Raw genomic sequence first — 144,179 nt, 5'->3', positions numbered from 1 at the left:
ATTAAAAAATATTAATTAAAAAGTATCGTTAAAAGTTCTTAAAGGTAGTCCCATACATAGGGGGTTGAGTGTCTGAAAAAAATTAACATTATAGAAAATCTTAATTATTTAGAAATTGTCATTAGAAAATCTCAAATATCTAGTATATATATATATATAAATCGTTAATTTGGAAGATGGTAAATGTGCACCAAAAAAGTCTTTTGGATTCATGGCCTAGATTTCTAATGTTTTTCAAGGAAGGGGAAAAAGATTAAAAAGCATCATTAAAAAAAGGGAAATGGAGTGTAGCTCATAAGTGTGTGGGGGGGGGGGGGGGCAAATGGGCAAGTTTAAATTATAAATGAATATAGAGAAGGTAGGGGGAGGGGGGGAAATAAGGAATGTGTGAGTCATAAGTCAGTATAGGGAGGGAGGTGTGTGTGTGTGTGTGTGTGTGTGTGTGTGTGTGTGTGTGTGTGTGTGTGTGTGAAAATGAGAGAAATTATTAAGCTAAGTTAATGTGTGTGTGTGTGTGTGTGTGTGAAAATGAGAGAAATTATTAAGCTAAATTTGTGTGTGTGTGGGGGGGGGGGGCCACCCCCAACCCAGAGGTAAGACCACATGGTGGGGAGTATGTTGAGAGTTGTGGTGCCATGAGCACATGTAGAGCAATGGTATGAGTAAAGGGCAAGCTGTCACATGGCATGGAGGAGATATCCCACATGTGAGCATGCATATGGATGTACATACCCAGTCCTATAAAAGGGAGGTTCATTTGAAGCAATATCAATCAAGCACTTTGCTGCACTATCTCAAGATTCTCTTTATGAATCCAAGCTAATCTATCTTGGAACCTAGTTGACTTGAGTTATAGATCATGATCACTCTTAGGATTCATCCATCTTAGATTAGTTTTGTCATTAGAGTAGATTAGGGTCCATAGGAGAGCTCAGTTCATGAGCTTTTACATGGCATCAGAGCTTAAGTCATAGCTCTCCTAGATTAGATGTAGATTTTCGATTGAGAGGTCTCTATTCTTTTATTCCATGTGAGAAAGAGGAGTCTCCATTGTTCAATCAAGGAGAGGTTCAGCCATCTCCTAGCCAATCTATAAACAAAGGCCCATTTCTCTATGTGAGACTTGGCCATCTACAAGCTCGCGGCCAACCATCTTCAAAGGAACCAAGGCAATCCTGTATGCAACAACAGGGCTAAGCCTACAACTACCTACTGCAGCAAGGGAGAATGGATAGCCCAAGTGAATCCATAGCCAGAATGGCCTCCACAACCACTCTAGTGACGGGCCTCTCCAAATGAACATAGCTCCCAGCCTCTAAGCTTCTACAATGACCAGTCAAGCTGCCTACATGAACAAGGCACACCCGCATCTCCAACGAATAACTAGTCTCATGGCTCCTTCAATGCCTTAGGCCCCACCGTCTATGCCTCTCCAACTGTGCTCAACTCCTCAGCAGTGCCTCTAACAAAAAGATGCCAATAGCTGCTCCATCCGGCTGTCAACAAACAACTTCCATGGGCAGCCCACAAACAGGCAATCGGGATCTAATCGACATCCTAGCTCCACCAACCCCGACAATTCTCCATCAACCAGCCAATGCTCATCGATAGCAGCACTCAAGTCCCCATCTACACCTCTCTATCTAGCCCGGCTCTGTGTCTCTCTTGGCTCCTGGCTCTGTGGCTGTGGCCCAAATGAAAGGCGGCTTCCTCAGCCTCTCTGACATTCCATTAATCATGATGCTTCTTCACGACGATGACGTCTCAGAAATTCAAAGGTTTCTTGAGTCCTAATGTTCCCCATGATTGACACGTGTCAACCCTTGATACCACATGGTAGATAAGGCAGGTATGGTAAAGTTAACTGTGGTTAGTTAAGAGCAAGCTGTAACTTCCAATCTAGGAAGAATTTCAATCTCCCTACCTCTCTCCACCCCCTTCCTCTCTCCACCTCCACCATCTCTCTACTGCTCTCTACACTTCCTTCCTCTCTCCACCCCACCATCCCCCTATCTCTCTCCATCCCCTTTCTCCCACCATCTCTCTACCTCTCACTACACCCCCTTCCTCTCTCCACCCAACCATCCCCCTATATCTCTCCACCCCACCATCCCCTAATCTCTCTCCACCCCACCATCCCCCTTCATCTCTCTACACCTTTCTCTCTCCACCCTCCATCCCCCTATCTCTTTGAATGGTTTTTTGTGCTTGCGTCTTTGAAATTATTTGTATTCAAAGGTAATCTTTGAGATATCAGTGCAGAAATGGTTGATAGTCAAGGGACTTGCTGTAAATAGGCGCATTCTCGATCCACAATAGTCCATGATCGTGCTGGCTCCCTCTGTTTTGGAACTCAATCATGAAGACGAAGTCAATAATTTTGCCCAAAATCTAGCTTCTTGCTTAAGGAGTCACTTCATTGCCTGTATCCTTAAGTGCACACTGCAGGTAGCACATCAGTGAGATTAGGTAGTGTTGGTTGGATTTTCACAAATGACCACCACAAATAGCCTGCATCAAGTGGCCAAAATCTTTTGACAATTTAAATATATTATCAATATTTAGTGCCATGTATACATACTATTTTCTATATACATGTAATTCATCATCTGATGCAATAGCATAGTTGATGGCATTTGGGAATTTTCTATATGAACAACAACCTTTGGATAAAATATGGTCTATCTAGATATAAAAATATGTAAGAAAGTTTTTAGATACATTGTATGATATCATTGACTCGATTAAAAACTTTAATACAATTATTATCTTCATGATATTTCATCCCATCCTTCCAGATATATGGGTTCATATCTTAGTCTTGCCAAATTTCCTTTTGCCAAGCTACATGCTTATGTAGCCACTTGATAGATATCATCAAGAGTTGGGAGAGCTGATGACAATGAGAGAAAACAAGTTGCGGTGATGATTATAAATTTGACATAACAAGTCTAATTTTATCCATAGTAAATTTAAAGTATACTTACATAACTAGGATTGTCACATACTAGCTCTAAATTCCCTCACATTTTCAGGAAGAGGTAAGACATCTTATAGTACAGTATGCATTCAAATAGGCTACGATTTGAAAACTTAAGCTTCAAAAACTCAAACTTCCAACATCCGTTGACATGTTCATGCAATATCCTCATTTAGGACATGCTTTAACCCCATCATTGAAGTCTCTTCCTTTGCAAATAGCTTTAAATGGGTCAAAAGAATACCATCAGTAGTAGCAGTAGCAGTGATAGCAATCAAATCACCATGCATACTTCATGTGCCACAAGAGGGCACTGGCAAAATATGAAGAGAGGAGAGGATAAGAGTGGAGATGAGGAAACAGGGAAGAGCTCACCACAAATGACTAGATATACACTAGATTTAGTTGGAAATGTAGAATATATACACACCCTTTTAGGGTTAGGGTATCTAACCTTTCCTTTATAGAACTCTATTGGGTTAGTGCTGTGCACATGATGTTGAGATGGTTCCTCAACACCTTCACTCAAGATCAACATCATGAAGTAGGCCTTCCCTCCAGATGATGATTTTGGGGAATCCAAGAAGGACTAAACATTACATTCCATCACACCTCTTTAATGGGAAAGTCCTTCCTCTCAGTCAAAACCAAGAGCTTGTCGGTGCTTCTTGAAAAGATCTTTGCCAAGTGGTTCAGTAAAGATGTCTATAACATTCTCTTTGCTATCATAGTTTTGTATTGTGATGTCACCAAGTAACACTCTTTCTGTGATGAAGTGCTCTCTGACATCAATGTGCTTGGTCCTGCAGTGATATAGTGGATTCATGGCCAATGCTTGAGTCGATTGATTATCACAGTATATTGTTGTTGGCTTTTATTCATCAAAGTAGTCTGCTATTTCTGACAATAGTCTTCTGAGCCATATAGCTTCACATGCTCCTATTGTGAGTGCCCTATATTCTCCTTCTATTGAAGACAAAGAAACAGTTGGTTGTTTGTTTTTGACAACCACGATATAGCACCTTGTCTAAGGAAAAATGTATATCCCTCTGTGGATCTCTCGTTCTCATGATCTCTGGCATAGTCACTATCACATTGATCCTTGTCAAAGGAAAATGTATATCCCAGTGTGGATCTCTTGGTCTCATGATATCCGGCATAGTCACTATCACAGTATCCATGCAACCTTGGATGACTTCCTCGGTATTCTATTCCACATTGTCTTGTACCTCTAATGTATCTCAAGATTCTTTTGGCTACATTCCAAAGAGACTATTTTGGATTTACCATAAACTATGCTAGTGAACGTACTACATAACAAATATCTGGCTATGTGATAGTTAGATATATAAGAGATCCAATGAGCTGCTGAATAGTACCTATCATTGACTGTAGGCTTTTTTGAATATTTTGTAAGTTTCAAACTCAGTTCCATGGGAGTGGCTGCTGCAATCTTGCAATCTACCATATGAAACTTCTTCAGGAGACTATCAACATACTTTAGCTGACTCATGAAGGTGCTATCTAAGTTTCTTTAGAACTCAATACCAAGATAATAGTGCATAGTTCCAAGATATTTCATGTCCAACTCTATAGATAAGTCTTGTTTCAACTTTTTGATGAAGCTATCATTGCTTCTGTTGTTAGATATGTTCAATGCCCCACCCTCCTAGTAACCAGCAGTGGTCCAAGGTGCTCAAGATGTAAGGCCCCCATATGAGGAGAAGCCATGTGTAAGCTCGGGACATTGGATGGATCCTGACTTGCATGTCAGATGAGGTCTATCAATGAGACCATTGATGGTAGAAAGGTGATTGTTTGGGAGCCCCTTATTCTTGCTGGGGCCTGGGGGCCACCAATTGGCCCCCAACTAGGGGGTCTTAGGGGACCAACGGCCCCCTTGGTGGGGGTTCGGGGGTGAGAGCCCACGAGGCGATAGTATAGGGAATATTCCCTGAATATTCCATGGATGACTAGTCAGTTCCACCGACTAGGTTGACTGGTTGATTCCACCAACTAGGTTGATTCGACTATTGCCCTCATAGCTATAAAGAGGCGACCTTCCCAATCCATTGTATCCGATCAGATCTTCCAGCTAGTAGCTCTTCACCTAGTATCTATCTAGATCACCATCTAAGTTCCACTGTGGGAGCACACGGGTGGACGGAGCCATCATCTGTACTACATCAGTATTGAAGTAAAATTTTGTTCCTCTCTAGTTTGTTGTGTACTCTCTATTCTTTATTCAATTTCTGTTCCATTGCACCGTGTAATTTAACATGGTATCAAAGCCCAGGCGGCTCTAAGGATCGAAGAATAGAAGAGAGGTGAGGGCTTTAATAGCATACGGAGTGATGGCAATAGGAAGCGGTTTAACAGGAAGCAGCTCGAGTTCACCAGCTGCTGCTGCACCAACAATCTAGGCGTTGAGGATTCGCCCACCTGCCTTCATTGAAGGCAAGCTAGATGGTACAAACTACACTCTATGGAAGTTTAAAATTACGACTATTCTGGATTCATATGAGCTTCTGGAGACAGTACTGGGGACTGACCTAGAACCACAAGGAACCCCTGACCCAGCAAATCCGGGGAGTATGATATCTCATAATGCTGACCTTCTATGAGCTTGGAAATGTATGAATGTAGATGCTCTATGTGCCCTGGTTACAAGTACTACTGATAGTGTTTTGACCTTGATTCAGCATACATCTAAGGCAACTGTGGCTTGGAACATATTGAAGAGTCAGTATGAGACGCAGAATCAGACAAGGATCCAAAACGTAGAGAATCAACTTACAGCTGAGAAGTTTAATGAAGGAGAGACAACGGAGGCATTCATAACCCGAATCAAAAATCTGTGTGACCAGATGGCTGGTGCTGGGATACAAAAGATTAGCGAAGAGCTAGCTCGGCAATGTCTCTGAATATGTCCACCAAGGTTTAATGGACTGGTAACAGCGCTTAAGACTCAGGTGAGACCCCAACCATTGTCATTTGAGGAGTTCTGTGCTTTACTTATGGAGGTGGAATTGAGGCTTAAAGCTCAAGATGGAGGCAGCAATGGGGATGCTGCGTTCTCTGCCACTGCGAAAGGCAAAGGTGGCTCCTCCACCAAAGGTGAGGCCTCTACTAGTGGTGACAAAAAGAAGAAGGGCAGCAAGAAGAAGTTTCACGGAGAATGCTTCTACTGCAAGAAGAAGGGCCATGTGATTGCAGATTGCCGGGTCAAGAAAGAAGATGAAAAGAATGGTATCCTGAAGAAGACAGATAAGGGGAAAGAGACAGCTAACACAGCGGAAGCAGAGTTGGATCTATTTCTAGCCATTGAGGAAGAGTGTTCCTCAGTTCAAGAAGCATCAACCACTGATTCATGGGTGTTGGATAGTGATGCCTCCCATCACATGACCTATAAGAAGGGTCTATATTGTTCCATGCAGCCTCTATAGGAACCCATCACCATGATGGTTGGAAATAATGCAAAATGCCCTGTTGAGGGTACAAGTATGGTTTCATTTGTTTCTGTAAATGGAGATGTTAAGAAACTATCTAATGTGCTAAATGTTCCACAACTCAAGAGAAATTTGCTATCAGTTGCTTCCATAACTAACCTTGAACATGAGGTGAGGTTCAACAAGATAGGAGCAAAAATTCTGGATAGTGCTGGCAATCTTGTTCTATATGAGCTAAGTGCTCTTACAGCCACCGTTGGAGTGGGCACAAGCAGATTTTGGCAAAAAGATTCGGCCACATCGGATTTACAGTGTTGAAGGAGATGCAGAAGCAAGGTATGGTTGCTCACTTACCTGCAGTAGTAGAAATCAAAGAACCATGTGAAGCTTGCATGATGGGCAAGCAACAGAGAAAGGCATTCCCACAAGAAAGCAAAAATAGAGCAAACACTCCTCTAGAGTTGGTGCATGTTGACTTGTGCGGTAAGATGCCTACACAGGCCTTGGGGGGGTCTTCATATTTTTTATTGATTGTCGACGACTATAGTAGGAAGATGTGGGTGTACTTTCTTCGCAAAAAGGCTCAAGCTTTTGGTAAATTGAAAGAATGGCTATAGCTTGTTAAAAATGAAATAGGGAGAAAAGTGAAGAAAATCAGATTGGATGGTGGTGGTGAGTTTGTTTCTTGAGAGTTTGGAGATTTTTGCAAGAGCAAAGGGATCAAGCAACAAACGACGACACCACATACGCCTCAACAAAATTTGGTTGTTGAATGCCGAATGTAGACCACCGTGGAGATGGGGAGGTGTATGTTGAAAGGTGCTGGATTGCCAAACCACTTTTGGGCTGAAACTGTCAATATTGTGGTTTACATCCTTAATCACAACTATACAAAGGCTCTCAAAGGTAAAATACCACATTAGGCTTACAACGGTAAGTAGCCATCTGTCTCCTACTTCAAAACACTTGGGTGTGAATGCTATGCGCATGTACCAAACAAAGAGAGAAACAAGCTACAACCAAAAAGCACCAAATGTATCTTCTTAGGCTATTGTGATGAGAAGAAAGCCTATAAGTTGTATGACTGAGAGGCAAAGAAGATCATAGCGAGCTGCGATGTGGTGTTCAAGGAGTAGCCACATGTAGTGGAGGTAGAGAAGAGCTCTTCCACTTTATCATCAAGCGAAGAGGTAATCCACTGTGGACCTATCCCAAGAGCTATAAAGGAGGAGGAAATATCAGATGATGAAGGTATAAGTCACCAACCTGTTGTTACACCACCGGAAAAGCCATTACCGTGATGGGTAAGGTAGCTCTGCGACCATGATAACCAGATGCCTATGTTTGTTGAGTAGCATGTAGATGGACCAAGGCGATCTCAGAGAATCAAGGAGCAAAGGAGGGCTTCTGCTCACATAGTCAATATGGCCTTGATGGCTGAGATTATTGCAAAAGTTAAGGAGCCTGCAAGTTTGGAGGAAGCACTTGCAGACCAAGATTGGAAAAAACTATGCAAGTAGAATATGATAGCATCATGAAGAATGAAACTTGGGAGCTGATAGATCGACCACCTAACAGAAAGGTTATTGGCACCAAGTGGGTTTGGAAGGTAAAGTACAAGGCCGATGGGACTTTGGAAAAGTACAAAGCCAGATTGGTTGCACAAGGATTTTCGTAGGTTGAAGGATTTGATTTTCATGAATCTTTCGCTCCGACTACCAGAATGACCACTATTCGCATAGTACTATCAGTGGCTACTCTCATAAAAAGTGGTAGGTTTATTAAATGGATGTTAAATCAACATTCTTGAATGGTGACCTCAAGGAGGACGTGTACATGGCTCAACCACCAGGGTTTGAGGCCCCCCATTCTGAGAACAAGGTATGTAAGCTCAAGAAGGCTTTGTACCGGCGGGCTGAAACAGAAAAAGTGAGCGATCTTTTCCACAATTCCTTATAGAGGTAGCCAACATAGATCTGTGGAACCCACTATTTGAGAAGAATATCCAAAATGAAACTTAACCTACTTTCCATATTTGGGAGAGTAAAGCAAGTTGATAATAGATTATAATTATCTTGATAATGTAACTTGGACTTGGTAGCATAGGCGAGACTAAAGCAAGTCGATAATTGATTAGAAATGTAACTTTGACTTGGTAGCATAGGAGAGACTCAAGCAACTAACACTTTTCCAACAACTCAATTCTCATATCCTTCAGTGAGTCTATTGATGATGACTTGCACAATTTATTGATATTTCATAGTCTCTCATATGGCTGCAAGTTGTATATTCATGTCTATGAGTCTCACTATATACGCATGTTCTAGTTCATTGCTATTTCAAAAGCTTTTATTTATTTGCTTTCTCTTCATCAAGATCCTAGGTATTCATTTGCCTCGTATAAAATTGCAAACATATCCCACGCCTTTTTTAATGTTTTCATTGTATTCAACTATCCAAGCACAGCATCTTGTACATTTTGCTTTGTCAAATGGTAATTATATTTGTCTCTCCTGTCCCATTTAAATTGTGCATGTGAAATAGATTGTGTCTATGGATTACTCTTGGATTACCAATAGCTAGTTTGTTAATGTACCATCAGCATATTCCCATTTGTCATCCAATAAACCAATGTACATTTCCAAGTAACGTGATTTTAGTTATCTAGATTCACTAAAATCTCAAGATTAATGTTTCTTGTAGTTGACATGATTTGGCTGTCAAATGGCTTGTATACAAACCTGAGGTCAAAAAGTGATGTTTTGGACTAATAGTACAAGAAAAGATACAAAATTGATTAGAATTATCTCAATAATGTAACTTCTAATATGTGTCATTAGTAATCAAAAGAAAGTGAAATGGCACTTCAAAACGTGGGATTGCATCACATACACAAAAATTCTTCCGCATTCAAAATGGGTATTATTTTCCTACAATCAAAACATCCACATTCCTTGAAATTATACTTAGTAACATTAATATCACTTCACCCATATGTGGGAGAACCCAAGTGTCATTTGAAAGAATAGGATTGCATAATACATAGAGCAATATTACCACATTACTATTAGCTCACCCATATGTCAAGAAACCCAAGTGTCATTTGAAGGCATAGGATTTCATAATACATAGAGCAATATTACCATATTCAACATGGGTCTTCTTTTCACAAGTATCACCAAGCTCTCATCAAAATGGTCTTTTAAATCATATTCTACTCCTCTTGACACTCATCATCAACAAAGTAAATGTGAGCTTGTGGCCTAGCTGAATGCCTCTCATCATATCTTCTTTCCGTTTTTGACATGAATCTTGCCATTTCTTCTGCATAGCATGGTAACAAACTACAATCAAACATACATTGAAACCATAGTAAGTCAAAACGTTAAAGACACAATAACAACAATCCAAAAATATCCAAATGTCATCAAAGAAAGATCTAAGTTTAGTACCATACTAATCATCATATGGATTTGTGATGGGGTCCACTCTATCTTCATCCCCATCACCATCATGCTCTGACCTCACCCATTTCCCGGAATGGTCTGCTACAAGTGGTTCAACAATGGTAGCCATAATACTGCTATCTGAATCAAAAGAAAAATAAGGTCTACTAGTAGCCTAACCAAGCAAGCATGAGAGGAGATGTGCCACAACCCATCTCCAAAACCAATCCTCCTAGAACACATAAGAGAGACAAAAGGCACCCAACAAAGTAGCAACATTGCTCAAGTCCACATCTCGAGCCATCTGAGAAGACATAGGCACTATTGTCCTCTCACTGAGAGGCACATAGTGAGTCCATAAATCAGATTAGCGGATCAATGGAAAGGTTTTGAAATAGTGGAACACTCTCTTCCAAATAAATTGATGGATTCTTCTTAGCTCGCTGCTCTAGGTACTAGAGCCAACATAGATGAGTGCATCTGTGAATCATGCATAGAGAACCACATACCAAAGAATGACCTTAGCCAACAAGTATCATAGCATGAAAGACTACATGTGACCACACATATCGAATGCAAATGAAATGTATGATTTTACCATCAAAACCTAGCATGCATACTACATGTAACATGGCATCTATCAATCCAAATAAAGAAACACATTAAAAAGTTCATGAATGTAGCATTACATCACACCATGCATGGAATTGTAGCATACCTCAAGAGTTATACCATGGTGTTTATAGTATCCATGTGGAAGCTTGTCATGAATGACTACACGTCCGACAACTTCCAAGCCTTGAACAAATGCAAAGTGCTCCATCCAAGATATATAGTGTCCTACAATCAATGACACTATCTCATACAAGAAAAATGGAAATACATGACATATAACAACAATAGTGCTAGATAGTGAACCTTACCTACCATAGGACATATAACTGCCTGCCAGCCAACCACTATCTAATAATGAAGTTGCTACAACAGCAAGCCCATAACACACATGGTCCTCCAACAAGAGGTTCCAAACTGGGATGGGTCCTCTCTCATCAAGTGGAAATCCAGTGGGAAAGTCAAGCAATATAAAATCCACAGCCCACTTACTCTTTTTACCCAACTGCATGTAGTCTTCATCAAGGCTAACCACAGTCATGAAAAACTCATGCAAAATAGTATACTTTTCATTTTTCTTGTACTGTGAAAAGTCCATGCCCATGGTTATGTAATCACCCACCATACAAGCATATAATGGAGTGATACCATGAGTTGAGAGACTATCTGGTGATTATGCCGTATGAAATACATAATGTTGTACTAACTTTGTGATAGATTGTGAACATACATGGAAATTTTATATCAAACACAACCAAAGCAAGTTTTGAAACACCTATAGCAAGAAACAGAACTAGAACCTTACTTGCATGCTCCATTAGATCCTTATCGTGCCTTGGTGGACTAGATGGCTCCTCATCTAAATGGATAGGAAAGAATAACATTAATATACTATTCCAAACCCTCATCATAAACAACATTAGAAACTCAACATGTATGTACATTTCTTACCTTTCTTTTGAGCTTGTTGTTCTTGTTTTTGTGCTTATGTTTTTGTTTTTCTAGAGCTTCCCCCCATTTTATCCTTACTTTCTTTAGTGTCCTTAGATGAAGCATATGTTTTGTGAAAGTCTCTCTCATGCACCAAGACTTGTGCACCAAGACTTGTCCCTTGAGGAATTCTATCCACCAAGGACAATTTTCAAGTTCCCATTGAGAGAGATTGTGCATGCCATGAGGATACATGCAAGTAGCATGACCAATTTTCACCCAACTCTTGCACAAATTTGGAATCTCTAAGATCTTTCTCTCTCTTGCCAAATGAGCAAGATACCTACAAATCAATTATTTGGACCTCCTATATGAAGAAATGTTCACAAAAAATTTGAGACAAACAAAAATGATTGTCAAGTTCAATGTTGTTATAAGCTTCACAAAACAAATAGAAAAGCACCATCATTAAAACTAAAAGGGACCAACCTGTAGACAACCCTGTGAGTGGCCATGTCCAACTCAGAGAGACCCTCTACTTTCTTTCCTCCCTTACTCTCAATCTTTGAATCCTTTGATCGTAGAGCTAAGAACAAATGATTTCTTCCTTCTAACTTTATGTCCTCCATATACTGTTGCATAGTGTAATCTTTTGGTGTCTCTAAAGGAATGCCCATGGTTGTTGTAATCCTCAAGTCATCAAGAACTTTTAAAGCCTAGGTGTCTACTTTCTCAAGAAATATCTCTCTATTAATCCATCTACACAAGTGGAAAACAAAGTATTCACACAACGAAGACTTATGGCACTTCTATAATACATACAAACACTGCAAAATAAGTTTATTTATGAAAGGAACAACTCACTCTCTATACTCCACATTTCCCACAGGCATGAAATACATATCCCTCATTGGTTTTGTAGCCTCCAACAAGGAAAAAAATTTGATTTTTTTCACCAATCTCAAATCAAACTTTGCTATGAGTTGCAGCTTCTCCAAAGTTACACAAGAGTCTAGACCATCAAATCACAAGGCAAATAACTTTTCCAACCACTATGTGTTTGTTTGCCAAATTTATTGTAATGTAAATATATGAGAAGGAAGGAGATGTGCAATTTGAACAATGTGCCCTCTGAGTAGTCTTTGTCTTTGTGAATCATATATTTTATATACTATTGAATCATTATCTCTCCATAATGAGTCTAATGTGATAGCATGAGGAGGAAGGAGGGAAGCAATATCATTTTGGGGCATGACTCCTCTCTCTAATGAAATTTGATTAATCCTATAGTGGATGAAGGGCTGCTCGCTTGCTTGTTGTTTAATCACGCTCACTTAATTGGGCTCGCTCGCTTTTCCTTACTCACTTTTTGGTAATCCTCTATTATCTGCAATGTAGTAAACATTCTTTTGTCCTTCTAATGGTTTCATCTCTGTGAACTATTCCTGATGCTTTGTCATATGAGTTGATTTGCTGCTATCAATGTACCAAGGACCTAATGTGCTTGATTGACTTGATAACTACATTCCCTTTTTGAAGTGCAATCAATGTCAAGATGCACTATTTTAGCCTTTTGCATATGCTCACTTACAAGAAACATATTCTTAGGTTCACTTACATAATGACGGCGACTTGAATGTCCACCACAATGATTTCCTCTTTCATGAAAATTCCATCGATTCCTGCTAGATTGACCTCCTTGTCATATTGCTTCTTGCGGCAATCTCTTTCATAGTGTCCAAACTTATGACAATAATTGCACTAAATGTTTGACACATTGGTGGATGCATTCTATTGTCCTTAGCATCTTCCTCGATTGAATGATTTACTCTTGGTTGCTGATGCTGATGCTACTGAGGATGATGCTGATGTTGACTTTGCTAATGACTTTGTTGCTGATGATGACCACTTCGCTAAAATGATCTACCTATGCCTTTGCCTCTGCCTTTTGCTTCTATCTGAAGCTAAAAAAGCTTGATCATTGGAATGACCTTTGCATGTGTGAATGGCTTGCATCCTGAGTTCTTCATGAAGTAATACTGAATAAAGCTCTTCCAATGTTGGAATTTACTGTTGAATGGCAATTCTCTAGACTACATTCTTGTATCCCGCTCTTAGTCCATTTAGGATGACTTGAACCATTTCTCTAGGATTCATATCGCTCCTACTGCTGCAAGTTGATTGTTGTAATCCTTGATTTTGAGTACATAAGCATGACCCGTTTCACTATTGTTATGGAACATCTAGTTGATTTGGTTTCTCAATGTGAGTATCTTGGAGGTGTTCTTAGACTCATAAAGAGCGGTAAACATATCCCATGCTTCATTTCATGTCTTCACTGTGTTAAGTTATCCTAGCATACAGAAATGAAAGGCTATGAGACTGGCCAGCATACTCTGGCATGCTTTGGGGGAGCTGGGCCTCAGCATGCCTGTGCTATTGCTAGAGCCCTTGGTATCAAGGAAGTCATTGTTCACCGCTACTGTGGAATCCTCAGTGCCTATGGAATGGGCTTAGCAGATGTTGTAGAAGAAGCGCAAGAACCATTTGCATCAGTTTATGGGCTTGAAGCAATGGCTGAAGTATCAAAACGTGCTCAATTGTTGACAACACAAGTGAAGCAACGCCTTCTGCAGCAAGGATTTAAGGAGGAGAGCATAAAGACAAAGTTGATGCTAAATTTATGCTACAACGGCACAGATACAATTATAACCATCTCCCCTCCTTCAGATGGAAGCCAAAATTATGCTGCAGAGTTTGTAAAGCAATTTCGTAGAGAGTTCCATTTGGTATTTCCATGTGTCACAATGGGAGTTGTCTAGCTTAGTAGATGCCTTCAAATTGAGGTTGCTAGTGGTAGACATGGTGTAAGAAATGTACTCAAATTGCCTGTGAAATCATTGTCTGAATCAATTGCAATACAATGAGTATATTAAGTGCAATCTAACCTATTGGTGAAGATATGACTGCAATATTTAATCCAAATGATGCCGAAAAATATGCTGAAAAATGATGTGCTGGAAAATATGCCGAAAAATGCTGAAAAATGACGTCGAAAAATATGCTAAAAAATATGAGTGTATTACAAGGCTTGAAATGATGTGCACAATGCTGAAAAATATCCTATAAGGCTTTACAATGGTGGCATGTGTTTGTAAAAACAAATCATGTGCTATCTTCCCTTTGATTAATCAATTAATGCCCCTAAACACTTTGAAGTCTTCTCACTAAACTATGGAATGTTGGGTTTCAGGAAATGTGATAGTGTGAAACCGCATGTGAGAGAAGGGACTGAGTCTGAGTAGGAACTATTTAGGAATTTTTGGGCATGGCTTCAATTGGCTGCTCTGGAGTTCTCTCCACTATGGATGATCTAATGGACTCTAAAATAGATCTATACAATCGTCGAACGAGGAAAAAGCAGCAAATAATTCATTTTCTTTATTTGTTTTAGGTGTTGGGATAGATGCATTAATGTGAGGTCGATGTAGAGGCTGATGTGTGTGCAAGAAGTGGATTTGTCATCATCGAGGTTCAAAATTGTGTGATGCTTTCACCGAAATGTGTGCATGATATGTGTGTAGAGCACAAAAAATGAAATGTTTTTCAATTTTGGAGCGCCCTCAAATTCTTCGTGGATTAAGAGATACGGGTTGATCTAGGTGGAGGGGCAAAAAAGGTGCTAGTGATGATTTGGCACTCAGGGTCACATGCAGAATGTGCGTTGGACAAGGGGTGTTCCCTGATGAGGTGTCACCTGTGTGCACATGCAATGCTTGGAAAGAGGTAAATGTTCTTGATAGGGGACTGCCCCATGGTAGTGCTGAGGTGGTAGTCCTATGTGGCAGATGACATGGCACTTGATGATGTTGCTTAAATGAGCTGGCAGTTGATTGGATAGGGTGACATGGCCTTGATGATGTGGCCTCTAGAGGATGATGTGGTAGGTGGTATTGAGGTGGCAAGATAAGGTGATGTGGCACCTTTGGATGGGTTGCTACTGTGGCAAATGAAGATTGGCTACCACATGTAGATAAGGGCTGTGATGTGGCAGATAGGTTTTCTCTGTGCTAACGTGCAATGGTGCCATGTGGCCACTTTTAGACCAACCCCCCCTTGTGTGTTCACCTTGATGATAAGGTTCCTGCCACATGGAGTAGCCAAAATCCTTACAATTCCGTCAAGACCAAAGAGACTCCGTTAGTCTATAACGCAGAGGTTGCCGTGTACCAACCCATTGGTTGTCTTGCTCATCGATGAAGTAAGCCATGCTATTGCACAGATCCACTAGGGTGGCTATGGTTGTTGGAGACACCCACCATCCAATGTGCTACCTTATAGTCCCAGCCTAAGGGTTGTAAAAGGAGTCATCTGGGAGTTCATTGGTGGGCGGTTGGAGTCGATCCTTTGTTGCACAATGGAAGAGTGCTTGCGGTTGCCTGAAGGTGTTGGGGCTAGCTATGGAGTCACATAGCCTTTGTTGTGGTGTTCTGTTTGGGTGGTTGGTGTGGAAAGATTGCAGGCACAGTGAGCATGGCACCTATGTAATCTGTTGAGCGTGGCATTGCAGGTGTGAAGGCTTCAGAGAAGGATGGTTAGAGTCACACAATACGTTGTATGTAGCCTTGGGCTAGCTGTTTGGCACTAGTTGGAGGTCGTTGGTGGATGCGCCTTCCTTGTAGATGGTTGCTATGCAGACATTGGCTCATTCCATTAGGCTCGTGAGCTTTTTGGCCATTTGGACTATAAGGTATAGTTTAGATGCTGGCCACCCGATGAGTTCTAGAAGAAATAGCCATCATAGACTGTCTCAGTGGAGAGGTCATAAGCTATCTCGATGGTTGGTCGCTGGAGTCACTACAAAGGAGTAGCCGCTAGCATTTTTGTAGCACTATAGGGAGCTGAGCAAGACCGTTGGCTGTAGGTAGCCTGTGAGAATTATTGGGAGCCAATGGACTAGCTGATCATTGGTGCTGCTAGCTGAGCAGTGTGTGCATAGGAGCACTGAGTGCTTCTACTACCTCTTCTACTATGCAGAAGCATAGTGAGTCAACTGTGTAGAAGTCACAATAGCCAAGTTATTTTTGTAGAGGTAGGACTCTCCTTAGCTTGTAGAAGCTTTACTTTCCTTGCATTTGTCAAAAGTAGCTGTTCTTGCCTTTCACAAAATTGAGAGACTAGATCTCTCTCCAAAGCTCTCTTTCCCTTAACAACAAAAATTTTCTCTTTTGAGAAGAAGAAGAAAGGGAACTAAACTCATGAAGAGAAATTCTCTCGTAAGAAAATGGATGGAATGAGATCTCTCTTCCTCACAAAGAAACTCTCACAATGGAAATGAACACAAGGAATCTCTCTCTCTCACAATCAAAGAGATTGAATGTAAATTTTCTTGGAATGAACATGAACTCTAATTTTGACTGAATGCTAATTTGAACGTATGAATTAGATGGTCCCTCATGCACATCCATTGTCACTAAAACAAGCTCGATGGTTGTTTGGGATTAGTATACTATTTGGGATTTACATTTTCCCTTGTTTGGGATTTATTGATTGGGATTTACTGAAATAAGTACGGTGGTTGTTTGGGATTTACTAAAGGTTATATTTTGTGGGGGTTGCAGTTAATCCTAAACCAACAAAAATGCATTTCCTTGCCAGTTCCTACCTCCTCTAGCCAAAGCCTACCTCCTCTAGCCTTAACTATCATACAATTAACATGTCATATTCATCAATGTAATGTGTGGGGAATATATCAGTACACGGGTCTTCAAAGATGGCAAAGATATCACTGGATTACATCATTGAGCATGTCAAGGCAGCTTGATTTGACAGATTAGAATATGTGAACAATTACAGCTTGGATAGTAGGAGAGCAAACTAGTTTTAAAACCCGACAAGTCTTGAGTGACGGAATAGCGAAAGAACTGACATTTTTTTTGCCACTTTGTCCTGAGCTTGATGAAGCCGTTTTGCAAGGGTCCCTCGGTAACCCAAGATTATTGTCGTGGATGAGATTGATCGCTTGGAGGGGGAACATAGAGTTCCCAAGAGTGTCATTCACAAGATGGTCATATTGCAAGAGGAACTCAAGGAAGGCCTTCAATACTATAAGAACCCACCATTTGCGAAGTATGTTGCTAAAGGCTCCCACTGTGTGAAGTGTCGAGCCCTCATCTTGGAATCCTTGCATAAATATAAAGTCCTTCAAAGATCTTGGACTTGATCTCTTGGAATCTTGTATATATATTACATGAGACTTTTTTAGGGGCTGACCACCCCTTTAATACAGTCGGCTTTTCAATAGAACTTGAGTTAAGTAGTAAATTTTCTTCTTTGAAAAAAAAAAGTAGTAAATTATCTTTATATTTATCCATCCTTAGATACGATGGTGGGCTCTTTTTGAAATGTATAAGAGTAAAACTTGGTTGTATTCTACCTAGGTATATAACTTTAGGGGCTGACTATACATTTGGATTTTCTATTTAACTTCAGTTTTAAAGTAATAATTTGCCATTTATCTGTCCTTGGATATGACTGCTTCACTCAACTTGACTTTATAATTTGAAAATGTTGCATTTAGTTGGATTTGAAGGTTTTATTTTCTTATGACTGCTTCACTTAATTGGACTTTATAATTTGAAAATGTTTCCCTGAGTTGGACTTTATAATTTGATGGATATTTTCCAATAATACAGTACAACTCTATAGCTTGCAACTCATTTAAGATTTGTGGTCACCAACCTGGTGGGGCTAAATTCTGATAATAGATAAAGAGAACTAGCCTAAAGGGGGGACTGTTTTAGTACAGCACTTTGCAACAATACAATCCGTTTTAGGATAGCAAGGCGGTAGTGTAGGATAAGTGGTCAGAATAAGTGTTCGCCAGTGTAGTGGTTAGTTGCACATGGTTAGTTGCACACTAGGATATTAACTGCCACCAGTGCGATGGTTCGCTTCTTTTATTACAAGATGAATGGCATGCAATTCATTCATTTAGGATTTGTGGTCACCCATGGATTTGTGGTCACAGCCCGGTGGTTGAAATTTGACAATAGTTAAAGAGAACCAACCTAAAGGGGATGCCATTAAAAAATGCATTTTCTAATATTTCACCAACCCAGTGGTTGAAATCTGCCAATAGTTATAGAGAACCAGCCTGTTTGTGGGAGCTATTTTCCTTGTGTACAACTAAGGAAAATGCAATTGGATCCCATGACGTGCCATTAGATGACTAAAAACAAGCATGGTGGATGTTTGGCATATGCTAAAAACAGGTGTAGGGTTAATCTATCATATGGGATTTACAAACCAAGGGCGGTGGTTTTTTGGGACACATGATGAGATTCTAGGTTGCCTTTCTTGTGATACATGATGAGGATCTAGATGACCTACAGGCTGCACCTTCATCGGAGAGACATGGGCATCGATCCCCATGGAGCAATGCTCCAATACGACCAAATCTCAAGTCATTCACAGCTTGCCTGCACAGGTCAAAGCCTTTGTGTGTTTGGCAAATTGGCAACAATAAACATTCTTGTCTTTGAGTTCCTGATGTACCAAGGCTTCCAATGCTAAAAACTCCTCTACCCAATTGAAATTTTAGGATTTTGATCCATAAAATTGAGACACAATCTGTGTGCTGACCCAACATGGAGGCCCCCTTTTTGTACTATGAGGAAAACAAAACAAAATATAGTATGTGCAAAAACAAAATACAATATCTGCAAATTAAATTTAACTAATTTACGTACTAAGAAACATAGTAATTTCAACCACCGAGCTGGTCAACAACTAATGTATGTTCAACCACACTGGTGTTTGAGCTGAACCAACCATGGTTGGATGTCATTCCAACCACCAAGCTAGTTTAGTCAAATAATAATATATTGTTGTTCTGTTGTGAAATATATTTCTGTTACTTTTTGTTCAACCACACTAGTTGAGGACAATCACATAACTGGTGTTTAAGCTAACCCAATCACGATTGCATGATGTTCCAACCGCCGGCCTAGTTTAGGACAATTACATTAAGTCTAAGCTAGCCTGGTTCTGGTCTTTGAGTTGAACGAGCGATGGTTGCATGATATTCCAGCCACCAAGCTGGTTTAGGACAATCACATTAAGTCCAAGCCAGCTTAGTAAACTATCCGGGCATGATATTCCAACCATCGACCTGGTTTAGGGCAATCACATTAAGTCCAAGCTGACCCAATCACGATTGCATGATGTTCCAACCATCGGCCTGGTTTAGGACAATCACATTAAGTCCAAGCCAACCTAGTTCTGGTGTTTGAGCTGAACTAGCCACGGTTGCATGATATTCCAACCACCGGGCTAGTTTAGGGCAATCACATTCAATCCAAGCCAACCTAGTAAACTATCCCAAAGTTCAATCACAAACAACCACCGGACTAGTTTAGGCAACCACTGGCATGCGTTGTATCAAGAAATGAAACAAATAAACTATCCCAAAGCTCAATCACAAACAACCACTGAGATGGTTTAGGCAATCACTGACCTGCATTGTATCAAGCATGTGTATGCCTGTCTGCTTTCTAGAGATGTCCTTGTTATTTGGAGAAACTCTCATATTTTTGTGCCAAAACATCACCACTATTGCAATGACTTATGCACTTATGTTGTCTTTCCTATTCTTGCGTTCTGTTGAAGCCCATAGACTAATTGGATTGGGATGATCGGGCATTGCTTCTACTCTATGTGTATCTCTTAAGGTGTTGGTAGGGTTGCCACTCTATGAACTTTAGGGTGTAGGCTAAAGTTTGTGAAGACTCAAGACTAGTATTTACCTGAATGGCCTGATGTTGCTTCCTCGACTGCTACCACCAATCGTGACGTCACAGCTCTTGTCTTCTTCACTTTGATGGCAATGATCGAATGTGTGCATCTGCACTGCTTCCTGTTGCTATTGCTCTGCAAGGAGTCTTCTGTTCCTTATGCCCTGACCAAGCTTTTTAGCTTTTCTATCTTGCAGCCTCTGTCTGCTTCTCTTGCAATCCATGGTGAGCTGGATGTTGCCATGGCAATGATCGATGAAAGACAACAATGCCAAAACAAAACAAAGAGAAGATAGCTTGTGAGACAAGCAAAGAATAGAAGACAACTTACCTGAAAGACGATAACGCCAAACCAAAGACGGCACAAGATCACGTTGAGGTGCATGTGGGTTATAGGGCAGGGACGGGGTAGGTTGTAGGTACTTAATCTTCTAAGATTTGATGGGCAGGAGGTGTGAAAATTCAAAATTTGCTGGAGTAGCAAAATTTTCAGCCATCGGTTTTCCAACCTCTGACAATCCACATCAACATAATTGGATATCCCAAACAAGTGTAATGTGGCCTTAAATGCTTCAAAATATAAATAGGCCAAAGGGCATACTATCAGGTTTGATGTTGTGTATTATGAAATGCAATGACCTTTGGCATGCTTATGAGCCATATAGCAAGCAAGTGCATGGAAAAAGAAACAATTCAAAATTGTAAATAGTGTTGGATTTATTAAATGATCTTTGCACATGCACAAATTGCACATCTTCAAATGTATGAAATGCAATGACCTTTAGCATGCTTATGAGCCATATAGCAAGCAAGTGCATGGAAAAAGAAACAATTCAAAATTGTAAATAGTGTTGGATTTATTAAAAGATCTTTGCACATGCACAAATTGCACATCTTCAACTTCTTCCATTTTAGGGTAACTCTAGATACCCATACCAACAACTATCAATGTTTTAAGACCACCATGAAGTAGTCCCACTAGTTTGGATTCCAAATTTTCAATCCATTTTGGTTTTCAATAAATCAAAAAAAAGTTATGGAGTGTGCCCTCAAATGGGTGAGCATCATTTTAGCACAACACTGGAGGCCTATTAATCCATGCCTAATGTTCTCATTTAGGTGTGTACTTGGGTTGAGGAGAAGCTCACGTAGTGTACTTTTGAATAATTACTTGGTTGCATGTATGTAGAGAACAAAATTTTGATGTTTTTGAATAAATTGCTATATCCCATAGTCTTCATGGCTAATGTTCTCATTTAGGTGTGTCCTTGGGTTGAGGAGGAGCTCACGTAGTGTACTTTTGAATAATTACTTGGTTGCATGTATGTATAGAACAAAATTTTGATGTTTTTGAATAAATTGCTATATCCTATAGTCTTCAGGATGCATGCTTCACATGCAAAATAGCACTTGTAATGCTTTAATGGTCTCGTTCCAAATCCTTATTCCATAATTTTTTGGTCTCATGTTCCAGTTTGGAATGTGTACTATAGCTTGAAGACAAAGTTTGCCGAATTCCTTTGAGCAATGCATAAGTTATGGGTCATGCAAGATACCTATCTACAGAATAGTCCCTAAACCTCACCAAAAATGGCTACATTCAAGCAAACAATGACCCAACTACTCGAAATGTCTCATCAATCTTTTAGTGTAATGGTGCACGTAATTATGCAATGAACTCTTTATATTTTATCAAAAAATGTAACCATTTTTGTTTTTTCTTCATCTAAGTACTATGTATTTTGCTATATTTTCATGCTATATAGTGGAAAATTCATTCCACATTACCTTGCTTTCATGCTTCAAGCCTTGGTTCACTTCTCATCTGTAGCTATTACTTGGCATGCGCAACACTTATTTCATGGACGTGATGTCTATGATCATTAATGTAGCCTAGGTATCTGCCTTCATGATGCCTCACACATCGTCGCATATGATGGTGATGATGTCCACACACATGGACATGATCATGAGCATGGAGTTGATACATGCTATCTTTCGTATATTGATGAGGATGCATATGATTTAGATATAGATGATGTGGATTGTGATGAAGTTCATCATGGGATGACAATTATGATGTAGACAGTGATGATGATGATGATGAAGAAGGATTTGACACATCTAGACATGATGATGATGTATATGTGGACTACCCCCCATTTTAAATTCTTTTCTTAAGTAATTTATGTACATTTTATTACCCTCACAATTTACTCCTCTCTCTAAAAATCCATTTTGTTGATCCTAAATCTTGTTAAATTGTCTTGCAACCTTAGATGTTGCTTTCTAGAATCTAAAAGGTTTGTTCAAATTCTTAGGTAAAGCGATAACAAGCCAGGGAATACAAGCATTACCTGTCTACCCAAATTCAACTATATTGTTCTAACAAATAGTTGGTTTGGATGCTGACAGGTAAGTGGACCCTTATCTCGAAGCCTTGGATTACCTGAGTGACGAATTCGACATTTTTGTACTAATTCTTTGCTTAAAATCTATAAACTCAATATAAAGAAAATTTATTTTGCCAATCCTCCTAGTTTCTGGTTAAAAAAAAGTTTTGGATTGCAATATTGTCAAAGGGTACATCAATTTACTTTTATTTATATTTTTCCAACCAGTGCTTTTTATAATTATCCAAATGATTGAATTAATTGTATGGTACATTTATTGATGGGATATTAAATCTAAACACACACACACTCCCAAGTGTTGTTTGCATGAATGGATTCAAGCTCAGCCTTCATCCATCCATTCCTTGCTGTCAAGGGCATCCTTGTGACATAAAGGTTCCTCATTGCCAAGCAGTAGCAACCAAAGCTATAGCCAAATAGTTGCCATGCATCTATTTATGCACACCTCTAATGCGGGCTTGCAAAGGCTCAGCTTGTTTGCTATCCCTGAGTGTGCCATCTCGGTACTGATTTCTGATGTTTAATGATGACAACACTCTCCTGTGCAATTGCCTACTCAATAGCATGATCATCTGGCCCTTTTGCATGGTGGGGAGTAAGATGGAATGAGAACACAAATTTGACATAATCAAATTCAATGATATTGCAAAATGCCCAAGATCTAGGAGAAAAGAAAAGTATATATTAAATTTTGATATGTATATACAATATTTCTTGTATATTCCAACTGATGTACTGCTTTACAAAAGATTTATTGCTTTGCATGAGCTAATATTGATGCTCTTCTCTGAGATGACAAGACAGTGGGTTCTGTGAATTTTTCTACAAGCTGTGTGGCATCGTAAACACCTGCCAAAGCACCCAAAGCAATGGCCACGATACGTCTTCCTACTAGCCTCTCTCTAGAAGTGGAAAGTGCCAAATCCTGCCTCAACCAAAATACACTTTTTTGCAGATGGGGGTAAAGGCACAACAAAGACTAGCTTTGAAAGTGCCATGTGCTTTATCATCTCCTCCTTCCCATAAGGAGAGAATGAAGGATGGAAGCACACTAGGCTATGGTGATGGAACATTCCCATACAGTGTCCTAGTGCTGAATCCATGCCAACGCTATCACCACGATGACCCCCATGTCCTATCGCAAAAGTATCAACCTCGATGACATCTTGAAAGTTGTGATAACATTAGTAATCTTTTCTAATCTCAAATTAAGAATATAAAATCATTCATATTGACAAAACAATATGAACTTACAATGTGGGCAATATCTTTTTTGTCATATGTCGATTGAGAAATATTGATAGATCTTTTGATCTCATCAATTATTGGAGGTGTGTCAACAATGAGATTGCCACAAGGATCTCAACTCTCTGGCATTTCTGCTCCCTCTCTACCTCCAATATTTCTTGGACCTCACAGAACTTTGTCTCTGTAACTACTGCATTACTAGATTCATGCATTTCCTCCCACATAGTCAAGATCAGATGCTCCAAAGTCTTTGCAGATGCCAAATCTGTGCACTTGTCCAACCCCTCTTCTGGGTAGCCTAAGTTAATATTACTCTCTGAAATGGAGAGTGCCCCTAGTAGTTCATCTTCTCTCAGCTTTTTAATGTTTTGGATGTCAATCAAAAACAAATGTTCTCTATTATCAATCAAAACATACAAAAGTTTTTGCATCAAAACCTCATCCATCATGCCCTCCTCCTCTTCTTCCTCTTCCTCTCTTGGCTGTCCCGTGGATGATGTTCCGCCTACTTCTTCGAGCACCACAGCCACCTCTACTGTGTGCTCCGCTTGTGTGCTTTCCCTTGAAGCTAGCTTCTCCATCACAAGGCCTTGTGCTCTATGAATTGTCCTAGCTGTAGTTGGTTGGATTGGGAATTGTTGTCGAGTGAGGATGCTTGTTTTAGAGGGGTTGATTTGCACTTCTCTTGTAACTCAAAATATTGGTATCCATTTGTGATTGATGCTAGTTGTGAATGCATGTAAGTTATTACATCCCTTGTTTCATTTCCTATTTGTGGGTTTTAAACTTGAATCCATATAATGTCGTCATTCTCATATGTGGACATACCCATGAAAACACCATCTGCAATCTTGTTGATTAGTGTTTCCTTAACACAATTCAACTAGCATTCCTTCTTTAATTTGTGTCATTTTTCTTAGCCCATCTGTTATTGCTTTAGGGTCTTCTAACATTTTAGATGAAATGGAACTACTATTGTTAAATGCATCAATTGCTTCATTAGGGGAATTTTGGACTCAAAAAGGGCCTCTTGGATTAGTCCCTTAAGATTTGTGATTAGCAAGCTAGCCAATGGGAAGGCTTGGGCATTAAAAGAATGAAGGATTCCATATTGGCCTCTCATTGGTGGAGAGTCCTCCCTTGGTCCCCACTAGGCTCCCGCTTGCCTCCCTCTTGCCCCCCCTCTCTTGTTAGGCCCCCAAATTCGCGAGTTTTTTTTCCCTTCAAAAAATTTGAAATTTTCCAAAAGTGTCCCTACCACTCCAAACACCTTCCAGGAGTCTCCCAAAACTATACGCATTGACTCCCCACTTTCCTCTCAACCTCTTCCTCTTCTCAACCTCCTCCCAACCTCTTCCTCCTCTCAACCTCTTCCTCCTCCCAACCTCTTTCTCTTTGCTTGCTCCCATTCTTTCTACAATGGTGAAGCACTCCCCTTCCCCTAGGCCAAAGATATCAATTCAATCTTTTGTGGGTCGCATTTTGAAGAATGACAGTGATGTCTAGCTTGTTAGATATCAATGCTCCACTCTCGTGTAACTACGCGAGAACCAGCTAACTCTACTTGTAAGCCCCCCATATGAGGAGAAGGCATTTGAGTAGCTCGATTATCCGGTAGGTCCTGGTTTGGACACTAGATGGGGGCCATGTGTGGCCTGATGGCTAGACGGCTTCAGATAGAGTTGGCACACCGCCAACTAGGCTACATGCAAGTGCGAGAAAGCATCCCTTGACTGACCGCACTGAGGGTAGATGGAGCATTTCTCGAGATAGCCCACTCTCAGGTTGCGAGGCCCGTTGGGAGCCTCAGATGTGATCCCGGATGGCTCTGGGCCGCCGAATGGTGAACCATAGGTTAGTTGCTCTGTTTTGCACATCGGTTCTATCATATGGTCGGTGGCCTATTTCGGGACCGACCCCCAGTCGACCATTTTAGACGGATTGAGTCGGTCACCTAATTGAGCCTAACCGACTACGATTGGTGGCTATATAAGAGCAAGCCCATGAAGCCCATTTCATCACTGGCTACAGCAACCCTGATTCCTTAACATCCAGCCTCTGTTTTCTACTGTTTCCAGCATGCCATCGAAGCTTCTTTCACAAGAGCACACGGTTGGGAGACAGCGCCATCTATTATATCAGTTCTACAGTAATCAAATTTTTGATTCTCCATACTATCTTGTTTTCTCTCTTGCGTACGAGATCCTATTATCTGTTGAGCACAGACGTTGTATTATTTTCTTTCATAGCTCCCTCAAGAGTTTAGGCTAATATCATGGGTCACAATGCAACCATCTGCAATAGGTCCTCCCCCTAACTTTGCTAGTCCAGAATGGCCTCTTCTTGATCCATTCTCTATAGATACATTTAAAATTAAGATGAGATAAAAAATTCAATCATCAATGAAGTTTACTTTCGGTTCAAAATCTATGGGTGTTAGTTGGTTCATGCCATCCATTATATTTTTTCATTTTTTCAAATCAGTCTTCATCCACAAAACAAAGACCATGTGGGTATGCAAAGACCTAGCAAAGGAATTTCTTGATAATCTTCTATATCCAATATGGGATGTTAGGGAGGGTTTGCAAAATAAAGACCATTTATGATGCATACTTACTAAAGAAAGTATAGTGATAAGATATCAAGTAGTCTAGAGTATTTGTTACATGAGATATGCTTATAAACGTTGGAAAATAATCATGGCACATGGATACCTATGGATTGTGATGTAGTGGACACCACAGAGGTAGAGATACATGTGCACAATGGGGAAATCCAATATCTTGAGGTCACAGATAGTTGGAGCGTGAAGCACATTCGTGAATACATCATTGTTACCTTTGATGATAGTGATTTTTTCTTTACACTAAATGGGAAGATAGTGAGAAGGTGACTCGAAGGAACATCAATGCTTGACAAATGGAAGCCTCCTTGTAGCTTGGCCATTCGTACTGGTATTGAATAAATGTAATAGTTTTTAAAGTGTGATGTAATTTGTACTAGTAGCAATGAGTCTATACTAATAAAATTAGTAGTTTTTGAGTGTGTTGTAATAGTTTTGAAAATATGATATAGTTTTTGAAGTGTATTGTAATAGCTTTTGAATAAATGCAATAGTTTTTGTTAAGTGTGATGTCATTTGTACTAACACAATAAAATTAGTAGTTTTTAAGTTCACAATTTATGGATTCTATGCAATGAGGCCACATTATCTTTATGAATCTTTTAAAACATTGATTGCTTTTGGTAGTAGTATTGTGCTAAATTATCCTCATGATTTATAGTATCTAATCATGGTGATGAATTTAAACTAGATCTATTAAAAAATAAGCCAATATATTACATTGTCCAATATTTTATTACCTAAATTGTAGTAGACGTTTAAGGGTCTTTGAAGAGTCTGAAGTCAACTATATAGAGGGCCATAGGTATGAACATAGCCTTTATTGTGCTCACCTAACCTCTCCCTGACCTTGTCATCTTCCACAAACCTCCGCTCACATCCCACCATGCATGCCATGACTTCGTCTCTTCTACTCGTTATTCGAGTAGAGAGGCGGAGTCGTATGAGATTTTTTATCGTTAGACAGATGTCATTGGCATAGTCCACAAGCACATGGATCTTTCCAGAGATGTGCTAGATTATATCATAGAGAAAGCTAAGCCTTACATAATCCCACTAGACATAGATAGAGTAGGATGGCAATCTACTCATTGAATGCGGCCAAGTTAATAGAATTTTTTAGGATAGGTTGCAAAGAACTTGTAAATCCCTTAGTCCAAAAAAATTTAGAAAATTTTCAAAGGATGAAGAGTTGGATCTGCACAAGCGGGTCTTGTAGGGACCCGTTTTGTATCCCTGGAAATAGCCTATTGTATAATTCTTCTAGAAATGGAGGATGCAGATGCACCTCCATTCATCAGGGCAGAGCCACCTCTTCTTCTAGTAGCAGAGCAAGATGTTGAAGTGGAAGAAAATCTCAATGTTGTTGCAGAAGCCGCCCTTGCTCTAGAGTGGTCCAGTGCAACATTGGACCACCAACAGGAATCTCCACACATGGTCTTGCATATACAACCCTCTCTTGTGTAAAGGAAATTGAAAACCTTTGCTTACTTCAACCACTCCAACAACATTTTTTTGTAGAAAGAGACATCCATCAAGAAATGGAAAGATTGACAACTCAATCAAGATGGAAAAAGCAAAATAGTAAAATCCAACAAAATAAAGATACTACTACACACATAAAATCTCTAAATGCCAGATCATTAACAAAATATAAAGAAGACATACAAGCAACAGAAACACTAATAAACTTTGACATCATTTGTTTCCAAGGGACCAAAACTAAACATTACAATCCACATCTTCCAAGAAATTTCCAGTGCATTAACAACCGTTCTACCTACACGTAATACAAAACAACATTACCAACTGAAAAAGTAGGAAAAATTGTGCACTACGGAATTGAAATTACAAAATCTCACATAAACGCAAAATACAAACATATTTAGGCCACCATCCAAGCACTAAAAATTATTCTCTTAGTTTATTACTGGATCTAATATCATCTGGATTTGAAACAACCAACATTATACTAATAGGAGACTTCAACATTGGCACGGTGCAACAAACAAAAGAGTCACGCACATTGCAAGAAATTATGAGCATTTTCAATTACACACTACAATGTAATCACATTTGGAACATCATGTAATCACAATGTAATCACATTTGGAACATCATGTAACACCGATGTTTCATAATCAATCAAAGCCCATACCTCAACCAACATATTCTCTACATAGCCAACATACTCATCATGCTGTGTGCTAACCTATAAGTTAAACTTACATAGTGGCTTTTGACTACACATTCTACTAATTCCATGGAATTATTTTGGGTAGACTTTTTGGCAAGATACTGAAGATCTATATTAAATTTTGAAAGGGTACTAGAAGAATATGGTTGGTTTAAAGGGATGGGTTAATTGTAAAGGAAAAGGTTTAACTAGAACCAATTGCAGATATTGGGGCGACAAACTGGAAGGGAATGACTTCAAACTGTGGTGACAAAAGATGGAAGGAAATGGCTTTGTGAGATTTTGAGTGCATTTGGGCAATGAGGTCTAGAAAAGTGTGGAAGGCCACACCTTTCAGGAAGCTAAACTTTATGTTGTGGTGAGTCATAACAAACTATCTACCAATGAGAGCAAGGTTGGCCAAATGGATGCACATAAATGCAATGTATGCATTCTGTGGGAGATGGGAGGAAACACAGATTCATTTGCTATGGGAGTGTATGGAGACACAAAAAATTTGGAAGGAGCTGTTGAAATGGATGCATACTGCAGGGATTTTGATTAAATGGAATGGGAACTAGGCCTTGTTGGGAGATAGAAAATATGAAGTGTTTCAGATAATATGAGAGACTCCCATCACACAGATATGGGATGCCACAAATAGCATGATTTTTCAAAAATATTCCATTGAAAGTGGAATGCAGTAAAAGTGTTAAGCTTAAAGCTTTGGGACTACTGAAGGTTAGAGGATTGGAATTAAGTATTCTGCATTTTGGGTAGACTTGATAGGACTTGCCCTCTTCTTTTGCACATTTTGCTTCATAAATTTGGGGCTTTGGCTCTAATCGCCTTGTGCATTACACCCTTGTGATGTGAGGGAATTTTTGTTTTAGGTACATACACTTGCAGTGTTGTGTGGGAAGATAGTTTGGTAGTTTTGTTATTGTGCAGGCAGTTGTCTTTGAGAGGTGGTTTAGTGAACTTGGGTGTTAATGCATTTTGCCTCATTGCAAATGGCAAGAAATGATGTATTTAGAATGCTTGCACTAGAGGATAAACTTAGTGGACAAATGAGCCTTGGTGGTCTTGTATGATGCTTCACATATTGGTTGCAAAAGGTGTTTAGAGTGTGGTTAGTGGAGTAGAAATCATGCCATGTTCACCTCCTCCTACTACCACCACTACTTCAAGAGGTGGAGCTCATACTTAGGATCATCCAAATCTCCTACACCGGGAGTATGCATGATATTGACAACTATAGCTATTTCTCATGCAACAATTATAATAAATCATAATAGATGGGATGGTAAAGATGTGAATAGACATGCCTTGATTGCATTGTCCATGAGACGGAACATTATTCCATATATTTGGTCATGAGTTGGTCGTTTGTTGTGTGCATGGCTAAACATCCATCGACATAGGATGTAGCATCTGTCATAGGCTTAAGGTGGAGTTGACAGCGTAAAGGTCTAGAAGCTTGAAATGTAATAGAGAAACCATAAGATATCCTTGAGGCATATGAGGTGCCGAATGCTGATGTCGAGATAGATCTGTAATCATGGATTCAACCACTAATCTGTGTCAAGTATGGACTTTATAGTAGCCATAAGTGCATGCTGAAACACTGAGGTTCCCCAGGTTGCGCTATGGCTGCACCTAATGACAAGAACTTTGTGACCAAGTTGATGATTGGATGACCCATGGAGTCATATGTGGACCTTGGATCTTGCACCGGCACATGGAATGGATGATGGAGGGAGTGGTCACTAAAGCACTAAAGAAGGACTAGTGCTTTCCTTAAAGACTACAAGTAAGGAGCGCTTTGCACACCCACAGTCGGAAAGGGTGGGCCACAAGGAAAATAAAAAAAGGAATGGTCCACTGCACTGATACAGGATTGCACTAATACATAAATATCCTCATGCCGAGGAACAATCTGCTAATCAAAAGAGGTGGTGATCACTGGATCCAAGGGTGGTATAATGTGGCATGATTGAGTCAATGCTAAAATGTCCTAAAGATTGAAGTGCCAATCTAAGTTGCTTGCGATCGGAGATGTGAGTGCCTCATAATGAGGACTTACCTGCTGAATAACTATTTGATCATAACTAAGCTCCTGCTTTGTATCTTCATCAGCCCATGGGACAGTAAATGGAGTCAGATCCATGCATGAATGTGATGGTTCTACATCATTAGAATCATACAGTATTGATGTAGATGAAACTACCTCTTGCTGAGGATTTACCGTCAAATGTGCCTCGCGCAGAGGGCTTATTGAGAAATGTGCATGATCAGAAAGTGTGGGATGATCCATGCTAACATGTGGTACATCTACATTTGATCTCTCAAGACCAATGAGGCTCATGTCAGTGTCATAAACTGGTACATACCCTATCGTAATGAATGGTCAAAGTAGGTTCTCTTTCCACTCGCGGATCTCATTTGGAGTCATGACTAGTATATCATCACCTGTGTGATGTGGATAACTCCATGCTAGAGGCAGTTAGGTGCTCTATTCTAGAGGCTTACCCATGTACCGACAAGAGTGTCTACTCATGAGAATAATGTGTAAGAGCTGTCACTGTGGCGCTTATGCTCGAGCTGGCACTAGGGGGCTTACACTAAACCTGTAAATATGTGAACCAAGTCATGTGATGGAGAACAACTATGTGCCAAGGATCAAGCCTGTAATGGAATGATGACAACTATGTGTTGGGAGTAGCCAAGAGGTTGTGCGATTGATGTGTATGTGTAGTAACTAATGCCAAAAAATAGTCAATAAAAATGAATGTACATGGGTGGCATATGTGCATGCAAGACAAATACAACAATCTTGAATCCAAGGAAGATAACTCTGGCAAGTGTCACTCATGTGCTGAATTGCCAAATGTACTGAACTGGTTTCAAATGTGCGAATGTGTACACTGATGATAGAACTGAATGGACTGACGCCTGTGGGAACTAATCGGGTAATATGGCAACAGCTTACTTGGCTCGGTGGAGTTATATCTCCTCTAAGGATGTGCTAGTCTACAACTAGACAACATGTCAAAGTGAAAAATGCAGCAAATGAATTTTATCTTGATTCATTTAACGTGCTGGAGCCTGGGTACACTGCAATGGATTAGGAGGTGGTTCCGATGATGAGGATTGCATGATGCTGACCTGTACATAATCCAGAATGAAGATCTAAGGTGCTTAGCACGTAGAGCACAATCTGGCAATCATTTTTGCTTTTTGGATCACCTCCAAATTCCACCTGGACCAAAAGCTATGTATCTCGAAAAGATGGCCAAACTTTGATACCAAGAGCGTGGTCAAAATTATGAGGTGGCATGGAGTGTGGGTCACATGCTGATTACAAAACTGTGCCTGTGTGGCACTTTGTGCTTATGAGGCATTGCTAAGGAGTCATGCTGAGCTGACAGTTGACTAGGACTCCTTATTGGATTATAGTGATGAGGTGGCAATGACATCGCACTATTGAGGTGTCTTGTTGACATGGCACTTAGGGCCAGCTCTATTGATGATGTGGTAGGTAGGGAGCATTGTCGACATGGTTCCACAGGTGGTAGCTGAGGTGGCTAAGATGCCACGTGTTAGATAAGCTACCACGTGTTGGCTTACTGACCTCGTTTTAGTAATCTAACTAGTGACTAGTTACCCAACCATGGTTGGACTCGCCCACCTTATCATCGGTGTCGATGGTTATGGCAAGGAAGCGATGGAGGCAACACTGATGATGAAGGTGAGGATGGCGTTTCTCTGTTAGCCACTACTTTGTTTGCGGTCCAGTGAGCTTTGGTCGAGAAGGAGTTGGAGCAAGCCATTGTGGTAGAGTGGGTGGTCATTGCAAAGTTAATGCTATCATTTTTGAAGTCGTGAAGGAGCTTCTATGGTCTACCGTGGCTAGTTGTGGATGTTGGTGTTGCTTGTGGGTCATGTGATGCTACGTTATAGTCGGTAGGCTCTGAAGGTGTTTGTTGAATGTCTTGGAGCTGCTACCCAAGGTCGCCGACCATGTGCATCTCCTTCGTTTTGTTGGGAGCCGGGTGCTCGCTTGTGCTTGCCTTGTGGCTGGATGTGCCTCTCTTGAAGGTCGTTGGAGCTGTGGTTGCTTCACTAGTGGTGCTTGTTTACGCATTGAGTTCATGGAAGCATTGTGCGGGTCATTGCATGAAGAGTCGTAGATAGCTCGTTGGAGTGCTTTAGAGCCGGCTTATATGGAGGGGGCCTTGATGTGCTATGCTTAGGGCTTGTACGAGGCAGCTTGTGTCGGAAGATTATGGGTGGCGGCTCATTGGAGAAGCTGGTATTGGTGGTCGGGAAGGCCGATCTGATGCTAAAAGTTTGCATGCAAGGGAAGTTTCACCAAGGGTGAATTCTAAGTCGAGGGAATCGATTCATATGGGAGGTGATGAATTGATGATAAAGGAGTGGCCAAGAAGGGGAGAGTATTGGTGGAAATCTAAAATAAGAAGCATGATCTTCACAAGATCGGTGTTCGGTGTTGGTGCTGGAGAAATCTGGTGAAGATTCTTTGAGCCATCACCAACTACACGCAACTACTTACTCCTAGGAGACTGACTCTCTGTCAACTAACAGGCCAGCTTCATCAACGACCAACCTCGATCAATGCATCGGCACTATACTCAACATCCCCTCACATGTCCTCCTCGTCACCCCTCCATTACCTCCCGACAATTGACAAGACGCCTCGCACATGTAGGTCTTTTCACTTTAAGCAGCTAGCCCTAGCACCATCTCTAAGTGTAAACCAAACCGTTAGAAAAGCTATTCTGGAGGTAATCAAGTGGAAGTAGAAAAGGGACCCTAATGAGATAATTTTAAATCGTTCTCTTGCTTATATTATTTTTGGCCTGCCTTTTGAAGGGAAGGTCTTAGTAATGAAATTAGCCTCCAAGAAAAGAAATTCATGTTTTTTTGAAATTCTTTTGGTTTTAATTTTTGTCCAAGGAGCATTGGTTCATGTTGGACTTTCCTATTTCACTATTAGTCCTCATTGAATTTACTAGTGTGTGTGTGTGTGTCTCTCTCTCTCTCTCTCTATGCCAAGGGAGAGTAGAATATGCCAACTATGTGATCAAGGTATGGTTGAAACAGAAGAACACATGGTAATGATATGCCCTCACTATGCACACATTAGGGAAGAGTTCAATCACCTCCTTGAGGGACATAACAAACTGGCTGATTTGCTGCATAAAGGGTCACCTTCAGCTTTAGGAACATTTGTGTATAAGCTCTTCAAGCATAGGAATCCACCTGAATCCTAGAAGGTGGTTTCTCTTTCCACCCTCCCATCTTCGGGAAAAGCTTTCATGTACTTGTGATATTGTATTGCTCAGGTCCCATAGGCCGGTTTTGGTCTTCAGAGGACGATAATATATATTTCTTCTTCTTCTTCTTCTTCTCTTTTGCATCCCCTCACTCGCCACCTCCACACCCTCATCATCTCCCATGATATATCCAAGAAGGTGAACCCTTGCTTCTCCATTGTCTCCAACTCGTTTGATGTTGCTTGTGCCTCTAGTTCTTGGAAATTCCTGCACCAACATTTTGGGCAGGCGTTGTGAATGGAAAAAGTCATTTAGCTTATTTTAAAGGTATTTTTTTTGATTGCTTATATTATATTTGATTAAACAATCATTCAATCTCTACTAATCTACTAAATTGTACTAATCTACGAATTATGGATTTTGCTGTCGTGAGCAGCGAGGTCTCAGATTGTGAACTCGTTCGTTAAGGATTACATTGCGATTCGTGCGTAGAAAGATCATCGTTTGAAATTCTACAAGAATCCCATCTTCGTTGAAGTCTGATTCTCGTGCACGATGATGTCTCGTCTTCCTCTTTGAAGATTGTTCCTGCAAGATGTCGTCCATATACGTCTTGGAGCCTCCCACTCGCGGGAAGGTCATCTTGCACACTACCGCTGGTCCGCTGGATATCGAGCTGTGGCCCAAGGAGGCACCGAAAGCGGTATTCTGTTTGATTTCGAACATTCAGCCCTTTGTAGCTTGTTTCCTTGGGAAAATTGTAACCCATTGATGGGTCCTACAGGTGCGCAATTTCGTCCAGCTGTGCGTGGACGGGTATTACGACAACACAACGTTCCATCGGATCATCAAATCCTTTATGGTGCAAGGTGGCGATGCCACTGGAACAGGGACAGGTAACTTTTCAGAGAAATGCCTTTTCTAACCCATCAACACTCTTTTGATTGCCTGGTTTGCGTAAGAAAATCTCTGAGCTAACCCTATCTCGAGAGAGCGAAAGACAAACACGAGGATCCTTTTTGGACCTCTGCTGGCTCGAACAAGCTATAGTGCAAAGTGCATTGTAAAATGAAAGATTTCACATAAACTTTCATTTTATTGGAACCAAATCGGGACTTGGAATCGCATATTGCATTACGAAGGCAATGTTTCATACATAAGAATTATTTCCGTTGATTTAACCATAGTTCCATTAATCTGGAGATCTCTGGACCGATTCCCTATGCCTTAATCTCACTTCTGTCGATTAGCCTATGGTTAACTTACTCCCTCCCGGGTCACATTAAGATCCCATTAATTGAGGAGATGGGTCCATTATCTTATTTCTTAGGTTAATTTTACCCTGTCGATTTCACATGTGTCCTATTTTTTATGGAGATCTCATCAGCATATGGCCGATGATATGCGTATGCCTTAGGCATAAGCTAGTTTTACTTCTGTAGAATGACCTATATTCTAGCCTGCTGGGACCCTCCTTGTCCATGCAACAAGGTGACTCAAACCCAAAACAGGCATCCACAGGCAAAGGGTTCAATCACCCAGGATTTCCAAGCTTAGTCAGGGCAGCTTTGCCCTCTCCCTCCCTTTCTCTACAACATTTTTTGGAGATCTTTGGGACATCGTAATGGAGGTGGCCTGACAAGAATGGGTATTTACATTGAGTTGAAATAAGAAAACATGTTCGTTGGCTCTGCAAGCGGGGTAAAATGAGAAGCAGAATGCTTGAATGAAGTGTGGATTAAGGGCGTCCATGTCATGCATGGTTTAGCCACCTTGTTAAACCTTTCCAGAATTACCGAATTTAGAGATTGCAGTTATTGCTAGTGTGGGAAGAAACGACTCAAAACCAATGCTTTTCCGCATTGTTCCTTTCTAAGACAGCATGCAATGCTCTACTATTGCAGGAGGTGAAAGTATCTATGGGGCCCCATTTGTAGATGAGTTCCACTCACGGCTTCGTTTCAATCACCGTGGTCTAGTAGCATGCGCAAATGCTGGTAGTTCGAATTCAAATAACAGCCAGTTCTTTATGACCTTGGATCAGTGTGATTGGCTAGATCGGAAAAACACAATTTTTGGGAAGGTATGATTGAACATTCTTTGTTGGAAACCCTATGTTAGCAATGCGAATTGTGCTCATCATACTTGAAACTAATTTGATCCTTTGTTGACACCCTTCAGGTGACTGGGGACACGATTTTTAACCTCTTGAACCTAGGGGAAACAGAAACAGATGCAGATGACAGGCCTGTTATGCCAATGCCAAGGATACTCTCTGTAGAGGTATTATCTATCCGTTGTGGATAACATGGTGCACGAAATATAATTGCTAGTTCAAGGTTCTTGCACTCATGTATGTAGTCCACAAATATGAAGCTGAAGGCACAACAGTGCATGATCAATCTGGAGTCTATCGCTCTGCTCCATTACTCTTAATTATATAAACCAGATAAAGTAGCCAATACAATTTGCAAATAATATCTTTAGAGCTCTATCAGCTCAGTGAATATAGATCAAGAGTGGTTGGGGCTTGAAGCTCCTGTAGCGCGCATCAATAGTCTGCTAGGATGCATTGAAATGAGGGCAAGCAGTAGTCAGCCATAGGATGTCACCTGGAAACAGCAGGAAAGTTGGTCAAGCAGATCCTGATCAACCTACATTTAGGTGTGGAGGGGGGTAGACCATATAGAAAGGCTGGCTGCCCTCCCAAAAACATGAGCAGCAATCAACAAACCAAGTACAATGCAGGAGCAGTTAGCAAGAGCATCCAACAGATGAATAGCAAGCCAGCAACCAATACATACCAGCATACTGCACTCATGCCACGCTAGCAATGCAATGTGTAAGAAGGGGGAAAGAGAATAAGATAGCAGAAGGTGGGAGATGGAAGGTGAAAGGAGAAGCTGAGAGGGGAACTGTGGGAAAAAGAGTGGGGTACAGAGAGAGAGAGAGAGAGAGAGAGAGAGAGAGAGAGAGAGAGAGAGAGTCTATTAATGTCCACGGGAGACCAACAGGTCTATGGGACAGCAAAAAACCGTCTAGTACATTTGCTTTAGGGAGGGCACGTGGCAGCTCCCAGGGGGTGCAAAAGCAACCCCAATTATTTAGAATACCTACATCATAGTCTGAAAAAGTAATCAGCCATACATCAGTTTAAGACTGAGAGTCTTTTTGTTTTGATTTAAACTCTTGATTAGTGCTATGCCTTCACGATAAACTACCCATTTTCCATCCTTCCTAGCGGCCTTGACTTTAGCTAATTCCGTTGCCTTGTTCTTCAATTGAGCTTGTGTAAGCTCCTCAGCTATCCATATCTTGGTCCCTTTCAACTTGTAAGATTGTCGAAGAAGCTTGATCCGTAAATCTCGCAACTTAAGTGTAAGAATAGCATGTCCTTTGGAGTGCCAGATATTAGTTGCCCCGTCATCATCATCATCATCATCATTATCATCATCAACCTTCCATTCAACATTAGGCATGGCTGCTTTGACATGTGCTGAAGTCTCATTGAAAGAGTCATCATCTTTGAACCATCCTTCAGGGAGCCCCCCCACTCTAATCTTCAATGCATTATCACGGCTGACTTCGTGTTCTTTGATCTCTTCTTGGATATCAGTCTTGTTTGCCTTTGTGTCAGACTCCTCAATCACTTCTTTCTTGATTGATTGTACTTCATATCTTTGACTGTAGAGACTAGTTGAGGACATGGTTGTTAAGACACTCGTGTCTTACGATAAGACACTTAAGACACTTAAGACACGTGTCTTACCTTAAGACACCTTTAGACACTCTTGTTTTTTTAAGTGGGTTGGGTGTAACAACAAACATCGAGTTTGACTTAACCATGCTATCATTGATGGTGACTTCGGATCCAGCAGTGGCAGTGACCTCGTAGATTCGGATTAGGATGAATCTTGAGAGTCAAAAGTTTCCTTTCAATTATATGTATCGAGATGCATATTGCATTCATGTCACATGTGATTGACAGAGTGTTGCCATGATATTTATGTGTATTGATTAATATGTTGTTAAATCTTTAAAATTGTGAGTCATGACTTGCAAGCTCTTGAGCCGTGACTCTTAACTTGCAAGCTCTTGAGTAGTGAGTCTTGCATTGTTACTTCTTGCATTGTTTAAGTGTAGCTTATTGTACTTCTAAAATCAAGCAGCTAGCTATGCTAGCAAGTTGTACACTTGTATACTTATACATATATTAATTAAATATTTATTATTACAATGACGTGTCTTACGTGTCTTATCTTTAAGACACTTTAGACACTCGTGTCTGAAGCGTGTCTAACGTGTTGTGTCTTAACGTGTCTTACAACCATGGTTGAGGAGTAGGAGGAGAATTCTTACATGAGTCCACAACCTCAGCAATTACTGGCTGCTTGCTAGGTCCCTCTAGAACTTGAAGTCGAGCTTTTACTTCTGCCAGTTCAAGCCTTAACTCTCTGACTGCTTGCTGCAAATAATAATAAATCTGTTCATGTTGTCCAATGATAAGTCGTTTGGACCCTTCTTGCTGGTAATTGCGTGCATACGGAGAGGGTGTCATGGCTGCAACTGTAGAGTACCGAGTCCTGATAGTTGAGGTTGATGGAGTTGAGGGGGATTTGGAGGAGAGGGTAGGCCAATCCATATTGGCTATTTCTTAGAACTCCCTAGCTGAACCTAACCCCCGAGTTGGGTTGGGTGTTTAGCCCAACTCGGGGTTAGAAACCCTTGGAGCTTGCTGCGAGAAAGTACGGGCAGGTATGATGGACTGGTACAAGATGTACGGCAAGGGTACGGAGAACTGTACGGGGCTGTACGATGAGTTGTACGGGACTGTATGGAGAGTGTACGACGAGCTGTACGGAGGGGTTACAGAGCTGCACGATGGGCTGTACAAAGGGGTTGCAGCGAGGTGCATGGCGGGCTGTACGGGGAGAGAGAGAGAGAGAGAGAGAGAGAGAGAGAGGCGGAGAGGTTGAGCGGGGGCTGAGGCAGAGAGGCTGAGCGGAGGGGAGGCGGAGCGGGTGAGGGGAGGGGTGAGCGGAGGGGAGGCGGAGCGGGTGGGGCGGAGAGGCTGAGTGGAGGGGGGGGAGAGAGAGACTGAGAGTTTATTAAAGTCCTTGGAAGATTGATGGGTCTATGAGACTGTGAAAAAACTGATACAATAAGCTGATGTGGGTGGGGCTGTATTGGTATGAGGTCAGAGATAGAACATTGGCGGCTGTATGTGGATGCAGTCCGTCGTGGCCTCTTGGTGATCGCTTTGCGTCTGGCAAGGGCCACGGTAACCCCTGTCGGTTGCTCTCTAGTCTTGAACAAGGATGGCGTGTCCCGAAGCATGATCTGTGCGTCCACACTCTGTTGAGTGTGCCGTGTCATTGGCACTATATCTCTACCTGGCCAACTGCCCGGGTGATATGGTGGTCAATGTGGTTTGGTTGGAAGAAATCTGTAGTGATACTTTGAGATGAGTCTGTCTATGTGTTCTGTATCTGTCTCTGCGATCCGAGTAAGCACTCTCTGTGCCTAACTGCCTCATGGATGAAGGTGGCCAAGCATCTTTGATCTAGGTAAGAGAGAAAACGGGAGAGGAGTTCGAAGCTATCCTTGAAGAGATAATGATACCGGCCTCGTATCTCATAGTACACAGTGACAAAATATGAAGAGGGGAGAGGAGAAGAGTGGAGATGAGGAGAGAGGGCACAGCTAGAGAGCACACCACAAATGACTAACTGTACACGAGATTTAGTTGAAAATGTAGAATATATACAAATTAGGGTTAGGGCATCTAACCCTTTCCTTTATTGCACTCTATATGTGTTAGTGCTATGCACATGTAATCACAGGATATTGAGTGTGGTCTCTCAACACCTTCCCTCAAGATCAACATCATGAAGTAGGCCTTCCCTCAAGATGATGATTCTGGGGAATCGAAGAAGGACTGAGCATTACATTCCATCACACCCCTTTAATGGGAATGTCCTTCCTCTAAGTCAAACCAAGAGCTTGTCGGTGTTTCTAGACCACTACATATAATATGATACTCCTATCGATTTGCCATGCACATACAAAATAGAGTCATTTCACATGATTGGCTTCTTGTCTATTTCTTCGTGCGAGAGGAGGGTGGAACTCTTCAAAGAGTGCCTCTGAAGCTGCCCCAAGCTTTCTAAATGGCAGCCATGAGAGGGGAAGAGGGAGATCTAAGATGGGCTGAAGTAAAAATCCACCTCGGGCTGTCTATCCAATCTCCCCCGTCGTGAGAAGGTGTACAAGACTGAATGTTGTGCAAGATATAATCTTTCCAAGGCTTCTGTCCAGGCATCAATCCTCGCTCTTTACCGAGTGGTTTGGTAAAGATGTCTGCAACATTCTCTTTGCTATCAAAATGCTGTAGTGTGATGTCACCAAGTAACACTCTTTCTCTGATGAAGTGCTCTTTGACATCAATGTGCTTTGTCTTGGAGTGATATACTGGATTCTTGGCCAATGCTTGAGCCGATTGATTATCACTATATATTGTTGTTGGCTTTGATTCATCAAAGTAATCTATTTCTGACAATATTCTTCTGAGGCATATAGCCTCACATGCACCTGTAGTGAGTGCTCTATATTCTGTTTCAGTAGAAGGCAAAGAAACAGTTGACTGTTTGTTAGACAACCATGATATAGCTCCTTGACCAAGGAAAACTACATATCCTTGTGTGGATCTGCTGGTCTCATGATCTCTGGCAAAGTCATTGTCACAATATCCATGCAACCTTGGATGACTTTCTCTGTATTCTATCCCAAACTGTCTTGTACATCTGATGTATCTTAAGACTCTTTTGGCTGCATTCCAATGAGATTGTTTTGGATTTGCCATAAACTATGCTAGTGAACTTACTGCATAACAAATATCTGGCCGTGTGATAGTCAGATATATAAGAGATCCGATGAGCTGCCTATAGTACGTATCATTGACTGTAGGCTTTTTTGAATCTTTTTTAAGTTTCAAACTCTGTTCCATGGGAGTGGCTGCAATCTTGCAATCTGCCATATGAAACTTCTTTAGGAGACTGTCAACATATTGCAGCTGACTCATAAAGGTGCTGTCTGAATCTCTCCAGAACTCAATTCCAAGACAATAGTACATAAGTCCAAGATCTTTCATGTCATTCCCAAGTATTATTCTTATACAAAGCATCCATTTCTTCATTCATAGCAGTTTGCTATTTTGGCTTTTCTACTGCATCTTCGAAGTACACTGGCTCTTCTGTAGCCATGATGGTAGTCATAAGAGCATAGTTGGTGGTTTCAACCTGAATTGCTTTGCCTTTCTGAGCGTATGTCAATCTGGCTGGAGGTCTATTTTCCCTAGTAGACCGTCTGAGTTGTTGTGGTTCTTCTCGGGGTGCTTGTGGCAATTCATGCCCTTCTTCATCAACCTTTTTTGTAGATGACTAAGTAATCGGTGACTCTATCTCCTTTGTGTTTGAGGTTTTCCATTCTGATTCCTCATCAAAGATTACATCTCAGGAGATAATGACCTTTCAGTTGATGGGATCTAAAACAAGCCTCAACAACGTAAAGGTTGGTAGGATCCACGTAAATACAGCATATATAATAAATAGACAAGTAAATGTGCACCACACCACAAATCAGAGGGGAGCTAGAGCGCTCCTACTCAGAAACAAAGACACCGATTGGCCCCAGACATTGGCGCTCCTTGCGGTATTTATTTAACATTCATTTGAAGCGAAGAGGCTGATTACAAAGGTCTCTGGGAAGCTGCTCCACAGGCAAACGAACGCCCTCAGACTTCCCGTCCAGCCCACCCTGTAATTCCCTCCTCAACTCCAAACGTTGAACGGCATCCAATCACTAGACAGTCTTGTATCCTCAGCCAACCAAAGCATGCAACAGAGACCCCAATAGCATCCACTGTCTGAACCACTCTTGTAATCGCACAACCAAGTGCCCAACCAGCCAAACACGGCTGAACAACTGCAAGACAAAGCCCTCAACAACTGAACTCTGGTGCAATCAAACAACCAAACACTTCCCAGCAGGTTGTCTTAATCTATAGCCTCCCCGGCCACTGCCCAACAACATAAATCAACCCTTCTTTGCAAGGAAAGAAACCCAAACGCAATAACTAGCCATCAAACCAGGGAACGGCAAAAGTAGGCAAAGACAAGCCTTCTTCTACCTGGAATCCATAGAAGAAAGGTCACCCTGGCTGGAAAACCCAAGATCCTGCGGAGATAAGCTGATTCTGCTCTGGCACAGCCGCAAACACAGCTTAGAAGCAAACACCCACGCTTGGAAAGTTGCCAAATTCAGTTGGCACAGCCCGGAAGCCTTCAGAATCAAATCACAATCTTCCTGGACAGCCTGGACAGCCCAGAAACTGAATTGCAATTTCCCTGCACAGCCTAGACAGCCCAGAAATAGAATCACAATTTTCCCTGCACAGCCTAGACAGCCTGGAAACTCTGGAAACTCCTGAAAACAGATCGCAATCCCTGTAGCAGCCCGGACATACCTGGAAACAGTACCAGAACAGGTCGCACTCACCTGGCACAGCTTGGAGGACCTGGAAACTGGATTGCAATTTGCAGCAGACCCCTTGGCAGAAATCACAATCTGCAACAGGCCTTGGATCTGGTGCATTTTCCTCTGGCAGGTCCTGGATGTGCTGGTATAGACCCTGACTGGTGATGATTTCCTCGGGCAGGTCCTGAAAACTCCTGGTAATCTGCGATTTTGCTCTAGCGGCTCTTGGCAGGCTCTGGCAGCTCACAACTGATGATCTGGCTCCTTCTGGAACTGCTTCTGGAACTGATTTGGCCAACTGAACCCAAAATAAGAGCTCTGGGCCCCTTTTGTAGTCCTATGCTAAAAATAGCAGTTTTTAATTGCACCACTCTTTTGGCCCCCCTGTTGCACACTTTGGCCCTAGGAATTAATTGCCTAGTAACTGGGCGCACATTCACTATTTCCAAGGGCCCACTAGGAATTTTAATTCCCCAAGTCCCATCCCATGGCCGGACCCTCGCGCCCCAGAGGCTCAAGGCAGTCACGTGCAAATTACGGGAGTTGCAAATTAAAAGTCCCATAATTTCAGGTCCTCGTGATAGGATCGTACAACTTGTATGCTTTGCTTTCTTCATTGTAGTCAACCATGATGCATTTACATGACTTGGCATCCAATTTTTTGCGATGATCATCATGTATGTGGGCATATGCTATGCAACCAAATATGCGGAGCATGACTTTGATCTTTCTGCCTGTCTGGTTTTCTACCATGGCTTTGAATTCTTGAAATTTGGAAACACTTCAGATTTCTCTTTTAGATTGTAGACCCAACAATATCTGCTGTAGTCGTCGATGAAAGTCAAGTAATAAAGTGAACCATTGATGCTGTGGGTTTGGGCATGGTATGTATCAAATCAAGAAAACCTCGTGCTCGAGAGGTGCTTCTGCTGAAATTGGTTCTCTTTTGTTTTTTGAAGCAGCATGCTTCGCAAACTTTTCCAAGAAACTGTAGCTTAGGAATCCCAATTGCCATATTCTGATTTCTGAGATCTATCAAGCTCTTGAAATTGACATGTCCATATCTCTTGTGCCTTTTTGTGGATAGTGGCATTTGTTGCGGTTGAGCTGACATGGCATGCAAATCTGGTAATGTAGCTAGCATTCTAAACAAGCGTCCTTCCTTGACTCCTTTTCCTATTGGCTGAAATCCTTTGGATTTGTCTCTGATAGTGCATTCATCTCCGTTAAAGGTGACTTGGTAGTTGTGTTCCGTTGTCTGACCTACTGACAGGAGGTTCTTGCTCAGCTTCGAAACATAGAGTACATCTTTCACCAATTCTTTCATACGAGTGAAATTGTTTATAGGGATAATGCCTGTCCCTTGAACTGGATTATATGTATTATTAGCTATGTAGATGACATTCTTCTGACCTTCTAATGGTTTCATATTTGTGAACCATTCTTGATGCTTTGTCATATGAGATGATGCACCGCTGTCGATGTACCAAGGATCCTAATCTGCTTGGTTGACTTGACAGCTGAAATCCTCTTTTGAATTGCCATCAGTGTCTAGATACAGTGTATCAATCTTCTGCATTTTCTCGTTTGCAAGGAACATATTCCCATGTTCATTTGCATAATGACTGTGACTAGAATGTCCACCACGATGATTTCCTATTCCGCGGAAGTTTTCTCAATTGCTGCTGGATTGACAGCCTTGGTCGTACTACTACTTACAGCAATCTCTTTCATAGTTGCCAAACTTATGATAGTGGTTGGTGGATGCATTTCCTCGTCCTTGGAATCTTCCTCGATTGAAATGATTTCCTCTTTACTGATTCTGATGTTGCTGAGGATGATGCTGATGTTGATTCTGACTTTGATGCGGATTTTGTTGCTGATAATGACCACTTCGCTGGAATGATCTACCTCTACCTCTGCCGGTGCCTTTGTCTCTGCCTCTGCCTCGTCTTCTATCTGAAGTTGTGAATGCTTGATCATTGGAATGACCTTTGCGAGCATGAATGGCTTGAGTCTTGAGTTCTTCACAAAAAAACTGACTAGAGTTCTTTTAGGGTCGGAATTTGTCGTTGAATGGCAATACTCTGGACTAGATTCTCGTATCCCTCTCCTAGTCCATTCAGGATGACTTGAACCATTTCTGCTGGATTCATGGTCTCTCCTACTACTACGAGTTGATTATTGTAGTCTTTTATCCAGAGTACGTAAGCATGACCGGTTTCGCTGTTGTTGCGGAAATTCTGGTTGATTTGGTTTCTCAGTGTGAGAATGTTGGAAGTGTTCTTGGATTCGTAGAGAGTTGCGAACATATCCCATGCTTCTTTCGATGTCTTGACGGTGTTAAGTTGTCCTAGCATGACATCTTGCACATTCTGCTTGATTAGATGATATGGGTACTTATCTTTCTTATCCCATTCTGCCTGTACTCGGGCAATGGCTGGATCTGCTATAGGTGCGAAAACTGTTTGTGTAGCTGTAGATCCCGCTGCTGGTGTTGTGATAACAGGTGGAGTAGAGCTATTGTTGGTTGGATCGTCTAATGATCTAGGTGCTTATTTATCGACATACTCCCATTTGTCCTGAAGTACAAGAATGGTCTCCATTCGTTGTTTCCACGTGCTGTAATTGGAGTTGTCTAGCTTAGCAGATGCCTCCAGATTGAGGTTGCTAGTCGTAGACATGGTGCAAGAAATGTACTCTAAGTGTCGTGAAAAAACACTGCCTGAATCAACTACAAAACATTGACTGTGGCAAGTGAAATATGAACTATCGGTGAAGATAGAACTGCAATATATATAATCCGATCTGGATTACAAGGCTTGTGGTTGGTAAATGATGCCAGGAATAGCCAAGAGGCTTTACAAGGCTTGAAATGATGTGCAAATGATGCCATGAAATAGCCAAATAGTCTTTACAATGATGGCATGTTTGTGTGAAATCAAATCATGTGCTATCTGTCCACTGAACAATCAGTGAATGTCTCTGAACACTTTAAAGTTTGCTCATTGAACTGATGAACGTCAGGTTTTAGGTAATGTGATGATGTGAATGTGAGTGTAGGGACTGACTCCGAGTAGGAACTAGTCGGGAATTTCGGACATGGCTTAGATTGGCAACTAGGAGAAATTCAATTCGTCTTCACTATGGCAATCTAGTCTACTCTGATCTAGATCTAGACGAATTGTCGATCGAAGAAAAGAATAGCAAATAATTCATTTTCTTTGGTTCTTTTTATGCGTTGGGTCAGATGCATCGATGTATAGGCTGATGTGCGCATAGGAAGTGGATTTGTCGGTGAGGCTAAAAAGTGAGTGATACTTGCACCGAAATGTGCGCGTGATGTGACGAGCGCGTAGAGCACGAAAAATCGAGCGATTTTCTTTTTTGGAGCGCCCTCAAATTCTTCCTGGATCAAGAGATACGACTTGATCTTGTTTCACTGCCTTCTTTGACTTTCTTAACACAACACTATGTTTCATTATCTTGTAGACTTGTAATTCTCAAATGTTATCCTCAGATAGTCCCTTCAAACAGCAAAACAATGTTCCATAAGCAGGAGTTGTTGTTGGGGTAAAGGCACATTGCCAACCCTTCATTAAAAGATAGGACACCTATGACTGTCTTAAGACAGTCATAGGGTAAACCTAATCCTAATAAAACACAACTGAGTTTGTGGTGTGGCTCATCACTTCACACCCGCACATCTTGGAGTTCTCTCTCTCTCACTCTCTCCCTCTTGCTCTTCTTCCCCCTTCACTCCCTTCAACTGGTATCAGAGCCTACCCATTCTCTTCCACTCCCTAGCCCACCCCCCTTTCCGTATGGACGTACGTTGAGCGCCGTATGGACAGCACCGTACGACCGTACGTCATCCGTACAGTCGTACGGACGGGCTCGACTTCGAGCAACGCCGACATCGCAGGGCGGCGGCGCATTGGCGAAGGCGGGTTGCAGGGCGGCAGTGCATTGTGCAAGCATTGCGCAAGTACAGGGCAGCGCAGCAGATCTGGGCTGCTGCAGGGCGGCGGCGCATTTCGCAGCTAGGGCGCGAGCTTCGAGCTGAGCAGCAGCTGCTAGCTGCTAGTCTGTGCAAGGGCAGCCTGTGCACAGCACCAGGCTGCGCGAAACCAGAGCGCGCAGCGCGCGCTCAGGTACGGTTATCCGTACTTGTTGTACGGATTCCGTACAGGAGTCGTACAGCCGTACGGATCTCCACAGCGCAGGTACAGGAAGCTGTTTTCGATTTTTTGTGCAGCAGGGAGGTACATTTTTCCGGTTTTTCGGGATCTGTGTCAGAAGATTTTTTTTTCTCTCCTTGGATCTGGCTGTTGTACAAGTACAGCAAGTACGAAAGTACAAAAGGCATTTTTTTTTGTTTGGGGAAGAAAGAGAGTTGAAACAGCATTCTGCTCTTCATTCCTCTTGATTCAGGGTCATTTTTCAGTTCACAAAACTGTCTTATCTTGAAAGTACAGCAAGTACTTTCATTCATCTCGTGCTTGAGGTGAAGAGAACCATAGTGTGTGGTTGATTGCACAGTTATTCTGTTCTGGGAATGTAATGCCTTGATTTTGCAAGAGGACATATGCTTTTACTGGGTTTGAATCTCAGTTCACAGGTGAGCAGATCATAGGCCTTTTGCCCGGAAGGTGATGCATTGTATGCCTTGAGGCAGTGTGGTGCCAGAGAGCACACTTTTGTCTTGATTTCCGCAGTGTCGAGGTGACATTTTCTTGCAGGTCACATTTCTTGTGCAACACTCAGAGAACTTCAGTTGAGCCACGCTTGGCCAGGGCGCATCGAGTTTACTCGGTCCCTAATTGTCCATCGTTGACAGTGCTCAAAAGGTTCCTCATTGAGTGTTTGTACGTTGGGATCTGTGTATGTCATTTCTACACAGGGCAGTATATGCATTACATTGGTGGATGATTTTGTCAGAGAGATTTTCATATTGCATGCTACCTCAGTGTTGAGGTGTTCTCCACTTGATTCAGGTGTCAGATCAAGGGGCTTTTGCCCAGACTTTGTTTGATAGCACTTGGGTTACCGACAGAGATCTTCAGATGCATTTTCTTCCCTTGGTATAAGGGTGATTGCTTGGGATTTATCCCATTTACTGTTGCAGGTTATGTGACAGGCTGAAGTGTCATTTTTTTTTGAGTGTTTGCCAAGTGGTTTCTGCAATTTAACTCAGTGCAATACCTCATCTGAGGTGGGAGAAGTGATCAGTACAGTCAGTACAGCAGTGTTTACAGCAGTGTTTGTGCTTTGTCAGATGATTATGCACTGTTAAGCACTTGTTGAGCAGCTGCAGCAGTCTGAAATTACTGTTTTTTATGCCTCTTTGAGCACGGTACAGTGTGTCAGAAGGTACAGTATTTGCAGGGTCATTTACTGTTTTGCTGCAGATTTTCCTGACAGTAAAAACAGCACCATTGAGAGTGCTTCTGGCTCTTGAATAGAGCTGGTTTTTTCTGAGAAATCAGAATTTTTATTCAGCTTTTTTTTTACTTCCAAGGAGTCAGGTACTTTCCTTATCTGATATGGCATCAGGGGGAAGTGATTCTTCGATTCTGAACATAAAGAAACTGGAAGGAGCACACAACTATGCATTATGGGCAGAACAGTGCTTGAATGTACTTCTGTTAAAGAAGATTGCTAAGCCCATAAGGGTGAAGGGTGTCAAGCCATCTAACATGGCAGCTGATGACTGGGAAGAGCTTGATTTGTCTGCGAGGGCAGCTATCATGCTCACTATTTCAGACACTCTTGTGTTCAATGTACAAGCTGAAAAGACCTCTTATGGTCTATGCAAAGACTAGAAGAATTGTATGCCCAAAAGAGCTCAGCCAGTAAGGTTTATTGGCTGAAGAAGCTGGTCGATCTTCGCATGAAGGAAGGTACAGCTATGACCTCACACTTGAGTGAGTTCAATGCCATCTTTACACAGCTGATTGCACAGGGGTTGAACCTTGATGAGGAGTTCAAGGCTACTTTCTTGCTGTGTACCCTCCCCGAGAGTTGGGACACTTTCAAGACCACCCTGTCAAACTCGAATGTCACTCTTATTTATGCTGATGTAGAGAGCTCTCTCCTTATGGAGGAGATGAGCAGGAAGAATAATGCGGGCAGCAAGTCTTCAAATGCTTTGCAGGTACAGGATAGAGGCAGGACTCAGCAGAAGGGGAGATCTGCTAGTAAGTCCAAATCCCGCAGTCAGTCCCGTGGCAAAAAGGACATTGAATGCTTTTATTGTGGCAAGAAGGGACATGTGAAGTCTAAGTGCTTCAAGTTCATACGGGATCAAAAAGCCAAGAAGGCTGAATCAAAGGATGCAGGAAATGCAAGCAAAGGCAAAGGCAAGGCCAAGGCAGATGACTTGGATGCAGTGAATGTTGCAGCAGGGGATAGTGACAGTGACATACATGATGTTTTATGCTCTTCTGCTGTAATAGCACATGCTTTGGTTATTGATGGCCATGACATGCACACCTGGCTCTTGGATTCAGGTGCCTCTTTTCATGTTACTCCTCATAGGGAGTGGTTTACTTCCTACACAGGTACTCATGGAGTTGTTCATCTTGGGAACAACTATGCATGTCAGATTGCAAGGATTGGTAGTATACAGATAGTATTTCCTGATGGACGGTCATTTATGCTTGATGGTGTTCGCCATGTGCCGCAAATCAAGAAAAATCTGATTAGCACTGGCTTATTGGATGACAGTGGTTACCACACCACATTTGGGGATTCCAAATGGGTGATTACTGATGGCCAGACTGTAGTGGCTGAGGGTTTTAAGAGTGATACCTTGTACCCTCTTTATGTTTCCAGTGTGGGTAATCATGTTGTTGCCATAACCGAGCTGCCAAAGGTTTCATTGTGGCATAGCCGGTTGGGACACATGTCTATTAAAGGAATGCAAGAACTGTCACGTTTGGGTTATCTGCCGCCTCTTTCTTTTTCAGATTTGCCTACTTGTGATCATTGCATATTTGGCAAGCATTCTGTGACTCCTCATAAGAGGAGAACTCCCCAGAATAGAGCACCACTTGATCTAGTGCACACTGATTTGTGTGAGATGCCACAGTTATCACTAGGGGGTGCAAAATATTTTATTACTTTCATTGATGATGCCACACGCAAAGTGTGGGTCTATTTCTTGAAGCATAAGGGCGATGCCTTAGATGCTTTCAAGAAGTTTGTCGCTCAGGTTGAGAATCGGACAGGTCGTAGGTTGAAATGCCTCAGATCCGATAATGGGGGTGAGTATGTGTCACATGCTTTTGTGCAGTTTTGCGAAGCTAAGGGCATCAAACAGGAACTCACAGCCCCTCATAATGCATCTCAAAATGGTGCAAGTGAGCGGATGAATCGAACTATTCAGGAGAAGGTTCGATGTATGTTGTCTTATGCTGCATTACCCCATGGCTTTTGGGCAGAAGCCGTGCAAACAGCAGTTCACATTATTAACAGGTCGCCAAACAAGGCTTTGGAGTTGAAAGTGCCAGAGGAGGTGTGGTCTGGCAAGCCACCTTCATATAAGCACTTACGTGTATTTGGCTGCGAGTGCTTTGCTCATGTACGCAAAGAACTACGCACCAAACTGGATCCAAAGTCTATCAGATGCATCTTTTTTGGTTATGGTGACGAAGGTGAAATGGGGTACAGGTTATGGGATCCCGTTAAACGGAAGATTATACGCAGCAATGATGTCATCTTTAAGGAGGATAGTGTACACAAGGAACCCGTGCAACCTGTGGAATACAGGAGGGTTATTTATGATGATGTTGGACAGCAAAGAATGCCCATTTATATGCAGCAGCAGGCTGCTGCAGATCACCCTGTTCAAGAGGGTATACAGGCTGAAAATCAGCCAGATAATTTTGCCAATGATGCACCACTGGATATGCCAGCAGATGGAGCTGTAGCACAACCAGATATGTTGGTACAGCCACCTGTCATGCATGAAGAACAGGCTGGACAGCAGCCTAATCCAGAACATTTTGTTAGGAGGAGCTCCCGTGTACAACGGCCTCCTGCCAGGTTTGTTCCAGGAGCCAATAATGTGGCTGATTTTATCATGCTGACAGATTGTGGTGAGCCTTCCAGCTTCAAGGAAGCTATGGAAAGAACGGAGAAAAAGAAGTGGGAGAAAGCCATGCAGTCAGAAATGGACTCCCTACTTCAGAATGATACATGGGACTTGGTGCAGTTACCTGCAGGCAGAAAAGTTTTGCCATGCAAGTGGATTTACAAAGTCAAAGTGGATTCAAATGCTTTACCGAGGTATAAGGCCAGATTGGTTGCCAAGGGATTTAAGCAGGAGAAGGGCATTGACTTTGATGATATTTTTTCTCCTGTAGTCAAGATGACTACTTTGAGAGCAGTGTTAGCTCTTGTTGCTCATGACGACATGGATTTATGTCAGATGGATGTGAAGACAGCTTTTCTTCACGGAGATCTCCATGATGAGATCTATATGAGTCAGCCAGAGGGATATGCTGTTAAAGGGAAAGAGCAGCTTGTGTGTAAGCTCAAAAGGAGCTTGTATGGACTCAAGCAGGCGCCAAGGGAATGGTACAAGAAGTTTGATGCCTTCATGCAGTCCCAAGGGTATCATAGGTGTGAGACCGATCATTGCTTGTACACCAAACGGGCAAAGGATGGCAGTCTGATGCTACTCATTCTATATGTGGATGACATGCTTATTGCCAGTAAATCTCAGCATGAGATTAGTGCTTTGAAGAAACAACTGCATAAGTCTTTTGACATGAAAGACTTGGGTGATGCAAATCATATTCTTGGCATGCGATTACTCGTGACAGGTCCAAGGGACTTTTGTTTCTGTCACAGAAAGAGTACATTGACAAAGTACTGCAGAGGTTTAAAATGGAGGGGGGGAAGTCTATTAGTACCCCGTTGCCTCCACATTTAAAACTCAGCAGTAAAGACAGCCCCAAATCAGATTATGATAAGGCTGAAATGGCCAAGGTTCCGTATGCATCTGCAGTTGGTTCTTTGATGTATGCCATGGTTGCCACTCGTCCGGATATTGCTTTTGCGGTGGGAGTCATCAGCAGGTATATGGCAAATCCAGGCAAGCGACACTGGGAAGCAGTGAAAGGTGTCTTGAGGTATCTCAAGGGTACCAAAGACTTGTGCATATGCTATGGTAGGCAAGATGCATTGGTGCATGGTTTTACAGATTCAGACTATGCAGGCAATGCAGATAACCGGAAGTCTACTACCGGTTATATTTTCACATTTGCAGGAGGTGCTATATCATGGGTGTCTCGGTTGCAGAAATGCGTTGCACTGTCAACCACAGAAGCTGAATATGTTGCAGCCACTGAGGCCTGCAAGGAAGCAATATGGCTTACTCGGCTGGTGGGAGATTTGGGCATTACAGGAGATATGCCAGTTTTGCATTGTGATAGTCAGAGTGCTATCATGTTGGCAAAGAATCCGGTCTTTCATCAAAAGACCAAGCACATAGAAGTGAAATATCATTTCATCAGGGAGGTACTAGAAGACAACCGACTTGAGCTTGTGAAAGTGCATACTGATGATAATCCTGCAGATTTGCTCACTAAGAGCTTGCCTACAGAGCGGTTTGCACATTGCCGCCACATCATGGGATTAGGATGAGACCATTCTTATTTTATGGTCTTGTATACAGTAACTGTATATTGCTGTAATTTTTATTCTTTTCTCCCCTTTAGGCACATTGGCCTTTAGGTGGGAGGTTGTTGGGGTAAAGGCACATTGCCAACCCTTCATTAAAAGATAGGACACCTATGACTGTCTTAAGACAGTCATAGGGTAAACCTAATCCTAATAAAACACAACTGAGTTTGTGGTGTGGCTCATCACTTCACACCCGCACATCTTGGAGTTCTCTCTCTCTCACTCTCTCCCTCTTGCTCTTCTTCCCCCTTCACTCCCTTCAGTTGTATGTGGTGCTTACCTGACCTTTGCGAAGTCCTCTCCCTCTTTGATCACATCTTTTGCTTTTTTGTCTTCTTTTAGTGGCTCAATCTTTCCCAATGTTGCTAGGAAGTTGGCCAGCTATGTACATTTTTGCTATTGTCATCCACTTTTCGAGGTTATCTTCTGAGGATGTGATCATGTGGATGTCGTGTTTAAATGTGAGCTTGTCAAGCCTCATCTTTGTCATCTCGATGAATTTCTGTCACAAGACAAAGTTATTGAGAATTATTGATGCATTCTAATATGTAAGATCAAAGCAAAACATAAACATATATATCTACACAAATTATGAATACGCACATCCCATAAATCACTATGCTCATGTCCTTTTGTTGGCTTGGCTGGTTTTTCGAAAGCTTCCCACTATTGCCTAGCATGTGCGAGCTGGTCCAAGTATGGGGACCTCCTCATAGTTTTAGCATGTCCAGTGTTTGCTATCCTTGAGCACTCAACTAGCTCCACATTTGGACAGTCCATGATTATTCTAGCGCATCGAAACCTATTAGCATTGGACAAAAAATCAACAACTCATTTCAAAGGTACATATCGAACATTTCAACCAAGGATATAATATTCAATTTTGTTATTGTACCCGTACAAGGCTTTTGTAGGTTTAGGGACTTCCTTTATATCTTGAGTTCTTTTTGCAGCTTCAATTGAGTGTTGCCCAGAAATAACAATGTAGTCCACATGATGAATGTCATCTTTTCTCAAAGTCTTGAATGGGCATTTATTCTTTCTGTCAAAGGGTACTAAGTCTGCGGTTGTGTCCACTGGGTGTGGTGCTTTACAAAAGTCCATAACTAATCGTAACACTACGTTTTCATTACGTGGCGTATAACACCTTTTGACATCAATTTCAAAAGTTGTCCCATATTCAAATGGATAGTAAGCTTTCCATCGCATTAAGGACTTTGCAGCTGCCACAAATTCCATCTCATCTTTCTCTAATCTCTTGGTATCAGGTAGCATCGTGTCAAGAGGCTCTATCAATGGTGGACATAGAAAATTACGTCCATTCTCTTCTCTTGAGAGTTTCGAGGAACATTTCCATTGAGAGATTTCCGTTATGTTCTTTGAGAGAGAGATCTCCTTCCTCGTTTCTCAAGTGATTCATTGAGAGAGCTTCTTCTTCTTTATTGCATGATTCGATTGTGTGAGAGAGAGATTATTCTTGTGTAGTGTGAGAGCTATTCTAAGATTTGTGAACCGATATCTGTTGTGAGAGATAGAGTTCTTGAGACAGAGAGTGAAGGAGCTACATCTTGCACAAAAATTTTCAAGGGAAGGATTGCTAAGGCGTAAGCAGCTACATACTCTTTGGTTTGAGTTTGGAAGGTTGGAAAACCTCGAAGAACGGCTTACAAACCTTCACCAAAGTGTGGAGAAGTGGAAGCTACAAACTGACGGACGTCAGCCTAGCTGGCAGTACATTCAACCCCGAGGGTTTTCAAGTCTTGGCAGAGGTCCTTAACGATCCAAATTGTAGCATTCTCAGACTCTCTCTTCGTGGTTGTAGAGTTAGCATTGGACATGTGGCAGATATGCTCCACCTTGGGTCAGGTTAAGTTAACCCTGGTTAGGTTGACTACATGTCAGTGAAGCTTGGTCAACATTCTGACACGTGGCAGCCGATTGCCACATCATCTTGTCTGCCACCTGAGCTACCACGGTGGCATGCCACATCATTATCACAGTCATCCTTTGATCAGTCAAACTACCACGTGGACTGTCCACCTAAACTGACCAGTCAGCAGGCAATGTCATCACTGCCACCTCATCATCTATTAAGTGGCACTGGTCCCTGCAGGCACAGTTACCTCTCCTCAGGCATAGTCTTCCCATAGCATGTGCACATAGCTGCCACATCACCACTGTGCTTCACATGTACACCTCTTTACAAGTACAGTTTACATGTGATCCCGAGTGCCACATCATTGAGCACATTTTTTACTCTTTTTTGTCCCTCCACCTAGATCAAGTCATATCTCTTGATCCAAGAGGAATTTGAGGGTGCTACAAAATGGTGAAACGATCGATTTTTTGTGCTCTACGCGCTCGTCACATCATGTGTACATTTTGGTGCAAGTATCACTCACTTTTTAGCCTCGCCGCCGACAAATCCACCTCCTACACGCACATTAGCCTCTACATCGACGCTATCGGTCACATGCACTAGTCCTTTCACTTTCGAAGACATTGAAGTTGGACTAAAGAAGATGGCAATTCTTTAACTTGACTTTGAAGACAACTCTCCAAACCAAGAATCAAAGCATTATACTCAGCTGCATTGTTAGTTGTGATACCTGGAAGCTCTTGTCCTCTTGCCCATACCTCTTGACCTTCAGGATTCATCAAGACTATCCCCCCGGCTCCTTGTTGGCATGAAGGACTAAAAGCCCCATCAAAATACAAAACAAAAGCTGTTGCTGGTGTATCCCTTTCATCTTTAATGTTCTCCTTACATTTCTTTTCTTCTCCTAGATCCTCCTGTTTTGTGAGCAAATCTGCCATAGTGGACCTAGTGGTATTTTCAGTGACAAAAGAGAAAGAGAACTCTTGAAGCTCTGACAACCATTTTGCAAATCTCTTGTCGCGTTCTTTTGCTCGCCTGCCTGCTGCTCTCCCCCACGATTTCTTGGCCCGCTGGTTCTCTCCCAACCCTAGGACTCACGAGTGGTTGCTCTTTTGAACACCCGGCTTTGGTGAGTACATTTCCTTTCTCTATGCTTCTCTTGCCACAAACATCTTGCTGTTTTTTGGCTGCAACCATTGATTCTTGGCTTTTCCCTTTGAAATTTGATCTATTGTAGCTTGTACAAGTTCTCTTTTTGCTCATGGATATGGCTTCACAAAGCGTTGTCCCTCAGCAAGAGAAGGAGTTCACCCAATCGGATTATTGGTGGAGCCAAGTTGATTTGGTAGGCAAGTATGACTCCAAGAAAGGAGGAGCTCGCAAGTTTAGATGCAGATGGTGTGGATTGGAGCGAGGAGGGAACCCTGATAGGGTCAAATGTCATCTTCTTGGCATTAAGGATGGGGGGATTGGGCTATGCTCCATAATCTCACCACAAGAGAAAGAAAGGCTGCAAAGAGAGGTTGAAGTATTGCCTGCTACAAAAAGGGCAAAGACAATGGGTTCCACTGGTGTAGGAGCTTCTTCAGGTGCTCATGCAGCACGTGTTCAGCAGGCCACTGCATTTCGGAGTCCTCTTCTCTCTGCTACTACGGCTTCTTCTTCTGTGAGTGCACATGGAGCTCCTGTTGATATTCCTGCTACATCTCGGTCTACTTCTCATAGGCAGGGCGATCTTTACACATCATGGCATCCGCAAAGGAAGGCACAAGTAGATGCAGCTGTGGCCCGATTTTTTTACTCCAATGGGATTAGCTTCAATGTTGCTAGATCACCCTACTTCAAAGAGATGGTGTCAGAAATCAAAACATTTGGATCCACATATACCCCTCCCACATTTGATGCTTTGAGGGGCAAGCTTCTAGAGGATGAGGGGGTGGCAGTTAAGCAAGCTATTGAACCTGTGAAAGAGAAATGGGTAAAGTATGGGGTAAGTTTGGTTGCAGATGGATGGAGTGATGTGCGAAGTCACTCACTAGAGGGTATCCTTGCATATTGTAGGGGATGTGCACTCTACATACACTCCATAGAGTGTGGAGTGCAACAAAAAACAGCACCTATATTGATGCAAATGTGGGCAGATGCAGTGGAATATGTGGGGCCGTCTAATGTTTTGCAACTTGTTTTAGATGGGGAAAATACCAATAAGGCAGCAGGTGCATTATTGGAGCAAAAGTATCCTCATATCCAGTGGAGTGCTTGTGTAGCACATCGCTTGAATAATTTATTGAAAGGCATTGGCAAATTGGATTGGGTCAAGAATGTTATTGACAATTGAAAAGAGGTGGTTAACTTCATCACACGACATAATTTTTCTCTTGCTTTGTACCGTAAATTTGCCAACAAGGAGCTTTTGAAGTATAAAGAGACAAGATTTGCATATAACTTTTTGATGCTTCGCAGGCTCCTTGAAATGGACCTGCACTGAAACAAGTTGTGGCAAGCCCAGAGTAGGATGCATGGCCCACTTCTAGGCAGGCTCTTGGAATTTATTGTTATGACTTGTGCATAGGCAATGATGAATTTTGGGCTGATGCATCTCACATTGTTGATCTATGTGTGCCTATTGTGAAGCTGCTTAACCGAGTTGATGGAGATATGCCTTTTCCTGGTAAGGTGTATGAGGGGATGGATCGGATGATTGAGAATATCAGAGAAATAGAAAAGGATCCCCAAAGGTTGAGAGAATTGGAAGAGTTGGCTGTGAGCAGATGGAATCAATATTACTCTCCCATGCATGCAGCTGCCTTTGTGTTGGACCCGGAGTTTCAACACAAGGCAAGTGCACAACAGAGTGATGCAGAGGTTGTTCGTGGTTGGAACCTCACTCTTCAGAAGATGGTGCCAACTCCTGATGGAGGGCGGAGGATAAAAGACCAGCTTGGCAATTATCGCAATAAGGAAGGCATGTATGGATGGCCAGATGCACAGCATGATAGGTAATATTAACTCATTTTAATTTTCAGATTTTAGGAACTTGTAATTTGTTATTTAATACAAAATTAGAAATTAGAAATTTATGAGTTTTGGAATTTCAGATTTCGAGTTGGGGCTGTTACATGGTGGGAGGATTATGGAGCTGATTCCCCCGAGTTGCAAAAGCTTGCCGTCCGCATTCTAATCCAAGCTTGCACCTCCTCTTCTTGTGAGCGTTTGTGGAGTAGCTTTGCCCATATCCACACAAAGAAGAGAAATCGTATGCGAACGCAACGAGCCAATGATCTTGTCTTTGTTAATGCAAACTTGCGTTTGCTTAACAAGATGAGACACGAGTATACGCATGACAAATATTTCATAGCCCAGATGATGCCCACTCATCTAATGATGATGATTTGTTAGTAGAGGAGAATGATGATGAGGAGGAGGAGGAGGCAAAGGTTGAGTCTTAGGATGAGGATGAGCTTATTATTTGATCATATCATCCTCGATGTAGCCTTTTTTGGGTTTCAGCTTTTTTTTTTGTTACTATGACATTTGGGCTTTGAAAGCTGAATTACCATTTATGAATCATGATTGGTTTCTTAAATATCATGAATCATGAATCATTTTTCCATTTTGTAACTTGTTATAGGATTTATAAATTACCCCACCTTGCGTAAATTTGCATTGTGTGATTGGTTGAACAATGAAACTTGAATCTTCAAAGTTACAATCAATATTAATGGTACTAGGTAGAACTATAGCTTATTGTGCACCTTTTTTGAAGGTAGAGCACTCTAAATGTGTGTATGCATTACTCTAAAACCCCTTGATGACGTGGCGTTTTCCTGTTTCACCCCCTCTCAAAAATCCCGAAACGTTTCCGTTTCCCCGTTTCCCGTAACTCTGGATCCATCAAAAGTGAATCGCTCTCGATGCATAGCTGCTCGGGATGTGTTGAAGATCATGACCTTGGTCTTATGAAGGTACTGTATCAAAGGCTTTGTGGAAGTCCACAAAGCAACAATAGACGCTTTGCCTCGGTTTCCCGGTTTCCTTGATGAAACTCCTGAGTGTAAGTATGTGATCCATGGTCTCGTGGTCATGTCAGATCATGTCAGAAACTAGCTGCCCCTCTGCCCTGAGCCCCTACATCTCTATGAGGAAGGAGAGATGGAATTAGGATTTCAAATCAAAACGTGAGGTACAGTGAGTGGGAGGTGGACCTATATAGTTTAATCCATGTAACCCTTTTAGTCCTCTCTAAGCCTAAATGTTGTGCAACAGATTTATAATTTGGGACCCACTAACAGCAAAATACAATCCAAGGCTTATTCAAACATGTTGAGGAGTAACCCCTTTTCCGTGAATGTAACCATTTATTTGCATAAACTGCAATACACAATTCTTCTTATCTAAGCTCCCATGCACCAAAGAATGATATGCAAGTACCAGACTTGTAATACATATTCAAGCTATCCTTCTCCTCCAATGAGCTTCCACAAACTCTTTTACAGATCTACTTTACCCTTCGATACTTGCTGAGTTCCCAAAATTATTGTCATTTCTCATCCTAGAAACCCTGATTACCAAGTTTCGACAAGCCCTCGTTTTGACTCACCTGGAATAGTTGCATGCAAACAAGCATGAGGAGCATTGCATCCCCTTGTGAGGATGATTGAACCATTCTTTTCTTTTGAAATCCTCGTTATTCAGAGGTGAAAGTCCACTTTCATAGTGTAATCAAACCAATTCTGATTCACACTGAGAAGTACATCTACCAAGCATTCATTCAGTGAAACACCATGCTTCTCAATCCTAGGTACATTTTGCATGTGGCCAGTAAGGGGACGGCACACCTTTCTTCCAACAGACATTGATGGAGTATGTTCTTCCCTAATGCAGATTGATTAGCATAGATATGGCCCAATGTACATGTCAAGTCTGTGGATCTGCCTGCTATAAGGCTAAAGTTGGCAATCTTCTCTCTATTATCCATTTTGAGGATATTTGCATTGGTTGAGCAAAAAACCATGTCATTGCTGCTTACCCCATTGCCTTCTGCACTAGCTCTTGTAAACTTATTACAATGTAAAAGAAAGTTAACTCCGGTTAACTACAATTAGTTTCATTTTCCTTTGCGCTGCATTGGTTAGTGAACATCGTGGGGGTGCCCACAAGGGACTAGGAAGAATTAGAGTGCATGCATTTGGCTAACCTCTAATCAGTTAAAGTGTTGCATATTGTTTGTGCAAGGTGTATGACTTTGGCGAGTGTAAATTTTTCATTTTTAAAGGGGAAAAGAACCAACAAGTGGCACCCCATTTAATGAAGAGCCCACTTGGGCTAAAGTCATTAACGGCGCCCAACTTCTAGAAGAAAGCGTTCTTTTTGAAGAAAAGCTCTCACATAGCCTGCAGACATTTTTTCACAGTTCGAGGTACTCTGGTGGTAATATAATCCCCCTAACTGGCTCCTTGCAGATGCAGGGTTGTCATAGGCAGTGAGCCAGGAACCTTTGATGCAACCTGTAATGGGCTGCTCCAAAAGGGATCTTGTGGATACCGTTGTGAGTAGCCCTTTTAAAGCTTAATCAGGACATACTATCGTCACCTGGAAAAAAGCAACAGTAAATCTGCCTTGGAGCAGCTGACCCAACCAACCCGCTTTTAGGTCAGCCTAGAATGGAAAAGGTGGGGGGGGGGGCAGCCTATGTAAAGGGCTTGATTGCCATTTCAAAAGCATGAACATCAAGCAACGATTGAGTTCCTACAAGCACCTTTTTAATATTTCGAAATTTGTTTTTTGTACATAGTGCCTTTAAAGTATGTAACTATAGGGGTAAGTTGGGATTTATGTATACAGAATCATATGCAACTATGGGACTCTTGTGTGTTTCTGTGCAGAAGCTTTTTTGTATCTCTGTACTTTTATTGTAATAGCTGATGGAAGTGCTTTGGTGTTGCAGGTCCTTTGGAACCCTTATGATGATGTAGTACCCAGAAAACCTCAACAAACTGTTAAAGAAGAAACAGAGACAACGACAAAAGAAAAGAAAGTGAAGTGAGTAAGGGAATGGTACACATTTTCTCTCTTGTTCTTTGTTAGGAAACCGAATTCACAGCAGCTTTAATGTTGTGCAAGTAATGCTGGAAAATTTGCAGGCAATTGAACTTGCTGTCTTTTGGCGAGGAAGCTGAACAAGAGGAGCAGGAATTGGCTACGATAAATGTAAAGATAAAAAGCAGCCATGATGTGCTTGATGACCCTCGATTGTTAAAAGGAGAAACTGATGATGCTGAACTTGTACGATTTGTCCTTAGTTCTCACACCCCTCCTCTGGTTCACTTTTCTTGTTATTTGTAATGCTTATAGAGGGTGCAAAGCAATTTTGATTTTTGAATATTCTGTGAGCAGTCATAGGATCTTGCGAAGAACTTCTGGTCCTTTCTCAGTATTTTATGCAGCAGCTTGGATTGCAGAAACATTGTGGTTTTGATCTCATAAGGTTATAGTTGTAGGATCGTTAAACGAAAGAGAGAGTGCAAGGTACAAAGAGTCGATAGATGAACAGCCGTCACGTCAACCAGTGTATTAATAAAAGAGAAGTACATAGTACTTGTACCTAGACCCTAGAGTGTGCTAGGTGTCACATAGGACTAAGTGTCCTATGTGGCATAAAAGGCACAAAATAAACTAAGTGCCTATAACTATGCCTACAAGGCACATACCAGGGCCCATAGGGCATCACTAGAACTGGGAGAAGATGGCCTACAAACCCCCCTCTGTGACATCATGATACCCCCCTCAACATGAGTAAACTGAATGCCCAAATAATAGTGGAGGTGTTCCATGTCTGACATTTCAAAAACCTGCTGCAAATCAACCTTGAAAGCTGCAATATGCTGAGTATCTGGGCCCGTGATGAGCATATCATCCACATATAAAATTAGCACTCAAAAATCAGATCCACTCCCACGGACATAAAGAATGGGTTCTGTGGGGCTATTCTGAAAACCAAGGGATAGTAAGTGTGCATGAATTTTGGCATACCATGCCCTGGGTGCCTGCTTCAAACCATAAAGGGCTTTTCTAAGCCGGCATACCTTGTTTTCAGAATTAACAACCTCAAAGCCAGGAGGTTGTGTGACATAGACTTCTTCCTACAGATCCCCATGAAGAAAAGCAGTCTTGATGTCAAGTTGGTGCACTTGCCAATGGTGATGGGCTGCAATGGCAATGACACATCTAATGGTAGTAATCCTGGATGTGGGAGCAAATGTCTCCTCAAAGTCAATGCCTTGTTGTTGCGCATACCCTTTTGCAACAAGACGGGCTTTGTGTCGATCTATGCTGCCATTAGGTTTCCTTTTTAATTTGTAGACCCACCTCGTACCAATGGCATGCTTGCCGGGAGGGAGATCTACTAATTCCCATGTGTCATTTTTGGCAATGGATTGTAACTCAGCTCTCATTGCATCCATCCACTCTTTGCTGTCAAAAGCATCTTTATGGCACAGAGGCTCTTCATTGCAAGCTATAGCAAGGAGTGCAAACTCAAGAAAGTGACCATGCATCTGTCTATTTCCTGATCTTGTCCGGGCCAGAGTTACGGGAAACGGAGAAACGAAAATGGGAAACGGAAACGGAAACGGAAACGTTTCGGGATTTTTGAGAGGGGGTGAAACGGAAAAACTCCACGTCATCAAGGGGGTTTACAAAAGGGGGTTTAGAGTAATGCATACACACATTTAGAGTGCTCTACCTTCAAAAAAGGTGCACAATAAGCTATAGTTCTACCTAGTACCATTAATATTGATTGTAACTTTGAAGATTCAAGTTTCATTGTTCAACCAATCACACAATGCAAATTTACGCAAGGTGGGGTAATTTATAAATTCTATAACAAGTTACAAAATGGAAAAATGATTTATGATTCATGATATTTAAGAAACAAATCATGATTCATAAATGGTAGCTAAAATGAAAATGAAAATGTTTAGACTTCACAAGCAGTTGTAGCTTGAATGAAGAGATTTTGGACTACCTTTTGATTAGCCTTCTTCTTTAGTGCTAGCCTTCATCATGGCTGAGTCTGCCCTTCACCTCCGGAATGCCGACAGAAACTCAGTACGAAGACTTTGTATAAATGGATGCTCAAGTATGTGTGGGTGTGTGGATTTGTATGTGTGAGAGCATATTTTTATATACTATGGTCTACACCCACTGTTGGGCGCTGATGACGTCAGTGGGGATGTCATAGTAGCTAGTCCCTGCTATGCATGATGGAGTTTATGGTTTTCAACCTTGTGAGTGACTATCATGAGATTGAAACTGCACTATGTTGTGTTTTTAGAGGATGAGTTTGGGAATGTTCCTGGATTCATCTAGGTATATGATTCATAAATGGTAATTCAGCTTTCAAAGCCCAAATGTCATAGTAACAAAAAGAAAGCTGAAACCCAAAAAAGGCTACATCGAGGATGATATGATCAAATAATAAGCTCATCCTCATCCTGAGACTCAACCTTTGCCTCCTCCTCCTCCTCATCATCATTCTCCTCCACTAACAAATTATCATCATTAGGTGAGTGGGCATCATCTGGGCTATGAAATCCAATATATTTGTCATGCGTATACTCGTGTCTCATCTTGTTAAGCAAACGCAAGTTTGCATTAACAAAGACAAGATCATTGGCCCGTTGCGTTCGCATACGATTTCTCTTCTTTGTGTGGATATGGGCAAAGCTACTCCACAAACGCTCACAAGAAGAGGAGGTGCAAGCTTGGCTTAGAATGCGGATGGCAAGCTTTTGCAACTCGGGGGAATCAGCTCCATAATTCTCCCACCATGTAACAGCCCCAACTCGAAATCTGAAATTCCAAAACTCATAAATTTCAAATTTCAAATTTTGTATTAAATAACAAATTACAAGTTCCTAAAATCTGAAAATTAAAATGAGTTAATATTACCTATCATGCTGTGCATCTGGCCATCCATACATGCCTTCCTTATTGCGATAATTGCCAAGCTGGTCTTTTATCCTCTGCCGTCCATCAGGAGTTGGCACCATCTTGTGAAGAGTGAGGTTTCAACCACGAACAACCTCTGCATCACTCTGTTGTGAACTTGCCTTGTGTTGAAACTCCGGGGCCAACACAAAGGCAGCTACATGCATGGGAGAGTAATATTGATTCCATCTGCTCACAGCCAACTCTTCCAATTCTCTCAACCTTTGGTGAACCTATGGAAGACAATGACACTAAAGCAGTACTTCTCTCTAGTCTTATACCAGCATATGATGAAACGCCGTTTCAGATGCCGTTTCAGCGTTTCGGCACGTCGTTTCAGGCAGCGTTTCGGGTTTCGGGGGGTGGGGCACGGGGGAAACGCTGTTTCCGGCCTAATTTGCGCCGTTTCGGCGTTTCAGTGTAACTATGGTCCTGGCAGCAAAAGGCTGATCTTGTTTGCTGTCCCTCAATGTATCAAGAAGCCATCTGGAAACTTGCCTTTGCTGTCTATTGACAGCTCTTTCTTCAATCACTGCATCATGAATAGTGGGATCATTTTGTGCTGGAAGAGAAATCTGCAAATCAGCATGGGGTACTGGCTGATCATTGCTTGTTGAAGGGCCTGCAGGAGGCTCATGTTGCTGGTCAAAGTCCTCTTCTGAGGATGGCAGAGGTAACCAAGATTCAAAGGCATCAAACATGTCAACTTCTGGCTTAGCTTTGCAGTCCACAAGAGGAGAAGCTGAATGTTCAGCAAAGATGACATCTTTACTGACAATAGTCTTCCCAGTATTTGGTTGGTATAACCGATACCCTTTGCTTTCCTGACTATAACCAATAAATATGCATTTGATTGCCTTGTCATCAAGCTTATGTCTCGGCTGAGATGGTACATGAACATATGCAAGAGACCCAAAAACTCTCATATGTGAAAGTGAAGGCTTCGTGCCTTTCCATGCTTAATAAGGTGTAACAGTCTTTAATGCCCTTGTCGGTGATCTATTCAGCACATAGTTGGCACACATTACTGCATCAAGCGAAAATTTATTGGGCAAGGACTTGGCCTTAAGCATGCATCTGGCGATCTCCATAGTGGACCTGTTTTTCCTTTCAGGAACAGGATTATGATAAGGAGTGTAAGGACTAGTGCATGAGTGAACAATGCCCTGTGAAGACAAAAATGCATCAAACTCCTTTGACATATACTCTCCCCCCCTACTGACAAGCTTGCATTCTAATTCATTCTCAACCATATTCAGCCACCTCTGAAAGCATAAGAACACTTCATATTTGGCTTTTAAAGGATATACCCAGCAATATCTTGTGAAGTCATCAATGAGAGTCATGAAATATTTGTACCCTCCAATGGAAGTTGTCTTCATTGGGCCACAGACATCACTGTGTACTAGCTGCATTTTCCTTTGTGAGAATTTTGGACAATTCTTTTGAAAAGGAAACCGATGCATCTTACCCAAAACCCTCACACACATGTTTGGAAACTATGTGAGTTTGAGGTACATCATCTGCCATCTGCTGTGAATGTAGCTTTGCAAGAGCTCTATAATTGAGATGACCCATTCTCTCATGCCAAAGATGAGTTTCAGCAAGCTGTGAATCTGAAATAGTAAATGCTTCAACAGAAAGTGCAGCTGAGTGATGATCAAGGTGATAAAGTCCCTTTTGCAAAGTGCTAGTGAGAACTATGGCATTGTCATCACGAAGATCATATACTAGGCATCTGTATCCATAAAAAATCACTGTGAAACCTGAAGTTACTGGGCCTAGACCCAACATGGTATGAGCCAACAATTATTTCTCATATAGGTTCTTTTTGGACTTTTGAGATAGCAAAACTAAGAGAAATACCAAGACTGAGCATCATTACCAGTAAAGAGTGCATCAACTTTGGAGGGATCAAATGAACAATGGACAGCCCATGCCCAATCATCCTGGAGAGCGTGTGCATGTGAAGCGTCTGCTGGCTCGTGGGATTCAATTGCATGTAAGGCGTTTTTTCTCCGAAGCAATGTGCTTCCTGCATTCTGAAATGTCATGTCCAGGCTTGCGACAATAGTTGCATCTTTTCTTCTTTGACATATCTGTTGTATTTTTAGATACATTGGAGGAATTGCCACTGCTATGCGCACATTTAGGCTTGCCCATAGGCTTGGAAGCCTTGCCTCTTCTTGTCTGCTGTGAAGCAAAAGCATGATTAGGAATAATAGCTTGTCTATTAGCTCGACTTTGCTCTTCCTGCAAAAGCAATGTGACTAGCTGATCAAAAGAGTAGTGGTCTGGATTACTCATGGCCACTAATCGAAGGGTTGTAGCAAACCCTTGATATGAATTTGGCAATCCATTCAATGTGGTTCCGACAAGCTGAGAATTTGGCACCACCTCATCAATATTGGCAAGTTGTTTCATCAGGTTCTTCACCTTTGTCAGATATGCATCCATAGAATCACCTTCATTCATACTGACTTCCTGCAACTGTCTTCTTAAAAATGCAACACGTGCCTCATTGCGAATCTGATAAAGAGAAGCCAATTTGTCCCAAGCATCCTTTGCTGTCCTGCAAGACCGGATGTGTGGAATAATGATTCTCTTGCATGATAAAGCAATACAAGAATGTGCATTTGCATCTCTTGCATCCCATCTTGATTGTTCCTGAGTTGGGGGAGCAGCAGTAGAGGTGCTAGAAGAGCCCCAAATTTTGAGAATGTCCTGCAAATGATTTCACACGTGCCAAACTTGTACGGAACTCCCAGCTGTATGGATAGCTGCTGTGTACAGATGGTACAAGTGTCCAATGTACGGTGTACGTACAACGTACGGAGGCTATACGGAATGCAAGTACGGGACAAGTACTATGCACGAAACATGTACGGAGCATAGTACAGAATCCAATGTACGGCACAAGTACAACGTACGAATGATGTACGACACAGTACGGAATAGGTACAGAACCTTCAGTACGGAGCAGTTACGCTTCTGTACAGAGCAAAGCGTATGGTTGTACGAAACGTGTACGACACAATACGATGTACGGGACATAGTACGGCTGTACGGGAGATGTACGGCGTAGTACTTTTGCAGGTACGGTGGGTGTCCTGTGTGTAGGCTGTATGGCGGGTGTCTTGTGTACGGGCGTTCGTACAGCTGTACGGACTGTACGGATGGAGGAGCAGATAGGTTGAGGGGAGCTGGTGCAAATCTGGAGGCAGGGGACGAGTCAAACCGAGCTCTGATACCACTGTAGGATTGTTAAATGAAAGAGAGAGTGCAAGGTACAAAGAGTTGATAGATGAACAGCCGTCACGTCAACTAATGTATTAAGAAAAGAGAAGTACATAGTACTTGTACCTAGACCCTAGGACTGAGTGTCCTAGGTGTCACATAGGACTAAGTGTCCTATGTGGCATAAAAGGCACAAAATAAACTAAGTGCCTATAACTATGCCTGCAAGGCCAGGGCCCATAGGGCATCACTAGAACTGGGAGAAGATGGCCTACAATAGTCAATCACACTTTGTTTATTTTTAAAGTTTTTGGATGAAGTGCCTTCTCTCTCCTTCCATGGGAGTCGCATTTTGCATTCTGAGGGAGAAACGGCCAAAATGAAATCCGAGTCGAGGGGGGACTCATGTTTGAAAAGGTCCTTCCAGTCCTTGAAAGAGGCTGCTAACCAAGATTATTCAACGGAAGACTCTACGGAAAGAAGGGCGACTTTGATGAAGAGAAGAGTGATTATTTAGAGGACGAATTTGGTCAAATGAAAGTAACGCAAGTCTTGCTATCCATCGAATGAAGGGGAGCATGTTGATTGCAAGCATCGGGAGAGTGTTGACAGAAAGTTCCATGCCCTTTGCTTGTGGGTTTATATAATTGTGTAACCTTCAAAATAGTCCATTCATCTTTTAACAAAACTATAGAAACAGCATGACCAAGTTGACTTCTAAGTTAGCCTTTTGCCACAGTCAACATCAAGGATTCTAGAGCACTTTTCCTAACTGCATCTTTGGAGTGATCTGCATCAGTATGTCTCTCGCTGCTAAGCCTTTTAAACATATAAGTATGGATTTCGCCACTGATTTGCCACCAACCATAGGTATCAGGAACACCATGTATTTGACCATGGTGGATGGGTTAACAATTGGACCATGCATCTTTGAAGTGATATGTGGTTTTAGCTTTATGTAACTAATCCAGCCTGCAGCCTAGTCAATGCTGCCCTAAACCCTAGCTTAGGGGAACCTAAACCTAGCTACTAATGGAGTCTCAGTTGATTTCCTTTCCTTTAGCTACAATGATGTTTCGGTTTGCTAAGTTTTTCAAGTCCAAGGTGGAGCTGCAGCACACGAGGGATAGCAGCTAAGACAATAGGACAGAACATCATGTATTTATGAGAATCAAGTGCACAATCACCAAAGGAAAATACCTGGAATCTACGGGGAATCCATGGCTTGTGATGGGCTGCACAAGCAACAGTTTAGTTCAGCTTGGAGCAGGTAGGCTCAGCTGGAAATGGGTGTTCATTTGATTGTATTCAATGACTGAGATGTATGAGATGAGTACAAAGTACAACATGGGCCTCCTTTTATAGGTATAGGCCTGGACGAAATATATCTATGCTTATTGGATCGCCACCCTAGGATGCCACGTGGCCCCACTAAGATACTACTTATTTACAAAGCCATTTAAAGGCTAACTAGAATAGAAATTACTAAGTAAAATTGACCTTTGTTACAGTCCACCCTGCTAAAAGAAATTTGCCCTCAAATTTGCAAGGGAGGTGTAACACGGAAGTACAAAAATCATATCTGGGTATAGCATGTAGGTCAGCTGTCAACAAACCCCTCCAAAATATGCTGAACCGCAGCAGGAATGGTGGTGGGTCAGTTGGTAGATCAGTGGGTGGAATAGATAAAGTCCCAGCAGCTCCACATAGCTGGAAAATGATCATATCTGGTCCCAAACATCAGCTGAGCAAGTACGTATATTGATCCACTATGGAAGAGGGCTGCTATGAGGACTCATCATCTGGTAATCCCCGCCATTTGATGTAGTTCTCAATGTAGGATTTATTTTTGAGGATGTGGTCTCTGAATCCAATGATCCTCTCAGGGATATACTGAATATGACCCTCGTCATCCATGGGAGGCAGCTCTTCCATAACCTGATCTGTGGGGCCCAAGTATTTCTTCAAAACAGATACATGAACACACTATGAATGCTGGAAGAAGAGGGCAGCTCCAACTTATAGGCCAGTTCCCCAATTCTCTGCAGCACCTTGTAGGAACCATAGTATTTGTGGGCCAGCTTAGTATTTGTGCTCCCTTTCAATGAGGCATACCTAGACTTATGGAGCCTGAGGAAGACATAATCTCCTTTAAATGCAAGCTCCCTCCTATGATCATCATCATATGCCTTAATGCATGCTTTGTCTTTAACCATGTAGTTCTTTGCATTGCTGAAGTAAGGCTGCCATGTGTGCCAAATCATCAATGGCTTGTTGGTTAGTCATGGCTCCATCCAAAATAGTAGAGGGAACATGAACCTTGTACTTATACATGGCCTCAAATGGGCTCATCCCTATGAAGGTGTGCTTGGTATTGTTATAACAAAACTCAGCCAAGTGTAGCCATTTGTCCCATGTGGTCTGGGTGTCAAAACAGAAATGTTTAAGGTACTCCTCCAGCCACCTATTGACCCTTTCAGACTGGCCATCAGTCTGTGGGTGGTCAGGAGTACTTGGAGTGAGCATTGTACCCATTGCCTTGAAAAATTCTTGCCACAACTGGCCCATGAATTTGGTATATCTGTCACTCACTATCTCTTGTGGCAGACCGTGTAATTTAAACACATTCTCCATGAACTAAGCAGCAACCATAGAGGCTGGATATTCTGTCTTTGTGGGTATAAAGTGTGCTGCCTTGGTGAGCCTATCCACAATAACAAAGATACTATTCCAGCCCCTAGCTGTCACGTGTAGACCAGTTATGAAGTCCATTGAAATGTGGGTCCACTTACCTTCTGGAATGGGCAGAGGCTGAAGCAAACCTGCTGGCCTGAGGTTCAATTCCCTGTTTTGTTGGCAGGGCCTGCAGCTTTATACATACTTGATACATCCTTCCGTAGCCCCTTCCATATAAAGCTCTGCTTCCCCCTTTCATAGGTCTTAAATAATCCAATATGTCGAGCCATAGGAGAGGAGTGCATCTCTTGCAGGACCAGCAGCCTGTAGGAGGAGTTTGCCACCAGCTCCAGATTATGTTTTGATTGCATATAGTGAGTCGCCCCAGCTGCAGCTAGCCTGTACTAAGTTTGATTATGATCAGAGCCCATTTGGTCCTGTTTTCGCCTCGAAATCTGTTCCAGGTGCCACAATTTGTGGGCTTTTCAGTTCTAAATGCTATTCTGCCCTATAGGAGTTATTGCAGCAATATGCAGATGTGTTTGCTGATCTTCCCCATCGTTTCCCACCTCAAAGAGACATCACTCTTGAACCGGGCTCCAAACCAGTCAACAAAGCTCCCTACAGGCTGTCAAGAGGGGAGAGGGAGGAGGTGGCTAGGTAGGTGAAAGAGTTGCTGGATAGAGACTTTATTACTCACGGCTAGTCCCCCTTTGCCTCACCTGTCCTTTTGGTGATGAAGAAGGATGGGTTTTTCAAGATGTGTATTGACTACAGAGATCTCACCAGAATATAAAGAGCATACGGATGGGTCTTTCAAGATGTGTATTGAGTACAGAGATCTCACCAGAATGATCATAAAGAGCATATTTCCTATACCGAGGGTTGACGATCTCTTGGATGAATTGAAGGGAGCCAAGTTCTTCACCAAGATAGACCTTAGATCTGGATATCATCAAATCAGGATGAGGGAGGAGGATGAGCCTAAGAGAAATTTAAGGTGATGGCATTTGGCCTCACCAATGCCCCAGCCACTTTCCAAGCCCTCATGAATAAAATTCTGCAGCCTTACCTCTACAGGTTTGCTTTGGTATTCTTTGATGACATCTTATCTACAGCAACACTAAGGAGGACCACCTCTCACATGTGAACAGATTTTGGAGGTTTTATGAACCACCAGCTCTATGCCGAGCCAAGTAAGTGTACCTTCATGGCAAATGAGGTGGAGTATTTGGGACACATTGTGGAATCAGGGTGATCCCAGCAAAGTGAAATGCATTATGGAATCGCCACAGCCTGCAAATGTTACTCAGTTAAGAGGCTTTCTTGGCCTTCCCTCCTTCTATAGGAGATTCATTAGGCACTTTGCCATGATAGCTGCTCCTCTCACTGACCTCCTGAAGAAAGACTCCTTTGGATGTACATTAGATGTAGAAAAGAGCTTCCAACAGTTGAAGGTTGCCCTCTTCTTAGCACGCATATTGGTATGCCATACCCTGATTTCTCCCTACCCTTTACCATTGAAGCAGATGCTAGTGGGAGATGCATTGCTACAGTCCTAAAGCAGCTTCATGGAGGTCAAATGGGCCAATGATGTTATTTTGAATTGAATGCTTCCTCAGAATTGAAGTGGCAACCCATACGGCTGGCAGCGTGGGAGACACTGCACTTACTCCCACCTCATTTGGAGCTATCTATGATTTTGAAGACGTTCATACTCTTCCAAGCTAAAAGACCCAAATACACTTCTGCTTTCCTGCCCCTTCCTGTCTTCCTTTCCAACCACTCCTTGCTCATGTCTCCTACTTCAATACAATGCGCCCTTCCTTCTCACAGCTGTCTACTCCCTTCAGTCCCGCCATTTAAGTCTATTTTTGTGAACTCACTATGCCCATGATGATTTAGGACAAAGGTCCATCCTTTTGCCTGTTCTGCCTCAGTTCCCTTCCTTAGTTGAGGTTTGGAGTAGAAAGCTGGATGCCAAGGAGCTCCCTTAATTGCCCGCCCTGTAACATGCTCTGCACTATAGCCGTGACATGCTCTCCCTCAAGAAATGTGACGTACTCGTCCGGTATCTCCTTCGATTGATGGACATCGTTCTCAACCATGCCCTCAATGTTATAATTCCTTTTAAAGCCCTTGTGCTTCAACATGTCAATGTACCAATAATAGGCAGTCCATGCCACTGAGAAGTGGGATCACTATGTTTATGGAAACCACTTCAAGGTGAGGATTGACCACTCAAGTATTCTATGTCCCAAACTAATCTCTCTTCCAAGCAAAGGGTGGCTTTCTTGTGAGAAGTGCAGCGGAAATGAACGGAAGAGAGAGAGAGAGAGAGAGAGAGAGAGAGAGAGAGAGAGCACGCCTCTCTCTCTCTCACACACACACAGAGAAGGAGAGAAAGGAGAGAGAGGCACATGAGAACTGCAAGTGATCTCTGGAGAAAACCCCGCTACAACTGGGGGAAAACCTCGGAACCAATGTGCTGCTCGAGAGCTCAGACAAACAGCTCAACAACCATCAGAAAACGAGGCTGGTCCATGTGATGCCACCAGGCGGGGTACGGAGGTGTGTGGGCAGGTATGCCGTGTGCTGCTGCCCTTATAGGCGCCCTAGCAGAGGGCTGGAGAGCAGAGGGTGGGCTGACCTGCATGTCGGCCACCTTGGCTTGTGTGCACCCACATAGGCTGGAGGTTCATCCCTATTTATAGGGCAAAAGGGGTCAGCCATAGGCCCCATCTTCGTCGGCTGGAGGACAGAGGGCACAGCCCTCTCTTTAGGGCTTGCACAGGCCCTTTTGTAGGGCTGTCAGGGTCGGCCCCTAGGGTTGTGGGTCGGCCCACATCAGCAGGCTGCTGGTCGGCCCTACCCTATGCTAGCCGACTAGGAGGCTGGGGGGCTATATGTAGGCCCTCCCCACTTGTGTTTTGTGCAGTTCAGTGTGGTGCGGTGGAGCAGCAGAGCTAGCCCAATGCGCACCTTAGGAGCAGTTCTAGGGCAGAGGTGTGGAGCTGTTCTTCCTGGAAAGCCACACTCTCACAGGGGCGGGCACACCCACAACATAGGCCCTCACTTTCTACCCTAGCCTCACTCATTGGGTGGGCACACCCACAAGCAAGGCCCTCTCTCTCTAGGTGACATTAGGAGATGTTGACCTCCAACACCCCCTCTCAGCTCGTGGATGGAACAGAGACGCTAGGGAGTTGGGTGTGCCGCTAGAACAATTGGAGGAATCTGTTGTGTGATACTCCACCGTTGAAGACCGCCACAAGTACTGTTGAAGAAGCCCCCTCGTGGCAAGAACCGCCTCAGCACGATCAGTGGAATCTTGGAACTGTTGTTCCTAGGCCATTGGTGCTAGGTACACTCCTCTGGTCTCGTAATAGTACACTGGATCATGTGGTACAACAATCCAATTGCTAGTACTGGTACATGACTCCAACAAGGATCCTGGAACAATAATCCAACTGATACTGCATCCGGTGCAAGGTCTGCTTCCCTGCATGGGCAACTGTATCGTAGAGCTAGATAGCCCCCTCTGAAGCCCCTGCGCCCTCTCAAATCCAAACTGGTATACTGTCTCCAGATCGATGAACTTCAGTGCTCCAATGGCAATGGGCATATAATAGCTCACAAGGATCAATCAATTGTGTCTGGGTTCCTGCATTGGCAATATACTGACCCATCCGGATCTCTAGCAGTATTAGATAATAGTTGCAGCAAAACACTAGGAGACCCTCTGTGGATCTGCTAGGTCATAACGTCCAAACAAAATACAAACTGGTAACATATTGCCATTTGAGTCAGCGGGAACAACTCCTTGTGGCTCGAGGTCTGCCTGAAAGCCTTTCCTCGATAAATGACTCCCTACTCGGTATACTTGATTGGCAGGTCCAAGTGCCACAAACAAGCAAGCAATCCTCCATCTGGTGGATCCGGAAAGCCTGCTGGTAGCTTCTGCCAAGTGCTACTTAAAAGGTTGGAGTAATTGTGGTCGCAGCAGTCACACTATTGGCTACCTAGTTACTGGACCCCTCTATGTTAGAATTAATATTATGATTCGACCGTACAGCTGCGTCGCACGTGTGGCCGTACTGCGCTGTCCAGCCACCGTACAGGTATTCGTACAATGTCATGCGTTCCGTACAGTTGCAGGTACATTTGCAGATTTTCAGAGCAGGTGGTCTTTGCCAGGAATTAGTGCCCAGAGCCATTGTTTGGCTGTAAAATTTGGGACACTTTGTATTCGTGGGTAGACATTTGCAGTTGGTTGCTTGGCATATTGCTGTGCAAATACTTTTGCAACTAGTCTGGCTTTGTATCTTTGAATACTTCCATATGGACTGTACTTCACTTTGTATACCCATTTGTTTGCTATGGCCTTTTTTCCTAGTGGAAGGTCGCATAATTCCCAAGTATTATTCTTATACAAAGCATCCATTTCTTCATTCATAGCAGTTTGGCATTGAGCTATTGTTTGGCTGTGTATTCAAGGAGTTTGTGACCACATTTGGAGAAATTTGGGCCTTTTTGGTAAAGTTTGGGGTTTTTTGTGAATTTGCCCCAATTTCAGCTCAATTTCTCCCCAAAATTTGGGGCTTTTGGTTTTGCATTGCAATTTCTTGCATAATCAGGGCTTTTAGTTAATTTGCCCTCTTTTGGATGCAATTTCCCTCAAGAAATTGGGGCTTTTGCAAGTGGGTTGCAATTTTGCAGTGAAAAAGCAATTTAGGAGTTTGCAGGCAATTTTGGACTCAGTTTGAGTGACATTGCAGACATTGACAAATTCTGCAGTGTTTTTTTGGAAGTTTTTGAGAGCATTTGCAGGACAATTGAAGTGTATTCTGAGCCTTTGACAGTGTTTGTCACTGTGGGCAGCTTTTTCTTTGCAGATTTTACTTGTGCATTTTACATCTCAGGATGGGATTTCACTTGGTCAGTCTGCTGTATTTTTTGATATTTTCTGGTATAAATGGCTCAGAACAACTCCAATGAGGTGTTCGGGGTTCTTACACAGGAGGATAAGTTGGATGGCACCAACTACTCTTTGTGGAGTTTCATGGTTCGCAATATCTTGGTTGGTAGACATCTTTGGGATTATGTCAATGGGGATGAAGCAAGACCAGATACAGCTACTACACCTGTCACTCCTACAGCTGGAGGCAGGGGTAGAGGTATAAATGCAGCACAGGTGGTTGGAGCAGCCGCTCCAGGAGCTCCCACAGCAGAACAGAAAAGATGGGCCTCTAGAGATGCACAAGCTCTTTCAGTAATTTCTCTTTCTGTCAAGAGGTTCATTCTACCTCATATTCGGTCATGCAAGACATCTATGGGAGCTTGGGAAATACGAGAGAGTATGTTTGTAGCAAGAAATGATGCCAGGGTTTCCTTTTTGAAGCGAGAACTTTCCCATACACATATGGAGGAGGGAGATGCCGTGAATTCTCACCTCACAAAGCTTCAGGACCTTAGGGAACAATTGCTGAATATTGATGAAGTCATTCCGGATTCAGAGATGATTACCACTACTCTAAACTCTCTTCCTGAGTCCTATCTCGGTTCTCACACCTCAGTGAATTTGTCATTGAGGGGGGTTAGCAATCCTCTCTCCTTTCACGAGTTGGTAGGACTTCTGTTGCAGGAGGAACAAACTCGCAGAAATATGGCAACCTGGGCTGGCGAGCATGCTATGCTCTCCAAATTCAAGCCCAAGGCTAAAGGGCAGCAAAAGCCACATGCCAATCAGCCCACACATCAGCATAAAGCTGATTCTGGACAGCCTTCTTATAAGGCAAAGGGTGATACAAATAAGCAGAAAAAGAAGGGTATCTATCAGTATTGCAAAAAGCCAGGTCATTATATTGGAGAGTGAAAAAAGTGCATAGCCAAAGAGAAGAAAAGGGATTCCGGTATGGTTGTATCAGATGCATCAGTTCCACATTCTCATGATGGAGGAGATGTTGCAGCCAACTTGGTTGAAGAGCACTATGCCTTTCTGTCTTGCACTTCAGATTTTTCGGTGGGTAGTTCTGATATTACAGCCACTACAGATGATGACCCATATGCTTTCTTGACTTGCAGTTACGATCCTTCAAAGGATGAATGCTCCTTTCGTGTTGATGAGACACTTCATACTTGGTATTTTGACAGTGGTGCTTCAAAGCACATCACTTCCAAGAAAAGTCTGTTTGTAACTCTGCATTCTTTCACCCACCAAGAAGAAGGTAACTTGTGCGAATAATTCTTCTTATTCAGTGTGTGGAGTGGGAGACATTATTCTCACATCCACTAATGGCACAGATTTCAGAATTTCAGATGTACTCTATGTGCCAGGGATAAAGAAGAATTTACTTTCAGTGTCCTCACTCAATAGAGGAGGATTTCAGGTTTCACTCAATAGAGGAGGATTTCAGGTTGTTTTTGATGATGACAAGTGTGCAGTCAGAGACAAAGAAAATGACAATGCTTTGATGTTGTCTGGCACTTTGTATCGGGGTCTTTTTCAGCTTGATCTATATGAAAAAAGATCCCATCTTGCATTATCAGTTAGCACCCCCACTGCTGCGATGCAGAATGCGGAGTTATGGCATGCCAGGTATGGGCACATGAACTATGGCAGCTTAATGACACTTCAGAGGCATGATATGGTTGATGCATTGCTGCCCTTGGAGTCGCCTCCTCCTCATGCATGTGAAGGCTGCATTCTTGGCAAAATGCATAGACTTCCCTTCAAAAAGGATGGTGCAGTGAAAGCTACACGGAAACTACAGCTTATTCACAGTGATGTCTGCGGTCCCATGAGGACACCTGCTTTTGGGGGTTATCTCTATTTTGTTACATTCATAGATGACTTTACCAACTACACTTGGGTCTATGGTCTCAAGGCAAAATCAGAAGTGTTTATGCATTTCAAACACTTTGTGGCTATGGTTGAGAATGAGACAGGACTCAAGGTGTAGACACTTCAAACAGATCGAGGGGGGGAGTATATTTCTCATGAATTTGAGACACTTTTGAAAGAAAAAGGCATCATGCATTAGCTTACAGTGAGGCTTATACCTCAACAGAATGGCAAAGCTGAGCGGAAGAATCGCACCGCCATGGAAATGGATAGATGCATGCTCACAAGTAAGAAGTTGCCTCACAGGTTTTGGCTGGAAGGCCTTATGTGTGGCAACTATCTTTTAAATTGGACTCCTACAAAGGCTTTGAAGACAATCACTCCCTATGAGGCATGGCATGGGAGAAAGCCTTCAGTGGACCATTTCAGAGTTTTTGGTTGTGTTGCATATGCCCACGTGCCTGTGGAGTTCAGACACAAGTTGTCAGATAAGGCACTCAAATGCATTTTTGTGGGATATAGTTCACAAAGCAAAGGCTATCGTCTCTACAATCCTGCTACACGCAAGATTTTTGTTAGTAGAGATGTTATATTCTCTGAAAATTCTGCACATACACATGCTGAATTTCAGATTTCAGCCTCTTAGATGATGTGTTTGAGGGGATGCTTCCTATAGCATTTGGTTCCCTCGCTGAAACTCAGAATTTACAGCAACCTCCGCGAGATCCACATGTACAGATTCAGCCCCTAGCTGAATTAGTACAACCTTAGGGCGTGCATGAAGTTGTTAGGCAAGAAATTCAAGAGATACACGCAGCCAAAACAGTCCCGCATTGGTTGTTTCAGACTCTTAGGGAGAGTAAGCTTGAAGCTCCATTGTTTGGCAGGACTCGTAGTGCAGTAAGGCACATGGGGGGGGCTCTTTCAATTGAATCAGCTTATGCAGGTACTCTTCTTGATGAGGAGGAGCCTGAGACATCTGAAGAAGCAAAGGATAATGTGCATTGGATGAATGCCATGCACGATGAATTGCAGTCCATTCATAAAAATCAGACTAGGGATGTCGTGGATTTGCCACGAGGTAAGAATGCCATAGGTACACGTTGGGCTTTCAAAGTCAAAAGAAAGCCTGATGGGTCCATTGATCGGTACAATGCAAGGCTGGTTGCAAAAGGATATGCTCAGAAAAGGGGCATAGATTATGAGGAGACTTTTGCTCCTACATCCAGAATGACCACCATCAGGTCAGTTATAGCAATGGCTACAAATTTTGAATGGAATGTTCATCAGTTGGACATTAAAATAGCTTTCCTTAATGGAGACTTATTGGAAGAGGTTTATGTCAAACAACCTCCAGGCTTTGAAATTTCAGGAAATGCACATCAGGTATGCAAGCTAAATAAAGCTTTGTATGGGCCGAAACAAGCCCGATGTGCATGGATGCCAAAATTGATGCCTTTCTAACCAGCAAGGGACTGCACAATAGTTCAACTGAGAGCATCCTCTACATCAAGAAGGATGGGGGGGATATTTTGGTCATCATTCTTTATGTAGAGGACATGGTGCTCACCGGATCAAATGAGGAAGTAATTGCAGATTTCAAAGTCCAATTGAAAGCTACATTTGATATGTCAGACTTGGGCTTGTTACATTTCTTTTTGGGGATCAGATTCAACATGCATGATTGCAAGCCTATGTCCACTCCCATGGAGCCGGGGCTGAAGCTTACAATGCATGATGTAGGTGAATCAATTGATGTCACACTCTATAGCCAGGCTGTTGGATGCCTCATTTATCTTTGTAATACACGACTTGATATTCAGTTTTCAGTTTCTCAAGTGAGCAGGTATATGCACAGCCCAAAGATTATGCATTGGCAGGCTTTAAAACGCATCTTCTGTTACTTGCAAGGTACAAAGTCTTTTGGCTTGATGTTTCCCACGGGGGGTGACTTGCAGATGCATGCTTACAGTGACTCAGATTGGGCTGGAGACTATGATACTAGGCAGTCCACCAGTGGGAATCGTTTCTTTCTAGGACATGCTTGCATTTCTTGGTTGAGCAAGAAACAATCTACAGTGGCTACCTCCTCATGTGAAGCTGAGTACAGGGGCGACAGTTGAATGTGTTTGGCTACGTCGTTTGTTTGTTGATCTTCATATTTCATTGGAGGGTCCTCTGATTCTCACTGATAGTCAGAGTGCTATAGCAGTGGCAAAGAATCCTGTGTTTCATGCTCGCACGAAGCACATTGAGGTTCACTATCACTATGTCAGAGAGAAGTTGCATGCAGGAGAGATCAATATGATCTATGTGTCAACACATGACAATGTTGCAGACATCTTCACCAAAGCACTTCCACGTGAAAAGTTTGAGGCATTTCGCAGTGCCCTGAACTTATCTCCTTTTGGTGATTGATCATTTCCTTGTACATGACATTGGCACTGCAGGGGGGTGTTAGAATTATTATTATATTCTAGCAGTGACCAATGTAATGTAATAAGTAGGTTAGGGGCACTTTTCCCTCATTTGAGGTTTTTCCCCCTAACCACATCTAGTTCACTAACTACGGTTAGTGAAGGATAAGGTTTTGTCACTTAGACAAAACCTCACCCTCTTCTTGTATTAGTTACTTCATCTATTGCAACGTCACGTTCAGTTCTCTTGCTCTCTCACTCTCCTCTCTCTCACACTCTGCGTTCCTTTGGGGACACTGATGCTAGTAATGACCTTTCTGACCACATCGGTTACACGTACGGGATGCCTTGAGAGCTTCTTGTTCCTCAGCTGCCAACTGCTTTCTTCCTCTTTGATCAGCTGTCAGAGCCTCAGGTTGATTGTCATAGGTATGTTGGAAATAGAGGATAGAATCACTCACACCTCACTCGCGATCTAGCTCATACAACACTCAGAGAGACGGAGAAAGAGAGATAGCAAAAACTTAGATATATTCTTCCACAATCGTGGGCAGACAAAAGCTCAAAGGATGAGCGTGTACAAACAGCCAAGTGTAGCTGTTAAGATGCTGAGCCTACTCCTCTCCATCTGCGCGCTTGCTTGTGCAAGGCTTTTTGTGCTGGTGATGAGAAATGAGGGGGGCCTTTTATAGGCCCCTGCTTGGGCTGAAGAAAACCGACCAGCAGGGGGTTGCCCCCCTGCTTGCAGCACCGACCTCAAGGGCGCCTCCATTGGTTGGCTTGGGCCAGCCCTATAAATAGGCCCATGTGCCAAGCACATGGCTGCTGATGCAGATCGTAGGCCCCGCATACTCACTGATTTGTTGCTATATAGTTGATCTATTGACAAATAGTAACCGATTTATGCTACATGGCAGTGACAATAACCGATTCAGTGTTATCTAGAAGATATACTAACTATTTTGGTGCCATATAGATGATCTATTGACAGACAATAACCGATTTAGTGCTATATAGCACACACAGTAACTTTTACCCATGTGAAAGAGAACTCATACAATTGCATAACATTAAGATAGAACTTTTGGATGTGCAATCTGCTTTATAGCGTAGACAAACATTAGAAGATAACAATTGAATATCTGTTTAATTACAAAAAATTATTTGGTAGGTACATTGGTCTTACAAAAGCTCTAGCTCCTTCACAATATAGCTCTAGGTACAAGACTAATGACGAGAGTGCCCCTCACGTTGTGTACTCACAAAATGGTGGTAATATTGCTTTGTGGGCATGGATACCTCATCCTGCGTCGAATGAGGTGTTCCATCTGCTCCCTGGGAAGCGCCTTCGTGAAGACATATGAGATGTTGTCGTTGGTCGGGTAGTATATCAACTCTATGACTTCTTCGTCGATGAGTTCTCGAACAAAGTGGTAGTGGACCTTGATGTGCTTCGTCCGTCGGTGCAATTTTCCATCTCAAAGCGTTTGAGCAGCTTCTTGCAATATTTTTCGTGTGAAATAAAGATATTGCTCTTTCCCTGCTTCACCTCAATTCCAAGAAAGTAGTGAAGTATGCCTAAGTCAGTCATCTCGAACTCCTCCATGAGAAGTCTCTTAACCTGAGCAATCTTCTTCGTATGATTCCCAGTAATGATGAGGTCATCCACATATAGAATCAATACCAGCTGCAAATCCCCCTCTGTGTTGAGATAAAGATGGGCTGCGCTGAAGCCCGATCTTATGAAAGAAAACATCTATCTGCTGGTACCAAGATCTAGGAGCCTGTTTTAGCCCGTATAAGGCCTTCTTCAGTTTGCAGACTTTTGATGGGGATCTTGGAATCTGAAATCCTGGTGGTTGTGCCACATATACCTCCTCCTCCAGGGTACCATTAAAAAATGCAGACTTGACGTCCATCTGAAAATAAGGCTAGCTGTGATGAGTAGCCAAGGCAATGACTGCCCGAATAGTCACCATCCTAGCTGTGGGGGTGAAGGTCTCGTCGAAGTCAAGTCCTTCTGACTGTGCTTAGCCTTTTACCACCAATCTTGCTTTGTACTTGTCCAAGCTCCCATCTGACTTGAACTTAAGCTTGTACACCCATTTAGTCCAAATGACCTTCCGCTTGGTTGGTTTGGGCACTAAATCCAAGGTGTCATTTTTCAAAATGGCATCCATCTCTGCTTGCATGGCTTCCTGCCATTTAGGTATATCCTTCGCTTCTTGGAAGGAACAGGGCTCCGCAAGCTGAGCCACCAAAGCGTGGTTCACGGAGGGAGTCTTCATGTTTCGTTGAGACCGCCGCGCTTTGGAACTGCTCTCGAGAATGTCCGTGACCCGTGAGTCTGCTAAAGTCTTCAAATACCATTGAGGTAGCTTCTTCTCTGATGGAGGTGCTTTTGATGGAGTTGACTTGGGAATGGCATGCAATGCTGCTCCTCCTCCTCCTCCTTCTCGAGGTCTTCAGTTGGCTCCACCTCTCGGATGGTGACCTTGGGTCGGGGGTCGTGCCGGAAGTTCTGGAACCTCTTCTGCAAGTTGTGGCTCGGACTCCTCAAAGATCACATCCCTGTTGATAAGGATCTTCTTCTTTTCCGAGTCAAAAAGGCGATAGGCCTTGGACTCTTCACTGTATCCCACAAAGATACAGCTTCGGCTATGGGGATCAAGCTTTGTCTGCTCATCTTTATGCACATGCACAAATGCTTTAGAATTGAAAACCCTTAAATGAGACATGGTGGGCTTCTTACCATAGTAAGCTTCATATGGAGTCTTGTTATCAATAGCCTTGGTCTTGGTTCTGTTGAGGATGTGAACGGCAGTGTCTCCAGTAGGCTTTTGAGAGATTCCTCCCTCGCAACATGGTCAACCTTGTCTCTGTGACGGTACTGTGCGTCCTCTTAGCAACTCCATTCTACTGAGATGTGCGAGCTATCTCTTGATCTTGTGCTTCTTGTAGAATCCATTGAACTCGGTAGAAGTGAACTCTCCCCCTCTGTCAGTGCAGAAGGCTTTGATTACCTACCCGCTCTCCTTCTCTACGTGGATGTTTCAGTCTTTGAATTTCTCAAAAGCTTGAGATTTCTTGGCCAGGCAGAATACCCATGTCATGCGATTGAAATCATCCGCTAATAAAGGAGAATACCGCGAACCTGCGAATGAATTTGTCGACATTGGGTCGCAGACGTCGGCATGAACCAACCCGAGCGGCTTCTTGGCCCGTGATGAGGCCTCTTGTGGGAACTTGTCCCTGTGTTGCTTGCCTTCCACGCAAGCCCTTCAAACACGATCATTGCCTGCAATCGATGGAAGTCCATCCACCATCTTTGTCTTGTGCATCTCAGCGAGAGTGCCATAGTTTATGTGACCGAACCGCTCATGCCACAATTTGGATCTGCCATGGCCCCCGTGCACCAACATAGCGTTGAGCCGATATAGCCCATGCTCCCCGACACCTTGAGCCACCACCTGTCCGTTTGCCTTGGATGTGATAGTGACTTTGCCGTTGTCGAATAAAACCGACATATTGTGCTTATCCATTTGACTGAGAGACAAAAGTTTCTTGCACAAATTCGGTACATATAGTATACCGGAAATCAACTCCTCATTTTCTGACAGTCGTGATGAATGGAATACTACCAACACCCTTGACAGGGCATGACCGGTTATCCCCACAGTGACCTTGGAATCGGGATGCGTACCTTCCATGGTTTTGAAACACTTCTTGTTGGACATGTGCTTTGAAGCTCCACTGTCCACATACCAACCTTCCTCTCCTTCACTGACTGCATAAGCGGAGCAATACTTAGTGAAGATGAAGAGAGCGCCGGTCGTGACATTTGCCGATTTGGTCTTTGGCTCCTCCTTGGACTTGGACTTCTTCTTGTTGAGATCCACCTTCTTCTTGCGGCACTCTTTAGCAGAATGACCAAGCTTCTCATAGTAGAAGCACTTCATCTGCCTCTTTTTCTCTGCATCCTTGGTCTTGCTTTTGTTCTTGGAGTCTTTGAACTTACCCTTGCCGGGCTTGTCCCTTGCCACGAGAGCCTTCTCGTCCGATTGAGTAAAGAGTTTTTCCCGAGCCTCTTCCTGCAATAGTAAAGGCCCAAGCTCCTTGAAGGTGAGAGGCTTGGTCCTTTGTCTTGCAGTGACCGTAGTCACGAAACTCTTAAAACTTCGAGGTAGCTTGTGTAAAGTCAATAATGCTAAATGACTTGAATCTACCTTCTGACCAACTGCCCCGAGCTAGTCCCTTACCACCTTGACTTTTGTCAGATGGTCATTAATATTGTTTGCCTCAGTCATGTCTAGGTTGTACAGTTGATGTTAGAGCATCAGAATTCTGTTGTCTGTTTCATACAGATCCTTCAGGATAGCCCACGCCTCTACAGACGTCTCGGCCATCTGCGGAAGAACAGAGTCCGCCGTGGTCCCAATGATTAATGCTAGGGAGTAGGCATCTCTCTCTTTCCAATTCTCAAGCTCTTTATCATCTACTGGAATGACAATCTTTCCCTTGCTGTCCAGCAAATCTTTCGGCTTTGCCTACACCCATGTTGTCAACTTCCACAACTTCCGAGCCACTAAATGGCTCCGGATTTTCACCCTCCAGAACTGGTAGCTCGATCCGTCTAGCTTCCCTGACTCTCTGAAGTTTGGGATGGTGAATGAGAGGAATCTGGAGGAGGAGGAAGGAAGAGAAGGGGCTGAAGAGGCAACAGCAGAATCTTTGTCCTCCATCCTTGCTGTAATAAAGAACAGCAAATTGTAAACTGAATTTGCAGTGAGAACTTGACCACGCAGCAAACCTGAGTGTCGATTGGAATCGCCTACTTGCTGAGGTACTCCGATCTAGAGCTGTAAACCTTGCTCTGATACCATGTTGGAAATAGAGGATAGAATCACTCACACCTCACTCCCGATCTAGCTCATACAACCCTCAGAGAGACGGAGAAAGAGAGATAGCAAAAACTCAGATATATTCTTCCACAATCGTGGGCAGACAAAAGCACAAAGGATGAGCGTGTACAAACAGCCAAGTGTAGCTGTCAAGATGCTGAGCGTACTCCTCTCCCTCTGCGCGCTTGCCTGTGCAAGGCTTTCTGTGCAGGTGGTGAGAAATGAGGGGGGGAGAGGGGGCCTTTTATAGGCCCTTGCTTGGGCTGAAGAAAACCGACCAGCAGGGGGTTTCCCCCCTGCTTGCAGCACCGACCTCAAGGGTGCCTCCATTGGTTGGCTTGGGCCAGCCCTATAAATAGACCCATGTGCCCAGCACATGGGCTGCTGATGCAGATCGTAGGTCCCGCCATTTCCTGCTCCATGAGTCGCGTAGAAGGGCTACGCCACTCTTCCTTTGCTGCGCGGGTTCCAGCCAGGTAGGATCTCTGCTCCCCTACCCCCCTATAGTCCCATGCTCCCTTCTCCCCTTAAAACGGGGGCTCATAGGTGGGGCAGTGACTTTTCTAACAAGGTATGATCGACGAAGCGCTCCTCTTGGTCAAGCACCATGGGGACCAATTCCTCCCAGGTCAACTCATTCACCCTACCATTGTTGATTAGGGATGAATAGAAGCCCCCCTACTAGAGGATAACTGGGACAGGAGAGTTATGGCCATGTCCATTGGTGAAATCTGCTTCCCTGCTTGGAGGATCTTCTGCTGAAGTTCTTGTAACTTGTTGATGTATTCCCCAATTGATGAAGATTTCTTGGGATCCAACAACCTCATCTGGACCTCCAGTGAAACCCTCTTGATGGGAGAGATTCGGTTATACATGGATGCCAAATGCTCCCAAATACTTTTGGCCACTGTCATGTTCTTCACTTGATTAATCACCCGAGGAGTACAGTTAAGAAAGATGAATGATCTTACCCTGGCTTTAATACGGTCCCACAGTTGGTATAGAGTCTTGGCCTCCTTCAAAGCTAGGATGCCAAGGTCCTCTACCAAGGGATCGGATCGGGCAACACCTATCATGATGAAATCTGCCAAATCATATGACTGCAACACAGACTCCATCATCACCTGCCAGACGCCGTAATTGAGCCCATCCAACTGCCAATCAACCGGGAACATGGGCAAGACTTTTGCTGCTCCACCAGGAACCGCACTGAATTGCACAAAACACAAGGGGGGGGGGGCTATATATAGACCCCTAGCCTCCTAGATAGGGCAGAGCGGGCCCACCAGCCTGCTGATGTGGGTCGACCCATAGCCCTAGGGGCCGACTCCTACAACCCTCCTACAAGAGAGGGGGCTGTGCTCTCTGCCCTCTTGTCGACCAGGATGGGACCTACGGCCGACCCCTCTTACCCTATAAACAGGGCCGAACCTCTAGTCTATGTAGGGGCGCACACAAGCCAAGGTGGCCGACCTGTAGGTCGGCCCACCCTCTGCTCTATAGCCCTCTGCTAAGGCACCTATAAGGGCAATAGCATAGGGCATACCTGCCCACACACCTCCGTACCCCGCCTGGGAACCTCCATGGCCTACGTGGCATCACATGGACCAGCACAAGGCATTGGAAAGCCACACTCTGACGGGGGCGGGCACACCCACAACACAGGCCCTCACTGTCATGTGCACGGATTGGTATCTGACGTGTATTGGGGTACACAAGACTAGCTTAGGTAGCCTGGGGAGGCTTAGGGCTAGGTAGGCTTGATTCTCGTTATGAGTGGCAAGGGTACAAACCAGTTAGAGGTCTTCACTATTTTTGGCGCATGGGGCCCGAGTCTATATAAGGTGCCCAGAGGTTCAGTTCTCAGAGGAGCCGATGGGAGCAAGTCTCGTTCCCCGGTGCTAGGTTGAGTCGCGGACGCACGCCTGCATCATAGCGTAGCCCTAGGCCCAACAATAGATCCCAGGCCTCTAGGCGCCACTTGGTGGTATGGGACACCAGGTTGGTTAGGATCTGGTTGGAAGTTCGTGCCAGTAGCTCAGCTCGTGGCTTGGAGGGGACATCTCCTGATTCGGGATCACATCCCGTAGATGTCATGGTTGGGTGATGAGCAGCCTGCTCAGTTTCTTCACGTTTGGCGTGCTCTTGTGTTTGTAGATCAGAGGTTTCATGAGTGCTGGGGTCGTGTCAGTTGGTATCAGAGCCAACTCTTGAGGTAGGAATCTTTGTTACGAGAAATTTGGATGGGATTTTCTCCAGGTATGCCTCAATTTCGAAATTCATGTTCATGCCCTGCAAGTGTCAGCTGGTTCATCGTTTAAGGGTAGTGGTTCTAGAAGGAGAGAGAGTAAGAAGGGTGAATTCGTTGTAAGATGAGAAGGGCTGAGAGAGGGAGAGAGTGTAATTAGGAGGAGGTAGTGAGGTCCAGGTAGAGGAGTGCGAAGGGAGTCATGAGGGAGTGTAGAGCTGATGCGAACTAAGGGGATCCCGTGTACGGCTGGCTGCTCAGGGGACGTGATGGCAGGTAGAAGAGGAGCACAGGAAGGTGTGCAGCAACATGGGGCTAGATCGCGAACTGGGCCAGGTGCTTTTGGGGGGGGGGGGGCTTGGAGGCTTAAAAAAGCACCACCCCTCCAAGTTTGGAGGGTGGGCTTTGAAAAGCAGGGCTTTCCTAAAAGCCTGCTTACCCGTCTATAAACTCGTCCACTTTGCCTTCTACTCCAGCTTGTGGACTGCGCATGCTCCAATCTCCTCTACGCCCTCACGTTTGGGAGCCAGATACGCTGTATGGCCTGCTGTAGACATCCGCATGGCACAGCCAGGAGCGGGAGTTCCGGGTTAAGAGACTCGAGCTGATCGTCAGCTCGTACCAGCCTACCTTCTTCATCGACCAGCCTTTTCTTTCGTTCATCACCTCCTATCTGGCTAGCTCTCACTTCGTTCCTGCCTCCTAGCTCTGAGCCCTCCTGATTGCTTCTCTTCTCTAGTCTACCTTCTTCATCAGATCAGATTTCAGTCATGGCTGATTCCGTAGACCGCGGGCTCGCGATGGGAGACCAAGATATGAATTATCAGGCAGATGATGATCAGAGTCTCTGTTGGAACGTGGGGAAGAATAGATGCATTGTGGCAAGAGGAGTGAGAACACATAAGATAGTGCAATGGGTTGTTCTATTGATTTGAGAGGGAAGTCCCTATTTTATAGAATGGGAGAGAGGGTGGCCTAAATCAATGGCACATCTCCTACATCAAAGGAGGTAACTCCTAAATATTGCTTCTCTTCTCTAGTCTACCTTCTTCATTAGATTAGATTTCAGTCATGGTTGATTCCGTAGACCCCGGGCTCGCGATGGGAGACCAAGATATGAATTATGAGGCAGATGATGATTAGAGCCTCTGTTGGAATGTGGGGAAGAATAGATGCATTGTGGCAAGAGGAGTGAGAACACATAAGATAGAATGGGAGAGAGGGTGGCCTAAATCAATGGCACCTCTCCTACATCAAAGGAGGTAACTCCTAAATCATAGGAACTCCACAATCATAGGTACCACCCCATGTGGGGGGCCTTGCATTACATCATCACCTGTGTCATGGCCTATGGCACTAAGTGTGCCTCTTCTACACACACACACACACAACCATATGAATGCTAGTGGATGCACACATGCACCTAGCAAGCCCTTGATCACACACATCCCAACATACCCCCCCTCAAGGGTTTGCCTCTTTCTATGTCAAGGATACATCTTCTCATGGTGGTCAAGGATAAATCTAAGGCTAGGATCTCATGCTAGCAAAGGTGGATAGACCCCCCCAAATGGTTATCTCCCTTACATGTACAAGGATTAATCTTAGGCCTTTGTGTGGACCTAGTTTCTCATGTCTGCAAGAGGTACCATGGGGGCAAACACATATCACATGGCCTACATCATATGGTGACCAGAGGTGATTTACAAAAGACAACATATATCATTCTTTTTGGAGTACTATTCCAGGCAGAGAACCTCAAAATTGACTACATGACCAAGTGGTGACTAAAGTTCAATATGTTGGACTCTAGAAAGTCCAATCTACCACAAAATTTGATTCTTCATTTGCTCATGGAGTTCTTTCTTGAGCAAGATTTGCTTTGTTGTTGATGTAGCTCTTCTTCACATGATATGCTTCATTCTCTTTCGAGTTGTAGTGGGGGTCATTCCTCTCCTCTTCTTGGGCTTGTCTCTTGGAGAGCAATTGTAGAGAAAACCTTTTCAGGTGGCAATACTCCATAGTATGATTGGGTACTCCACAGAAGGCACATATCTTTTTCCTGGTGTTCACCTTGATGAAATATTCACTATTACAGGGCTTTACTCTCATCCTAGGCGTCTTTTGAAATGCTTTCCTCTGAGATACATAATCAATGTTAGAGGAACAACATGATGAAGGCATATTGGGAAGGTCTTACCACTAATGTGGTAGTGTCTTGTCCCTTACAAAGAAGTCTCCTTCTCCACAAGTATAATTGGTTGGAGAGATAGTTAGATACCCCAAACTCTTAGCATAAAGAAAATACAATAGTACTTTGATCTTCCAAGATTAGGAGTTCTAATCTACTATTGAATCACTCTCTTGGCTTGTACAAATCAAGCTTTGTACTTAATGAAGACAATACTTGTTCTCATATAGAGATTTCCATAGTGCATGGACAAGTATGCAAGCAATGTAAAGCTATATCTGATTAAAGATACTCAACTCTCTTCTTGAAGACTTCAGAATTCAGAATTGCTCACAAATCAAATCCATCATATGAAAAATTGTTGACTAAAGACTATTTGACCACTCATATAGAAGTTTTGAATCAGTTACAAATGTGGTCAAAGTAATCAGACAGAGACCATATCAGTGGTGGTCAACTAAAGCAAGCATATACAGAATTTTCTGATTTTCACAAAAGCCCGAAAACATAAGTTTGACCAATCAACATTTTGATCACAAAACTGTCAAAAATAGAGTCCAGCAACGGGCAAGGAATGGAGGGCCCAATTCAACTTGTTGAAGAGTGCATTCAAGGGGCATTTGCAGCAGATTGAAAGCTTGATTAGCAATGGAGATCCACCAGAGAGGAATGGCGCAATTAGGCGCTCAAACATTTCTTCAATTGTAAAAAAAGCAAATACTCCTCGCTCCAGCAAGCTTTGGTCCTCAAATTTGGACACAAGGTAGCTCATAGTGTTGCCCAGCTTGTGCTCAAAGCATTTGTCGAGATATGGCTCTAGCAGGCGGAATTACGCGACAAATCGGCACACTGTATTCATGTCGGCACGCGCAGGAGAGACGACCTAAGCTTAATTTCTCTGGGTCATAGTTTCGCCCCAAGACAAGGTATCTCCAGCTCAAAGGGTTTGGCAAATGGTACTGAAGATGAGAAGAACAAAGCTAAGCAAAATCTGGAGAGAAAGAGGGCAAAAATGAAGAAGAAGGAGGAGGGTGGAGAAGAAGATGATGAGGTGGCAGGTTGAAGCTGAAATGGACTAAGGCTTAAGGAGGGTTTGGCTTTGATACCACATGTTGGAACGTGGGGAAGAATAGATGCATTGTGGCAAGAGAAGTGAGAACACGTAAGATATTGCAATGGGTTGTTCTATTGATTTGAGAGGGAAGTCCCTCTTTTATAGAATGGGAGAGAGGGTGGCCTAAATCAATGGCACCTCTCCTACATCAAAGGAGGTAACTCCTAAATCATAGGAACTCCACAATCATAGGTACCACCCCATGTGGGGAGCCTGCATTAATCATCACCTGTGTCATGGCCTATGGCACTAAGTGTGCGTCTTTTACACACACAAACACAACCATATGACTTCTAGTGGATGCACACATGCACCTAGCAAGCCCTTGATAGCCTCTACGATGATTTGATTACGAAGACTGCCTTCAGTGACGTCACCACTACTCTCGATGAAAAGTTTGAGCGTGTCAATGCGAATCAAATGGGGTTGACACAGTAATTCCAAGGGATTCAGACTTCACTCTCACTTTTGACTAGCACTGTTCAAGCACTCACGCATGTGGATGCTTTGGCCTCAGTGTTAGGACCGAATATCAATCCAGATCCTTATTCCGGTGATCAGAAATCCTTACCAAAGAGGTGGTTGATACTTTTGGTTGCACAAGTGGCTAGTTTCACCCTTACCTAGATGAAAAGAAAATGCAGCTTGCAGCAGGGTATATGTCAGGGAAGGCTTTATTGTGGTGGAAGGAATTCCGACCCAAGGCTGCAAAACGGCTAGAATTCGAAGAGGTCTTCAGGAAAGAGTTTCTGAAGGAGGAGGAAGATTATGATATCGTAGGCAAGCTGAAGGCCCTCGATATGTCCAAGTTGAATTTGACTCTTGAGGTTTATCTTTAGAGGTTTCATGATTTGTAGACTAGAACTACAAAGATGGATCCAGTTACCTTGTTAGGTTTCTTTGTGCATGGCTTGCGTGACTCGTACGAGCTTGAGATTAAGAACAACGAGTGTATCACTTTGCAAGAGGCCATGAACTATGTGCGCATCTATGATGATACCATGGCCAGCGCAAAGGAAACCACCATTGCCGACACGAGTGGGAAGAATAAGAGGAAGTTCTTCCAGTCTACCACTGGTACCGGGGAGTTGAAGTCTATAGACAACGCCTCCAAGAAGAACTCGACTCAGACGAAGAATGGTCGTGCCCGTTTCCTACGGACTTTGAAGTTAAAGAAAGAAGGACGTTGCTTCATATGCAAGGAGCGGGGCCACACTCGGAATGATTGTCCTAAGCGCAAGAACCAGATGCAAGCGTCGGGACCGAAGCTCCATGTGGGACAAGGTACCAAAGCTAAGGGAACTAACCAAGTTTCCATGACATGTATTTCTGTAAATGTCTTTTCCTGCCCACTTTCTTGTAATTGCACTTTTAATAATTCGTTATTTGGCCCCCATGAACATTTCCGAGTTTATGGAGAAGTAAGGGACCAAAGAGTTCACATTCTCTTTGACCTAGGCAGCTCTCACAATTTTGTTAATTACAAACTTGTGCAGAGGATGGGGCTGTCCACAATACCTAGCGATCACACCTATGAGGTGCAGCTTCCAGCTGGCAAGCAGTTTTGGGATCGCAAGGTCGACGCACTTTCTATACGGATTCAAGACTACACAGCTGCTCTTACGTGCTATGTCATGCACTTGGAACATGTGGATTTATTAATCGGAATAGAGTGGTTTAAAACCCACGATATTTGGATTGGATGGAAAGAGCATACACTCTCTTTTTTGGATAAGGACACCCAATTTTGTATTCAGTGTAATAATATCCCCTCTTCTCAGGGACCTATTGTATTTGCGATGCAGCTTTGAATTATAATAAACACTTCTCATTATGATGTGTATTAGTTCCGCTTTCTTCATTTGTTGTTTTTGTTAATAACAAAAATGATTTAAGCGTGTTTGAACACTGTGAATTGAGAACGTCGTTGGATGATTTCATGGATGTATTCCCTGCTCAACTGCCGGAAGGTTTTTTTCCAAAACGGGTAGTAGACCATCACATAGATTTAGTACTATATTCGCCCAAGTAAATCACCTTGGGGAGCACCTGTCCTGTTAAGAAAGAAGAAAGATGGTTCGTGGAGAATGTGTGTAGATTATAAACAATTGAATAAAGTAACAATTACGAATCGATACCCTCTTCCTTGTTCCTTATGATTTGATAGACTCTTTGGCCGGAGCGAAGTACTTCACTAAGATTGATTTGCGTACGGGTTATCACCAAATCCGTATCTATGCTATACACAGATAGAACCATATTCCGAACTAGGTATGGCCACTATGAGTTTCTCGTATTACTTTTTGGTTTGACCAATGCTCCTGCTACCTTTCAGCAAATGATGAATGATTTGTTCCGATGGGCAAATTCGTTGTCGTGTTCTTAGATGACATCTTGGTATATAGCCGAACGCTAGAGAATCACATTGGACACCTCCGGATTGTCTTAGTTATACTAAGACAGCATAAGCTCTGTGCCAAGATGAGTAAATGTGACTTCTTTATGAAGGAGATCATTTACTTAGGATACAAGATTTCTTCCGAAGGTATTAGCATTGATCTAGATCATATCTAGAATGGTCCATTCCTCAGACAGTGAAACAACTTCGTTCTTTCCTAAGATTCACGGTTTTTCTACGGAAGTCTGTGTGTGATTATTCGAACATCACGGCACCCCTGACCAACATATTGAAAGGTCGTGGACGTAGGTCTACCTAGCCGATCTCTTGGAATGATGCATTGAACAAGGCTTTTGAAACCTTAAAGTTAACTATCAAGGAAGCACCTGTTCTTGCTGTTTCTTGTATTGACTGATCATCAGTTGTATTGATTGATCATCAGTCAATCAAGTATGTGTGTGACGGGTCTGAATTGAGAGGAAGAAAGGCTAGATGGGCAGAGTTAATGCGAAATTTTGATTTTGAAATATGTTATCGAAAGGGTTCGATGAATAGTGTGGTGGATGCCTTAAGTCAAGTCAAGTAAATGCAACGTCATTTACGAAAATATTATCCGATCTATTTCAATCCTTGAGAGGGTTTTGCGCAACTGATAGTCATTTCAGTTCTTATTGGCAGAAAGTCCAGGATGGGAGCTCCATGGTTGACTAGGACTTGGGGATTGTGCCACCTACGGTATAGGCGGTGGGAGGTCGGTGGGATGATTAGGAACGGCTTGTTGTTCCGGAATGGAAAGATATGTGTGCTAGATGTTTCGGATCTTCGATCCAAAATTCTCTAGTGCTGGACATCGAGGTAGACATCGGACTCTGTCTCTTGTGAAACATGCCTTTTATTGGCCTAAGATGCGTGCATTTATTGAAAACTATGTGGTAGGTTGCCGGGTTTGTCAGGTTACTAAGGTAGAACGCCTTAGAAGTTTATTACAGCCATTGTAAATCCCGGATAATAAATGGGAAAGTATTTCAATGGATTTTATTACCGGTTTGCCTTGAACGCGCAAGGGTCATGACTCTATTTGGGTCATAGTGGACTGTCTAACAAAAATGGCTAGATTCTTACCTACTAGAACAACCATCTCAACTGTTCAGCTAGCTCACGAGTTTGTGGACCACTTGTTTAAGTTGTATGGTTTGCCGCCTGACATAGTTATCGAGTGGGATGATTCCAACATTCGCAAATTGGTTAGTAGACTCTGGACAGCACAAAAAGACAACTATAATTCAAGAACCCCCCCAGAAGGTGCTTAGCCAAAGCATCGGCATGAGATAACTAGACTCTTCATGTACCTTCTTTGAAGGAGCCACAATGGTTATAACTTTAAGTCATGAGTCTCTGTGTTTGACAGTCTGTTTTCATGACAGTTTTTACCCCCTTCCAGTAAACTGTCCATATCTCTTCAACCGTCTGTTTGTTTTCAATGAAACTTATATCAGCGCGAAGCCCATCTCAAGGCGCATCTCTGTGTGTGCTTGAATCTCTGATATCATGTCTCTACTGAAAATTATAGGCCTCTGTGTCTAATGACAGTTCGTAGAGTGTTTTGAGCTAAGTATAAAGGTGTCTATGAAGGAGGTGTAATGTTTCCTCGGAATCTACCCATCCGACCTAATCAGCCCCTTCAAACTCCTCGATATATATCAGTTCATGTCATGTTGAGCCGCAAGATCTTCTTTTAACAACGTATCGCTCTTCTCTTTGGCGCAGACCGGCTCGCTGAGATTATGGCCTCTGCTGATCCTTTCCTTCTTCCTATGCTTGATTACAACATCACTTGGGATGTTACCATCTTCATTCTCATCTAAGGGAGGAAAGTATGGTGTGGTATCTTGGCATAAAAGCTTTTTTCTAATGTTCGAAAGCAGCAGGAAGTGAAGAGGTGCGTGAAGTTTATTACCCCCAACTTCATGTCATATCTCTTTGGTGGAGACGCCGGGTACGTTTGGTATTGGATTCATCGCACCTTACTAAACGGTCTCGAGTGTACTTGATTGCATGTTATGCCTAGAAGAGGCATGTTTTTTTCATGAGATAAAGAAGATGCCTGGAAGAACTCCGTTAGAAGAGATTGCAACCCGTTTAAGAAAACTTGAAGATTGTGAAGGTGATGCTTAAGCTATTCGCACAGTCACCATGATCATATCCTTTATGTTTGCACTGTTGAATATGTTGGTGAATCGACAATGCCGGCAGCAGGCACAATGATAGATTGGGGATTGTTCCATGCACTGGCAGCTTGGTGTGAACAAGAGTTGAGTCTTTGGGTAGTTTTCGACTATAACAGTGGAGTGGTGATTCTTAATACTTTCAACTTCTTTTGCTATGCAAATGATGAAGAGTACAATATCTTGAAGCTTTTATGTGCACTTCCTATTGTGAGAAGGGTGATTCTAGAATGCATGTATACACAATGTTTTCATGGTGCTGGTTGGTCACTTATTTTTGAAGATTTTGTTGAGGATCACATTGTGGAGGGTTTTCAACAAGTGGTTATGCATAATATGTTGGTCTTGGTATACTAAGGCTCTGTGGGATCTTGTTCGGATCTTGTTTGGGATATTATTTGGATCTTGGTGTTTCTTTTTTGTGTTTCATCATGGTGAAGATTCCATTGTTTCGAGGGACCCAAGGGGAAGACTCGGAGTCTTATCTTCGGGATTTTGTTCGAGGATGCCGGCTTTCTGGATGGTCCATGAAGGATCGAGCAGAGATTTGTCTGATTTTCTTGAAGGTGTAGCCTTGAGTTGGCATGAGACCTTGTCGGACTCTACCAAGGAGGACTGGGACCAAGTGGTGGCAGCAATGAAGCAGAGATTTGGGGCAGTGGAGTCGCCAAATGCTTTGATGTTGCAGTTGGACCGGTTCTATCAAGGAGAGGGTGAGTTGGTCTCTGCGTTGGCAATCCGATATGAAACTTTATGGACAAAGTATGAAAGGGCAGCTTTGCGAGCTGTGGCATTGGCATCATCGGCCTCTCAAAGTCTCTCAGGGATGGAGCACTTAAAGATGAGCAAATTTGTTATGTCTTTGGAGCCTCGTCTTCGCTCAAAAGTAATGAGTAAAGATCCAACAACATACGTGGAGGCTCTTTGCATCACGACCAAGAAAGAAGCTTCTCTAAAGATCGAATCCTCTTTTGTGTCTTCAACAGCTTCAACTTCTAAGGTGGAGGTAATGGGCACTCCTCAGGTAATATCTCCCAATTGATGGCAGAGTTTGCTGATTTGAAATTGCATTTGGTTAATGCACGACAACCTAGAGCACCAAAGAGTGAACGTAGGCCTCGAGATAGGAGTGGGGTCACTTGCTATGAATGTAATGAAAAAGGTCACTATCGCCCCGAGTGTCCTAGATTGAGAAAGAAAGAAGAAAAACAAGTATCCTTGTTAGAAGCTTCTTCAGGGGATAAGGAAAGAGAGGTAATGATGGCTAAACTGGGGCGTGGTAAAGCAAAAGAAGAAGAAGAAAGCAAGGAAGAAGTAGATGAGGAACATCAGGAAGAGGAACACTGTAGTAAGAAAAAGAAGGCATCTAGAAGGAGAATTAGCCAGTCAGACTTTCCTTTAGGACAAGGAATTAGAAGCTATGACTTGTTGTCCGACCTTAAAGAAAAGGAAGTTAAAGATGGCCTTAGCTAGGATTGATGAAGCAAAAGGGTGTCTAAATTCTAGCAAGTGTCCTTTGGCTCAAACAAAAGTAGTCTTGTTGGGGCATATTGTGTCTCAAGAAGGCCTGCAAATGGATCCTGACAAGGTTCAAGCAATCACGGCATTGCCAAGTTCTGAGAGTGTCACTGGTGTTCGCAGAATTCTAGGAAAGAGCAAGTATTATCAACGCTTTTGTGATGATTTCACAGAGATAGTACATCCCATGAACTTGTTGACGAGAAAAGGAGTTTCTTTCCAATGGGGTGTGGAGCAACAAGAGTCTTTCCAGCAACTTAAGGAGGCCATGAGTAAGGGCCCAATATTGAAGCCCCCTAATTAGTCTCAAGACTTTTATGTAAATCCAAGTGTATCTTTGTATTCAGTTGGTGCTGTTTGCTACAAAAAGGAGAGGCAGGTAGAATGCAACCCATCTATCATGCCAGCCGACAGCTTACAGATGTGGAAACAAGGTATGAAGAAATGGAGCAGCAAGCTCTCTCTTTGGTGTTTTCTGTCAGAAAGTTTCGCTCCTATTTATTACCTTGACCATTTTTCTTCCTTACCTCTTAGTCTGTATTAGCATATCTAGTTCGCAAGCCTAATCCTGGGGGGAGATTTGCAAAATGGTTGTCAGAGCTTCAAGAATTCTCTTTCTCTTTTGTCACTGAAAATACCACTAGGTCCACTATGGCAGATTTGCTCACAGGACGGGAGGATCTAGGAGAAGAAAAGAAATGTAAGGAGAACATTAAAGAAAGGGATACACCACCAACAGCTTTTGTTTTGTATTTTGATGGGGCTTTTAGTCCTTCATGCCAACAAGGAGCCGGGGGGATAGTCTTGATGAATCCTGAAGGTCAAGAGGTATGGGCAAGAGGACAAGAGCTTCCAGGTATCACAACTAACAATGCAGCTGAGTATAATGCTTTGATTCTTGGTTTGGAGGGTTGTCTTTAAAGTCAAGTTAAAGAATTGGAAGTAAGAGGAGATTCTCAGCTTATTATAAAGTAAATGTAAGGGCATTACAAGACAAGAAGTCCTCATTTGAAGGAGCTTAATCAAAAGGCTATGGCACAATGTAGTCGCTTTGATTTTTGCAAGTTTGTTCATATAAACAGAAAAGAAAATCAAAGGGCAGATGAGTTAGCTAAAGCCATTTCAGTAGTTGACAGTGCAACGCATTTCTGCAACCGAGACACCCATGATATAGCACCTCCTGCAAATGTGAAAATATAACTAGTAGACTTCCGGTTATCTGCATTCCCTGCATAGTCTGAATCTGTAAAACCATGCACCAATGCATCTTGCCTACCATAGCATATGCACAAGTCTTTGGTACCTTTGAGATACCTCAAGACACCTTTCACTGCTTCCCAGTGCCGCTTGCCTGGATTTGCCATATACCTGCTGATGACTCCCACCGCAAAAGCAATATCCGGACGAGTGGCAACCATGGCATACATCAAAGAACCAACTGCTGATGCATACAGAACCTTGGCCATTTCAGCCTTATCATCATCTGATCTGGGGCTGTCTTTACTGCTGAGTTTTAAATGTGGAGGCAACGGGGTACTAATAGACTTTCCCCCCTCCATTTTAGACCTCTGCAGTACTTTGTCAATGTACTCCTTCTGTGACAGAAACAAAAGTCCCTTGGACCTGTCACGAGTAATCCGCATGCCAAGAATATGGTTTGCATCACCCAAGTCTTTCATGTCAAAAGACTTATGCAGTTGTTTCTTCAAAGCACTAATCTCATGCTGAGATTTACTGGCAATTAGCATGTCATCCACATATAGAATGAGTAGCATCAAATTGCCATCCTTTGCCCGTTTGGTGTACAAGCAATGATCGGTCTCACACCTATGATACCCTTGGGACTGCATGAAGGCATCAAACTTCTTGTACCATTCTCTTGGTGCCTGTTTGAGTCCATACAAGCTCCTCTTGAGCTTACACACAAGCTGCTCTTTCCCTTTAACAGCATATCCCTCTGGCTGACTCATATAGATCTCATCATGGAGATCTCCGTGAAGAAAAGCAGTCTTCACATCCATCTGACATAAATCCATGTCCTCATGAGCAACAAGAGCTAACACTGCTCTCAAAGTAGTCATCTTGACTACAGGGGAAAAGATCTCATCAAAGTCAATGCCTTTCTCCTGCTTAAATCCCTTGGCAACCAATCTGGCCTTATACCTCGGTAAAGCATTTGAATCCACTTTGACTTTGTAAACCCACTTGCATTGCAAAACCTTTCTGCCTGCAGGTAGCTGCACCAAGTCCCATGTATCATTTTGAAGTAGGGAGTCCATTTCTGACTGCATGGCTTTCTCCCACTTCTTTTTCTCTGTTCTTCCCATAGCTTCCTTGAAGCTGGAAGGCTCACCACAATCTGTCAGCATAATAAAATCAGCCACATTATTGGCTCCTGGAACAAACCTGTCAGGAGGCCGTTGTACATGGGTGCTCCTCCTAACAAAATGTTCCGGATTAGGCTGCTGTCTAGCCTGTTCGTCATGCATGACGGGTGGCTGTACCACCATATCTGGCTGTTCTACAACCCCATTTGCTGGCATATTCTGTGGTGCATCATTGGCAAAATTATATGGCTGATTTTCAGCCTCTATACCCTCTTGAACAGGGTTATCTGCAGCAGCCTGCTGCTGCATATAAATGGGCATTCTTTGCTGTCCGACATCATCATAAATAACCCTCTTGTATTCCACAGGTTGCACGGGTTCTTTGTGTACACTATCGTCTTTAAAGATGACATCATTACTGCGTATAATCTTTCGTTTAACGGGATCCCATAACTTGTACCCCATTTCACCTTCGTCACCATAACCCATAAAGATGCATCTGGAAGACTTTGGCTCCAGTTTGGTGCGCAGTTCTTTGCGTATATGAGCAAAGCACTCGCAGCCAAACACACGTAAGTGCTTGTATGAAGGTGGCTTGCCAGCCCACACCTCCTCTGGCACTTTCAACTCCAAAGCCTTGTTCGGCGACCTGTTAATTATGTGAACTGCTGTTTGCACGGCTTCTGCCCAAAAGCCATGGGGCAATGCAGCATAAGACAACATACATCGAACCTTCTCCTGAATAGTTCGATTCATCCGCTCACTTACACCATTTTGAGATGCATTATGAGGGGCTGTGAGTTCCTGTTTAATGTCCTTAGCTTCGCAAAACTGTACAAAAGCATTTGACACATACTCACCCCCATTATCGGATCTGAGGCATTTCAGCCTGCGACCTGTCCGATTCTCAACCTGAGCGACAAACTTCTTGAAAGCATCTAAGGCATCGCTCTTATGCTTCAAGAAATAGACCCACACTTTGCGTGTGGCATCATCAATAAAAGTAATGAAATACTTTGCACCCCCTAGTGATAGCTGTGGCATCTCACACAAATCAGTGTGCACTAGATCAAGCGGTGCTTTATTTTGGGGAGTTCTCCTCTTATGAGGAGTCATAGAATGCTTGCCAAATATGCAATGATCACAAGTAGGCAAATCTGAAAATGAAAGAGACGGCAGATAACCCAAACGTGACAGTTCTTGCATTCCTTTAACGGACATGTGTCCCAACCGGCTATGCCACAATGAAACCTTTGGCAGCTCGGTTATGGCAACAACATGATTACCTACACTGGAAACATAAAGAGGGTACAAGGTATCACTCTTAAAACCCTCAGCCACTACAACCTGGCCATCAGTAATCACCCATTTGGAATCCCCAAATGTGGTGTGGTAACCACTGTCATCCAACAAGCCAGTGCTAATCAGATTGTTCTTGATTTGCGGCACATGGCGAACACCATCAAGCATAAATATGCGTCCATCAGGGAATACTATCTGTATACTGCCAATCCTTGCAATCTGACATGCATATTTGTTCCCAAGGTGAACAACTCCATGAGTACCTGTGTAGGAAGTAAACCACTTTTTATGAGGAGTAACATGAAAAGAAGCACCTGAATCCAAGAGCCAGGTGTGCATGTCATGGCCATCAATAACCAAAGTATGTGCAATTACAGCAGAAGAGCTTAAAACATCATGTCTGTCACTGTCACTGTCCTCTGCTGCAACATTCACTGCATCCAAGTCATCTACCTTGGCCTTGCCTTTGCCTTTGCTTCCACTGCCTGCATCCTTTGCCTCAGCCTTCTTGGCTTTCTGATCCCGTATAAACTTGAAGCACTTAGACTTCACATGTCCCTTCTTGCCACAATAAAAGCATTCAATATCCTTTTTGCCACGGGACTGACTACGGGATTTGGACTTACTAGCAGATCTCCCCTTCTGCTGAGTCCTGCCTCTTTCCTGTACCTGCAAAGCATTTGAAGACTTGCTGCCCACATTATTCTTCCTGCTCATCTCCTCCATAAGGAGAGAGCTCTCTACACCAGCATATATAAGAGTGACATTTGAATTAGACAGGGTGGTCTTGAAAGTGTCCCAACTCTCAGGGAGGGTACACAACAAGAAAGTAGCCTTGAACTCCTCATCAAGGTTCAACCCCTGTGCAATCAGCTGTGTAAAGATGGCATTGAACTCACTCAAGTGTGAGGTCATAGCTGTACCTTCCTTCATGCGAAGATCAACAAGCTTCTTCAACCAATACACCTTACTGGCTGAACTCTTTTGGGCATACAACTCTGCTAGCCTCTGCCATAAGCCATAAGAGGTCTTTTCAGCCTGAACATTGAACACAAGAGAATCACTGAGAGTAAGCATGATAGCAGCCCTCGCGGACAAATCTAGCTCCTCCCACTCATCATCTGACATCCCAGATGGCTTGACACCCTTCACCCTTATGGGCTTAGAAATCTTCTTAAGCAGAAGTACATTCAAACACTGTTCTGCCCATAATGCATAATTGTGTGCCCTTTGAGAATGTCACCCAAAAGCTGAGATTTGCACTCAGCAAAAGCATAAAAGCCCTGTTCAAAATCAAGGTATTACCTTCCCGAAACAAGATAACTGTGCAACCACCACACACTGTGGTACTAGTCACCTCAAGCACGAGGGACAGGAGGGTACTTGCTGTACCTCCAACACAGTTTTAAGAACTGAACAGCCGGGAATGCTCTCTCTTTTTCTTCTTTCCCCAAAGAAAAACTGCTGTACTTTTTGTACTTGTGTACTTGTGCAGGGTACCACTGTACCTGCTGTACTTTCTGTCCAAAACTGCTGTACTTTCTGTACTTGTGTACTTGTGCAGGGTACCACTGTACCTGTGCAGGGTACAGATCCAAAAAAAAAAAAATTTCGAAATGCACTTCCCTGATGCAGCTCCCTGAAGCAGCTTCCTGACGCAGTTCGTACGGCGGCGTCCGTACAGTACGGCGGCGTCCGTACGGTGTCCGTACGGCGGTATGGACGGCCGTATGTCCGTGCACAAGCTCCCTGCGCGCCCCTGCGCGCCGCCCTGTTCGAGGCCCTGATGCTGCCTGGGTGCGCACCAGTGCTGCGCATTGGCTGCGCCCGCTTGGTAGCGGGTAGCAGCTAAGCTAGCAGCAGCTAGCTGTTGCTGTTGCAGCTGCTGGCGCTGCTCCGCGCCGCTGTCCCGCGCTGCCCCGCACTGCCGCCCTCGCTATCCCGCTGCAGCCCGTGCTGCCTGCGCAATGCCAAGCTCCGCCCACGCTGCCTGCACGCTGTTGAGGGCACGAGTCTCGAGGGTATAAGGATAGAGGGGGATGTAGGCAGGAGTGGGGAGGGAGAGATGATGGCTCTGATACCAGTTGAGAGGGAAGGAAACTTTTATTCCACACGAACTTGAGAGTATTCTTGAATTTCTTGAAAGACAGATTCGTAATAGAACTATCACAGAATACAAGATCAAGTGGAAGGATCGTGTTGAAGAGGATGCAACATGGGAGATATTACAGAACCTCCAGAGGACATTCCTGGGTTTTTTAGCGAACTCAGAAGTGGGTTCTTAGAGGAGGGAAAGTATGTCATGTGCACGGATTGGTATCTGACATGTACTGGGGTACACAAGACTAGCTCAGGTAGTCTGGGGAGGCTTAGGGCTGGGCAGGCTTGATTCTCGGGTTGAGTGGCAAGGATACAAACTAGTTAGAGGTCTTCGCTATTTTTGGCGCATGGGGTCCGAGTCTTTATAAGGCCCCCAGAGGTTCAGTTCTCAGAGGAGCCGATGGGAGCAAGTCTCGTTTCCAGGTGCTAGGTTTAATCCTGGATTGAGTTGCGGACGCGCGCCTGCATCATAACGTAGCCGAAGGCCCAGTAGCAGATCCCAGGCCTCTAGGCGCCAGCTGGTGGTATGGGACACCAGGCTGGCTAGGATCTAGTTGGGAGTTCGTGCCAGTAGCTCAGCTCGTGGCTCGGAGGGGACATCTCCTGATTCGGGATCGCATCCCGTAGATATCATGGTTGGGTGGTGAGCAGCCTGCTCAGTTTCCTGACGTTTGGCGTTTCTTGTGTTTGCTTGCAAATCAGAGGTTTCAGGAGTGCTGGGGTCGTGTCACTCACTCTCTATCCTAGCCTCACTCATTGGGCGGGCACACCCACAAGCAAGGCCCTCTCTCTCTAGGTGACATCGAGTATAAAGCAAGAAAGGAGAATATAGTAGCCAATTCTCTATCTAGGATGTGGGCATGTACCCTAAGCGAGGTATACAAGGAGTGGATTCATGGAATCCAAGAAGAATATCTTTTCATAGCTGGAGGCTGCTATCATGTTCTAGGACCTTCGAAATTCCTCTTGTGACGACTATCCCAATTACAACTGGAGGACTCTTGAAACTTTCCCGTACCAAAGGCCACCTTAAACTCGTTATGAACTGCATAGCTTTCTTTGTCTGTCCATAGGCTCCATCATATGTGATGAAACGGACGGACTTTCTTCATCCTTTGAACTTTTCTCCTCGGTCTTTGAGCGCTTTTCTCGATGTCATTTGCATGAAGAGTCAGACAAAGAGGACGAAGAGGGACTGGAATGAGGGGACTTTCCTTTATGCTTTTGCTTTGGGGAGTGGGCGATCTTCTTCTTCTCTTTTGTTTTGCTTTGGACTCCTTCCCTAGCTTAAAGCTATGACGTTTCTAGGGAGGCGATGGACTAGGAGAGTGCCTTCTCAAACTTTGGCGCTTTTGTGGGGGTTCTTTTGAAGATGTCGATGGAGGACCAGGAGACTCCATTCCTTGGGATAAGAGATTGAAACATGCTTAGATACTTTCTCCATAGAGTCCGCTTCAAAAAGATGCTGAATTTGAGGATTTTTCTTCCACAACTTGATTTCGTAGATCTTCCTCATCAAGATCATCATTTGGTTCTACAGGTCTCCTTTGCTTGGTCTTTTGGTAGCTGAACTTCTGTGCTCTGAAGCCAGGAGGTTCTCAAAAGTTGAAATAGATCAAGGCTGGACTGTTTCGAAGCTTGACTGATCCAAAAAACACTGGATTGTTGAGGAAACGCAACCAGATTGATTCACAATTTAGGGATGCTTCAAAAAGGTCAACTGAAATCAACACTTCTTGCAGGGAGTCATCTGAATAATTCACTGTTCTGGGGCAGCAAACAGGGCTGAACCAAATAGTCAAGATTTGAGACTGATCACAATTAGATATTGGCTTGATCTCCTGGTGAATTCGAGGACTGGAGGGGCTGATTTGAGCTGAGCAACAATCGCCTGCAATTTGCGATTGACTAGACAGCACCTGGCCTGAATTTGTTGGCAGCTGAACGCTCCTCCTTTTGCTTCATGTGACATGGATGAACCAATTCGCACTGCATAATCGACTTTGACCTGATGCTGGAAACTCAATACAGCAGCAAAACTTCAACATAGGGGCTGGAAGCAATTGAGGGAGAGCGTGAGAGAGAGAAGTAGAGTGCCACACTAGGGGCCAGAAAGAAGGGCTCCCCCCTCCCCCCACCCCCAATATATATATATATATAGAGAGAGAGAGAGAGAGAGAAAGAAAGAAAGAAAGAAATTTTATTAAAGGTCCACGGAAGGCCATACATGGCCTATGGGACACAAAATCATCCGAAAGGAAAATACATCATCAACGATGCGCCAACTAGGTGGCCTCATCGTAATACAGCTAAGATGCCAAAAATGGCTACAAAAATCCTAGATACAAAATGAAATGAAATAGAGTACCAAAAATGCCTAGATACAAAATGTAAAATATGAAATATGAGGAACATCGTCTTCCCTAAGGAGAGAGAGAGAGAGAGAGAGAGAGAACCGTTGCTTCATTTTTCCAATATTGCAAACTGTTTTACAACGTGCATGGAGGAGGAAGAAGTTGGTACAACTTGAATTCTGATTCTAAGAGCTTAGAAGCTTGCTTATCTATAAAACTAGGGGCAGCCATGTTTTTTGGCTGAACTGGTCTTTTCAGGAAAAAGCGCCCATAAAGCTGGATTTGGCGCTTTGCTCCATGTGCGCCCTTCCCTAAAAGTTGGTCGTCCACCTTGGAGCACTTTTTCCTTAAAACGTGGATCTTTTTTGCACTCTCCAAGGTCCTACACCATTAATAAAACAATATCGAACAATTTAACCCATTAGAGGCTAGCTAATGCATGCATTCTAGTTATTCGACTAATCGTAGTCCCTTGCGGGCATCCCACGGTGTATACTAACCAATACAAAACAAAGGCAACTAAGCTTGCTCTAGCTGACTTAGTCGACTTTCTTAGATGGGAGTCAATAATATAAAGATTTCTCTTTATTTCTTGGAATAAGTACAATTTCATGACAAGGGGTTCATTGGGCTAGCAACGATAATTCGTGGTAGGTTTATGGCTTGAGGTTAGCTAAGCACAGTGTTATGTCCATGGCCAACCGCTATGTGCTAGACCACAAGAGTGCCCTAGTCCACGAATTAGGCCAGACTAGGGATAGGCCAACTCAAGGTCTCGGTATCCAAAGGAGTCCATCTGGAGGGGATCCTTGTAAATGAATCCACAACTCATATGTATAGACTCGACAAGGGGTGTACTTATCCTAAGGGCATCCATACATTGGGTATAGTAATTGACCCCTTTAAAAGGGTCCATCGCTTGGACCTAACCCCATCATTAATGTTGGGGTAAAGGCACTATGGCCACCCAAGTACAGTTAGTACACTTAAGTACAGTTAGTACTTTTATTTGTTAAGTACACTAAGTACGGTGTACTTAGTGTTGTAACCTTATCCTTTCATATAAAAGGTTGACTGTGTGCTAGGGGAGGTACACACATATATTTTTATCCCCACACTCTTGTGTTCATCCTGCTTGTGTGTCGGTGTGCTCTTTCTCTCCCTCAGCCACAACTGGTATCAGAGCTGGAGCAAGCACATTCTCCCACCCACTCGTCTTCTTCAGCTGCAGCTCGTTTTTTGTTCGCAATATTGCCCAAACGTGGGTCTTAGCAAGTTGGAGCAGCAGCAGCAGACAGAGAAGAAGAAGGAGCAAGCTTCAAGGAGAAGCAGCAGCATTTGCTACTGCATCACGCCAGGAGCAGCAGTAAACTGCTCTAGCAGCGCCAGCAGCTGCTAGCGCTGCCAGCGCCACCAGCGACGCCCATATAGGCGACGCCAGTAGCAACGCTACCGGCGACGCCCACATAGGCGACGCCAGCAGCCAAGCCACCGGCGACGCTAGCAGCCAAGCCGCCAGGCGACGCCAGCAGAAGCGGCGCCACCAGCGCCACAGGCGCCAGCAGCTCCGCCACCAGCGCCACAGGCGCTAGCTGAGCTACCGGCTCCAAATCTTGGCGCCAATTCAGATCTGTTGCCCCCCCCAAAATTTTTTTTTGGTATGCCTCGTCTTCCCGTTAGATTTGTCACACCCGTGTACTTGCAGGTACAAGTGCAATTTCTGAGCTCATCGTGAGCATTGTTGGTCAAATGCACTCTCAGTACGTAGATCTACTGTTTATGCCTACTGTGTGAGAGAAAATTTCAACATTGAACTGCAGAATCAAGGGGCTTTTGTAGCCACAGCCAAGCATTGGCTTGTATACGCATGTGTTTGCATTTATCCTCCTGTTTGGAGTTGATTCTTGCAGGATTTGGATGCATTTTGTGACCTACGGGACAATGGAAGATGCATATAGTACACTAAGTACTACATTGTAGAATTGAGCACTGATTGTGCAAGATAAATTGGGGATTTTGCAATTGGAATGCATATCAGTGGTGGGGAAGCAACTGAATGCCTTACAGTGATCAGTGAAGCGGTACATGCACTAAATTCTCAGAATTTTGCTTCCAGTCAAGGGGCTTTTGCCTAATTCTTGTTCTACACTGTGTTACACAGTTTTAGGGGCAACTGGAAGCTTGATGTTGACAGTTTTGAGCAGTTAAACAGTCGATTTCTGATTCTGTACTAAAAAGTACAGTCAGGTACTGTTTTGTGTCAACTACTGGACTGAAAACAGTCAATTTACTGAAGTACAGAGTGCACAAACTACTGCGGTTTTTACTGTAATAGCAGGGCAGATGCTGTTGAAAATTAGGGTACTGCTGGATCGTACAACAGAGCATTTATTGATGCATACAGTTCTGCTGTTCTGAATCTGCAGCAAGCAGTAAACAGTCAGAATTCTCTGATTAAGTGGGAGAAAAGTTGCAGGTGCAGGTCCTGTTTTTTCCGTTGCAGGAATTTAATTTTTGAGCACAGTACAAGTGCCTGTGTGCACTTGGTTTGCAGGGAGTCAGGCACCCAAGTGTGGGTTATATTTCTTGCTGATTGTAATGGCTTCATCCTCGGAATCTTCTCTTCTCAATATTAAAAAGAATGTCCTCATAAAAGGAGATTAGGACATAAAGATGCTCAACTTGAGCTTGTGCATACAGACGTGTGTGAGATGCCTAGTCCTTCACTTGGAGGTGCACGGTACTTTGTCACATGTATAGATGATTCCACAAGGAAGGTGTGGGTGTATCCTCTTCGATTGAAGAGTGATGTCTTTCCAGTGTTCGAGAAATGGCTTGCTATGGTTGAGAACCAAACAGGCAGAACACTGAAGGCTTTGTGGTCAGATAACGGTGGGGAGTATATGTCTAATGCATTCAATGCATTTTGTGATGCTAGAGGTATTAAAAGAGAACTCACTGCTCCTTACAGTCCAGCGCAAAATGGCACTGCAGAGCGTATGAATAGAACCATACAGGAAAAGTCCCGCTCTATGATGTCACATGCTGCTTTACCTCATGGATTTTGGGTTGAGGCTGTAAAAACAGCAGTACACCTCATCAATAGGTCACCAAATAAAAGACTAGATGGCAGAGTGCCAGAGGAGCTTTGGACAGGAAAACCTCCTTCCTATAAGCACTTGAGGGTCTTTGGCTGCACTGCGTACGTGCATATACGCAGAGAAGATCGCAGCAAGCTTGATCCTAAGTCTCTTAAATGCATTTTTCTTGGATATGGTGACAGTGGTGAGATGGGTTACCGCCTATGGGATCCTGTGAATAAGAAGCTAATACGCAGCAATGATGTCTTATTTGATGAGTCATGTATGTTTAAGGCAGCAGATAAGCCTTCTGATGCTTCAGAGGTTGACATTGATGACTCGGGACATCCTGTACAATTCAGGCAGGCTGCGAATCAGCCACAACAGCAGCGTAATCAGCCAATGCATGATGCTGCAGCAGGTCCAAATGGACAGCCCGCAGTGGCGGAAGATGTACTACGGGACATGCCACCTTTGGAAGACCTCCTAGGCATAATTCTGCAGCCTGATCTACTGGAACAGCCACCTGTTTTAGGTGAGCAGCAAGTTGGACAGCAAGACCAATGGGTCCGAAGGTCAACTCGACAAATGAAACCGCCAGACAGATTTGTTCCAGGAGCAGATTTTATTATGCTTACAGACTGTGGAGAACCTTCCTGTTACAAGGAAGCCGTGCAAATGCATGATAAAAGGCTATGGGAACTAGCCATGAAGTCTGAAATGGACAGTCTCCATAAAAATGGTACTTGGGAATTGGTGCAGTTGCCTAAGGGCATGAAAGTACTGCCATGCAAGTGGGTGTATAGATTGAAAGTCACACTTGGAGCTAAGCCAAGGTATAAAGCCAGGTTGGTTGCAAGGGCTTTAAGCAGGAGTATGGTGTCGATTTTGGTGAAATCTTTTCTCCAGTGGTTAAGATGACCACACTCAGGATTGTACTTGCTTTGGTTGCATGTGAGAATTTGGAATTATGCCAAATGGATGTGAAGACAGCCTTTCTTCACGGTGATCTTCACGAGGAGATCTACATGCAACAGCCAGAAGGATTTGCAGTCAAGGGCAAGGAGTCACTTGTATGCAAGCTTAAAAAGAGCCTTTACGGGCTGAAACAGGCACCAAGGGAATGGTATAAGAAATTTGATACCTTCATGAAGTCCCAAGGTTTCAGGAGAAGTGATGACGATCACTGCTTATATACCAAAAGGGCTGCAAATGGCAGCTTAATCATTCTCATTTTATATGTGGATGACATGCTTATTGCTGGTAAAGCTCGTAAGGAGCTTGATGACCTTAAGAAAAGATTGCATGAGGCCTTTGATATGAAGGACCTTGGTGATGCAAATCACATACTGGGAATGCGGATACGGAGAGACAGGGGACAGCGTTTGTTGTATTTGTCTCAGACCGAATATATTGGCAAAGTATTGCACAGGTTTCATATGGAGGGGGGGAAGACCCTTAGTTCTCCATTGCCTTCATATGTGAAACTCAGTGCAATGGACAGCCCACACTCAGATGCTGATAGGGCTGAAATGGCCAAGATTCCGTATGCTTCAGCTTGTGGCAGTCTCATGTATGCCATGGTTGCTACTAGACCTGATATTGCGTTTGCAGTGGGGGTGGTTAGCAGATATATATGGCAAATCCAGGCAAGAAGCATTGGAATGCAGTGAAAGGTATCATGAGATACCTGAAGGGCACACAGGAGTTGTGCATATGCTTTGGCAAGCGAGATGCAAAGGTGCATGGTTATGTGGATTCAGATTTTGCTGGTCATCCAGATAACCGGAAGTCTACTACCGGTTATGTTTATACATTCACTGGAGGTGCAGTGTCATGGATGTCAAGGATGCAGCAGTGCATAGCCTTGTCTACCACGGAAGCTGAATATATTGCAGCCACAGAGGCATGCAAGGAGGCCTTATGGTTATCTCGGCTAGTGGGAGACTTGGGCATTACAGGTGATATTCCATTGTTGCATTGTGACAGTCAGAGTGCTATTCAGTTGGCACACAATCCTCTCTTTCATGCAAAGACAAAGCACATTGATGTGAAGTATCACTTCATCAGGGAGGTAATAGATGATAAGCTGATTCAGCTTGTCAAGATTCACACAGATGATAATCCAGCAGATTTGTTGACAAAAGGCTTGCCTGCAGAGCGGTTTGCACATTGCTGACAGTTGATGGGTATAGGTTGAGCCTCATTTATTTTTACTTGAGGGCATATTGCCTTTAAGTGGGAGGTTGTTGGGGTAAAGGCACTATGGCCACCCAAGTACAGTTAGTACACTTAAGTACAGTTAGTACTTTTATTTGTTAAGTACACTAAGTACGGTGTACTTAGTGTTGTAACCTTATCCTTTCATATAAAAGGTTGACTGTGTGCTAGGGGAGGTACACACATATATTTTTATCCCCACACTCTTGCGTTCATCCTGCTTGTGTGTCGGTGTGCTATTTCTCTCCCTCAGCTACAATTAATGCCAGCTCATGCTATGACCTTGGGGTCATAACAGAACACTTCCTTCGCCTGACTGATGATGGGTTCATCCGACCACTTGGATACCTACATATTCATCTCTTGCATGGAGTGCAGATAGCTATGGGCCAACTTTGGACCGCAACTCATAGGTCATATTGAGACAAGGCGAGAAGTTGACGCCACCAGCCACAATTGTGAGTTGATACCTGCACACACTGTGGCATGTAGGAGGTGGAGATAGAGGAGCATGTGCTCATGAGATGCCGTTTATAGTCTTAGATCCTTGGGGAAATTTTATTCTCTCTTTGAGCAGGGATTTCAATGTATGAGCATAGTCATTAAATTATGTAGATCAACAATGCGCTGCCCTTTTTGTCTCAAAGATCAGACGTCTCAAACATACTCTTATGTGACATAGACGCAAGCATGAGCACAGACACGAGAGGATTATAGACTTCCTCTTCACAGAGAAAGAGCCACTTAGTGGATGATGTCGGATACCTGTTGAGCTTGATGTTCACATGTGCGAGATGAACATGAGGACATGGACGTCAGCAAGCATACATCCCATCCAAGGCACTGTTGTTGCAGCCTTACAACTCCAGGCAGCCTCATGGCACCCACCAGTGAGACCCACTAGTCAAGCCCAAGACCAACAGAGGCAGATTTTTGGCATGCTTCAGAGACATCAGGATTCCGGCTGGATAGCCCCTCCACTCACCTCACTGTTGGTTGTCCCATACTGCCATGGTTGAGATGAGCACAACATAATGGAGGGCTGCAATTGCAGATTTCAGACATGTTCCACACTCACTAGGGAGCCTAGAGTCCCCACCCTGGACACCATACACTCTACATTATTGAGCTGCAGTTCGTGTATATATTTCTGTTTCCGTTTACATATCAGAGAGTTGTAATAGACACTTGTAGTTCCCCTCCACAGGGTGTATGAGCATGATATATATCAGTTTTTTAGTCTTGTAGGCCTTTAATTTTTTCCCCAAAAATGTGGGTTTATATTATCATGTCAAGAAAAGAGATAGTCGTTTTTACATAAAAATTTCTATGCCCCATATAGGGGAGAAGTAGCACGGGGAGTCTTCTATCAGAACATGTCGTAATAGAGCGGGTGATAGATAAGTCGGAAGTGTCAGCTCGTCTTTTCCTTCGGAACCACGTGTGTAATAACCCAGATAACAACAGTACCCGGAATGTGCATGTAAGGGCACGATCGTCTGCGCTTCTGTCCCTTCCCAGGTAGCTCTCTGTTGGATCGCTGCAGGGACTGGAGGAACTGTTCTCTTGACATATTCTGGTTGTGCACTAGTCTTGTAGGCGTTTAGATGTAAATAAAGATTTCTTTCTTTCTTATTACCCTTTTGGCCTTTAATAAGGGGAGAGAGAGAGGTTGTTGAGATTTTGTTACCTTAAGGAACCTAGGGTGAAGTGTGCCTATGGCCCGCATTGTCTCTCCCTAAGCCTTCCTATCAGTATTGTGAGATTGAGGACCTTGAGAGAAGGTGGCTAAGCAGGGCATTAAGCCGACACAGCCTAAATCTGGCTGCACAGCCTTGCTAGTCTGGACATGTGAGCCTTGGGGCTGCTGCACTTGCAATCAAATTTTCTACTGTTGTGTATATGGTTTTCTAAAGACACACAAGCTCTCTCTCTTTGTCTTCTTCTGTTGGAGGGGTGCTGGAGTTGAAAGAAAGTACATGTAGTTGGACTCTTCTTATTCCAGGTTTTAATGTAGTTACATACCAAAGATATATATCTTTAAAGGCACAAGCATCTTTGGAATGCTCTGAGCAGTGCCTTTTGACGAATTTCAGGATCCTATTGAGTCAAAAAGACGTAAGGATCTTCAGACATCAGTGAGAGAGGCTTTGAACACAAGAAAGAAGGATGCTGGAGGTAACACGAAACCCGAGGACCGTATGATAGCAGAATATGACAGTGACCGTGAAGATGATGCAGATTTTGATTCTGTTATGAGGCGCCAAGTTTTAGACAAAAGAAAGAAATTTAATGAAGGGCAGGCTTCTGTGAGGCATGGCAGGCCAGGTAATTCTTAGCTTCATGGATTTTGAAATGGAACCTGAACATCCCGCTGTTTTGAGTGGAAAAGACCCTGATTCCTCGTTTTGATTTTTTCCAGGGAAGAACATGGACTCTGATGAGGAGGCATCTCCTACAAGGTATTCCGTTATAGTTGCCAAGGTCTTGGATTTTCTTTAGGGCCTAGTCGATATGCAATGTTTTGGTGGTTAATCTTGGATTCTCTGTAGGGCCTGAAGCGGTTGATATGCAATGTTTTGGTGTTTAATCTAATAGAGAGTCTGGTTCCAAATGGAATTGTGATTAGGCTTGACAAAGAATGAGAGAGAATTGGAAAGGTTCTAAATGGGTGCCTTGTTTATAATAATAGTCTTTAGAACAAAACAAAAATCTGAATTTGTACGATTGGATATATTCGAGTCTTACAAAGGTATATGTTTATTGTCATAATTCCATAATACATCTAGCTTTCTGTTTTCTGAGGTGTCCGGCAAGGATGCCAATCAATATGATAGACATAAAAGCCATAAAGAATATCTGGTGTTGTTTTTAATGAACCTGTTGTCAATGATTGCACTTTGACTGTGACATATGGTGCCACCCTATGCCTTCATGGCCCTATTGCAAAATTTCAAGTTATTTCTCCCAGATCCTTTAGTTGACCCTTGTCCAGTTCGAATTTATTTATGCCTATGCAACATATTTTGGGACAAATGAAATCATAATCAGGGTTATCACAGAATGGGATTGATTCAAGTGGGTGAAATTGAAGCAATACGAGTCGTACCTAGATCGATTCATTGGTACATTATGCGCACTGGTTCCTCAGCTATTGTTAATTAAAAAAGCCAGGATTCAATACAGTTGACAGTTGTTAAAACCGTAGGAAATCCTGTGTGGTTTTTTGATGAGCTTATTCTTTGAGTTTTGACTGTGACATATGGTCCCACTATGCCTCCCTTGGCCTATTGTAAAACTTTAATTGCTCCCCATATAGCAAGACTCCTCTTCTAAATACTTCAATGTTTGCAACTGTGCTCTTCCTGAGCTTCATCCTTTTGAGGTGTACTATGGTTACTCTGCTTCCGATACTAGTTAGTAGTACCCCTTTGCACACTCTGCTGGTCTGTGTGCAGATTGGTTGGTTGCTTTTCTGCTTTCCACAAACCATACTTTCTATACTTCAATCTTCCTTATCGTGCATATGGTAGTGCCAGTAAGCTTCTCCAGGTGTTTCTCCCAGATCCTCAAGCTGACCATTCTACCCTTGGTAATTTCTGGAATCTGCCCATGCAACACATTTTGGGCAGAATAGTATTGTGATTAGGGTTGACAGAGATTGGGATCTGTTCTGAGTAGGCCGTGATATTCAATATGAGGCTTGTTGGACCAATTTAGAGGTTTTTCATAATTTCATCCAGCATATCTACCCTTGTTGTTTCCTCGAGGTTATGGAGCAATTATGTGAGGCTCTTTCTAAAATGGACTGCTGTAAAAACCACAAAGGATAACCTGATATTGCTTTTGATGAGGTTATTGTCATGTAATCTTGGGATTTTCCTGTGACATATGGTGACCTGTGCACTTCCCCTGCCCACCAACCCACCCACCCTTTTCCCTGGTCTGTTGCAAAACTTAAAAAGTGTTCCCTGTAAAGTAAGCTCTAAAGAGATCCATGTTCATCATGCCGTGATCCCTTTTTAGTTACATTATGGTTTTGCTTATTTTGTGCTGTAAGCAAGTCATACGTATAGTAAAGTCGTCCTCGGCAAGGTCAATATCTCTCCATTAGACCCTGCTGTTAGCTCCCTTCCTTAACAAATCCCCCCCGATCTCTCTCTCTCTCTCTCTCTCTCTCTCTCTCTCGCTCTCTCCGCCCGTTAGCTCCGTTCCCCCTCTCTGTTAGCTCCGTTCATCAATAGTTTCGTTCAGCTTCGTCAGCAGCTTCCCCGTTCAGCTCCGTGCATCACTGCTCTTCAACAGCTTTAGCTCCGTTAGCTCTGTTGGAATGGTCACCTCCTCATCTATCAGCCCCCAAATGAGGAGTGCATGAGGGAGGTGGACCAGCAGGGGTTAGTCGCCATGTGTGCAGTAAGAAAGTTTGACACATGGGCAGATCTATCAGATAATGCAAGGCTGCCATGTGGGCACCAAGTACCGCAAGGATTTGCTCAGACAAAAGGAGCTAGTCAGAGCTCAAGGAGGAGTAAGATTAGTACTTGACATGTGCGAAGCAATTAGATGCTAGATCAATATCTGGCAATTCAATAGAATGATCTCAAAAATCAAGAATTGATACCTGATGCGTATCTTTTCTGGCGTTCAAGTCACCAACAAGGATGATTTCACACGGCTCAAGAAATCCGTGATGTCTAGATGTACGGCTGGGTATGGTGAAGTCTTAGCCTCCTTCCGGAGATCTCTAGCAAAGTGAGGTCTCGGGGGGGGGGAGTAGCATATTGTGTGATGAGGAGGTCTTGCCGAGAGGTGCGTTGGATCTAAATCCATAGAAATCTGGGATTTTTGTCATGCCTCTTGACAAAGATCATCCAGTGAGAGATGATTTGTATAGTACCGCCACCTCCAATATACGCACTTCACTAGTCTGCCGAGTCTCATCCTAGTATGCTGTCTCCCATGTGTATCCATTGACCATAGGCAAGGGTCGCTTTGGGCTTTAGCTATATCTCGTCTTCTTTATGATTCCGAGAAATTTCCTGGACGAGTCCATAAGCAACCATTATAGTTTGAAAGAATGCAGGTCAGGGTTTCAATACTGTGGGTCTCATTGACCCTGTCCCGTCCCCTTGTGTAGGGGGAGGATCAGATGCTTGTTGGGGTCCTATCAGAAGCCGCCCATCTTGAACTATTGCCCATTTCCCCTCCTTGCAGGCGATGTCCTGTTGAGGATGTGCCTTTCCTCTGATTCACAGATACTCACACTCGCCTTGCAGCACTATGCAAGTGGACAGCTCTACGGGACCACCTCCTGATCCATTTGGATGAGAACCTCACGCCCTTGCAAATAGATGATAATGAGGGCGCTCTTGAGTGGGGTCCGGTCCCTTACGTCCCACAATCCCATGCTCCAGGACTCCTCGGGTGGAAGCCATGAAGCGGGTTGCATCGTCAATGGTAGTGGTGGATGTACGAGGGACCCCCTCGACTCAAATATTGAGAGCCTTACTAGCTGTTTGTTGATGTTCAAGAATTGTGGCCAAAATGGTGGCCTTCGCAAGCTCTCATTTCGCGACCTCCACCCATTTGGAGGTTTGCTTGGTGGCCGACTGAATGGTGGCTATTTGTGCCTCCACTCCTGGCCCACTGCTCGGAGTTGTCGCTATTGGCAACAAGCTCCTTACAGAGTGTAACACCTTCTAAACAAGGCTATGGATAAATCTATCCTCATGTCCGTATGCGATGAATCTTCATGACAAGCTGCGTAGGCCATCTCATGGGCTATCCATAGATGCCACTTATACCTTGGTATGTGCCTTGTAGGCCTATAGTCAGTCAAGACTATTGGTACAGTTAGTTTATGTACCATCTAGGTCAGTTAGGACACTTAGTCCAGTTAGGGCAGCTAGCCCTAGGGTTTTGTTATGTTGGCTCTCCCTTGAGCCTCCACACTTCAGTTTTGCAGCAATCTATTACAGCATCTCGTTTTTCTCCTTCTTGCTTCCATTTTTGAGCTTCCTACACCCAACAGTGGTATCAGAGCAAGGTCGGGAATCCTTTCCCTCAGCCATTGACAGTTTTCCCAAGCTGTTTGGCAGCCTCTGGAGCCCTCATTCTTGCTGGTCTTCTTGGTTTTCACACTCCCACGAGTGTTTGAGACCTTTCCAAGCACTTTTGTCGCGAAAGATCTGATTTTGATGCGGGAAGACCACACTTTGGAGCAACCATCGCGAAGGGAGCTGATTTTCGAGGCAATTCTCACCTTTATCGAGCTGCTCTCACCCTGTACGGACTCACGTATGTACATCACCATCTGTACGGCCTTGTACGGACTCATTGAAGGCTGACGCAGAGCTGTACGGAAGTGACATGCCCTCATTTACTGCAGTACGGCTGTCGTACAGGCTCTTTACTGCTGTACGGAATTGCTGTGACATCATCTGTCAGCAGGTCCGCTCAGCACCTGCACAATTTGCTGTACGGACGTGCAACATTCACATTTAGGGCTGTACGGACTGCCTTAGAGTTCGTGCCAGCATTTTGGAGCTGCCTCGAGCTACGTGCCGGTTGTTGGAGTCTTTTGGAGCATGTTGAAGTGATCTGGAGTTCACTCCTTGAGTCCATTCTTCCTCATTTGGCATCGTTTTGCCTCGGGCTGCGAGCTCTCCTCCATTGGATCTCTTTCTCTCCCTTTCTAAGTGCTCTCCTCCTCGTGGGAGCACTTTCTTTTGCTGTAATTCTCATTTCCAGCCCTCATTTGCTCGCATTCAGAGCCTTTCATTGCTGTCCTTTTGGGCTACATCATTGGGTAAGGCGTTGTTGCATTAGTTCTTTCCAATTTCTGTTTCATTTGCATTTTGGAAAGGCGTCATGTTGCCTTGGAAGGCCTCGTGTTGCCTTTGGGGATTTTTCTTGCAACAGGTATACCTTGAGACAACAGAGTCTCTTGCAGGCATAAGCTTTGAAACTTGGGCAGATTTTTGTTACTTGATTATGAGAGGTTGCCTTTCTCTCATTTGCTTTGCTAGTTGGTGCATTTGTCTTGTATTTTAGCACCATGTCTGGTGGTAAAGATGATTTGTTTGGGATGATGACAAGCTTGATGGCACCAATTATCCCATGTGGTCATACATGATGGGACATGTTTTGGTTGCCAAGAATCTATGGCATATTGTTTCAAGTTCTGAGGCTAGGCCTACACGCACTGTAACTTCTGGTGCTACACCTACAGTCTCTGCTTCTTGAGGTGATGGGTCTTCAGGTGATGGTTCTAATGCTATTGCTAGGACACCTGCACCTCCTGCTCCAGGTGCTTTGTCTCCTTCACAGGAGCAAATTCAGTGGGATGGTCGTGATGCCAAAGCACATGCCTTGATTGCTCTTTCAGTGAAACGGGTTATTATCTCTCATATCCGGTCTTGCAAGACAGCTAAGCAAGCATGGGATCAGCTTGCATCTTTGTATCAGGTGCGGAATGAGGCGAGGATTGCCTATCTTTGCAAGCAATTGAAAGATTTGAAGCTTGATAGGGTGGTAACATGGATGCTTATGTCACTAATGTGAAGGATTTGAAAGAACAGTTGGCCAACATTGATGAGATTATGCCTGATTCTCAGCTTGTTTCTAATACCCTTGATGGGTTGCCTGATTCATATCAAAGCTTTGCTACTACATTGAGATTGGTTGCAGGGGGTGATGCCAATCATTTCTCATTTGACTAGCTGATTCTCTTCTTCCTTAGGAGGAGCAAAGTCGTGTGAATCGCAATGTTTCTATGGCTAGTGATCAAGCATTTGCTTCCCATCACAACCACAAGGTAAAGGCAGGGTTTCAGCTCGAAAATCCTCTCATTCCCATGTTGATCATTCGCATGGTGCCTCTTCTTCAGGGGATAACAAAAAGAAGAGATGTAATCATTGCAGGAAACCTGGGCATGATATTTCTGAATGCAGGATGCACATAGCATCTAAAAAGAAAAAGAAAGAGTCTGGTCTTGCAGTATCTGGTTCTTCTAGTGTAGAAGATCGACATGAGTCCGCTAATTTCGCACAAGACCAGCATTGGGCTTTCTTGGTTACATGTCAGTATAATCCTGATGTTCATGATGCTTGTATGGCAGTTTCAGATGTTCGTGATGCCTGGTTCTTTGATAGTGGTGCTAGCAAGCACATCATTTCTTGCAGGAAGTTATTCAGCTCATTGGAGCTTACATTTCAAGGGGGCAGTGGTACATGTGCCAACAATGCAACATATACCATGAAAGGTATTAGGCAAGTTGCTCTTACTTCTGTCTCTGGTGGTATTGTTACTCTAGAGCATGTGCTTTATGTTCCAGGCATTCATAAGAATCTCATTTCTATTTCAGCCATTGCTACATGTGGCTTTCAGGTTCTTTTTGATGGTGTGAGGTGTGCAGTGTATGATGCTACACATGCCTTTACCATGGTTTTGACTAGCATATTGTCTAGAGGTCGTTATAGACTTTATGCTTATGACAGATGTTTGGATGATGATGCTACACTTGCCAATGCACATGCCTTTGCTCTTGATTCTACTATGGCAGATACTCATTTGTGGCATGAGAGGTTTGCACCGTGCTGCGTTTCCCAAGGATGGGAGAGTTGGTGCTTCACGCAAGCTTTATCTGGTTCATAGTGATGTTTGTGGACCCATGAGGGTTACAACTCTTGGGTGGTTCTACTATTTTGTCACTTTTATTGATGATTTCACCAGGTACACTTGGATTTTCGCATTGAAATCTAAATATGAAGTTTCTTGATGCTTAAAGCACTTTATTGCCTTGGCTGAGAATGAGAGTAGGTTGCACATTGCTCACCTTAATACAGACAGGGGGGGTGAATACATGTCGAAGGAGTTTGTTGGATTTTTGGCTTCCCGTGGCATCAATCATCGATGCACGGTGCCTTATACTCCTCAACAGAATCTTGTGGGCTGTGTGGAAGAATAGATCAATGATGAAAATGGCCAGATGCATGTTGAAAGGCAAACATTTGCCTTATAAGTTGTGGTTGGATGCGATCATGTGTGCAAATTACATCTTGAATAGATGTCCTACTTGCAGACTATCACACCTTATGAGGCTTGGGCGGGTCGTAAGTCTCGCAGTTCCACATTAGGACTTTTGGATGCTTAGCTTATGCTCATGTGCCTTCACAGAAACACACTAAGTTGGATGATAAAGCTGTCAAGTGCATTTTTCTTGGGTATAGTTCAGAGAGCAAGGGCTATAAGCTATATCAACCCCGCACGGGAAAGTGTTTTGTCAGTCGGGATGTTGTGTTTGATGAATCTTTCACTATGTCTTTGCTGGGCTGTCAAAGGAAAGAGCTGAAATTCAGGAGCCCAAAAAGGTACCCCCTTGGCTCCTTGACACATTAAAAGACAGAAAACAAGATACCCCTCTGCCAGCCCGTATGAGAGCAGTTGTCCGGAAAGAGCATGCTAGTTTTGTTGCTTATGCTTTGGTTGCTAGGCATGCAATGAAGAGTCCTTATGTCATCAAGATGCCTTTCAGAATGATTGTTGGATGAAGGCCATGCAAGCTGAATTGGATTCTATCTATAGAATAACACTTGGGAGTTGTGTGATTTGCCTCATGGCAAGAATGCCATTGGAACTAAGCGGGTTTACCAAATCAAATGGAAAGCTGATGGTTCAGTGGACCATTACAAAGCCCGTCTTGTTGCTAAGGGCTATGCTTAGCAGCATGGCATTGACTTTGAGGAGACTTTTGCTCCCACTCCCAGGATCACTACTATTCGCATTGTTATTGTCTTTGCTGCTTACTTTCATTGGCAGATACATCAGCTTGATATTAAGACAACTTTCCTTCATGGGCATTTACAGGAAGAGGTCTATGTTTCCCAACCTCCTGGCTTTGAGGTTGAAGGTTTTGAAAGCAAGGTATGCCGCTTGAAAAGGCCCTCTATGGATTGAAGCAAGCACCTCGGGCTTGGTATTCGAGAATTCATACTCATTTGCTCACACTTGGCTTTTAGAACAGCCCTATAGAGGCTATAGAGGTTTTCAGTTTGAGGATTGCAAGCCAGTATCCACACCATTAGAGACTGGTTTTCACTTCTCTTTTGAGGATGGCAATGGTACATGTGATGTCACTCTCTATCAGCAGGCAGTTGGTTGTTTGATTTACCTATGCCATACGAGACCTGATCTATAGTATGTTGTCTCACAGTTGAGCATATATATGCACAGCCCGACAGCTTGGCAGATCTTTTTACGAAGGCTCTACCTCGACCTAAGTTTGAGTCTTTTCGGCAAACTTTAAACTTAGTACCTTTTGTAACTTGATCTGTTGTACTCTGTACAATCATAGGTTGCGTCCTATGGGATGAACATGTGCAACCCATGACACTAGATATTTAGGTATTCTGAGCCATGTCCATGATACTTCAGCCCATACCATGGAGGGGGGTTTGTAGGCCATCTCATGGGCTATCCATAGATGCCACTTATACCTTGGTATGTACCTTGTAGGCCTAGTTATAGTTAGTTAGGACTATTGGTACAGTTAGTTTATGTACCATCTAGTCAATTAGGACACTTAGTCCGGTTAGGGTTTTGTTATGTTGGCTCTCCCTTGAGCCTCCACACTTTAGTTTTATAGCAATCTATTACAGCATCTCGTTTTTCTCCTTCTTGCTTCCATTGCTTCCTACACCGAACAAGCTACTCTTTTCTTCTCTCTCTCTCCTTTTGCCATATCGCTTTGCAGTTTACTTTAAATTTTCCAATTATGAGTGTGAGAAAGAAAGGAAGGAAGAAATACAATATATGAGAAGTCTTCGAAAGACCAAAGGGTCCATGAGATTTAAAGAAGCCTGTACAAAGAGCTGAGAGGGTGGAGCCTCTAATTGGGCATCATCACTGCAATGAAGGAGGCAGGGCAGATTGGAGAAGGGGATAGAATTGGCAGAGAGAAGAGAGAGGAAGTGGGAGGAGGAGTGAGACGTGAGGAAAGGAGAAGAGGGAGAGGAAGAGAGAGATATGAGGGTGAGGGGAAGAGAGAGATTGGGAGACAGTGTAGGCAGCACGTAGGAGGAAGAAGGGAGTACTTAGGATTAGATGTCAATCAAAAGTACATTGCGCATGAGGGGAGGGTACTTATATAGTACTCCTTATCCCGTTGATACAAGCAAAAAAAGAAGATAGAGAGAGTGGAAAACAAGGGTGACAGAAGCTCAGAAGTCTATCAAATCTTTTCCAAAAGATGCAATGCCATTCACAAAAAGTCTTACTCCTCAAAAACTCTAGATGCAAAATACATTCAGGGACGTCCTCCTCATCTATCAAGTCTACCCCCACCCATTCTTCTTCTATCACTCGTAGAAGCAACGACTAGTAACCACCATGAACTTCACTAAACAAAACCTCAACCTGAAAACCATAAAAAAATACTCCAAGTACATCTGAGTCCAACTCGAGGGACAGAATCATATTCAACTCCAAGAAAATGCTTGAACTGAACCAGGACAATGGGACCAGGGCATGTGTCTTTGTACAAACCCCCCACAAAAAACTGACTGAACATGGATCACACAGACTCAGAGAGAACCAAAAGACTACACAGCCCGAAACACATAAACTTAGAACTGAACTTCCCCCCAAAACTCAGAGAACAATCAGCCTCAGAATACTATGAACCCACAGCCCACACTCCTAAGCTTCCATCAAGAACAACAGCTCGTAACTCCCACAAAGCTGCAACTGCGCCACCTCCTCTCCTCTATCAGTATCCAGGAATCTCCCACGATCAAATCAGCATACCAGCAATAGCCCTGTTATCTTCGTGTCTCACGGAGAGCTTAGCTCACATTTATAGCGTCACCTGCACAGCCACGTAGCTTCCTCAATCAGAAAACCACTGCCCTTCCATATGATCTTAGCCAGACCATGCATTCTCTGCATCAGCTCACGTGCAAACGATGACAGCTCGCTCTCTCTTTAGATCTCGAAAGCCAAGGTCTTCTCAGCGCACTGGCCACCTGCCTGGTCAAAGGCTTCTCAGCGCACACAAGCTCACAAACTCCCTTACGTGAAGATAACCAGCAGCATCCGCAATAGCCCTTCTCTTCAGTTCGATCTGAATTCACCACTTAGCTGTAACCCCGGAGCACCCAGAGCTTATCCTTTCCAAACCTGGAGTCCCTTTGTGCCAAGCATGCAGTCGGAAATCCCCATCCCGTCACGTACGTATACCTTCACATGATGGGCGCTCAACCTTTTGCTTATGCAGGATCTTCCCTTTGTCTACGAGACTCCATCTATCTCTTGGTCCAGCCTTCTCTTCAAGGAGCCCCCAAGTGCAACGTAGATCCTTCCAGCGTCAACCCGATCAGCTCCTAGCCGCCATCTTCACGTAGCTCTAGCTCACAGTCCAGAAGCTCTCCATTCCTTGCTATGTAGCCACCTTTGCATGAGAAGGATGCCTTCGCAATCAGTGCAGCCACCTCAACCTAATTTGCCACCTCATCAATGACATTTTACCACTCTCAAGACATTTCCCCCAAATCACACACCCAAGCATTAATTGCCCCAAAATCCAACTTTTACGCACACCCTCACCATGCAAGCATTTAATGCTTATTCACCCAAGACATTTTACCACTCTCAAGACATTTCCCCCAAATCACACACGCAAGCATTAATTGCCCCAAAATCCAACTTTTACGCACACCTTCACCATACAAGCATTTAATGCTTATTCACCCACAGACTATCATACATAATAAACCAATCCCGACATACTAGAAAATTTACAAGACGCCCTCAACAAAAAAATGCCCATACTTTCATGCACATATGGCTCGGGACAATCACGAAGAGCACATGCCATCCCTTAACAAAACACTGTCGCACACTGGATATCATGCTCTGGATTACCTTGGTGCAAACCACACTGCATCTCATCATATCCTAATACGTCCCTGTAAAAAGCATTCACAAACTCAAAAAAATATTTACATCAGTATAGATCTCTTAGTGAGAGTGCTCATAAACTCAAAACTACCACCCACTAGCTATGTGCACAACTATGTGCCTACCCTCCAATATAAATAGTGCTCAAAGATTTTAGCCTATCACCGTTTGACCTCTCTATCTTCCAAACACCCCCAAGTACTAATAATCCTAATCCCCACTAACTTGGCCAGCTTTTGGCTTTCCTCAACATTCTAGTGATTATCATGGTGCAGATTTGATAAGGGAGCATCAATGTCCCACTCACTCCACACATGCATGTGCGTATTGGGCATATGGCATCCTTCCACATAAATCTGTCCAGGCTACATTTGCTGTCTAGGTGGTCTAGACTCTATGTAGAAACTGTTTGATTGAGACTGAGACCAACTGGCATCGTGCTGAAACAAATCTATGAAATAAATGCTAGAGGGACAGGCTCTCCCAAAAGCATCCACACGAGGCAGTAGTGAAGACCAGCCTCTATCCCCTGCACGTAACTGAAGGGCATCACCACTTGGAAGAGTCATTGGTGGAAGTCTCTGGCTGAAATATCGAATGGGCAATTGCTCACTAATAGGCTTCCCATATATGGAAGGATTTGGCTGGTTGTGTAATAAATACACTGCATGTTGTCCACCGTGCACCTTGTGTGGGCTTGCTGTAAAATTAGTGAGAAGAATTTGGAAGCATCCAATAGTAGCTTGGAAGTATGTAAAAGCTTTAGGACAAAAGGCTTTCAACTATGGAGAGATAGGTAAGAGCATTCGAAATCTTCTATCCTTAGAGAACCTTGTTGTTGTAAAAGTAAGAGATTCCAAAGCTTTATTGATGCTGATTTAGGACATGTAGTCACAGCTGATACCTCAATTTTACTTTCTAGTAACTTAAGAGACCTTTTCGTGAAAGGCATGAAATTTCGATTGTACTCTTTTAAAGAGTCTTGCCTTTTAAAAGCTATCGATAAGGGAATCTCAAAGTTTGTTTTGCAATTAGAAGAATGTTTAGGAGTTCAAAATATCTTATCATAATGGAAAGGGAAGATTTTGAAGAAAGTTGCTTTGAAACTAGAAGAAGTCCCTTCGATTAATTGCTTAAAGCAAAGTAACCATCTTTCTAAAGAAGATGAAACTCTTATTCGAAAATTCCATACGAATTTTGTCATTTCTTATATGGACAAATCTTCCAATAACTTTGTTTTTATTTGCTAAAAGTTTTACTTAGAGAGAAGTTAACTCGTCTGCCAAAACTTACGCCCCTGCCTTAGTTTCTCAAAAGGATCAGAGTTTTTGCAAGTCTTCAGGGTTTGTTTGCAATCCAAGTATCCCTTTTCTTTGTGCTGCTTGGAAGTTCCACAAAACTCCAAAAAAGCCAAGATTTATTGCAGCTGCTTGTGAGACTACTTTGACGGATGTCTCTAAATGGCTATGCTACTGCTTCAAAGCCATGTTGCCTAGTATCCATGAACTTTGGAGGGACTTATTAAAGGAGGCAGATGTCCCTTCGCATTCAAGTTGGATTTTAAACGACTCTGTAGGAGTGATTCCTGTTGTAAAATTTTTAAATTCCTCCCGAAGCATTCAGAAAAAAGAGTCTCCTATTCTCCTTCAAACCTATGATTTTACCACGCTTTACATAAAGATCGAGCTGGAAGACCTGAAGTTTAGAATAAAAAAGCTAGTGGCTGAAGTTTTCAAGCTAAGATTTGACAAAGATAGATGCAAAGTGCTAAAAGTTGAGAAAACACTTTTTGTGGCTACAAAATAAAGATCATGACATCGGTTCTAAAACATGGAATCTGGTAACTTCTAATTGTTGACTTACATCGATCTTGTGGCATTCTGTGCTTCTTTTGGCCGACTGGCCTTCCAGAGCACTGGGGAGCCACACATCCTTCTTTCCTTGCATCTAAAGCACTTGCTTTCCTTGTGGAGAATCTGGTGTTTCGTGCTCTTCAAGAGCACTGGGCAGCCATGAGCCCTTCTTTTCTTGGCAAATTCATGTCCTTTTTCTTGGCAAATCCATGTCCTTTTCTTGGCAAATCCATGCGCCTTTCTTTGCCAAATCCATGCCTTGTTTCTTGTGGAGTTGATTGCTTCTTCTTTGCCTTTCACAGGCCTTGACTATTGCCATTTATGCTGGTGGGAGAAAAGTATTCCAAAACAGTCATAAGACTCTAAAGATAGAAATCCATCAGTGTTTCCATATTTTGCCTTAACGTTTTCCTTGCAGTTAAGCTCAAGAGTCCAATAATACAGCTGGCTACTTCTTCTAAGGGCTCTGTATTTCCCCTCGGCTTCTTGGGCTGCAACTCCATCTTTAATTCCCAAATATGATAAAGAAAACACTTGGCCAATATTCACTTGTACCATTATTGGAGCACATCATGCTCTAAAGTCTTCTCATTTATGAGTAGTGTCTTCCTTGAAACAAATTCAAGAAAATAATCCACTTCTCTCCTTGCATTGCCATGCGTGGGTTAGGTCTTCAAATAAACATAAGGCAAAATTTTATCAACATATTAGAGATACTTAGCCTTAGAGGATGAGTTTGGGAATGTTCCTGGACTCATCTAGGTATATACTTAGCCTTAGATATTTGTAAAAATTATTTCTTGGAGCCTTTCTTTGTCTTCTTCAAGTATTCTTTTTTTTGCGCAAAAAGTAGTGCTAGTTATATTGCTTGAAAACGAGAGTACAAGAGGGCCTAAAGGCCAGCGGGCTGCAATCGCAAAACGGATACAGCCCGAGGTAACAAAATACTAATTACAAGCCTCTCAGGGCATAATCATCGGAGTGTGGACAAACAGCCACGGTGGGGGGGAGTAGTGCCACTGAAGACTCTGAGCAGAGTGCTGGAAGAACAGCTCTCGATGGTCCCTGCTCGGACTCCCCCTGAATCTGATCCCACTGACCCTTGAGCGTGTGAATGATCGTGCTCCAAATGTCCGCTAGGGCCTGGGTAGCAGCAGAAGCCTGATCTCCTAAGGTCTGTGCGCATCTGGAAGTCCAGATATGCTAGCCTGCAATACTCCCTATGATCTCCCAAACTGGGTGCCGAGTCATCGCTCCTGCATCTGTCTCTGTCAGATGCCAAGGGAAGCTGTCCATGTATGCCCAAGTGGCCTGCGTGATGAAGAAAACTGGATCCTGCCTAGAGAACTCATAAGCCAAGTGATGTCCCATCTCGGTGCTGCACCAGCAAACGGCTCCCCAAGTGACCGGTCCTAGCTCGGGTGCAGCCCTCGCTAAGATCCCCATGACTCCCTTCCACACTGTCTGAGCATGCGAGCTGGCTGTAGACGTCCCTCCAAACCCGGAGCGAGCGCACGGGCCCATGCGCCCAGAGCACCCAAGGGATATGGGATCTCTCTCCAAGCTGGTGACCTGTATCATTTGTCACCTGGCTGCTCCAGATCAGGGCCTGTCTGGCTGCTCCAGATCAGGGCCTGTCTGGCTGCTCCAGATCAGGGCCTGTCTGTCTATCTCCTCTCGGCAGCTAGGGGGAACCTGGGAGAGGCTGTGTCGCAACTTCCTCTAGACCGAGACGAGGCTACGGAGGAAGGGGGAACGGGACTGAGTCAGTGGGGCACAAGTGAAAATCCACCGGATAGACGGCTGCCAATCACCCTCTCTCTGGGGGGTAATCGCGCTGAGACCATGCTGAAGCAAGAGCTTCCACGTCTGCCCTCTTGGGATCAGACCGTGGATGACTAACTTGCCAAGTAATGCCTGACTCCTCTGTCTGGGGGAGAATGACCGTCTGCCAGACACGATCTCGAGAAACACTAGCAAGAGGCCACGTACCAAGCGGTGGCAAGAAGGACGTGGTTGACCACAAGGGCCCTGCCTGCCAAGGATAGCCGAGCCGTGCTCCAGAAGGCTAGCTTCTGTCGTATGGAGACTAGGACCGGTAAGAACTGCTGAGCCGGCGTGATATCCAGGCCTACTTGGAATCCTAGGTAACGTGTCGTCTGTCCTCTAGGGATCCAGCGAAACCACAGGAAAATACCCCACTGTGAGCTGGCTCCCGGATCCGTAAGAAAACCAACTGAGTTATGCCAGTTGATTTTCGCCCCAGCGGCTAGGAAAAAAACCTCTAAGGACAATCTCACTCGCTCCAGTGACTCGATATCATCCTGCACATACAGGGCTGTGTCGTCTGCATACTCGGAGTCCAGAAGTTCTGCATCGTCTCGAATAGGGAGGCGCATCCCTCGAAGACCAGTGGTACAGGCTTGTAGGAAGTGAGTCATGGCCTTCGCAAAAAATAGGAAGAGGTAGGGCGCAAGCGGGCAGTCTTGACGCACCGAGCGCTCGAGGGTGAATCTCTCCCCCATCCTGCTGCTGATGATAACCCGGCTGGAGGCCGACCTGTAGAGGCTAGCAATACCTCTGATCCACTCGTTCGGGAAACCGAACCGAGAGTGTACCTTCCAAGAAGAACCAGTCTACCTTGTCGTACGCCTTCTCAAAGTCAAGGAGTATGGCAAGGTGCTGGCCACTGTGCTGGGCCCACTCCGTCGCCTCTGAGAATGTGAAAATGTTGTCCAAAATGCTGCGATCTTGGACAAAAGCAGTCTGGGTGTCATGGATCAAGTCATGTAGCAGGGGGCGGATGCGGCTACTGATCATCTTGGCGAGGATTTTATAGGCAGTCGGGAGGAGGGTGATAGGGCGCCACTGTCTGATCTCCTGACGGTCCCCCCCTTTGGGGATGGGGCAAATCAAGCCTGTCGCAAGGCTCTCTGGCATCTGTCCGCTGGAGAAGATATGCTGGAAGGCTGCGAGCAAGGGCTGGTGGACCTGCTCCGTGAAGGTGGTGAAGAAAGCTCTAGAGAGCCCATCCTCACCTGGGCATTTCTGCCCATCAATAGCGCTCACTGCATCCTGCATCTCTGCCACGGTGAAAGGGGCAAGAAGGGAATCACTCATGCTAGGCTGCACGAGCGACGGTGTATACCTCCACACCTCCTCCCTGCAACGGCGGGCACGAGGGTCTGGGGGCTCCTGCTGGAACCGGGATCTGTAGAAATCTGTCTCCAAGTCCCGGACCTCGTTTGGATCTATCTTGACATTGCCATCCTGCGCTCTAAGAGATCGGAGCTATTCCCTTGCTGACCTCTGGCCATGAGTCCTGAAGAACTCTCTGCACATCCTGTCGCCTTTCCTAGCCCAAAAGGACTTGGAAGCATGAAACGAGAACTCTGAGCGTCGCTGGGTGATCTCCTCTAGCATGGCTCGAGCTCTAACCTCCTGCCGTCTGAGCTCCTCAGAGCTTGGAGAAGACTGCTACATCTGCTGTATCGAGGCGAGATCTCTTTTGAGACCCCTCTCCTTCGCCCACCACTGCTGCCTGACCTGAATCGCCTCCTGCTAACAGATGAGACTAGACTCGGCAAGAGCCTGAGCTACCTGTGCTGCCATATCCCCCATGGGGTCCCAATCCTGCTCCCACAGGTCCACTATCCTGCTGCGAACCGCTGCTCTGGAGTAGATGGAGTCTGGGATCCGGCATGAGCGTGGAGGTAAGGAGTGAGAGGCTGAGTCCAGGACTAGGATGACTGGGGCATGGTCAGAGAGGGTCATCCCTGGAACCACTCCTGACTCTCCACCTCTGCGTAGCGCCCAATTGCTGACATAGAAACGGTCCAACCACTCCAGAAGTCTGCCTCCCTCCCTCTTGTAACCCCAAGAGAAGTCCATACTCCCAGTCCATCTGCAAAAGGAAGGCTCCCTCCAGCTGTCCCGACCTCCGACAGCGAACACGGAGTCCCAATCTGCCTGCTCCGCGTGAGCTAAGGAACTCTAGGCCCCGTCCGTGCTGATCCTCTAAGGTCTCAAGGTTATTGAAGTCCCCTCCTACAATCCAAGAATCCATCTCTGGCAATAAGTCTGTCAAAGAGCTCCAAAAAGTGGCTCTCCGTCTGAGGTCGGTCGGGGCATAGATATTGAGGATGCCGATGCGGGATCCCTCAATATTCAAGCCCACCCAAAGCGCTCATCCTGGGATCAGGGTGCCAAAACCACACACATGCTGAACTAGAGAAGCGTCGATGGAGGTACAGACACCCCCACTCCTCCCCTGCTCGCCAATCGAAGGTTCCCAGTAGGTGTGGGAGTGTCCTGTGAGGACCTTCCCACAAATGCTGGTCTGAGAAGCTGAAAGCTTGTGTTCCTGCAATAGGAGCACATCTACCCTTCCCACCAAGGCTGGTTGGAGCTCCTGTCTGAGCACCATCTTCCTAGGGCCGTGGGTTCCTAATGAGTGGAACCCATTGACGTTCCAAGAGATAATGCGTATACTCATGAAGAGGGGAGATGGGCCACAAACAGCTTTCTGCTTGCTGTCGATATCGAGGTGGTCGGAGGATGTCCAGTGTGCAGACGAAGGCGCTTCTGTGAGGGTTTCGAAGGAGAGGCCGGATCATCGGACCCATCCTCTAAAACCTTCAACAGAGGGGAGAGGCCCTTCGTCCCATGGTGGTAAGCTCTCTCTAACCAACTCGACGCCTCTGCCAGGGAAATACTGTAGAAGCCCGCTACCTCTGAGGTCTTCCACGGGCGGAGCCCTTCCGCGTAGACCCACTCCAGAGGCGGTCGAATAATGACCAAAAGGCGGAAACGTATGGCGCTGTGGCGCCATCGCAGACGAACGTCACCCTCCTTCCACTGCTGCTGAAGAAGCTCCGCTGCTCTGCTACCGATCCAGTCTTGCACCTACTTCTGGGACTGATCTCGAATCGTCTCCCAAACATTTTCATTCGTCCATTGTTCATTCCCGTCACTGGTGATAGTGAAGGAATAGCTAGGACCATCGTGGGGGGCAAGGACGGACACCTTACCCTCCGCCCCCTTTCGGAGGAAGAAGATGCTGATGTCTAGGCATGCAGGGAAGGAGCCAATACCCGCTGCATCCAAATAATCCCAAGGTCCTGCTCGGTAAAACTCCAAAGGTAGAGCTCTAGGAGCAGCCCTTGGGTGTGGGGATGAGGATGAGGAGTCTGAACCAGAGAGAGGGGTGCTGGCTGTCGAACAAGCTGGAGTGGTGCTGGCCATCTGCGGGGAAGGGCCTCTCCCCTCCGCCGGGCCAGGAGGGATAGGCGCGGGGGAGGTCTGTGTTGGCTTCGGGGCCGCAGGTGGCGCAGGCGGAGGGGGGGTTCCCTCGGGATCATGCTCGAGGGAGAGAGGGGGGCTGAAACCAACAGTGCTGGGGGGGATCCTGGAGGGGGGGGAGGTAGGGGGACCGAGGAGGAGGGGGGAGGGGAGGGGGGGCGGGGTGAAGGATGAGGGGGAGGCTGGCTGATCTTCTCCTTCCCTTTCTCCTTCCCCTTACCAGGCTGCTGCTGATTGGTGACCACAGGGGGCTGTTGCTGTAGATGGGAAGGCTTTTTTGGTCCTGTTTTGTTTCCTTTCCGTTTTCTTTTGACCTCAGTCCAGCCTTCCCCTTCGGGAGGGGGTGTCGATGCCTGGCGGGGGGGATCCTGAGTTGCCTGGATGGGGGCCTTCTGAGGTTCTGTCCTCGTGAAGCGAGGGCAGGAGCGCGCCTGGTGCCCGAAGCCGTGGCATCTCAGACACTGATCTGGGCGACCAGTGACCATAATGCGCTGCGTGACCACACCTGAGTCCGTCTCAATCTCGAACTCCGAGGGGATACTCTGCGGATCTAGGACTGCCACTTGGACACGTGGCACCCCTTGGGCTGCCGCTGCATCAACGAAGGTGTCTTGCATGAGCCAGCCAAAGTGCGCCCCCAGGTCCTTGATGATCGGGCGAAGCTCGGTTGCGAGGCCTGGGAAAATGAGGGTAACTGGATGGCGAGGAATGCGGAAGCGGGCATCGAAGTCCGCTACACTGAAACCCCTATACCATGGGACCATAAGGATGATCTTCCCACCCACAGAAGTAGGGGACCGTCTGACCATATCGCTTGCAGGTTGTGCTGAGGAGAGCTTGAGCCAGAAGATACCACGTCCCATGAGTGTAACCTCCTCAATGTGGCTGTCCTCAAGGTAGAGGATGGACTGCAACCAGTCCCTGATGTCTGCTCGTGAAGGGGCGTAGCCAATGACTCTCCCATAAACGGATGTCTGGGAGAAGTCCGTGGCGGCCTGCTTCACCAAGGAGACCTGATGCTCTGTCAGTGTTATGCGGTAGGCTGATGGAGGGGGGGGGGGGTCCGTTTGGGCCACCGGTTCCGGGCTCATGGCCGCCATACTGCACCGACAAACTGCGAACCCTCCACAAGGCGGGGGAATGAAAAGGAAGTGGCAGAGACGAAGGACGGGGGAGTGGTACGGAGGCGGGGGAGGAAAGAGGGAGGGATGGAGAGGTACGGGGAAGCGGGGGGGGGGGAGAGGTGGTGGAGAGGGAGCGAGTGGCGGAGGGGGAAGGAAGGAAGAGGGAGGGGGGGGGCAGCGCAGCGCAGGGCAGGGAAGAGGAGGAGGGAAAGGGAGGGGGTGTGGCAGTGCAGCGCGAGAGGGGGCGGGGAGGAGAGGCGAGGAAGGAGGGGAAGGGCGGGGGCAGCGTTGCGCAGCAGCGGGGAGGGGGAGGAGGGGGCGGGGGGGTAGCGCAACGCGGGGGGGGGAGGCGGGGAGAGGACGGAGGGGCGGAGAAGGGAGGAAAGGGGGGGGGGGATGGCCGGCGGAGAGGGAAGAGAGGGGGACGGAGGGGCGCGGCGGGAGGCGACGGAGAAAGAGGAGGGGGAGGGGAGAGGGGGCCACGCAGCGCGAGGGGGGGGTAGACGGGAGCAGGGGAGGGGAGGGGGCATTCGCAGGAGCGGAGTCAAGTCAAGGAGATAGATTCCATCGCTGGCAATTTCTTCAAGTATTCTTGAATGGAGTTATTTGCAGATAAACTCCATATTGATACTCTTCTAAGGATTGTGAACCTCATCTTGGAATTTCACTGTTCTTTGAAGAATTTCTCAAATGCTCTCTTTTCCACAGGATGTTTGCCAAGCACTTACCGTGCTTGTTAGGTGTAAAATTACTATTCTTATTTTGGATGGCTCTTGAAACTTCTCTCTCCAAAAGAGTATGTTACTGACAGATAAACTGAAATCTTGTCACTTTGGCCAAATTAATCCATGAGAGACCATAAGAGTTCTGTTTATTCTATAGACAAGTCCCAATAAAGGAAATTGTAGAATGATAAATTCCTGCGGGAAAATACTTGGCCAATGATGACCATATTAAATATTGTCATATAAAGAGCTGGTTCTTGAGCATAAGATGCTCCATAATAAGAACCAATGAAACTGAATATCATAACAGAAATCCTCTAAAATGAGATAAGTAGGAACATATAACTGTGTCATAATGGAATGAAAGCATAGTCATGACTGTTGACTGGCTAACTTAGAACATGCTACCCTCAAGTGGGCCTGTCCTTAGATCTCAAGGGTACTTGTTTCCCTTTTTATAAGAACTCTTCAAGCTATGATTGAATCATATAAACTGATTGCTTTGGAATCAACTGAGAGACCAAGCTTTGCACTTAATAGAACCATAGATCATATAAGATCTAACTATGTATTTCTCAACATTCATGAAATATATCCATTCTCCTTTGCAATGGCAAAATTGTAAGTCCATATTTTTGAATGAATAGAAGAAACCGGTTTCTTAAAAAAAAAAAAAAAAAAAAGGAATCCCCCAGAGATGAAATAATATAAGTTGGAATAAATAGCTATGTGAAAACTGATTTTGAAACTCGGTGAACACACCCTTTCATTGAGGTGGCCTATACTCCACTTTTGAAACAATCAGGGACTCGCATAGTTGCCAGCCATGATAATGAACTGAAAGACAAAAAGAGCAAGTCCTTAATGTGGAGAGTTTTGTCCCTATTGAGTGGCGGCCATGAAGGAGAACAATGTTAGAGACCAGCATGAAAACATTAAGAGATGATGAATACTTTTTGACATAGTATTTGTGATTTGATTATTCAAAGAGTTGTTTCCAATCGAGTCCTTTTTTCCGGTGACACTATGTTTCAAGACATGATATTTGAGCTTTGCAAGCTGTTTAAAGCTTCCAAATTTTGGATTTTATCAGAATAGTTAGTGATCTCTTATCCCTTTTTATTACATCAATAAATCTGGATTTGGTTATATTGTTTTGGTTTTCCCTATTTTTGTGTGCTTTGTAGATATATTTTGGGGTACTATGAAAGATCATTTAAAATCAGAATATATAATGTCATTGATCAATAAGCTGTTCCAATATATAATCTGCAATGTCTTTTTCTCTTTATAATGTTCCTCTCTCTCAAGTTCAGCTTGTTTCCTTGGGCAGAGATGGCGACGACAAAGCTGCAAAGCATGATAAGCTATCATTGAAGAAAAAGGGTCTTGGCTCAGAGGCCAGAGTGGGTCTTTTGCTAAAAGCTGATGTCGATGCTCAGCTCCTAAGTCCTCTTGAGCAGCAGCGATACATGTATAAGCAGAGAAAGCGCACACGGCAAGGGAGACAAGAAGCTGTATGCACTTGCATTTATTTTTCAACTAGTTGCTAAGCCAGTCTAATGCTCGTTCCTTTGCAATTTTAGTTTCCTTGCATTGATGGCTGATGGATTGAACGTCAACAGACCCTTGACAAATTGAACAACTTCAAGAACACCCTTTTGAAGGCCAAGGATAGTTGTTCAAGTATGTCAAAGGATCTACCTACTAGGGGAGATGATGATTCTGGCTGGCTGGCTCATCGTTTGGAGTTTGCTCTTGAGCGAGGAAAGGTATGGTACATTTTGGTTTTTTGCTCTTCTCTTTGAGAGAAAAATTTCTTCCTATGAGTGTGTGTGTGTGGGAGGGGGGGAGAGAGAGAGAGAGAGAGAGAGAGAGAGAGAGAGAGAAATATTAACGTCCGTTGGAGGCCTCGCGGGCCTATGGGACAAAGTACGGAATCAAGTAACTCATACAGACCACTGTGGGCCGGAGCAAAGGGCTCATTAAGGCCCTTGCTGAGTACTAAAATGCTATACTAGTATAAAATAACAAAAAAGTAGCAAAATAGTATGAGGGTGGCATGAAAAAATATCAAGTGCTCAGAGCTAGAGTCCCAAGTGCATGAACCGGCTACGTATCTAGGCTCCATGGTGGCTCTCTGATGAGATGCAAAGAGCTCACGTATCTGCATCTGGCGGGATGTCTCCCATGGTGGTGGAGGGCGTGGTCTCCTCGATCTTTGGATTCGATGGGCTATGTCAAGGGTAACGCCTTGCCTCGATCTCCCCTAAGGAGAGCTGAAATAGGTCGAACCTCAATCGTGTGTGCACTGGTCGCCTATCGCACCGTGTACGGTCTTTGTGTCCCTCGCCATCTCTCATGTCGGCTAGCTCCTCCTCCTCTATCCTAGAGTGCCCTGGAGCTGCATAGAAATCCGTGACCCTTCTCTGCGCTCGGTCTACCTCAGTACCCTATGGTGCGGTGGTCCCATTCTGCTGCTCTCTAATATGTCGTAGTAGTGTCTCCCTGTGTTGTCACATCTCCATCAGGTAGAGCCCAATACAGACCTGGTCCTAGAAGTGGATTAGTCGTGAGAGTGGGCCAACACCGTGCCCCCCCCTAAAAAAGGCAGTGGTAGCGCCCTCGGATCTCATAGTAGGCTGGGCAGACACATAGAAAGTGATCCTCTGTCTCAACCGCCCCCATCGTGCACAACTTGCAAGTCCGCTGCTCTCTGGGTATGCTTGCAGCTCTTCCTGCCTCGATCCTCAGCTGATGGGATGAGACCCGCATCTGTCCGATGGCTTTCCTCAGTGCGTGTGAGACTTCTCTGTCCTCGAGATACTGAGGTCTGATGATGAACCCATCCTCCGATACGCTCAGAAAGTGGTCATAGTAGAGCTGGGTCTTGGTGGAGAACTCTTGGTCCCCCCCCCAAGTGCGAGATGTGTGGAGCTGGAGGAGATCTAACCGTATAATGCGGTTAATCTCATCGTATGGGATCAACTCGGGCGGTGCATCCATGCTATACTGAAACGGGGGAAGCCGATCCATCTGAATGCCGTGACTGACAAACCATGCGTTGATGCGTGCAAACCATGCTGTACCTACCCCCCTCTGCTAGTCGTATGGAGGACTCTAGTGCTAGCCTCGGAAGTCTCTCGCGAGGTAGGTCCCAAACTTTGTGGAGGAAAGTCACTATCTGAAAAATGGCATTAACTTGGAGGAGGTTCATTTCAAACTGTGCCTGTACTATCTGATGGGGGACCGAGGGCTTACTCCGAGTCATCCTAGAGCCCATAATCTCCTCCATTCTGCTGCTGAAATATCACCCCCCCCAAAAGGTGCCGCATACATGGCAGTCGGCCTCACCAGAGTGTTGAAGAGCCAATATTCGTCGGTGGATCCTGGAAGTGCGCCTGGAAGCACTGTTGCTCTAGTCGGGCCAAAGCACCGTGCCCTCGTGTGAGTCGCGTTCTGGCTGCGTGGGTCATCGTGAACACTGGTCTTGTGAAAACTGCACCCAAGTATGTGTAGGACTGCACAATCTCCACTGGCTGACTCTGGTATGTAAAGCTATGTCGGTGAAGCACTGTGTAAGAGGTGTTGAAGATCATGACCTTGGTCTTCCCAAGGTTAATCATCAGGTCTCTCTCTCTGCAAAACACCTCGCGGGCATCTAGATGTCTCTGTAGTCCCTCCGCCGAAGATGACAGGAGGACTATCATCCACGTATAGTAGAATTTGTATCATCAAGTCTGCTAGTGGTGTTCCCTCGCCTCCTAGATGGTCTATGAAAGATGTAATCTCATCAATGTAGAGCTCGAAGAGAGTCGGTGAAAGAGGACATCCCTGCTTTACTCCGATCGTGCTCTCAACCCAGTCTGATAGGCCTCCTGGGACACGAACTCTCCCTTTGACGGACTGGTATAGGCTCACCACTCCCCAGATTAAAAACTCTTGAATCTGCATATCCTGTAGTCTCTTGATCATGCGGGATCGCGGGACAGTGTCGAAGGCCTTCCGAAAGTCTACAAAAAAAGCGTAGACTTTCTGGCATCTCGACCTCACCTCCTCAATGACAGTCCTCAAGGTGAAGATGTGGTCTAGAGTGGAGTGCTGTCTCTGGAAACCTGCCTGCCTTAGAGCACGCTGCCCATGTGCCTCTGTATGGCTGTTGATCTCCCTCTCCAGTATCGATCCATAGATCTCGGCCAGCGTGTGGCCAATCATGAGAGTGCGATAGTTTCCAATATCCATGGAGTCACCTGTCTTGTGTGTCGGTACTATGGTGGTGGTACTCCATGAGGGTGGGAAGCCGTGACATATGGCGTGGTTGAACATCTGTGCTAGTACCGGAGCCAAAACCTCCTGTTGAAATGCTTAGTCTGTAGCCTCTCATGATCCTGTGCTCTCCGGTTATGAAGCCTGCTTAGTGCAGCCCGCACATTTTGTGCTGTGAACAAGTGGCAAGTGGTGGGCTTGGGCATAGTGGACGTATCAGGTGGTGGCTGCATCGGGACGCATGCATAAGTGTGCCAAACACCTGGGTCTGTGATGGGTATAGGTGGCTTCCCTTCCGATAGAAGCCCCCAACCAATGGTGGGATCCCCCCCTCAAAAAGAACTGATCACCTCGTCCATTCTGTGGGTGGAAGGCCGGCTGCTTACGATGTGTCAATCGTCGTGAGATCCGTTGTGCCTTGGGTGATGTCAAGTGGCCAAGGGCTCGCTCACGTGTGAGGTGAGCTCTCATCTCTCTGCACTCATCGTCATACCAAGGATTCTGTGGCATCTTCCCTAGTGAAGCACATGCAGATCGAGTCGTGGGGAAAGACTTGATGGATGCGTCCATGACTACTGTGGCAAGGGTGTTTGAGGCGTGGGCGAGGTCTACAACATCTCCAAGTAGTAGGGGTGGAAGTCCCTTCGCCAGGTTGCTCACATAGATGGGGTCCAGGGCACGATCAAAGTGAACCTGTACACGAGTGGGCGTGGGGGGGACCCTCCCTGTGACTGGCATAGTGGTAGAGATACAAAATGCTAAGTACAAGTGATCAGCACTGAGTTGGGGAAGGGGCACAATAAAGTCGTATATTCGTGAGGTAAAAGCCAAGGGACCCAATAGGTAGTCCACTGTGCTTGGGGCACGATCAAAGTGAGCCTGTACATGAGTGGGCGTGGGGGGGACCCTCCCTGTGACTGGCACATTGGTAGAGATACAAAAGGCTAAGTACGAGTGATCAGCACCGAGTCGGGGAGGGGCACAATAAAGTTGTATATCCATGAGGTAAAAGCCAAGGGACCCAATAGGTAGTCCACTGTGCTTGTCCCTCCGCCATGTGGAAAACAAGTGAGACCACCGGATGATGGCCATCTCTGTAGACCATTGTAAATGATCAAATCATGAACAGCCCTTAGCTCAAATAGATGGCATCCATACTCTTTCACCTGTGGTGCATTTGCAGAGTGTCTCACTATCCCGAGCTCCTATCCCGAGCTCAGCTGCATCTAGTTCAGGTACTATGAGGGAATCCGATGCGAAGTCCAGTAGGTCCACCTGCCTGTTCCCTGTGCGTGCATTGAAGTCACCAAGAAGGAAGATGTCCCCTGCTTGGAGAATTCATTGATATCATCTTGAATTGACTCATACGGGCTGTGTCCTTCTGTGGTGACCTCACGTGCATAGGATGAAGTATCTGGGGGGAAATAACACGCTGCTATTAGAATCGGTCGTGTGTCTGGTAGCTGGACTCATATCCACATGTGTCGTGCATGCTCCTCTCTCCGTGCCATTGATATGAGAGGTCTCATGTGTGATCTAAAGAGGATAGCCACTCCCCCAGAACCCTACATACCAGTGTCTCTCCTCATCTCCTTCCTATGAGATGACTCCCATGTATATCTTGTCACAGTGGGCAGTCCTCTCTCGACGCTCTCATGTGTATGTCTCCGAGAAACCACTCGGATCAGACAAGAGTGTGCCATTGCAATTCCACATTGCAATTCTCAGTCCACTTTGTGTCCCCTTGGCCCGAGACCGTCATAATTAATGTGTGTGTGTGTGTGTGTGATGGTGGATAGGGCATTGGTTCTTTTCTGGAGCCCTTCCCTGTTGTTAAATGGTTGTTTCATAATAAAATGTTCATAGTTTCACGAAAAATAAAAGTGTGTGTATGAGAGAGAGGGAGAGAGAGACATAAAAGAAAGAAAGAAAGAAAGCCACTTAGGGATGAAGCAAAGGGTTCACTTAGACCCTTGCTGAAAATTGAAAACTGAAAGCTAAAGCTAAAGTGCTAACATGCTAAACTAGTGAACAAAAAACTAGAGTAGCAAAGTAACAAAAGAGTGTTAGGTGCTCAGGGCTAGCACTCCTAGTACATGCTCAGGTTCCACATATACAGGTAACCTGGTGGCACTCTGATGAGATGTGAGAAGTTCTCGTCTGTGTCTGTCCAGCTGTCTCGCGATGTGGGGGAGGGCGTGGTCTCCTCGATCTTTGGATCCGGTGGGCTATGTCAAGGGTGATGCCTCGTCTTTGGCGGTCGCCCCTGAGAGGAGCTGAGATAGACTGGACCTCGATCGTGTGTGCTCTGGTCTCTTTGTGTGTCGCACGTGGAGTGTGTGTCCCTCGTCTGGCTGCATCTTGGTGGACACTCCTACTGCTGATCCATGATGTTGTCATCTCATCAAGCTCTTCTCCCTCAGCCACACTGGCAGCTGACTCAGATGCATGGAAGTCTGCAACAAAAGTCTGTGATCTGTCGACGGTGACATGTGGCATTAGTCCATGTTGCTCTTTGGCTTGTCGCATCAGTGTGTCTCTCCGTCAACGCAACTCAAGTAGGAGGCAGTGATATCGTCCTCGGATCTCATAGTAGACTGGGTAGACACATAGAAAATGCTCCTTTGTCTCGATCTCCTCCATCTGGGATAGTGTGAAAGTCCTCTGCTCTCTGGGTATGCCTGCAGCTCTCCCTGCCTCAATCTGCAGCTGATGTGATGAGTCTCGTAACTGACGAATGGTGATCCTCAGTGCATGTGAAACTCGCTTGTCCTCGAGATACTGAGGTCTGATGACAAGACCGTGCTTAGAGATCCTCAGGAAGTGATCATGCTAGAACTTGATCTTGGTGGAGCTCTCTCCCCCCCAAGCCCTAGATGTATGGAGCTGGAGGAGGTCCAACCGTGCGATACTCTCATATCGTGGGATCATCTCGGGTGGTGCATCTAGACTAGACTAAAAGGGGGGAAGTCTGTCCATTTGAATGCCGTGACTACCAAACCACGTGGATATCCGTGCGTACCATGCCATATCAACACCACTCTCTGCTAGTCGCGTGGAGGACTCTAATGCTAACCTTGGTAGTAAGGCCCAAACTCTGTGGAGGAACGTCACTGTCTGAAAGATGGCATCAACCTAGAGAGGAGTCATGGCGAACTCTGCCTGAATAATTTGATGAGGGACTGAGGGTTTACTCCGAATCATCCTGGATCCCATGGTCTTGTAGCCTCTCAAATCTCTTCCACTCAGTCGCTGAAATATCACTCCCCTAGAAAGGTGCTGTGTACATGGCAATCGGTCTCACTAGCACGTCAAAAAGCCAACCCTTCGTCGAGGGGTCCTGGAAGTGTGCCTGGAAGCATCACCTCTCTAGTCGGGCCAGAACACCTCGTCCTCGTGTGAGTCGTGCCGTACCCGCATGGATCATTGTGAAACCTGGTCTAGTGAACACTATCCCCAAATATGTGTAGGAATGCACTATCTCCACGGGCTTGCCACGGTATGTGAAACTATAGTGATGGGACACCGCTCGCGAGGTGTTGAAGATCATAACCTTGGTCTTCCCAAGGTTAACTGTCAAGTCTCTCTCCCTGCAAAACATCTCCAAAGCCTCTAGATTTTTCTGTAGTCCCTCTGCTAAGGATGATATGAGGACTATGTCATCGGCATACATCAATATCTGCACCATCAGGTCAGCCAGGAGTGAACCCTCTCCGCCTAGTCGATTGACAAAAGAAGTGATCTCGTTCGATATAGAGCCCGAAAAGAGTCGGTGATAGGGGGCAGCCTTGCTTTACTCTAATGGTGCTCTCAATCCAGTCTGATAAGCCTCCTGGGACGCGTATCCTCCCTCTGATAGACTCATATAGACTCATGACCCCCCAAATCATGATATCTGCGAGCTGTAGCTCTTGTAACCCCCTGATCAGGTGAGAGGGTGGGACATTGTTAAATGCCTTACGGAAGTCTACGAAGCAAGTGTAGACTTTCTGATGCCTCGACTTCGCCTCCTCAATAATAGCCCTTGGGGTGAAAATGTGATCCAGGGTGGAGTGCTGTCTCCGAAATCTTGCCTGCCCAAGTGTCCGCTGCCCGTGCTCCTCTATGTGGCTGTCGACCTCCCTCTCTAGTACCGACCCATATATCTTAGCCAAAGGGTGGCCAATCATAAGAGTACGGTAGTTCCCAGTGCCCATGGGGTCACCTGCCTTGTGTATCAGTACTATGGTGGTGGTGCTCCAGGTAGGTGGGAAGCCATGGCATACGGCATGGTTGAACAACTGTGCTAAGATCGGGGTTAGGATCTCTTGCCCATGCTCAAAATGCTCAGTGCGTAATCCCTCATGATCTGGTGATCGTCGGTTATGAAGCCGGAGAAGGGTAGCTCGCACATTCTGCAATGACTTGTGGTAGGTATGGGCATAGAGGACATATTAAGTGGTGCCTGACCTTGGACATCATATAGAGAGCAAGCACATGTGTGCCAGACTGCGGGATCTGTGATGGGAATGGGTGACTTGCCTTCTGACAAGAGCTCCCATCCCGTAGTAGGATCTCCTCCACGAAAGGAACTGATCACGTCATCCATCCTGTGTATGAGGAAAGCCCGCTTCTTACGCTGTGTCACTAGGCATGAGATCCGTTGTGCCTCTGGTGAAGTCAAATGTCCCAGTGCTCGCTCACGTGTAAGGTGGGCTCTCATCTCTCTGCACTCATCATCGAACCAGGGATTTTGGGGCATCTTCCCATTTGGAACACGTGCAGATTGTGTCGTGGGAAAAGATCTGGTGGCAACATCCTGTATCACCGATATAAGAGTGTATGATGCATGTGCGAGGTCCATCCCGTCGCCAAGTAGTACTGGAAGATCGAGATCCAGGTGGCTCATGTACACCGGGTCAAGAGCACGGTCAAAATGGATCTGAACATGAGTGGGTGGTGGGGGTGCCCTCCTCATGGCTGGCGTGGCGAGCGATATACAGAAGGTAAGATATGAGTGGTTGGCTCCGAGTGGAGGCGGCGGCACAGTAAAATCATGTATCCGTGGGGCCAGTGCTGGTGGACCCGAGCAGGTAGTCTACCGTACTACTCCCCCCTCCATGTGGGAAACATGTGAGTCCGCCAGATGTGATGGCCATCTTTGGAGACTGCTATATATGATCAAGTCATGTATATCCCCCAGCTCGAGTAAATGTCTCCCATATGCTGTCACTGGTGCATTTGCATATGTCGACTGCCTCACGATTCCCCATTTTCGGTACTATGAGGGAGTCCTCATCGAAATCTAACAGGCCCACCTGTCTGGTCCCAATACATGCATATTGAAGTCACCAAGGAGGAGAGTGTCCCCTGTCTGGAGAATTATGTGATATCATCGTCAATAGTCTCATATGGACTGTGCCCGTTAGTGGTGACCTCTCGTGAATAAGATGATGTGTCTGGGGGAATGTAACATACTGCAATGAAGGTTGGCTATGTGTCTGGTAACTTGACACGAATCCCCATGTGCCGTCCGTGCTCCTCCCTTCGTATCATAGAGAGGAGTGGCCTTAGATGTGATCTAAAGAGAACTGCCACACCTCTGGATCCTCGTACCCCACTACCCCTCCTCAGCTCCCTCCTGTGGGTGGACTCCCATGTGTATCTTGTCACTGTGGGTAGCCCTCTCTCTGGGCTCTCATGTGTCTCGGTGTAGAAGATCAAATCTCTGTTATGGTATGTCTCCAAGAACCCCCCTGGGTTGGACCATAGGGTGCCATTACAATTCCGCACTGCCATCCTCAATTTGTTTTGCATACTCGCCCCATTGGTCAGACACCGTCATGTGCTGTCCCCTTCTCTTGCATCTCGTGCTTCGTTTTTTGCCCTCTCTCGAATGATCACCCTACCATCTTTGTATTCTGCCCATTTCCCCTCTTGTCTTGTAGTCATCACCCGTACCATTCTTTCCCTTCTATGCTCCTGTTGTAGGAGTGTGAGATCTTCATCTAGAAAGATCTTGGTCCCCTTCAGTGCTGCCCGTGTACTTATAAGGATGGATCTATCTGTGGCTGTTTGTAACTTTACAACCAAAGGCCTCGTCGGTGCATTTGCTTTACCCACTCTCTAGGCTGATTCACAAGTGAGGTTTACTCCCATCTTGTCAAAGAGGATTTTGGCATCTGACATGGGGGTATCACCTATTGTTAGGCCTCTGACCAGCACATTCAGAACGTTGTTTTTCTTCCTCAATTGTTTCACAAATGAGCTCCCTTTTCTTTGGTGTTGTGTCTTTCTTTAGTACATCTTTCCATGCAAGCATATCTGCTTTCCCCTTTGTGATTTGTTGTGTGAACCTGGCATGTTTCCCTTGTACCGTTGTTTGCAAAGCTGCCATTTCCTTTTTGGGCTGTTGCATTTGTTCTTTAATGGTGTTCAGCTCCTCGTTTAAAGGTGGCTGAAACTCCCCTTCTTCCCAATGTGCACTTGTCTTCAGTTTGTCATTCTCATCTTGAAGGGTTTCAACATGGGCTCCCAATGCCTCAATTTTTGAGGTCAAATTACTGGTTTTTTCATCTAAAACATGGGTCATGTCTAGCAGCATTTTACCTTTTTCACATGTCCATTTGGTTTGCACCTCCTCTTGCCATTTCTTCATTTTATCTTGCATTTGGGCTCGGAGGTTTGAGAGCTCATCTTCTCTAGTCTCTCTCAGCTTCTTGTGTAGGCATTCAATTTCTGTGTCTTGCATCTTACATATTTCCTTGAGTGTTGATATGCAAGCCTTGGCGCTCGGGTCTTCTATTTTCTCCACCTTCGTCTAGATGAGGCTATACTTCCTGTCCTTCTCACTCCTTTTCTAGCAGGTACACCTTTGGTGTAGATTGTGAGGGCTGAGGAGGTGGTAAGGGGGCCTTGAGGTCTTGAGGGGGCTGGCCACCAAGCTCAGCCTTGTTGTCTTGCAGCCCAAGGCTGCTTCACAAGCAGCGAACAGCTGCTATGGGCCTCGGGACCCCTTATGGCGCCGCTGAACAGCCCGTGCGGCTGCTATGAAGCCTCGGGGATCACACAAGTGCCCCTGGCACCCCGGCAGCAGGCGCCTTAGTTCCGTGTCAGAGGAGAGGGGTCCCACGATAGCATTGAGTTGCATGTTGGCAGCAGACCCATGAATGAGCTGTCTCATATGCCCCACCATGTGGGCTGGGGTGCCCTAGTGAATGGGGAGAAAGGGCAGGACAAAGGGGTCGGGCCAGACAGACGCGACCAGGATCAGGGGCTAAACAGGGCTGTTGGCCATTTTAGGGGGTCAGTCTCTGAGCTGGCAGGTTGGCCTGTGGGGGGAACATGGTTGGCGATCCTGGCAGGATCCAGTTGATCTGTTTACATATTAGTCGGCCAGCAGGAGGGATAGGGACAGATCAGCCCCTCCAAACCTAGGTATACTGGCCTTGGGCCTAATTGTAGGCATTCACCAGCAGGAGCTCTCCTGACACTTACACCTCATCACAATATATATGTGAGTCATAGTGTGGGATGCAGCGCTTGGCTAGGAATGAAGCACGGCATTGTTTCTCTGTTATTCTCAACCACCCATATTTTCTATGGGCATCAAATTTCATTACTTGTGCTTGGTCGCCCAAGGTTTTGCAAACAAACCAACTCACCCCTCCCTGCCCCCCTTACTCATACTCTTCTTTGGCATTCAAATAATTTGTACTTTGTATCTTGCTGGCCATGTTGAGTGTGCCTTGGGGTTGTGTGCGTTTGTGTGTGTGTGTGTGAGAGAGAGAGAGAGAGAGAGAGAGAGAAGAGAGAGAGAGAGAGGCTGAATACATCCCTTCATTGGTAACGTATTTGCGAATATATATTGAGAAAGCAAGAGTTATTTTGTGGCATGGCTCCAGGATGACATGACAAGAAACGATGATGTCAATCAGTATGTTGTACATGATCCTCTTCTTGAGAAAGGCAAAGAGAAATTTAATAAAATGCAAGCAAAGCTGAAGCGCAGAGAGCGAGAATGGGCTGGTAAATCAGTAACTTGAGTCTACAACATGCATGTTAGGTGTTTCCAAGGGATTGTAACATAGCACAGATATAAAGTACACTTCAGATTTGGTTCCACCATCTACTTTTCATAGCTGTCACAGATTTTGAACATGTATCCTATCACATTGTTTGTATGTCTTCTGCCTTCATCATTTCGATTTGGAAAGCAGATTTGTGCAATGTTGTTGTACAGTTAGCCTGGTGTTGCTTCTACCTAAGATGTCTGCTACTTTTTCCTTTCATGAAGAAACTCTGCTCTGTCCTATGTTGTCGTCGTTATATCTTTGGGATTTCAGCTTTGGGTATCTTTAGTATCCTTGAACATAGAATCAGAATCCAAATTAGGGAGCTTCGAAACCCGTTTTCTTATTATTGTTCTTAGCTTTGTTCTATTTTTGGAGTTTAGGAACCTGTTTAGTCTAGTTTCGCCCTCTCTGTGTGTGCATGCGTCTTTCTCTCTCTCTCTCTCTCTCTCTCTCTCTCTCTCTCTCTGAGAGAGAGAGAGAGCCACATATATATATATCTGTGTGTGTGTGTGTGAGTGAGTGTGTGTGTGTGTCCTCTCTCTCTCTCTCTCTCTCTCTACGAGATATATATGGGTCTCTCTCTCTCTCAGAGAGAAAGAAATAAAGAAACTATTATTATCGTCCTCTGGGGGCCTGAAATCGACCCATGGGACCTTGGAATGTTACAAAAAGTCTCCTTTGAAGAAGGGTGGAGTGTACAGCTAGCATGTTGCTACCTGTGTAATACATTGGTCACGGTATGCAAGGACCTTGGTAATGTAATTGCCCAAGGCTGCGAGGTGAGGATGGGAAAGCAAGCTCTCCAAACTATTGTGATGGTGCGTGACATTGCTGAAATCTTCTCTTAGATGCTCATATCGCGTACATGTCAAAAGAACATGTGCCTCATTTTCCACTTCATCTAAGTTGCATAGCTGGCAGAGTCTTTGTTCCCTTGATACTCGTTCCCATGCTTTTTTCTCCACTTCTAGGGAGTGTGATCGAGTTCGGATGATTGCGATGCTTCTTCTTGCCCTGAGAGAGATAGGTGTGCATATATATTTGTTTGCTTTGTTCTCTTGTTGAGAGTATGTGGTCCAATAGTTGGGGTTGATATTCTCACAATAATATTCATATTTGTGAGAGAGAGAGAGAGAGAGAGAGAGAGAGAGAGAGAGAGAGGACACACACACACGCGCGCGCATGTACACACTTTTTTTGGGGGTAAAAACAATTTGCATTAAGAAAACATTTACATTCATAGTCCTCCGAGAGTTGGACAGCTACCACTTACCATAACAAAATATTAACAAGTAAAAGAAGTAAAAACTGCTCTATAAAAGAGTAGCTAGTACAGAAGAACTAAAAACACTCATAAAACACTTGTAGCTGGGTTGCTGTTAGATCTCTCATGCAATGTGCATCTTGTAGAGAAACAAGGAGGAACGGAAGAAATGGTAAACATTCATTGCAAAGTGTCCATAGATCCGAGAAGTACATGCATGATATAAGGACCATAGAGCGCAATAATGACACCAACTGAAAAAATGAATGTAGTCATGGGTGGTGGTATATCTCCCAAACAACCGAAACTGCCTGCTAAAAGCAATACGAGCAAAATGGGCACGAAGATAAGTCCCCAATCTGGAAAGAAAGTCATGGGCGATCGGGCAAGTCCAGAGAAGATGGACTGTCTC

General features: G+C 44.3%; 1 protein-coding gene across 1 annotated transcript; it reads left to right on the top strand.

Moving 5' to 3' along the window:
- The first annotated feature begins 34,404 nt into the window (after positions 1-34,404).
- LOC147885973 (Cyclophilin-like peptidyl-prolyl cis-trans isomerase family protein) lies at positions 34,405-142,682 on the top strand. The gene is made up of 11 exons (XM_087396828.1): positions 34,405-34,676; positions 34,758-34,869; positions 35,878-36,056; positions 36,155-36,256; positions 60,028-60,122; positions 60,224-60,365; positions 110,320-110,551; positions 110,646-110,685; positions 131,517-131,700; positions 131,809-131,955; positions 142,333-142,682. Exons 1-11 carry the CDS (start codon positions 34,569-34,571, stop codon positions 142,471-142,473), a joined length of 1,482 nt encoding a protein of 493 aa, XP_087252954.1. The 5' UTR covers positions 34,405-34,568; the 3' UTR covers positions 142,474-142,682.
- The last annotated feature ends 1,497 nt before the right edge of the window (positions 142,683-144,179 follow it).

Source organism: Dipteris shenzhenensis, chromosome 25 (assembly GCF_047967505.1).
Source record: "Dipteris shenzhenensis isolate YYH24624 ecotype China chromosome 25, Dip_SZ_1.0, whole genome shotgun sequence".
Taxonomy (NCBI): Eukaryota; Viridiplantae; Streptophyta; class Polypodiopsida; order Gleicheniales; family Dipteridaceae; genus Dipteris; species Dipteris shenzhenensis.
This window is presented reverse-complemented; position numbering and strand designations above follow the sequence as displayed.

What these genes read in the sequence shown, in the direction of transcription:
- LOC147885973 (XM_087396828.1), top strand. Translation starts at nt 34,569, where the DNA reads ATGTCGTCCATATACGTCTTGGAGCCTCCCACTCGCGGGAAGGTCATC. An exon ending in TGCCACTGGAACAGGGACAG is followed by an intron (nt 34,870 to 35,877) that starts GTAACTTTTCAG and finishes CTACTATTGCAG; the next exon opens with GAGGTGAAAGTATCTATGGG. An exon ending in GGCAAGGGAGACAAGAAGCT is followed by an intron (nt 131,701 to 131,808) that starts GTATGCACTTGC and finishes GAACGTCAACAG; the next exon opens with ACCCTTGACAAATTGAACAA.